This window comes from Lissotriton vulgaris, chromosome 5 (assembly GCF_964263255.1).
Source record: "Lissotriton vulgaris chromosome 5, aLisVul1.2, whole genome shotgun sequence".
Lineage (NCBI taxonomy): Eukaryota > Metazoa > Chordata > Amphibia > Caudata > Salamandridae > Lissotriton > Lissotriton vulgaris.
Genome location: NC_141693.1, coordinates 444,089,149 through 444,233,327, shown reverse-complemented (window position 1 = coordinate 444,233,327; position 144,179 = coordinate 444,089,149). Strand labels below are relative to the sequence as shown.

The 144,179-nt window shown below is 46.6% G+C and overlaps 1 protein-coding gene across 3 annotated transcripts; it reads left to right on the top strand.

Moving 5' to 3' along the window:
• The first annotated feature begins 53,042 nt into the window (after nt 1-53,042).
• On the top strand, nt 53,043-133,719 carry AP5B1 (adaptor related protein complex 5 subunit beta 1). 3 transcript variants are annotated; one of them, XM_086921875.1, is made up of 5 exons: nt 53,043-53,082; nt 107,237-107,384; nt 107,645-107,681; nt 113,349-113,544; nt 129,600-133,719. In XM_086921875.1, exons 4-5 carry the CDS (start codon nt 113,392-113,394, stop codon nt 132,231-132,233), a joined length of 2,787 nt encoding a protein of 928 aa, XP_086778001.1. In that variant the 5' UTR covers nt 53,043-53,082; nt 107,237-107,384; nt 107,645-107,681; nt 113,349-113,391; the 3' UTR covers nt 132,234-133,719. The 3 variants fall into 3 exon arrangements, with proteins under 3 accessions (XP_086778001.1, XP_086778000.1, XP_086778002.1); XM_086921874.1 differs by having other exon boundaries at nt 53,049-53,173; XM_086921876.1 differs by lacking the exons at nt 107,237-107,384; nt 107,645-107,681 and having other exon boundaries at nt 53,049-53,173.
• Nucleotides 133,720-144,179: the final 10,460 nt, after the last annotated feature.

Below are 144,179 nucleotides of genomic sequence, written 5' to 3'. Positions count from 1 at the left end.
TCTCGCCTTCAGTACTAGACCACACATCGTCTGATCTTGGGCACGCCGCCGTATTTCGCCGTACCTAAAATTGCAGTGTATGCACTGGAAATGCACCAGGCCCCTGGTAAGTGGAAGGGAGTACGACTGCCATCGACGCCTCTCGGAGGGTTTATTGTACCGAGAGTTGACTGAGAACACCGCAGCCTCGTCTCTGGAGGCGGAAGGGGCAGTGTCAGAGTCCCCTCCCCTCCACACTGGCACCCTGGGAGGGCCTAGCACCGCTCCTGATGTTCAGCCACTTGTGCCCGGCCACGGCAAGCCTCACTCGATGTACCAGCACACTGCAGGCACCACCAGCCTTCACCCAAGTGTGCCCCCACTCGAATTCTCACCCGCTGTACCTCAAAACGACACTGGCATTACTCCTGGCACAACTGCTGATGACCAGGCTCGCTATGCATGTGCTACTCACTGCCTTTCATAGAACATGCCACTCTAGGGTTATCCTGCACAGCTGCTGATGCTCAGGGCACACGTGCCCCTCTGAAACCCCTTGCGAAGCCCCCCTCTCAGTGCCGGCCAGTCCCATTGTCCCCCACCGAAGGGGTGGGTGGGGTCTCTAGCCAAAAATACGTGTTATAACAAATAAACAATCCGTACATCTTACAAGCTCATTTCTCACCCCTTCCCAAATAATACAAATACAGACAAGGCTCTGTCCAGGTCTGTCTTAAGTCTTGTGTTTCAGTACTCCCACCACCACCTCATTCCAATGCCTCCTCAGAGTGGGAAATTGTGGATCCCGACAATAACCGCATAGACCTACAGTACACATTTGAACATCTGTGCAGTGACTCGGGAAAGGACTCACTTAGCACAACGTTATTGTTGTTATTGTTATTGTTATTTGTATTTGTATAGCGCAACATTCATCCTACAAGGATATCACGGCGCTGCAAAAAATAACAGTAAAACCAAGGCAGAAACCTGGGAGCAATTTAATTATTCTGAAGTGGGGAATAGTGCAGTTTTTAGTTTCTTCTTGAAGGTGGGGTAGGAGTCCATGAGTCTGAGGTTAATCGGTAGTTCATTCCAGCTTTTTGCAGCAATATGTGAAAAGGCATTTCCGCCCATTCTGGAAAGCTTAATCCGAGTAGTGGCAGCTTTGGCAGAGGCTTGTGAGCCCAATGACTCCTAGGTGCTTTTAAACCGAAGGGACAACACTTTCACATCGAATTTCATGCTTACAACCCCTTCCATTTTTTATATCTTTCAATGGAACTTTGACAAAGAGTCGGGCGAGTTGCTGAGGATCACACCATTTTGGTTAGGAGGGGATACCGGGATTAGAACATATATATTGCAACAAACTCACTTACATGAAACAGGGGCTGCTCTGTGTTGCAGGTTCCCTCTTTTTACCCCACTAAACTGGGCTTCGACGAGAAGACGTATATAGTGTAAAAAGAAGACAGCTCATATGTCATCTGAGCACGAAGAAGACCTGGTTAATATCAGAGGGTAGAAGGCGCATGAATGAACGAGCGAAGGCAATAGATAATAATTGGAAACAGTGAATCGTGAACTCGCAACGGGTGGACAAATGACGCGGGTAGGTGGTAGGTTTTCGGCTCAGTCCTGGCTGATAAGGGATAGCGCCTGTGCGGATGATGCTGGTGTTACATAAGCCTCGGAGCGCTCCCTGCTCCCGGAAACACTGGGCCTCGTGTCCCCCTCCCAGAGCCGGTCCCCTCAGCTCCCTCACTGGCTCTGAATCACAACCGGGATGGGCAGAAACACACACCCATTACCTGTGCATAGCACTCAAGGGCACATGCTCCCGGGTTTGTGTGTGTGTGGGGGCGGAGGTGGGGGGGCTCAGAGGACCGCTGCCGCCGGGTCACAGGCCCGCAGGAAGCTGCAGGACCCAGGAAAGGGCAGGGAGGTGCAGGCTGGGCAGAAACACACCCTTTCCCTGTGCACTAGCACTTCAAGGGCGCACGCACCCGTGTGTGTGTGGGGGGGCTCAGAGGACCGCTGCCCCGGGGTCACAGACTGGCAGGAGCTGCAGGACCCAGGTGAGGGCAGGGAGCTGCAGGACCCAGGAGGGGGCAGGGAGGTGCGTCCTCTTAATTCCTGGCTCTACTTCACTCCCTCTCCCCCTCACTTGATTTCCGACACACCTCCCTCTCTCGCCCCTTCTCTCGCTCCTCCCCCCACAACCCCCTTCAGACGGTCCCTCAGTGCGCTATGAAAAGCAGTGTTAAAATGAACACCACGTGCGCCGGGGGACTTTTGGGAAGCGCGGCGGTGTGTGGTGGGAAGTGGCCTAATTGGAGCATTTCCTGTTCGCGCGCCCATCCCTATGGCCTGGAAATGGGAGGTGTGGGTGGGGGCTGCAACCTGCGCCGCTCTGCTCCACAGTGAGGGGGTAGAATACGGATACGTGTCCTCTCTCATGCTTACCGTCATTCTCTCCCAGGCAAGGGGGTCTGCTCGAGATAGGCTGACACACGCACGGATTGCAGGCTTCTCCCTTGGACGCATTCATTCATTTGCATCTAAATGACTGTGCAAAACAAAGAAAGACAGACACACAGGAATAAAAGTGAATAAGGACGAAAAAGAAAGTTATTGAATCATTGGCTCATTTTCAGGGCTCGGTGTCAGGGAATAAGAGTTCGTCCTCAAACTCTGCGAATTCAGGCAGGAGTAGATCAGTGTCACCTAACAGAGAAGAAATTCCCTCATCTAAGTTGCTGTCCCCCTCGTCTTCTTCCGGCGTGTATTCTCGTACTTTGTAATCTGGTGGTATGAGGTGCTGATTCATCTTGATTATTGTTAACCTCTCCACATTTTTGGGCGAGAGGCGGGTCCGTTTGCAAGTTACAATGCCACCAGCAACACTGAAAACACGTTCAGAAGACACGCTTGCGAGTGGGCAAGACAAGTAGTTTACAGCCAGGTTGGAGATCTGTGCCCACAATTCTTTTTTCCCATGCCAATACGCCAATGGGTCAGCATTAACATAGACCTCCGTTGAGTCATTCAGATAGTCCTGCACCATCGACTCAAGGTTCTCCAAGGTTCTTCCACTTTGCTTACTTTTTGCTGGGACCTTTTGAGAACCAAACCCAAGCTGAGTTAGCCAATCCTCTTCTTCACCCAATGTTACTGTTGTGTCTGGTGCAGATGATCCGGTTGCCGGCGTCTTTAACGGCGGAGAGGTCACTTGTGCCACAGCCACAGGTGCAGAATTGGATTCTTTTGACTGGGGATGGCCTGCTGATGCTGATGTACTGCCTTTTCCTTCAATTTGCTGCTGTTCTCTTTCAAACCTCATGGCTGACAAGGCTAGCCAACGTTTGTACTTTGTAACATCTTCATCACCAAAAGGAAAGAATGCTCTGCCTGCCAGCGCCTTTTTGTAGCGTGGATCCAGAATAGTAGCACAAATGTAATGCTGTTCTGAGTGGATCATTTTAAGACGTTCATCGCCAAGTAGGCGCTCTAATAATTTCTCCGCCAAAACAAAAGCGTCTTGCTTTTCTTTATCTTTTTAAAACATAGAACACACCGCCTTCAGTTGGTGCTCCAGCATGCGCAACAATGGGATAGCTTTTCCCAAATTACAGTCCTCCCTGCTGACTGCACGCGAGAAGACCTCAAAAGGACGAAGCATGCCTGTAAGGCTTTTAACTAGCTTCCATTGCGCCGCATCTAGCCTCAGGTCCTTCTGAGCTGGACTTAGTGTTAAGAAATACTGATCGAGTACCGTATACTGCTCATACAGACGCTCAAGCATGTAGAAGGTTGAGTTCCAACGTGTTGGCACCTCCTGGATGAGTGCTTTCACTGGCATTCGACGTTCATGTAGCAGGCCCCTCAGATGCTTCCGGGCCTTAAAAGAAAGGCTGAAATGGTTGCACATTCTTCAGGAGGTAGCCGCTAACTCGCAGGCTGGACTGTCTTCTGCACTCAAGAATTTTTTTTTTGTAAAAGTAAAAGTACTCAAGAATTTTTTAACAACCAGGTTTATACAGTGCGCCAAACACGGAAATAGTTACCCAGCTCCATGGCCTTACCTACATTGCGCCATTTTCCGTGGAAACATAACCAATCTGGTGTTTTTTTGGGGACAACCAGTGAAAGACTTTTGTGTTTAACTCATTCGAAATGTTTTCTGCTGTATGACGTTTCTCCAAGCCAAACATGGCTAGTGTTGCATGTTTCCAAGCAGCTTTAAAAACTTGGTCTGGGTCAACACCTGCGTTTAGCTTTGCTTTAACCCCTGAAAAAGAGACCCAGTGTGCAGTGATGCACATGTAATCAGTGCCTGCGCCACTGGTCCACATGTCTGTTGTCAGATGTATAGTGTGAACAGCACTCTTCTGCAAAGCTGCACCAATCACCTCCAGCACATCTTCATGTAGTGCTGGAACCGCAACTCTGGCAAAATAGAACCTGCTAGGAACCTTCCATTTAGGGCTGAGCGCTGCCACCAATTCTAGAAAACCAACCCCTTCTACAAAAGAAAAAGGGAGAAGGTCCAGAGCTAGCATTTTAGCCAGCTTAGTGTTATACAGACGCGTGAGTGGGTGGTTGCGTTCATATGGCGCGTCTGAAAACAACATGGTTCTAATGTTGGCCTGGACCATGATTTTATGGGATGATGATGATGACTTCTTCGACCCAGTTACGCTCGCTGATGAACTTTTTCGCATTGGTGTCTCACTCTCTTCCACACTCTTAGTGTGGCTCACAGGGGGTGTGCTGACAGGGGTACTGGGTGTAAGTGAAGTGTTTGACACTTCTTCCTCCTCGTCATCATAAGATGAAACATCAACGTTTTCTTGACTTCCAATTCGGGCCTTCTTGATCTCCTTTAGGTGCACATGTCATTGGACAGTGTGCTGTCTCTCAAGATGACCTCTCTGGCCTCCGGTACCATAGTTGGTACCAAACTTACCACGACTAACTGCAAACTTACAAATGCTACAAATGGCTATGTTTTCTGTTTTTTGGGCAAACACTAAAGAAGTCCCAAACTGCGGACTTGAAATGTCTGTGGGGGCCGGAGGAGGCGATACTGGTGGTGGTCATGCTGCTAATGCCAGATGAAGTGGAGGATGTGTATTGCCGAACTTTACTATGTAGTGCACTTTCACCACCACTAATTGAGGTCGAGGTGGATGGAGGTACCCTCTGGCGAGGAAGAAATATGGAAGCGGTAGGTGGTGGTGTACTAGTTAACTCCAATGATTGTGCTGTTGCCATTGCCTCCTCATCGACAACATCATCACGCTCAGCAGCTTTTCGGGCTAGGGTCAAAATGTCTGTTTGCTGGATGCCCGCTGAGCCTGGAGTGACGTGTATGATGACTGCGTCGACGTCGTGAGAGTCTTCATCAGCAGGAATATACGCCACTTCTTGTTGAGCGTCATCATCACACTCCATAAGTACGAGACTTTCGGGGACCTTCCTTTTACGCTTAGCTACCTTTGTCAGATCATAGTGTGCCTCACTCTCAGACGGCAGTGGTGGTGGTTCCCAATTTTGATCCGTATCATCAGAAGGAGGTGGGCTTGAAGAAGATCTAGACACCACCCTTGATCTTTTCCTTGCTAGGGATGTGGAAGACAATGAATGATCATCAGGAGGAGTGTCTTCCTCAAATGATATCTCGGCTTGATTGTCGATTTTCTGATGTGCCCCTACTTTGGGAGGAACAACTATTGTGGGCACTTGTGACCCTCCATGCACCTCTGCTTGCGCATCTCCTTGCGCTGCCTCTTCTTCCACATGTACTTGGGCTTGTACTTGCACATGTGATTGTTGTTGCGGCTGTGGTTGTTCAACACTCGTCAGATGAGTTACAACAACCTGTGTTGATTGAGGGACATTGCTGCTACTTTCTTGCGATGAGCCAACATCACTGGTCGATAGTGATTGAGCAACTAGACTAAGTGCCTCTGCAGCACTCAAGGGCTTGGACTTAAGTTGGCGTGGTGGTGGGTGCACTGAGCCCAATGGTGCGGTGTGCTGCTCCCAGCTTGGTCCCCAGCAGATCCCGCTGCTGCTGCAGGCGTACTTTTTTTTTTACTCCCAAAAAATGTGGCGGGCGGCACACCAGTCTCCTTGGTAACTTGCTTCTTCTGCTCCTTACTGGCAACTTTCTTGCTAGAGGAACTATGGGGAACTTTTTTTGGGGCCATCTTCTTCAGAGGTCAGAACAGCAGGCCGCAGTTGCACGAGTTGCAGAGTTGTCTGTGGCCAGACGTGACGTCGCGTGACGTTATGCTGCACACACACACCGCTGCAGGACTTCTTCCTGGCACTGGTGGTTCTCTTGAGTCTTGTGCACCTAAAAGCAATGGAAGACAGAGGAACATCAGTTCAGTTACACCCCAAAAACTCGAAAACCACATAAAAATCGGCACAATCCCATGCCATCCAAGCCCTCAATGATGTTTAAATTCAAGACACCCCCCAGAAAGACTAGGCCCATGCACCACTCACTACCCCTGGGCCTAATGTATGAAAGCTAGGCAAAATGGGTGCAGGCCTGAGAAGACTGCCTGTATTCAAAATGGCCCCTTGCCTCCCAGCGAATGCCCAGGGCATGCCTGTACCAGCACTCAAAATGGCCCCCACCCACATGGCCTGTCCCCATGAACACCCCAAAAAAAAAAAAACACAGAAAAATCAGCACAATCCCATGCCATCCATGCCCTCCATGATGTTTAAATTCAAGACACCCCACAGAAAGACTAGGCCCATGCACCACTCACTACCCCTGGTCAAAAGGCCCCAACAACCCAAAAAATCGAAAAACACAGAAAAATCTGCACAATCCCATGCCATCCATGCCCTCCATGATGTTTAAATTCAAGACACCCCACAGAAAGACTAGGCCCATGCACCACTCACTACCCCTGGTCAAAAGGCCCCAACAACAGCCCAAAAAATCGAAAAACAGAAAAATCAGCACAATCCCATGCCATCCATGCCCTCCATATTTTTAAATTCAAGACACCCCACAGAAAGACTAGGCCCATGCACCACTCACTACCCCTGGTCAAAAGGCCCCAACAACAGCCCAAAAAATCGAAAAACACAGAAACATCAGCACAATCCCATGCCATCTATGCCCTCCATGATGTTTAAATTCAAGACACCCCACAGAAAGACTAGGCCCATGCACCACTCACTACCCCTGGGCTTAATGTATGAAAGCTAGGCAAAATGGGTGCAGGCCTGAGAACATTGCCTGCATTCAAAATGGCCCCTTCCCTCCCAGCACATGCCCAGGGCCTGCCTGTACCAGCACTCAAAATGGCCCCCACCCACATGGCCTGTCCCCATGACCAGCCCAAAAAAATCAAAAAACACAGAAAAATCACCACAATCCCATGCCATCCAGGCCCTCCATGATGTTTAAATTCAAGACACCCCACAGAAAGACTAGGCCCATGCACCACTCACTACCCCTGGTCAAAAGGCCCCAACAACAGCCCGAAAAATCGAAATACACAGAAAAATCAGCACAATCCCATGCCATCCATGCCCTCCATGATGTTTAAATTCAAGACACCCCACAGAAAGACTAGGCCCATGCACCACTCACTACCCCTGGTCAAAAGGCCCCAACAACAGCCAAAAAATCGAAAAACACAGAAAAATCAGCACAATCCCATGCCATCCATGCCCTCCAAGATGTTCAAATTCAAGACACCTCACAGAAAGACTAGGCCCATGCACCACTCACTACCCCTGGTCAAAAGGCCCCAACAACAGCCCAAAAAATCGAAAAACACAGAAAAATCAGCACAATCCCATGCCATCCATGCCCTTCATGATGTTTAAATTCAAGACACCTCACAGAAAGACTAGGCCCATGCACCACTCACTACCCCTGGGCCTAATGTATGAAAGCTAGGCAAAATGGGTGCAGGTCTGAGAACACTGCCTGCATTCAAAATGGCCCCTTCCATCCCAGCACATGCCCAAGGCCTGACTGTACCAGCACTCAAAATGGCCCCCACCCACATGGCCTGTCCCCATGAACAGCCCCAAACAATCGAAAAACACAGAAAAATCAGCACGATCCCATGCCATCCATGCCCTCCATGATGTTTAAATTCAAGACACCCCACAGAAAGACTAGGCCCATGCACCACTCACTACCCCTGGTCAAAAGGCCTAAACAACAGCCCAAAAAATCGAAAAACACTGAAAAATCTGCACAATCCCATGCCATCCATGCCATCCATGATGTTTAAATTCAAGACACCCCACAGAAAGACTAGGCCCATGCACCACTCCCTACCCCTGGGCCTAATGTATGAAAGCTAGGCAAAATGGGTGCAGGCCTGAGAACACTGCCTGCATTCAAAATGGCCCCTTCCCTCCCAGCACATGCCCAGGGCCTGCCTGTACCAGCACTCAAAATGGCCCCCACCCACATGGCCTGTCCCCATGAACAGCCCAAAAAATCGAAAAACACAGAAAAATCAGCACAATCCCATGCCATCCATGCCCTCCTTGATGTTTAAATTCAAGACACCCCACAGAAAGACTAGGCCCATGCACCACTCACTACCCCTGGTCAAAAGGCCCCAACAACAGCCCAAAATTGAAAATTCCAAAATTGTAGTTGCAGCAACTGTAATGCCCCAAACAAACTTACTTGTGAAATTTCTAATCCAAAAGTGATCCAAAGAAAGTCAAAAAGGCCTCAAATCCAAATATCCAGCAGCATCCACAAAAAGTAATCCTTCCAGGTCAAGATCCGAATGAAAGTGACCAGCATATGAAGAAAGCACTGGGAGGAGCCTGCTGGACAGGAACAGGAAGTTGAAGACTGTGGGGTACTTCCTTCCTCCGCCCCCCCCCCCAAATGGACTCCTTGCAAAAAAAAGTGCAGGCAAATGTCAACCTGAGGAGTTATTCTGATAAAAATCATCATTTTCAGAAGGTTTATGCTGCTTGCTGGTGGATTTCTTGTGCAGAATTGCAAATTCTGTATTTCGCGAGTGCGAGATTGTTGCTGCCCGCCGCATCTACGTGTTCGCAATTGCGAACTCTCGCGATGCGTGCTGTGCAAGGTGGCAAGCCGCGATTACGTAATCGCGGTCGCCAAACTCCCACGGGATCCCGCAGCAAGATCCAAAACAGCGCAGCACTCGCAAAATATCGAGAAAAACCACTCGGCAAATGCTGAATGACGGTTAGTGAATGCCGCGCGCCGCAATATTGTATCACCAAGCAAAAAAATCCGCCTCGTGCGAATTTGCGGATTTTTGGTAAATTCGCGAGAGTTCGCGGATTGCGAATTTACCGAAAATCCGCAAAATCCGCGAGCGGAACGGATTTTACGCCCATGCTTAGCAGAGATACACATTTTTCATGGAAAGCTGTACAGGATTGGGCTCAGGAACAAGGTGTTCGGTGGGGGTTACACAGTAGTTATGGGCCACAAGCGGCACAAATGATTGAGAGATATAAGGATTTGCTGAAGGGAGAGTTGAGAAAGTGTCAGAAAAGCAGAAGTTGAAAGGATGGAATAACAACCAAATCAAAGCATTGTTGGAGTTAAAACATATACCGGTAGGGCAGTAAACAGGACAGACAAAGGTGATTCCCCTCGGAGTAGGACCGAAAATGTCAGTGGGAACATATAGTGGCATTGCCCGACTGTCCAGCATAGCTATCAAAGAAATATTGGTGTTAAGAGGAGTTATTGGTCCATATTACAGAGGGGAAGTCAAAGTGGTACGACTGAATCAGGGAGATACTGCTGTGTCAAATCAGACACATGACAGGTTTGCACAACTGAACTGTGAGAAAGTGCAAATCCAACAAATAGAAGAGAGATCTGGGCCCCCAGATACTACCCAAAGAGGGGAGGGGGATTTAAAAGCACTGGAAAGAAGGTGTGAGTGCCTCATATCATCCAGGAAAGAAAGCAGAAACTGAAAAAGGGATATTAAGTCAGCGAGTAGGAAGTACAGGTGCTTTTGAAAAAGACCTTGAATGTGCCTATATTTATACCTGTAGTGAAACTTACACCGCAATCGTGAATGGGGGGATCCATGCCAATAATGTGGTTCCAGGTCTCCTTGAGGATTGCTATGGTGGGAACCATATGGGTACAGCCGAATGTATATGCGAACAGCCCCTATCGTCTACATGCCTTCTGTGCACTCCGAACACATTACAGCTAATGGAGCGGTGGTTCCATTCTGAAACGTGCGGGTGCCTGGATGAAAAAGGATGGTTGCCAAGGTGATAACTTGGAAGGTGATGGGAAACAAATAGACATACCTGTGGACTAATTGAGCTACAACAAATGCCTGTGAGGGTTCTGGCGCATAGATTTATCATGAAGATGACGTGTAAATACTGTAATTTCTTTGCACGTTTAAAGTCTTTCAGTAGACAGTATGAGCGTTCAAAGGAGCATATTATTCTACCCTTTATTCCGTAGTAGAGAAGCGCACAGCTAGCAATTTAGGCAACTATTCTGTAGTTAGATATTGGAGAAGATGCAAAAAAGCTCTGCATTCAAGTAGTATTAATCCGGTCATATTACAAATTGAGGTCAGCAAAGGGAATATTACATCCTATGATCTGCTCAACAGTTATGGCCCCTGCCACAATTGCGATTTAGGTAACATAAACAGATTCGAACAAACTAGAGGAGAGCAAGTGAAGTGTATTCATAATGTGACCAGCATAATTCGAAGCTAGAAGACCGTCTGCACTGATTGCTAAACTAAACCTGGCACAGCTGCTATGCATACAAAAGTAATAGCAATTCAAATGACTATTGATACCAAGCAACCCATGCATCTACCTCTTATATTCAGTAATTAACAAAGCAACATGAGCTACAGGCTAGATGTAGGCACTAAACATCAGTAAGTTTAAGCGCAGATGTCAATGCAATGTTTACTGGACTTCATGGCAATCTATCTGCGAGTACCATTAAGTAATTAGTTTTCCCACGCATTTGCACTCACATATGTCATAATATTGTCCTTGTTAGTTGTACTGTTGCTGAGATATGTGTTTGTGCACTTTCCTTTTCATTAAAGCTAAATTGTATTCTCTACCTGTGTATTGCTCTTTACTGATTTGTACTTAATTGACATTGCTTGGGTTGATTGCCAGCATCTAGTACAACACAAGTGTAGATGGTGTATGAGAGTTAGAGGGTTCCTGGGGTGGATGAGGAGGGAATAGAACTGAGTGTGTTGAAGTGACCATGAGTGTGTGCCTGTTTTGAGTGGCTGAGATGTGATGGTTTTTAGGTCTCGCCTAGGCAGCGCGCATGCGCTGCTCTAGGAGATGACCTTTATAAATCGGTCATCTCCTTCTCCAGCACACTCGTGCTTGTGGTGGCATTCACCTTGCGGGAGCGAGCAGCGCACGTGGGAATTGAAACAAATGGCCCGCTGCTCGCTCCCGCAAGGAGGTTTGCAAGCACAAGCACGAGTGCTTGAAAAGGTTAGTGTTTTAGGGGAACATGCTTGCGCTTTCATTTTCATTTGTGGTCGCGCTTGTTAGACTGCGTAACTAAAGCTGTAAATAAAGACCATGCGTGTCAGTGTTGAATATTGCTGCCTGGAGGTATACAAGAATCAGCTAGCAGGAAGGGTTTACCCATGTTTCTACCCTCTGAACTTGTGGAGAACAACAACTCTGTACCCCTTTCTACGCACCCCGCCCCTCTCCCCCTCACAGGGTCTGCACCCCTCCCCACACAACTAGCAGCCATTCTCCCTTTAGCACCCACAGCCACTATAACCTCTCACTTGTGTGTACACTCTACTGAAGTTAATGTTCTTAGCCGGAGGGCAATCGGCCTTATACGGGTCAGTGTTAATGACCGATATAATGCGGGTTAAGCAGGCGTTAAACCTACATATCCATGACGGGCTGATGTCACCCGGTTTGTTGGGATGTGGTGAAACCCCGCCAGCGAGACTGTGGGTGTGGCCACTACTACTAACCATTAGCACTGCTAACACCACTACACTACTAATAAACACACAAAATTATTACCAACAAAACAATAAAAACAACAATTACTTGTCTTGGAACGTGAATAATGATTATTACAACCGTCCAGCTCAATTAAGGTACTTTTTAAATTATCTTTACAAATCACTGGGCCCAGATTCATCACCCTCAGGAAGGATTTTGCCTTGCAAAGACTGCAATCTGTGACGTGTCAAAACCATGTCTCTGTCAGGTCGACTCCACGGGATCCAGTCGCTGCAACAATGGATCCACCTCCAAATGTCACCAACACCCTGAATGTATATACACAGGGTGTTCGAGTCATTAGGCGAGGGAGAAAAATAACAAACTAAAATAAAAAACGAGGGAAGGGAAAAGGCTAAGGTCAGCAGGGAAGGGATGCCTGTAACAAAAAACAAGACATGTATCAAATAAGTGCTTAATGCCACACAGTTCTACTCTCATGAAGTCTCGCTACGTATACTTAAGTATATATACCTGATGATAAGAAAAACCAAGCCTTTGATAATAAACCAACACAGCCCTTCAGTCACAGCCCGTAAGAATATCCTAGGAACATAGAAACAGAGGGTGAATGAAGGTCCTCGTAACCAATCATACCCCACATACCACAGACTGTTAGAAGGACTCAATGTATAAATGGGGGTCCAAGAATTCCGGAAATAATGTATATCTGATCCAGACAACGTACAAGAGAAACGGCAGTGTGTAGGAAGCAAGAACTACAACACTCCACTCCCTTCTCTTCAGAGGAACCACAATAATGACCCAAAAGTGAATAAGGCTTATAACAGAAAAACGTAGTTGCGACCACCACTGAATTCTGTTAAGGTGCACCAAACGAATAACAAGAACAAAGGTCCCAGGAACGTGTAGTTAGCTTCACTACAACGCCCCCGCTCTGTATTACTTCCCCTCAATTGCCAGGAGAGTAACGGTGACACGTAGTTAACCTCACTACAGTGCCCCGATACCGATACAATCAGGAATGTACAAGGGTGTACGGTAACATGTGGTTTCGACCGCCACCGTGTTCCGCAACACCCAAAACCAAGAAGCCTATTGGAAGTAAGACACTCGCTTACAGTTTACATAGGATCGAAATGTTTAAGCGTAGGCAGACTGCTGGCCGCTAGAGGCGGCGGAAGATTCAGTACAACAATACCTGCGGCACTGCCCAGACCAAGTGCTTGGCGATGAAGTTTGAGATCGCACGCAGGGCGGTCCACACAGCTGAACACCGGAGGTCCCGCTCCGTCGCACTCCGTCAGGCGGCTTCAGGAACAAGGTACTAGCGTGCAGAGCATCCGCTCTCACGCCGAAGACGAACAGGGAACTGAATAACGCGCAACCGGAAGCGCATCTTTCCCCCAGATGTACTTCCTGAGTGGAGCCTCAAGGCTCATGGGACATGTAGTTTCTAGCGTGGCAGGCGCGATAGTCTGTGGAGTCTGACAGTACATCCCCCCTCCCTAGCGCCTCCTAGGACCAGGCCTCAAGGGGTATCTACGATGGTAGGCACGGACAGCACCCGGGGCATGTATGTTTCCAACAGGTTCCCAGGAATCGTCCTCCAATGAGTAGCCTTTCCAGGATACCAGGTACCACAGAACGCCCCTGCGCCATTTAGAGTCCTTAATACTCCGAACCTCATATTCATTTCCGAGTACCGGAGGCGGGGCCCTCCTCCTAGCCGAGAGAGAAGGCTTCAAAAGATTGCAATGGAATACCGGATGTATACGCAACGAACCAGGCAGTCTCAGCTTAAATGCCACCGGATTGATTCTCTTCATGATGGTATATGGCCCAATGTCACGGGGATGGAACACACTACGCAACTTAAACCTAATGTTGCGAGTCGACAACCAGACCCTATCACCAACTTGGAACGTGGGGCCCTCCACACGGTGTTTGTCCTCCCATTTCTTGTACACAGCTTTCGCCCTCTCCAAACGCACCCGAACCTTCTTATGTAGGGCTTGGACCTTCCGCATCTGTCCCAAAACCGTGGGCTGTCGAGACACCTCCTCCGGGATGTGCACGGGAAGGATACGTGCGTCAAACCCGTAAGTAGCAAGAAAAGGCGAAACACCCACTGAACTATGCCAAGCGTTGTTATACGCTATTTCAGCCATCCACAACAGGGAAACCCACGAGTCCTGAGCATCATCAGCAAAACACCTAAGGTATTTTTTCAGTGTCTGATTTAACCGCTCAGTCTGCCCGTCCGTCTGCGGGTGAAAACTGGTTGAGAGCGAGGATTGGATATGCAACGCCTGACACCACGCTTTCCAGAATCTTGCTACAAACTGAGGGCCTCTGTCAGACACAATAACCTCTGGGACGCCATGCAACCTTATAACATGGGTAAGCAGTAGTTGAGCCGTCTGCCCAGCGGTTGGCAAATTGACACAAGGTATAAAGTGTCCCAATTTAGTGAGGCTGTCGATGACCACCAACACTGCTGATTTACCCTGATCCAGTGGTAGTCCTGTGACAAAGTCTAGGCTGATGTTTTGCCACGGTTTTCTCGGTGAAGGCAAGGGCATCAACAGTCCTTTCTTCTTTCCCGGGAAGGTTTTAGCCCTAGCACATACCTCACACTGACCTATCCAAATAGGGATGTCGGTGTTTTCAGACTCCCACCAAAAATGTCTTTTCATCAGGTGAGCAGTCTTTTTTACCCCCTGATGTCCTGCCAAAGGAGAATCATGGCACCACTTAAAAGCCTTTTTCCGCAGTTCTGGAGTAGGGAGGAACAATCTATTGTCCTGAAAGGGCAAACCATTCACCAGGTTGCGATTGGCACCCTTCGTAACCCAAAGGACCCATGCATTATGATCCTTTGCTTTGCGTACAATGTCCAAAAAGGTGTTGGCCTGTATAGCACAGATCACTTTGTCAGGACTTACTATGGCCATTTTCGCTTCCTCGCTTCCATGGTCTTCCAACTGATCTCTGCGGGATAAGGAATCTGCTTTCAAGTTTTCTGCCCCTGGTCTAAAGGTGATGGTGAAATCGTATTCTGCGAAAAAGAGCATCCACCTCATCTGTCTTTGCGTTAAGTGCTTAGCTGACTTCATGTATTGAAGATTTCGGTGGTCTGTATAGACAGTAACTGGGTGTCTGGCCCCCCAAAGGTACTGCCGCCATTCTTGGAATGCTCTTTTGATCGCTAACAACTCCTTCTCAGCGATGGTGTAATTCTGTTCGGGTAGGCTTAGTTTCCTAGACAGATATGCCACCGGATGTAGCTGCCCGGTGTCCTTATCTCGCTGAGAAAGCACAGCTCCAATGGCTTCGTCGGAAGCATCTGCTTCTACGACATAAGGATATTCTGGTCTAGGATGAGCGAGTATCGGTGCGGTAGTGAAGGCTTCTTTTAAGTACTTGAATGCCTCAGCGGCTTCAAGGGACCACATAAACCTTACTCCTTTCCTAAGCAGTTTAGTCAAAGGGACTGCCACTTGAGAAAACCGCAAAATAAACCGGCGGTAATAGTTCGCAAATCCCAAGAACCTTTGCACGTCTTTCACACATGTGGGTGTGGACCACTCAAGTACTGCCTGTATCTTTCTATCAGACATTTGCAGCCCCTCATGACTTAACAGGACCCCTAAGAACTCAACCTTGTCCACACCAAATTCACATTTACTTAATTTGCAAAACAACCTGTGCTCTCTTAACTTTTGTAGTACTTCGGTTACATGCCGTGTATGTTCTGTGGTGTCTTCTGAATAAATCAGAATGTCATCGATGTATACCACCGCACTGACATCCACCACTTCCTTCAAAACGTCGTTCAAAAAGTACTGAAATGCCGCCGGAGCGTTGCATAGCCCGAACGGCATTACAGTATATTCATACAAGCCGTATCTCGTTTTGAACGCGGTTTTCCATTCATCCCCCTCTCGGACGCGGACCAGGTGGTACGCCCCCCGAAGATCTAATCTGGTAAACACCTTGGCATACCGTACCTGGTCCAACAAAACAGAGATAAGAGGCAGTGGATATCGGTTTCTGATGGTGTTCTTATTCAGCATCCGATAATCCACACACGCCCTCAAATCCCCGTTCGCTTTCTTGATGAAAAACAGGGGGGATGCTGCAGGAGACCTGGATGGGCGAATAAAGCCTATATCGACATAATGATCCAAATACTCCTTCAAATGAGTCGTTTCAGGGTCAGAAAGCGCGTAAACCCTACAGGATGGTATTGTGGCTCCCTCCACCAAATCTATTCTACAATCATACAACCTATGCGGGGGGAGCTGCTCGGCCTTACTTTCACTAAAGACGTCCCTATAGGACTGATATTCCACCGGTAAACACACATCCTTTTCAGCAGCAGTAGCCACAATCAATGGAATAACTGCTGGTGAAAAACAATTGTCCCCCCTTCGTTCCATGTGGGATTTACATTCCTCAGACAAGAACTGTATCGATTTCTCTTTCCAGTCGATGGAGGGATTATGATGGCTGAGCCAGGGCATTCCGAGGATCACCTCGTATTGAGGGGCTTCAATGATATTTAGTACCAGCTCTTCCCGATGCCTGCCTTCCTTTACATCAACAGTAAGTGTTACTCTCTCCGTTTGTTCTGTTATGAGGCCGGATATTAATGGTTTCCCATCAACCGCCAAGACTTCCTCAGGAGTGTCCCTGGGTACCCGATCTAATGACAAAGAAGTTACAAGACCACTATTGATGAAATTCCCAGTATCCCCTGAATCGATCATAACAGTTACAGCATATACCTGTAGTTGACACTCTAATCTCATGGGCATTAAGATATGGGATTCAGATTCATGCAGGGTTAACACAGTTAACGAAGGTGCTTTCCAGGGTTGTGTTTCTCTCATGTTTCCGTCCTCCCCTCCGCAGGCCTCCTCTTTAGCGCTACCAGCAGTGATGGCTACTCTTTTGTTTCAAGACCATGTACCCGAACTTTTGGGTTTGGAAGGACAGTCCCTTACGTAATGTCCTTTCTTGCCACAATACCGGCAGAGGCCGGCCACCCTACGACTTTCTTTTTCTTCTCTGGTTAAAGGGGAACGGACCGCCCCGATTTCCATCGGTTCGGAGTTTGCGTCTGGAGAAGGCAAGGCTCTACGTGGAAGCCATTCTGGTCTGGAAGGGCCCTTCTCCCATCTTCTCCTGTCCCCTCCCCTATCTGTCATTCTACCATCCAGTCTCAGGGTCAGGTTTACCATATCAACACAAGTAACCGGTTGGGGATCTATTTGAGCGATGACATCTTTAAGGCCATCCCTTAAGCCCTGATAGAATAGGGACATTTTTTTTTTTCCTCCGGCCACGAGGTTTCAGCCACCAACCGGTTGAATTTCGTAAGGTACGTTATCAAGTCAGATCTGCCTTGTCTTAATTCGAGAAGCTCTCTGTCTGCGCTAAGAGTGGTGGCCCTTCGATCGAACACCTTCTCGAATTCGGTTCGAAAAGCCGACCAATCCGAGAGAATGGGGTTGTCTTTCCTTACCAATGGTACTGCCCAATTGGCTACATCCCCTACCAAATAAGATATCGCGAATGCCACTCTAGAATGGTTGTTAGGAAATGACGCAGGCTTACACGAGAAGTGTAACATAACTTGAGTCAAAAACACCTGAGTTTTAGCAGGATCCCCTGAATATCTCTCCGGACTAGCCAGAGGGATAGGAGGGGGGGAACCGTCACTTGTACCTGAGGATTGGATGACGAAAAGGGATTTCTAGACAACCTATCCACCTTTTCTTTTAAAGCAGTGGCTTCTGCTTTCGAGGAGGCCAGCTCCTGTTGAACCAAAAGCAGAGCCTGCAGAACATCATCCATGGTGGCCATTTTGCAACAACTGGACCAGGCAGAGCAACGTTCGTGGGCGCGTTATTCTGTCAGGTCGACTTCACGGGATCCAGTCGCTGCAACAATGGTTCCACCTCCAAATGTCACCAACACCCTGAATGTATATACACAGGGTGTTCGAGTCATTAGGCGAGGGAGAAAAATAACAAACTAAAATAAAAAACGAGGGAAGGGAAAAGGCTAGGGTCAGCAGGGAAGGGATGCCTGTAACAAAAAACAAGACATGTATCAAATAAGTGCTTAATGCCACACAGTTCTACTCTCATGAAGTCTCGCTACGTATACTTAAGTATATATACCTGATGATAAGAAAAACCAAGCCTTTGATAATAAACCAACACAGCCCTTCAGTCACAGCCCATAAGAATATCCTAGGAACATAGAAACAGAGGGTGAATGAAGGTCCTCACCTAACAGACGCATTCACACTCTACTGGAGACTCGTAACCAATCATACCCCACATACCACAGACTGTTAGAAGGACTCAATGTATAAATGGGGGTCCAAGAATTCCGGAAATAATGTATATCTGATCCACACAACGTACGAGAGAAACGGCAGTGTGTAGGAAGCAAGAACTACAACACTCCGCTCCCTTCTCTTCAGAGGAACCACAATAATGACCCAAAAGTGAATAAGGCTTATAACAGAAAAACTTAGTTGCGACCACCACTGAATTCTGTTAAGGTGCACCAAACGAATAACAAGAACAAAGGTCCCAGGAACGTGTAGTTAGCTTCACTACAACGCCCCCGCTCTGTATTACTTCCCCTCAATTGCCAGGAGAGTAACGGTGACACGTAGTTAACCTCACTACAGTGCCCCGCTACCGATACAATCAGGAATGTACAAGGGTGTACGGTAACATGTGGTTTCGACCGCCACCGTGTTCCGCAACACCCAAAACCAAGAAGCCTATTGGAAGTAAGACACTCGCTTACAGTTTACATAGGATCGAAATGTTTAAGCGTAGGCAGACTGCTGGCCGCTAGAGGCGGCGGAAGATTCGGTACAACAATACCTGCGGCACTGCCCAGACCAAGTGCTTGGCGATGAAGTTTGAGATCGCATGGAGGGCGGTCCACACAGCTGAACACCGGAGGTCCCGCTCCGTCGCACTCCGTCAGGCAGCTTCAGGAACAAGGTACTAGCGTGCAGAGCATCCGCTCTCATGCCGAAGACGAACAGGGAACTGAATAACGCACAACCAGAAGCGCATCTTTCCCCCAGATGTACTTCCCGAGTGGAGCCTCAAGGCTCATGGGACATGTAGTTTCTAGCGTGGCAGGCGCGATAGTCTGTGGAGTCTGACAGTCTCTGCAGCAGGTACATTACCCTCCAGGGGTATCTTACAGGGATTGAATTCTGAGACTTAGAGGCCATTCACAGATGGATGGAGCAGGGCATCAACTCTCTGAACTTTCTTACAGAGGCTGATAGGCATGTCACACACACACACCTGCAGCAGATGCAATACCCCACTGCCTTTTTGCATTGGCTTTGGGACGTCATTTACAGGCTCCACAGAGACCTCCGCAGCAGATGCATTGGCTGACAGTTTTACTCAGTGCTATAAAAGAGCAGGTAACATGTACCATGTAGCGTGTAACTGCATTAAAGCTGAGGAGAGCACAAGCACTTCTCATCAGGGGTGTAATGCCTTTCCTGAGAGAGCACTGGCACTTCTCAACAACAAACATGGCACTGTTGGAAACTGAGTAGCCGCCCATTTCTATTTCCATCTCAGATGTTGTAGTCGAAACCATATAGATCCACCCCAGCACAACCACATTATCTTCCATCTATTTATTCTCAGTCTTCAAGGAGAAAGGACAGATTGACGTTAACAGAGTAGTGCAGTGCCAAAATACAGATATATTTTCGGAACATATTAACTTTCCCTATAACTATCCATCAAACGTAGAGGAGCACAGTCAGTGAGGAATCTGCAGGTAGATAAGAGTATCCACCAGAAAGAACGTTAATGCATGTAAGTAACGTTTTCTTCTGATGGATACTGCTACCTGTAGATTCCTCACCTGTAGAATAGCCATAGCCACCTAGGTGAAGAGTTGATGGATGTTTATACCAGAAAGCCCTGCAAGACAGATTTGGCAAAATGACCATCTCTACACATCTAGGAATCCAAGCAGTAATACTTAGTAAATGTTTGCAGAGAGACCCACTTGGCTTCCTTGTATAATGTTGCAAAAGGGCCAAAGTAGTAGCTTTGACCCTTGTACAACGAGCCCAGATTCCTTCAGGTTTTTCTTTCTTGGCTAGCACATAGCAGGTCTTAATGCAGAGGATGATCCACGTTTGAAAGAGTCATTTTCTGCACCGTTATGCCTTTCATGGCACTACAATAGCCTACGAAGAGCTGGTCATTCATGCAAGTGTTTTTTGGTGCAGTACAGGTAGTAGTAGACCACCTGCCTGGGACCCAACCTATGCAACCGCTCCTCCTCCTTCATAGGATGGACCCGGGGACAGAAAGTCAGAAGGGAGATGAACTGACTGAGGTGGAATGGAGTCACCATTTAAGGCAGGAAATCAGCCCTGTTCTCAACACTACTTTGGAAGGGTAAAAGAATGTAACGGGTGGACAACAGCTAAGAGCCTGCAACTCGCTCATCCATCTGGCTGATGTTATCACCACTAGAAAACTGTTTTCAAGGTTAACATACTTAAGAGACAACTGTGCAGGAGCTTAAACAGAGTACCCCTGATGTGTGTTTGGGTGTGTGCTACACTGTAGTATTTGTTTTTGTTTTGAATGAAGGTGTTGTCTTTGTTAATGTAGTGATTTTGTATGTGTGTTTCTGTGTATTTGGTGTTTTGAGTGATGGGGTGTATGGGGTTGAAGGTGTGCGTTTATGTGGTTTGGTGTGTGTTGTGTTGACTGTGGGTTTGTGTTAGGGTGTTGTGGTGGTGGCCGGAATGGGTGAGGTGTTGGTAGTGGTGGTGGTTGTGGGTGTGGTGGACTTCGTGGGTGTGGTTGTGATTGAATGTGTGACAGTTGTTGAGACTGTGGTTGGCTGTGAGGTAGTGGGTTTGTGTATCTGCCCTATTTTGGTTATTAGTGGAGAATGCATGTGGGTCTGTGTGTAGCAAATATGTTTGTGGTGGTGGTGGGTGTGGTTGAAATGTGAGACTCAGTATGTGTTTATTTGTGTGTGTGTTTTGCTCTCTTGGTAGAAGTGTCTCTGAGTGTGCATGCGTGTTTATGGTTGTTTACATGGTGGTGTGAATGTGTGACTGTGTGATGTACTGGAGTCTGTTGGAACAGAGGTAGTTTGGGGGCAGATATATTGCTTGGAGGGAGGATTTGGGAAGAGGGATGGTCTAGAGAGGAATGGGGAGGGGGTGTTGGGTGTGTGGGAGTAATGTCAAATGTCAAATGTCAAACGTTCTTATAAAGCGCACAAATCACTGTGAGGTCTCATGGCGCTAGCAGCAAACGAAGACTGTAGGTCAGCCAGCAGTCCACGACTAGAGGCTGCTAAGGAAAAAGCCAAGTTTTGAGTTTCTTGCGGAAACATTTGTGGTCAGTTGTGGAGGAAATGTGTTCGGGTAGTTTGTTCCATAGTATGGGGGCCAGGTATGAGAAGGCGCGACCTCCATTACGTGAGGTTCCGATACGGGGCTGAACAAGATATGGTTTGGAGCATGACCTTAAAGTTCTACCGGGTAATGCATGAGGAGGTTAGGATGCAGGACATGCTTTTCTGAATGGAAGATTTTGCACTGTGTATGCCATCCTGGAAGACCAATATTTGGGTCAGTGTGGGCTGGCCCCTTGAATGGCACACAACTCAAGACATCCAGAGCCTCTGCAGATATTGCTGATGGGTGATCAGGGCCAGGAGCATAGGTGCCTGGGAGTTTGGATAAACTATCAGGTAAAACATATCTTGCTACAGAAATATTGTGTCAAGAATATCAGGACATTACACATATAATTGTAAGCAATATAGTAGTTAGAAATATAATTTTAGTGTTGTTATAATATCGATGCTAAAAATATCAATATAGTAAATATATTTGAAAAAATATATTTTTTATGATAAAATTGTATGCAATGTCTTACTTTTTAAAAATCTTTGTGTTTAGAATTTGTTTTAATTGTATACGTTTTTTTCATTTATTGAATTGTTGAAATTTATGTTGAATTGTTTAAGGTATTATAGAAAATATATTTTTAGTAGTGGGATGTTGGTTTAACAGGGGATAAGGGTGGGAAGATTTAAAACAAATTATATTTAGATTTTTTTGTAAGTTAATAATATTTTTAATTGAAAGATTATTTTTTGTAAAAAGTCATTCTATTACATTTTTAATATTTGTATCTGGTTTATTTTATGAAAAATAGGATATGTGTTAATGTTTTTATAAAAAATAAAAACATTACAATTTTATTTAAATTATTATTTTTATACATGGTTAAATTTGGTTTTATTTGGAAAGTTTAGGTACAAATATGCTAATTATTTAATTAAATTGATATAATTGTATAAATTATTTAAAATTAGGGAAACATTTAGACATTTTAAAAAATATTTCAAAAACTTAGGGGGTCATCAGGATGTCGGCCATCCTATCGGGAAATGGGACCGCCCGCCATAAGGGCGGGGGTCCAGTGGGAGCCATTAGGATGCATCCTGCATTCCTGTCATTGTGGCGGGCGGTACACTCAGCACCGCCAGCCACAATGCCAGGAAGGCATGTTGTGCACTTCCATGCACAACATGGCAGGCACCGTGCTGTGCCTGCTATGTTGTGCATGGAACTGCAGGGGGTACCATAGGTATCCCCCATGTGCACCCCCCACCCCCAGAGTCCCTGGGGGCCTGCAACGGTCCCTATCAAGCAATTACCGAATGCCTTTCCGTGGCAGCAATGCCGCCACTGAAAGGCATGTTTCGGCCCCCATGATAACATGGCTGGCGGTGTCTGACAGACACAGCCACCATATTAAACTCTTTTCGGCCCGGTCATCTTGTTGACCAGGCGGAAAAGCGGCAGACGGTCTTTCTGTCTGCCGCGTCCCCCTCACCATAGTAATATGGCAGGGGGAAATGGGTGGCGGGCGGGGATGGATCTGGGGCGGATCGCCACCGCCATGTGGACGGTGGTGATCCGTCCGAGATCCTAATAAGCCCCATAATTTCATGTATAAATTTAAGAAATTCTTTGTACAATTTATTTAGTACATTTGCTAATTTGTATTAACTGTAATTGTATGTATAGTAGATAAATATTATTTTCACATTTGAAAAATGTATTAATAAATAAAATGTAAAAAAAATACATTTAAATGTGCATGTAAATGTGAGTAGTTGAAAATAGTGGTTTATGAAATTAATATTTTCAAATTTAAACATTTACTAAAGCTCCATTATTTGTACTATTAATAGTGTACTTTGCACTTTTTAAAATATAATATTTGAGGTAAAAAGTTGTAATTAGAATTGGAGTAATAAATTGTCGTTTTTAGTTTTTGATGGCTTCCATAAGTTGGATTACATTTGAGTGGAAATAGTAAATGTCACCCCTTAGAGTCCAACACCTTCTATTAGTTGGTTAAGATTGGAGTGGGAATAGTAAATGTCACCCTTTTAGTGTTGAACACCTTCCCAAAGTTGGTTTAGATTGGAATGGGAATAGTAAATGGCACTCCTTTACCGCCCAACACATTCCCCAATATCGTAAGGCTGGAGTGGTAATAGTAAAAGTTCCCCTTTTATTGTCGCACCCTTTATCCAAGTTGGTTTAGATTGTAGTAGGACCCGTAAATGCCTCCCTTTTGTGTGCAACACCTCCTATGAGTTGGTTAAGATTGGAGTGAGAATTGTAAGTGTCACCCCATAGAGTCCAACACCTTCTATGAGTTGCTTAAGATTGGAGTGGGAATAGTAAATGTCACCCCTTTAGTGTCCATCACCTTCCTCAATATGGTATGGCTGGAGTGGAAATAGTAAATGTCACCCCTTTAGTTTCCCACATCTTCCTCAAGTTGGTTTAGATTGGAGTGGGGCTAGTAAATGTTACCCTTTTTGTGTTTAAGACCTTCTATGAGTTGCTTTAGATTGGAACAGGAATAGTAAGCGTCATCCCTTTATAGGCCAACACCTCCTATGAGTTGGTCAAGATTGGATTGGGCATAGGAAATGTCACCCATTAGTGTCCAACACCTTCCCCAAGTTGCTGGAGATTGGAGTGGAAATAGTAAATATAACCCTTTTTGTGTTTAACACCTTCTATGAATTGAGTTAGATTGGAGTGAGAACAGCAAGTGCCAACTGTTTAGTGTCCAACGCCTTCCCCAAGTTGTTTTACGTTGGAGTAGGAATAGTAAATGTTACTCTTTTAGTGTGCAATACCTTCCACAAGTTGGTTTAGGTTGGAGTAGGAAAAGTAAATGTCAACTTTTGTCACACATATTGTTCAAAATGTACTGTTTCATAATTTGTATATATTGTATAGTTTAACATTTTGTTAAATATATTTTTGCATAAAAAACAGTAATTATAAAGTTAAGTGAATGAAAATCATTTTTTTATTTGAGAAAATACAAATAAATCAGATTGTATACCTATTTGTATACTTGTACATGTTACTTTATATTGAATATAATTTTTACACATTGCAAAACTTTTTTAATACATTTTGTTAACATTATTCAACATGTTTTTAACTAGAATATATTAAGTAAGTTTATATATATTAGACAAATCGTAATTTATACTTTACAAATTTTGTAAATTTTTCACAATATTGTTTGATATGTTTAACATTTTTTTTAAAGTTTGCTTTTTTTACATGTATTAAAGATTTTCCAATATTTCCCTTGATTTCTCTAGGGAGACAGTCTTTTTTTTGGTTTCATTTGGTGGCCATTGTTTCTACTGCTACCTCTATTTTGTAGTCTATTGGTGTTGTTTTGGGTCTGAACAGGTAAGTCCTTTTTTAAGGTTTAGAAGTTAAAAGAATATTTAGATGAGTTTAATAAGTGTATTGCACGCTCTTGGGGAAATGGTTGGAACAACGTGGGCTCAACAATGCGTGTCCGAACAACGCAAGTGCTACCATGCTTGCCGTAACCACACATATGCCTTAACCAAGCATATGCGTGGTTTCCCCCATTCAGCCACTCGCCTGTTTGTCCCGCCGCTCTGTCCTGACCCTATAGACGCCCACAGTGAGTGCACCTCGCCTTGGCAACGTGTGGACTTTGATTTATACGGCCGGCCCGGTCGTGAGGAGCACCGCCGCCAATGCAAGCAGCTCCGCTGCTGTCCTCCTGGATAGAGCGGCGGGACAAACAGGCGAGTGGCTGAATGGGGGAAGTCAGCGGCACAACCACGATGGATGGATTTTAATAATTTGCACAGTATTGCCAGCAGCCCACATGGGTTTCATTTTACAGGACTTCCAGTCCCAAGATGCATTGTGTATATATACTCACCTGAGTTGGATTGCACTAATTGATTAAAGGGAATATACTGGAAAGACAGCGTGTTGGCACTTCCTGTGTAGTAGTAAAGCCTATGAAGAAGGGCGTAGCCCGAAACGCGTCAGGTCGCTGCAGACGCTGGGTGTGCCTGCGACCTTCCCTGACCCTATAGACGCCGACAGTGAGCGCACCTCGCCTTGGCAACTTGTGGACTTTGATTTATATAGCCGGCCCGGTCGTGAGGAGCACCGCCGTCAATGCAAGCGGCTCCGCTGCTGTCCTCCTGGATAGAGCGGCGGGACAAACAGGCGAGTGGCTGAATGGGGGAAAGTCAGCGGCACAACCACGATGGATGGATTTTAATAATTTGCACAGTATTGCCAGCAGCCCACATGGGTTTCATTTTACAGGACTTCCAGTCCCAAGATGCATTGTGTATATATACTCACCTGAGTTGGATTGCACTAATTGATTAAAGGGAATATACTGGAAAGACAGCGTGTTGGCACTTCCTGTGTAGCAGTAAAGCCTATGAAGAAGGGCGTAGCCCGAAACGCGTCAGGTCGCTGCAGACGCTGGGTGTGCCTGCGACCTTCCCTGACCCTATAGACGCCGACAGTGAGTGTACCTCGCCTTGGCAACTTGTGGACTTTGATACACACATATATATATATATATATATATAGATATATATATATATATATATATATATATATTTTTTTTTTTTAATTCATTTATATATTGAAAATAAGTCTCATTTCAACACAGCCTCTCGCCTACAACCCGGGGGGCCGGCAGCATGTTAATTCGCAGTAGAGTACAGAGCTATATAGCCAACAACCCAAGGTGCAGGCAGTGTCTCACCCGGGGCTACATCTTTGGTAAGCAGATATATGGTGTATAGTCCCCAGAAGTTCTTGGGTCTACTCCTGGGGGGGAGTAATTCGCTACAATTCTCAGTTTGGGTGCTGCAGTAAAGCATGTCATGCGACAATTGTGACAATGTGGGTACTGGGCCTTTAAAACCACCACATTGCAACCTGTTGTTTTGCTATGAGTAGGCCCATGTCCATCAGTCTGCGGACCTCCTTAGGCAGCTATTTAGAATACCCCAGAAGAGCCAGTGCCGGATCCAGAATAAGCACCAAGTCCACCACCCTTCCCAGCTCCTGAAAGATCAACTCCCAATATCGGAACACCTCCGGGCAATGTCAAGCAAGGTGGACAAAGTCTGCAGTATGCGCGGGGCATCTGTCACAAGCCGGGTCCCCCTGCAGTCCGTATCTAAATAGTCTCTCTGGGGTGTAGTACACTCTGTTCAAGTACTTAAAGTGGATAAGTCTGTGCCTGCAGTGTAACGATATACGTCGGGTGATGGTACAGCAATAAGACCACATAGAGTCATCTATCTCCAGTTGCAATTCCCGTTGCCAGGCTAGCCTTGCTTTCTTATAATGATTTGCTCTGTGAGACATTGGCAATTTATAAACGTTAGAGACCACCTTGCGGGCGACTTAGCTTTAATTATGTAAGACAGTTCCAGCATCTCAGGCGGTTCCTACAGGTCATCCCCCAGAACTTCCCGAAGGGTTCTCCGCAGTCTATTAAACTGAAATCTCTGCAGCAGAGTGCGGTCTACGGTTGAGCCCTCCATGTCCTCCCATGTCTTCACCATACCGTCCTGAAATAGATCTCCCGCAGTTAGTACCTTCAGTGCCTGTAACGCTCAAATCACCCCTTTCTCCCGGCACAGAGCCAACCAAAGGGTCCACTCCAATGGCATAACCGGAGAGTACAACAGGGCCCCCGCCTGTAATTGCAATAAATTATGCCAGGCATCGCGCGTCGAATTAATGGAGTCTTGTATCCCTGTCCTGCGGTCCGGGGGTTCATATATAGTAGCTGGAAGGGGGGGCAGGTTCGCAAAAAGCCTCTCAATGCGGAGAAACAGGATGTCTGACGAGCCCTGCATCCAATAGTAAGCCTGAGCGCCCTGCGCCGCTCTATAATACAAGTTCAAATTCGGTGCACCTAGCCCCCCCATATGGTATGGAAGAGTAAGTATCTGCCAGCTCACCCTAGCTTGCCAACCCAAGCTAACTTTATTAATAACGTAGTGACTCTGTTAAAAAATGAGGCTGGTAATAAAAGGGGAATATTTGTGAATAGAAACAGGAAGCGGGGCAGAATCACCATCTTCATGATGGACACTCCACCGAGTAATAATAACGGTAACTTGATCCAGTCATCTACATCATCCTCAGGTTTACTGACCGCTACCACATAGTTTTACCTAAACACAGTCTCCAAATCTGTATGGAGAGGTATGCCCAAGTAGAGGATCGCATCAGAGGACCAGTGTAGTACGAAATCCAGTTCAAAAAGCGACGTAGCTGGGGTGAGTGGGAATATGATGGATTTAGACCAATTGACTCGCAATCCCAACAGTGCTCCAAAGTGTACGACTTCTCCAAGGATAGAGGAGAGATTGTTCTCTGGATCTCAGACGTATAGCAGCGCATTGTCCACATAGCTGGACACTACTATCTTTTAAGTCGAGAAACTGATACCTTCATGACTATGATATTCCCTTAATGCGCACGCCAGTGGCTCTGCGACCAGGGCATATAAGACGGGGGATAGCGGGCAGCCCTGTCTCGTCCCTCTCGAAATAGCTATGGGATCAGTTACCTATGTTTATGTGTGCCTTAGGGGAGTTATACAGGATTCCGATCAATTGGAGAAAGATGGGGCCGAGTCCCATCCTAGATAAAACGTGACGCATGAAGGGCCACTCTACCGAATCAAAGGCCTTTTCCATGTCAAGGAGGACCGCGACAGCCTTAGTGTCCTGCCAGACATGTTGGATAGCTCCGAACACCATGCGGAGATTATATGTAAGGTTCCTATCTGGGACAAACCCAGACTGCTCAGGAGCAACCAATACCGGCGCCAGAGGGGTAAGTCAATTGGCAAGCACCTTCGCAAATAGCTTGGTGTCTACAATGAGCAAAGAGAGTGGGCGGTAAGACCCACACTCGTCTAGCTGTTTATCCGGTTTAGGAATGGCGACAATCACTGCTTCCCTCATCGACGTTTTTTTTTTTTTTTTTTTCCCGACGGTGGCATTATGCCCTACACGCATATGTCATCAAAAAGCATAGAGAGGTGTGAAAGCAATAAGTCTATAAAGGTCTTATAGAAACCGATGGTTAGGCCATCTGCTCCGGTGGCACTAGATGCCTTCATACTGGACAAGGCCAGTAATATTTCGTTTTTTTCTATGGGCCGCATGAGAAACTCACGGCGCGTGTTCGTAAGAAAAGGCAATTTAATATGCTCGAGATAGTCCAGTACCTGTTCTTCCGTACCTGAAGATAGGGAAGTGTAAAAGTGCCCATAATGTCTCTTAAACCTATCTGCTATGTCTGCTTCTTCAAATAACAGTTTTTTCTCCTCCAACTTAAGCTTAGTGATCAGTGTTCTGCTGTGCTTAGCCTTTAGAACCTGCGCCAGGACCGAACCGGGCCTGTCACCCTCCCCATAGGTACGCGCTGTAGCATATTTTCATAAGTGTTTCAGTTCGCTATCTGCAGCGTCCTGAAATTCCCCCGACCGGTCTATAATCGCCTGCTTGGTAGCCTCCTCTGGATTTGCTAGCTGATGCTGCTCTAAAGCGCCAAGTTCTCTTTCCAGAGCAGAAAGTCTACCCCGAATCGTGCGGAGAACCCCAGAGTGCTTGGCATAGCCACACCCGAATATAAACTTTTAATGTTTCCCACACTACCTGAAAACTGTCAACTGACCCACATTAAGGGGGAAAAAGGTTTCTATGGCTTCAGCTAATTCTTCTTTAAAAAGAGGATCCAATAGTGAATAAGGGGGGGAATCGCAAAGTGAATGGCGGGATTGTTTTCTTAGGCGTGGTAAGAACCAGCAAAAGGGGGGAATGGCTGGATAAGGTACGCGGAAGTACCTAGCGTGTTCCAGAAGCGAAGAAGAGGCCAACCAGTAATCTATGCGAGTGTGCAAGTTGTGGTAAGCAGAATAATGCGTGTAACCTCCCTTGTCCGGGTGCCATGCGCGCCAGACATCGCAGAGATCCAGGCCCACCATTGCTCTCTCAAGCGCCCTCGTAGCTGCCGTTGCCCTCCTCGTCGGGCCCCCAGACCTGTCCAAATTTGGGTTCTGGATCAAATTAAGGTCCGCTCCCCATAGATACCATGCTTCAGGGAATCTTGCTACCGCGGCTGCTAGTGCAGTGAAGAACTCCGGGTAGTCATACCCCTCCCCTGACATCTTGAAATCACGCAGTGACCATTCTTGTCTGAGTTTATTTGGACCAATGTGTAGGAGGATCTAGGGTTAACCCATGTCAGCACCCCCTGGCATGCCTTGTGAAGCCCGAGACATTGACATGATCCGCCAACCCTCTACTGCATAAAATTGCACTATTCAGCGGGAGGTGTGTCTCCTGTACCAAGGCTACATCAATGTTCTGTTTCTGCTAATAGCGTAGTACCTTGCACAATTTACGGTGGTCGTTAAGCCCCCGGACATTCCACGTGAGCGTTCTGAGGAAGTCTAGCGGCTTAGGCACGGAGGTCTCATTGGGTCCCGCCATCCTTAACAATACTGTCTGTAATGCAACCTGACCCAAGTAGCTTATAAATAGTGTGCACACCATTCAGAGACCAATATGAGACTTTGAACAGCAAAACCAACAATACCCCCATCCTCTCCCCAACCATGACAGACCACCCCCAACTTGGTCGCAAAACATCCCCCAAAACACCCAAGCGCCCACCCACCACCCCCATCTACTCTGAAATTGCTACCCGCAGCTAGTCCTGGTCACCTAGGGTGCCCCCTGCTGCCTCGTCAAGCAGCTGCCGGCCCGGGCTGTAACGTTGTTCTTTGGACCAGCCTTTTAAAGCCTTCTGTAGCACCTTTGGGTCCGTAAAGATAAGGGATCGGTCTTGCCTGTTGACTCGGAGCTTGGCAGGGTACAGCATGGCGTAATCGATGCCCAGATCACGCAGCTGCTTCTTCATTGGGATGAACTGTCTGCGCACCTCCTGAACTCGGATTGTAAAGTCCAGGAATAGCGATATCTTGGAACCCTCATAGCTCAATGTCTGCTTGTTCCTTGCTAATCGCAGGGCAGTGTCTCTGTCTCGGTAATTGAGCAGTTTTGCAATGATCGGTTGGGTGGTGCCCCTGGAGGCGGGCGAGGCCCCAGGGAGTGATGCGCTCTCTCCACCACGAACATAATGGAAAAGACCCCTTCTCCCAGCAGCGTGACCGGCAACCTCTCGATGAATTGCTCCATGTTGCCAGTATGGGTGGGCTCCAGAAGGCCAGTAATTCTGAGGTTACAGCAACGTGAGCGCGCTTCAAAGTCCTCTGTTTTATCCTGTAGAACACACATAACTCTACCCAGCTGCTTGTGGTCGGTATCAAGCAAGGTATCTGCTTCCTCGACCTCAGTGAGTCTTCGTTCTGACATCCATCCGTTCAGCATGCTTGTCTGAACGCCCGGCCATTCTGGATATCCGGTAGGAGAGCGCATCCACTTCCGTACCCAGGGAGGTGATGCCACTCTGCAGGTTTTTCGCCATGGCTAGTAGCATGCCCCGGATGTCACAGCTGGGGTCGGCAGACACAGGGGTCTGCATCCGTGCAGTGTCTTCCATTGAGGCATCCTGCGATTTCGACCGCTTCTGCTCAAACGAGAGTTTGGGCTGTGCCCTATCTACTCTGCCCATGATTGTTACCAATAGGGTGCACCAGGCAGTCCTCCGTTACTTCTCAGGCCCTTGGCCAGGACTCCGCTCCCCCGTGAGGATCTCCAAGTCGCTACAGTCCTTCACCTCTTCCCGACGTTGCAATTGGGAGTACCCAATCCAACAGGTGCCATATACTAGCACACCGGGGCCGGCACACGTTGCCTGAGTCATCCACTAGAGCGTTTACCATCGAGCAATCAGCCGGGTCCAGGTCTGCGCGCCCAATGCAGGTCACAAGCATCAACAGGTCTGCTCGCTGCCACACTACGTTCAACCCCCAGCGTCACTGCGCAATCCAGAGCAGTACCGTGGGAGCTCACCTGCAAGAGACCACTCACTAGGCAAGGGTACCGGTGCCAAGGGGCATACTAACAAGCCCGCCTTCTCGCCCACTGCGAGCGTCTTTAAGTCTGCACTCGCCAGGTATGTGCATGGCTCCCCAGGGTCCGTAGCAGAGGCACGGTCTCCAGCACTGTCTCAGTCCTGCAGCGAATACCGGTCCAGCCATCGCCCACCTGACAGTTAATGCGTTGCCTCGATCTCCTCCATTCCCTCAAGGCATGCTCAGGCTTCTCTTCACACATGCGTGCACTTGGTTAGGTGAGGCACGCTCGCCTTTTAGGGCAAAATGTCTGGTCTCAGGGATCACAGCAGCGTTGAGCGCCAGTCATCCAGGGCAGCCTCAAGTGTGTCATGAAATGGGAGGCCACAAAGCAGTTAAGACACTGGTATGCTCTGTGAGAAGTCCACCAGCGGCCTTCAAAGTCACGGTAGGAATGTGCTGTGGTACCAGCCGCGTTGAGACTGGTTCGTTGCACCAAGCTGTGGATTAACGGCATTTGCTGCCTTGGGAGGCAATTTGCGGCTCCCCGCCGCACCCGGTAGTGGCTTGCGGCACACGTCGCACTGGGGAGGGGCCCTCGCAACTCTTGCCGCGGAGGGAGGCTCAATGGTACCCTTGGTCCCCAGAGGGCAGCACTCACCCTCACCTCACTGAAGCACACCAGTGGGTCGTAAGAGCAGCATCCGCTGAGTCGGAGGGCAAACGACCTGCGCCGTCCACACGCCGGATCCATTCACTGCAGCATTGGCCCCCTCACGATCGCAGGTTCCACAGGCTGAGCCTCCGCCCACGTCCGCTCATATATCAGCTCGGGGTGGCCACAGGCGGTGGTACAGACAGCAACTCAACACCCCGAGATCAGGGCGTCTCATCGGATTGTCTCAGCGAGCCAGGGGTCGCATGTGTAGCTCTTTATCAGTCCCTTTGTGCCACCACAGCGGCTCACACACTTCAGGCGTCTCAGCGCCTTCGTCCAACACAAGCCCAGGGCTCTGCGGCCTGCGAGGGGGTATCTTCAGGCCTCCATATATGCGGTATTTCCGGGCAGAGAAGGAGCGGGAAGCCACCTCCGCTCGCCCAGCATCTCCCGGAAGCAATGCCTCTCCAATGCACCCGTGATTAGGGTGCAACGCTGACGGATTATCTACCGGATAGTCGGACAATGTACGGAGCTAAAGGCTCAGGCGGCCATCTTGGTCACGAGCAAACTCCGCCCCCTATTGCATTATACCTATTTCTTTAAGTGGAGGTGAAGAAAGATTTACAGCTACAAAATGGCAAGTTTTATATAGATTTTTGATGTGGCTGGGATATGTTATATGTTGTGTTTATTTTATTATTATGTGGAGTTGTTTGGATGATGTGTTTTTTGGTTGTTTACAATTATTTCACTGATTTGATAAAATATTCATATAAGTACATTTTTAAAAATTGGTTTATTTGTTTAGTGTATGGTGTACTTTTTGAGGTTTTCAGTAGGTTTATGTGTTTTTAAAGGATGGATTTGGCCATCACTTCTAACTAGTCTAGACTTTTGTCATTTAAAGAGATTAGGACTTTACATTGTAGCATTTTGTAAATTTTTTAGTTTGTTTCTTAAGTTTAGGGCCAATTTAAGTAACAGATTGTTCTATTCATAGTTCTTCATAGCTTTGCTCCTTTTGTATTGCTTCGATAAATTTGTATAATGTAGGTTGAATTCTGCCTAGTGTGGATTGGAAGGCATTGTGCCATCCTTCCACTGCGCTGCCATTGTATTTGGAATTTAGGGCTTGATTAGGATGGCGGTCAGACTTACATCCAACCATCATCCCTTCAGAAACGGGACCGACCGACAAGCACCCGCCACTGTACAAAAGATACACTCTGTACGTTTCTGTAACGGGGTGGGAGCGGCAATCCCTATTGACTGGTGGAAAGCTGATTGTACTTCCCCTCCTTCCCTTCAGTCTGACTGGGACACTCGTCCCCTGCTCTCGGACAACAGAGACGAATCGAGGGAAGGCGCCTTTAACTGGGATCTCAGCAGTGACGTGGCCACGCCCCCACATGAGGTAGGAGGACCAAGACTGGACAAAGGCCCAGAAGCCCTCTACTGGGGGTGTGTCGACACCCGGGAGGAAGGAAGTCAGGACGAGGAGGATCGGCGCGGAGAAGACGGCGTGCGAGGAGAGGACGGAGGAGAAAGCGTGGAAGACAGAGGTGGAGAGCCAGGAGGCCAACGACCCGGTGAACCACCGTGCCACACTCCCGAGGAGGAGAGTGGCTTTCTCAGGTACGGCGGCGTTGGGCAGCTTGGGTCGGCAGTAAAGGGGCCAGTGTATGATAGTGTACATATCCCACTCGTTTTCCGTTCCCGCTTACCGCATCCCCCCCTTTACCCTCTTTTCCTTCCCTTCTAAACCTCACTTCCCCCCTAGAACACTGAGCACCGATTATAGTTGTACAGCACAGGTGTACCCTCACTATCACTTGGTCCCCGTGGTTATACCGTATCAGTCCATTATCTGACGGTATCCTTCTCTGTTGGTTTTCTCGTTGGGAGCTGACCAGGCACAAGCATCCCTCGACGTGGAGAGAACAGCAGCGTCATCCCCAGCCAGTACGAACGCCATCACGGACCGGGCGGAATTTGCAAGAGAACGCTTGACCTTTCGAACCAGAAAAACCTTTATTCGAATAAAACCCTCTTTACGCAGAACTAGTGTTCAGCCTGTACTTGATCCGCCCATTGAACATATCGAGCCCACTCCCACACCCTCGCTACAGTTTCCCTTCACCATGTGGCAGGCACCATGGGGTGCCTGCCACATGGTGCAGGGATATGTACGGGAGCACCATAGGTGCCCCCCCAGAGCCCATTTGTGGGGCCTGGGGGTCCACTATGGGACCCCAATGTTGCTTTCCGCCTGCCATTTCATGGCGAGTAAACTGCCATGAAATGGCCAGCAGGAAGGGGCATCGTAATCCCTACGGCGGTGACTGGCAGGCACCACCACTACTGAATGGATAGCAGACCCTCCAACGGTCCGATGGTCTTCTTGAACCCATTGGATCCATGGTGGTCGGTCTCTCCGACCCCCAACCATCCAGCCACCATCATAATGCAGCAGGCGGTAATGCAGGGTCCGATGGCGGTGGGACAGACGGGCTGGCAGTGGCGTTCCCACCGTCATTATAATGAGGCCCTTAGTGCGGCGTCTGTATCCTCACCAATGCAGTCTGCCCACCCATGTGTCTTCAATATATTCCATTACGGGACAAAGTTTGATTCATTGTGTTGATAAATAGGGGATCCTATTAGTAAGTTATAGTGGTTGGCTAGCTCTGTGACAGGGACGTAAGCTAGTGCTTTCATTGTTTTAATTTTGAAGGCAAATTGGCTGTTGGTGGAATATTCTACACTCAGCGTATATTTTTGCAGGGGTCGCGTATACTCTGATAAACCCCTTCGCTGCTAGGCCTGCTCTTGCGCTAAGCCATTTTTTGGCTATATGGGGTAGGTCACGCCTAGCTAGGCCCCTGTAAATTTTTGTCCACAAAAATTATCAACGCCAAATGGAATCAATAATGGATCCCAGAAAGCTATACATTTCTGAAAAGTAGACAGAATTCTGAATTCGGCAAGAGATCAATTTGTGTAGATCCTTAAAGGTGTTCCCATAGAAATAGAGTTGAAATGAACAGCCATTTGTATCTACATATTCACCTGTAATTTCTAACTATGGCAGATTTTTAAAAGCAAAATACTGTTATGTCTGCTGGACCCTTTTGGTTGCGGGGATATATAGGACTTGTAAGTTCACCAAGAGCTCGAGGTTCCCAGTCAAAAACTAATTTGAGCCTTGCTATGACTTTTCATTGTGTAACAGGTATACAGCAACTCATTTGGTAAAATATAAAGAGTGAAAAATAGGTATCAAGGAAATCTATGTATTTCCAAAATGGAAACAACATATGAAGTTTATAAGCAGTGGTTATCTGCAAATCTCTGAATTTGTGGGTACCTATACTAGCATGTGAATTAGAGGGAATTTTTCTAAATGACTTCTTTTTTACACACGGTCTTACATTTCCAACACAGAAATGCATTTAAGGTCAATTGGTAATAACATTTGTTCTACTATTCTGTGCTCCCTTTAGTCCCCTGATAAATATGGTACCTCACTTTGTGTGGGTAGGCCTAGAACTCGTGACGGGAAACAGCCCAAAAAGCAACTTAGACACATCACATTTTTCCAGTGAAAACGTAGCCATTTTTACAATGTGCCTAGCTGTGGATTTTGGATCCTAGTTCACCCAGCATCTAGGGAAACCTAGCAAACCTATACTTTTTTGCAAAAAAGACAATCGGAGACTCCAGGATGGGGTGACTTGTGTGGCTCTCACCAGGTTCTGTTGCCCAGAATCCCATCAAACCTCAACATTTATAAAAGAAAACACATTTTCCTCACATTTCTTTGATTGAAAGTTCTGGACTCTGTGGGGAGCCGCAAATTTCCACCCACCCAGCATTTCTACAAGTCTCCCGATAAAAATGGTACCTCACTTGTGTGGGTAGTCCTAGCACCTGCAACAGGAAATGGCCCAAAACGCAACATGGACACATCACATTTTTCCAGTAAAAACTGACCCTTTTTTTGTAATGCGCCTAGCTGCGTATTTTGGGCCCTTGCTATGCCGGCACCTAGGGAAACCTAACAAACCTGTACATTTTTAAAAACTAGACACCCAGGGGAATCAGGGATGGGGTGATTTGCATGGCTCTTACCAAGTTCTGTTACCCAGAATCCCTTGCAAACCATCACAAAACATTCTCGTTTTGCAAGGGGGTAACATGTGTTTTTGGTACCGGGCTCAGTGGCCATTTAGGGAAACCTACCAATCCCAGACATTTCTGAAAACTAGACACCTGGGAAGTCCAGGGAGGTGTGGCTTGCATGGATCCCCAAAGCTTTATTACCCAGAATACCTTGCGAACCTCAAATGTATTTCTGTGTTAGAAAGTTGTGGGATCCTCTGGCCGACACAAATTTCCTACCACCCAGCATTCCCCCAGGTCTCTCGATAAAAATAGTACCTCACTTGTGTGGGTGGGTCAAGGGCCTGTGACAGGGAAGGGCCCAAAACGCATTGTGGAGACAGCAAAATTATCTATTTTGTTGCGGCCGTGGAGCCAGGGATTAAAACACAGGAGCTCCCTTTGCAAAAACAGTTTGTTTTGTTATAGATAGGGGGGCACCAGGGTTTCTTTTTCAGGGCTTCGCAACCATCTAGGAAAACCTACCAAACCCAGACATTTCTGATAACTAGACTCCTGAGGGAGTCCAGGGAAGTGTGGCTTGCGTGAATCCTCCAATGTTTTCTCACCCAGAATACCCTGCAAACCTCAAATTCAGCTGAAAGAATCATGTTATTCTCATATTTCTGTATGGGAAATTTGTGGGATTACCGTGCCAGCACAAATTTCCTACCACTCAGCGTTCCCCCAGGTCTCCCGATAAAAATTTTATCTCACTTGTGTGGGTGGGCCAAGTGCCTGCAATGAGGAATAACCAAAAACATGTAGAGATCGAAGGGGCATTAAAACGTGTCCATAAGGGCATTTTTTAGAATACGTTTTTGGGCTGCCTTTGCTTTGGGCACCCACATACATGAGGCATCATGTTTATCAGGAGATCAAGGGGAATACTGGGTGGTAGAAACTTTGTGCCTGCAAGGTGATCTTTCAACTTTTCCACACAGATAAGTGAGGAAAATTTGATTTTTTGCTAATTTTGAGGTTTGTAGAAGATTCTGGGTAAGAAAACGCTGGCAGATCTACGCAAACCACATCGCCAGCCAAGCAACAGTCCACACACATCTTCAATCAAGCACCATCCAATGTACACAGCCAGCCAAGCGCCATCCATGCACACCGCTAGCCAAGTGCCAGTCCACACACACTGCCAGCCAAGTGCCAGTCCACGCACACTGCCAGGCAAGTGCAATTCCACACACACCACCAGCAAAATGCCACACACAGAGGCAGCCAAATGCCAGTACATGCAGACCATCAACCGAACTCTAGTTCACACACACACAGAAACTTTCCCCAGCATCTAGTTGTTTTCTACCCCACTTGGGGGCAGATGAGCCTAAAACTATCGCTGGTGGCAGAAACAGCTAAAATGTGTGCCTAAAGAAAGGGGAGTGACCCTTGACCATGGGGCCTCTCCCTATCATGCTCATAAACGTTTCCCTGGGGCCTACCCTGCTTTCTGCCCCCACCTGGATGGGCATATCAGGTGTAATAACCACTATCTGCCTCCCAAGGGGACAGAAAGACTGCCCATTTTTTAGGGGTTTGGGGGCATCAGCATGCTCCTTCTGGGCAGCCTCCAACCCTACACTAAGAAATAATACTTTTCCTTGGTGCCTAGTAGGCTTTCTGCCCCCCCCCCCCCCCCAAGGTAAGCTGACTTTAGGGGAGGCAGAAAGACTTAGGTCCCCATTTATGTGAGGTGGGGGCATGGCTATGCCCATTGTAGGTAGCCCCCACCACTCTTTTATAAAAAGAAATCCCTGCAGTCTAGTGGGCATTCTGCCCTCGGGAGGCAGATCATGGAGGATAACTCCCTAGGGGCAGAAAAAGGCTTCCACATTTGTGTTTGGGAGTGGGAGCATTGACAGGCCCGTTTTGGACAGGACTCAGCCCTATATATAAAAACAAATCCCTAGCGCCGTGAAGGGTTTCTGCACCATTGGAGGGAGCAGAACGGGGACTAGTCCCCTCATTTGCCTCCGGGGGGCAGAAAGAAACTTTGTTGCAATTTCTTTTGGATGGGGGCATGGTTGTGCCCATTGTGGGCAGCCCACACCTCTCTTTTATAAAATAAAATCCCTGGTGTCCATTGGGCTTTCTAATAACCCTCAACTGCCTCCAAGGGAGGGCAGCAAGACTATCCCTTTTGTGTTTAAGGGTGGGAGCATTGGCATGCCCATTTTGGGCAGCCCCACCGCTACGTATTAAAAAAAAAAAAGAATCCCCGGTAGCTGGTGGGCTTTCTGCCCCCCTGGGGGGGCAGATGGGAGCCTATTGCCCCCATCTGCCCACAGGAGGCAGAAAGTCTGTGCCTATTTCTGGGAGGGGTGGGTGCATAACAATGCCCATTCAGGGCATAAAGACTGTGCCTGCTTCTGGGTGGGGTGGAGGTATTACAATGTCCATTTGGGGCAGCCGCCCCCCATAAATTTACATTAAATAAAACCAAAAGTTCCTAGTGGGCACTCGTACCCCCCGGGCTATGGCCCCCATCTGCCCCCAAGGGGGTAGAAAGACTGAATATGCCCAAAATAGTTGGGGGAAGCAAAGGCCTTTGCCCATGGGGACGCTCCCTCCTCCCTGGGTGTAGATGGCGGATACCTGTTTGGAGATCACCCTCCTTTGGCAATCCCAAGCAGGTATCCACTAGGTTCTCCCCTTTTCAACGATACCGCTCTCGTGCGTTTCGGTGCTTGAGGGGCTGAGATAGCCCTACAACCACTGAAGCAGTGAAAGTGAAATGAGCGGATCGGCTCATTTCACTTTCAATGTAATGACGTCAGCGAGCCGTGCATGCCAATCATCATTACACTGAAAACTAGAATGCCTGCTGCAGCTGGGGTAACCTCTACCCCAGCTTCCGGGGCTAAAACATAAAAAAAAGGAGGCGTTTATTTTCTGTGGAAAGAGGAAAACAATTAAAATGAATTAAATTAGTTTTTAGTGGTATGAGGGGGTTTTATTTTAGCTGTTTGGATAATTTCCTAATGTATTAATTTTGTATACTTTTTTATATACTCTTGCTGCTCTGTTATTGTTGATATTTTCTGGCAGTTTGTTAACTTTTATGTTTATGTTTCTTTTAGGTAGTCTATGAAAAACGATAAAAGTTACAGTGTGTTACTATTTGTTTTTTTATTAAATTTTTCAATTTTTGTAACAGTTAATTTATAGTTTATGTATAAGTATCACTGACTTGGATATTTTGTTTACTTATTCATATTTTCTTTTATAGTTGTTTGTTGTGAGAATCTGGCATAGTTTCCTCCTCTTGCAGCGTTTGTCGCTTTTGAAGTATTTATTTGCTTTAATTAGTGTGCCCTATATATTGTTTGGTTAATTGTTTGTGTTATTTTATTGTGAAAAGTTGATTATAGTGTTATCTTATTGGCTGGTTTGGTTTAGTTTGGATTTTATCAATTGAGTCCTTATTTGGTAAACACTAATTTATGCTTCATTTATGTAGCATAATTTAGAGTTGTTTTAAATAAATATAAATTACATATTTTTCATATCTTACAATATATTTGTGTTTGTTTATTAATGCTTATAGTTAATAATAATGTTTTTATTGTATTTTAATCAGGTGTAAGATTTGGTTTGAGTGAATGTTTCATTTTATGTTGGTGTATTTAATTATGGATGTTAATAATGAGTGTATGGTTTATTGGAAGTAAATGGTTTATGTAAAAATCAGTACTATGGTGTTTATTATGTTTATTTTATGTTTTATTAGTAATTTTAATGATAATTTGATCATCTATATTGTGGTAATCAATATTTTTGACATGGTATATGTTTATTTCTACATGACAATATTTGTGTTTGAGATTTTTGTCATCTATATTTGAAAAAAATGTGTGTGCTTGATATTATGTATATGAAGGTAATTTTTTTGTTCTCAATATTAAATTTCCGATATTTGAGTTTCTCTATATTTTTTGGATCAATATTATATCGGTGATCCGGTGCCTTGGCCAAAGGAGACCACAACCTTTTTTAAGGGCAGTGTGTTGGCCAACATTGGGGGGGAACAGGAGGAAGGATACTGTTTTTACGGAGGGTCGTGGACAAAGATGGAACTGTCCTAGATAGACTGGGGTCCACCAACACTTGAGGATGAGCTGCGTTGGAAGCCTATGCATCTGAAGACGTTGTGGCCTCCTATCCAGCCCCATCACCCTCTGTGCCACTGTGTCCCTCTGTTTCGGTGAAACTATATTCCGGATGTCCGGATCCGTGCCTTCTTGCCCAACGTTTCCTTCACCGGCTCCGGAGGATGACTCTAAATAAGATAAGAAGAAAGAACGTTTGAGCGCCTAAATTAAAAGCTTTGCAAATGCATGTCAAGCACAAATAATTTACAGTAAGAATTAATGCTAAGAAAACACCCTTCTTTAGTAAATCTGTCAAAGTTTTATATTTCCTTTGTAGCATTCTGGATGTATGGAGAAATAAACTTCAACCCTCATAAGACAATTGGCACGTAAGAGGAACCTTATGAAAGCCTCTTATTTAATTAGGGGTGACTAAAGAACATAAAAGATTCCTGTAATAGACGTATACACAAATGTTTTAATCATCCCTTACATAACGGTTAGTACCAGTTGTTGTACAACACCATGCCTGTTAAACATATTTATACCTATGTTGATTTAATGTTGTGTTATGCTAATTATGTTTTGTCTCCATAACTAGGACTTTGCCTACAGACGTAGTAGACGGCCCTGGAGTAGCAAAGTGTCTTAGTTTGCCTTTTTTTCAAGGTCAAAACAAAACTTTTTTTTTTTTTGAAAGACCTTTATTAACAGCAAAGCCATTGTCGACACTGAAGCTCTCACAAATTCACATTGCATGGGTTTACATATCACAATAACATTGTGGCCAAAGAAAAAGAAAAACTGTACACAGCCATAGTTGCCGGCATTTGGGGGGCCCGGCGGCGTGATGTAGTGGCACTAGTCCAGTATAGCCAATAGTGATACCTTTCTGTAGTTAGCGTGTGGTGCAGTGCGACAACTGGCCATTCCCTGATGTAAACTCGGTTGCAAGGTCTTATAGTGAGGAAAAGGTCAAAGAAAACTACCCGAACTCCCAACCCAACTCCCCCCCTCCCTCCCGTGAGTGTGTCTGTGGGAATTCTACCTACTCTCAATCGTGAGCAAAACATGGTGTGTCTACGGTGCGCCTTGTCCTAACCACAACCCCTGTGTGATTGTCCCCCCAGTGGCCATCCTACTACGCCTCCACGAGATCTCGGACTCCAATTCTACCCCCTCCCACCCCATCGTCCCCTCCATCCCTCGCCCCAAGGGGAGGAGCCCATATATGTCCAACCCACTACTCCAGTACTTGGTCCTGGAGGTCTACCACCTCCGAGGTTTCTGAACCGCCTTCCTCTCCCTTTTGTAGGTGTTCTTTGCAGAGGTCCCAGAAGTTTTTCGGCCTGCTCCTAGGCGGAAGCAATTCGCTGTACAGCTCTGTTTGAGTACAGCAGTATTGTAGATCCCTCGTCCACCTTGTCTTGGCAGGGAGAGGCCCTCGCATCCAACAGGCCGCCACCACTCTCCTGGCTATCAACAACGCCATATCGACCAGATGACGCAGAGATGGGGGGAGCGGTTTAGAGTAACCTATGAGCTCCAGTGCTGGTGTTCGAGGCAGCGTCTCCCCCAATATCTGATCGAGTTCAGTAAATACCTCCCCCCAAAAAGCATGTACCCCAGGGCAGAGCCATGCCATGTGGAAAAAGTCGGCTACCGGTGTCCGGCAACGCTCACACTCCGCCGAGGGACGGAGGCCATATCGGTGTAACCGTTCGGGGGTGTAATACACCCGTTGAAGGAACTTGAAATGCACCAACCTGTGTCTGCCATTAAGGGAGATTTTGCGCGTGCTGGAACAGCAGTATCGCCACATATTGTCATCAATGGGCGATTGTAGGTCATCCTGCCATGCTGCTCTAGCCTTAGAGTGTTTTAAGCGCTGATGCGTCACCCCCAACTTGTTGACTTGCGAGATTAATTTAGCAGGTGTTTTAGTTTTAATAATATATGTCAGTTCAGGGACCTCCTCAGGTTCCTCCATACCAGAGCCCAGAACCTCTCGGAACGCCGAGCGGAGCCTGTGAAACTGGAATTTCTGAAGCAATGAGGGGCCCGACGCTGTGGGAGTGAGCTGATCCCAGGTTTTTAGTGTACCCTCTGTGAACAAATCCTCCATTTTCGCGATACCGAGAGAGCGAAGTGCCTCGACGACACTCTTTTCACCCAAGGGGTCCAGCCAGAGCGCCCAGTGTATCGGCATGAGTGGGGAGAACAACATAGTACAGCCACGGGCCCGCGCCAGGGCATGCCATGCATGGTTGGTTGCCTTAAGGGAATCCATCCGTCCGACCGAGCGATCCACCGGGAGGCAGATCGTGGCGGGCAAGGGGAGCGGGTCTGCGGGTCAAAACAAAACTTTTCAGCTTCACCTCTGTATGTATGTACTTTACCATAGCTAAAGTATTTCTGTTCTCTCCTTCAAACATGGTAAAATTGCTTACACACAATTGTAACATCTAATTTACCTATAATTCCCTAGTAAATTGTTACAACATTCACACAGAACTGGCTGAGCCCTGCTGGCCTCTGCTGGAGTGACATCCTGCTCTCCTAGATGTCCCACATCAGAGCTTTTACCATTGCCTTACATCTGTTGAGCTCCTCCTCTGAAATCCTGAAATTTTCATTTTTAGCCACCAAACTTTGAGAAGCTACATTTTTCTACGCTACTAACCCAATCCCTGTATATGGCAGTTAGTGCCTTGTGCTTATAGTCGCAATGAGAAACCTAAATAATTACAAATACCTATCTCATAATCTGCTGATTTAATTTATGACCTTGTGTATTCACTTTATTTAATAAAAAATACTCGATTTGTCTAAATTGGTGTATTAATTTACTTGTGATGGTTTTCAACTGTAAATCTGTTTGTGTCCTACATAAATACTTCACACAGTGCCTGTCCGGTAAGACAGACTGCTTTTGTGCAAGCTACCAGAGTTATGCATAGGCTAATTGATTGAGATAACATAACCACCAGTACAGGGATTCAACTTGCCATATGTAATACCAAAGAGAGTGCTGACGGTCTAAGACTAGAGACGGGTGGCCTTAAGAGGGAGTGGAATTTCAGCAGCATAGACTGACTGTGTGGTCCGTGCCTATTTTTGTCCTTGTTACATTTGTATTTGATCCCAGTGAAGCTAGTACTACTGTGCTAGAAGGCCAGGTAGATGCCCCATTAGCTGGTAAACAGCCTGTGACTGGCCTTGTCTTCGAGCAAACTAAACTCCATGGCCAGTTGCAGATTCTCTCCTGGAACCTTGCAGGAATACATAGTAAGCTGGCTGGTCCATTATGGGGTGACTTGTTGTAATCTTATGTGACCTACAGTGTTTTATCCTCCTTAGCAGAATTGTGTTCACCCCTTTTAGCTCTATTTGGTTCCATTGTGTCCTTCCCCTGCGAGGGGAGATGTGTTGTAATCTCCTTTCTCCTTCCCTTGGTACATTCCTTCCCCCCCTCCTCCCTCCTTCCCCTTTGGAATGTTCCTTGAGAGTTCACTTTAGAATGTTAGGAAGCATGTCAGTTACAGAGAGTGGATGACAGAATAAAGACGTACTTACTTACCTGCCGGAGTCTTTCACTTCATTACAACACTGGCGACGAAGGGGGCCATCGCTGTCATCTCCCCTTTCAGTGCGCTCTCCTTCCTGCACTTCTGCGTGATGATTTCTCCATTCCAGCTTGGTATGCCTCATTTCTGAGTTACAAGGTGACTTTTCTTGTCCTTTAAGAAGCCCAAAACGCCTATCAGGGAGTTTCTTCCTTTTGCTGTGCCTTCAAGGAGGGGGCGATGGTGCACTTTCCTGCTCCTTGAGGTATTTCACTGGAGCTCCATGCAGTGCATTTGTAACCATCTTTGATCTCGGCGCTCTGTGAGGTACCCTTGGTGGTTCCACTTCTGCTTCGATTTCGCCCTGGCACTTGCCACGGCGTTGGGTTGATTCCCAGCAGTGGTTACTCCCTCTACAAGTGGCCGATTTTCACCGCGTTTCCTTGAAGCAACTTTTCGAAAGCCCTGCAGTTCCCTCTCAGGAGCCTACCTGTGTCGCTGGCTGTGCTCCTTGTGTGCTCCCGGCATTCTTGCCCCTCTGTGGTAACAGCTGGAGGCATCGGCAGCGGGCATGCCACAGAGTGTCTTCCCTGCGCCCATCTCCTTGTGGTGAGCTGCCGTTGTGTTCACCCAGCACTGACGGCGGAGTCATCGGAGGGTAGAGGCAAAGCACGCAGCACACAGTGGACTTTCCTGCGCTTCATCTCCTGTGGTGAGCTGACGTCGTTTCACACTTCATTAGAGACGGCGGAGTCACAGTCCGTGTGACGCAGGTGGAAGGTAGCGGGTCCCTTTCATCGCTTGTTGTCCTTGCTGTTCTTCTGGCATCGATCTCCCTCACTCGGCTTCAGAGCGCCGCTCGTCAGTTTCCTCACAGAGGGACCCGACGGACAACTCAAGCGGTTCTTCCCGGCACCCAAACTTTCCCTTTGCTTCAGAGCCCCGCTCGTCAGTTTCCCCAGAGCGCAGCCCGTAAGTCTTCCAGTTTCAGTCACTCAGAGCGCTGCATGTCAGTTCCCCTCAGAGCCCCCTTCGTCAGTTTCCCTGCACACCAGCAGCTATAGAACCGGTCTAGTCCTCCGGCTATCCTTCTCTGCCTACAGTTCTGCCATTCAACGATCGTCTCTTCCAGGGGACAGCTGCTCCGGCCGGGTCTCTTTTTGAGAAGCCTTCTACCCTCCAAGTAAGATTTTCTCCTTTTCCTCCCGTATCTTCCACGGTGACTCTCCCACCACTTCACTGCCACATTCAAGTTCATTCCTGTGTGTCCACCTCTGCAGTGATACAAACACCATTAAGTAGAGAGAACAAAAGGGGGATGATACTCCTGGATGGTAAGGGGGATGATGCTCCTGGATGGTAATGGCGCTACACCAAATATCGGCAATATCAGTATTTGTTGTTCTATTATCTTAGTCGTTGGGTGCCTAGGTATGGGTCATCATCCCTACCCACAAATGATCCGTAGATCTAAAGATATGTACGAAACACCTATCACACCAACTTAGAACATTCAACAAGAACACAATGTCATAAGTTAAATCCACAAGGTCAAAATCAGGTTGAATGAATATATAATTCTTTTAACACCATCAGTGCTGCAGCAATTCCCCCTCTGTGCGGACTCATTTATTCCCATTGTTCATGACGAGCTCGTCATGAGCAGACGAGCAGTGTACTGAATGACGAGCTGAGCTCGTCATGAGCATCGAAGGGGTTAATCCACAAGGCTTTCTCCAAGTCCAGCCAACACGTGTTTCGTCGTATGGGCAGGTACCCATGACTTCGTCAATGGTATAAGATTCAATTATTCCTCACGTAGGTAATGAGTATAATGCCATCACCCCAGCTTCGTATTATGAAGTTCTAGGAGAAAAATCACTGCAGCGTGTAGAGCCGGTCTCTCCGTTATTTGGAAGACTTCCAAATAACAGAGAGACCAGCTCTGCACGCTGCAGTCATTTTTCTCCTAGAACTTCATAATACGAAGCTGGAGTGACGGCATTATACTAATTACCTACGTGAGGAATAATTGAATCTTATACCATTGACGAATTGGATCCACACTTTTTGATCCTGGTCGCTTCACGGGCTGTATAATTGCATTACCAATTTAAAGCGTGTATAATAAGGACAGACCCGTGTTTTGAAAGATTATCAACCCAACGGTGTGAGGCTGGGTCAGAATTATAACCAGCCAGAAGGCACACAGTTTACCACCGATTGAGTATCAGCCCTGATGAAGTCGTGGGTACCTGCCCATACGACGAAACACGTGTTGGCTGGACTTGGAGAAAGCTTTGTGAATTAAAAGAATTATATATTCATTCAACCTGATTTTGACCTTGTGGATTTAACTTATGACATTGTGTTCTTGTTGAATGTTCTAAGTTGGTGTGATAGGTGTTTCATATACACACCATTAAGTAACCACGGTGGGGACACATAGAAGAGTACTGCTCCTCTCAGTTGCACCCCCCAAGGACGATATTCTTCACAACTTGTATGATCTCCATGTACTTTCTACCTCAGTCATTGCACACAGTGTGTGCACCTCTACACGGTGACACGCACACCTTCATCATTGGACCACTGGACATTACGTGTAATGCATACCTCCACTTCTCTTAGTCTCTCTTAATTTCCTTTTTCAGATCTGCATCATCCCAGTACTCGAGGCTATTGGTGTATTCCAAGCTGTGGCCGGTATTTCTGGTTACTTCACAAGCAAGTTTCTTGCATACTTTAATTTATTTAGACTCTCCTAAGTGAAACTACTATCAAGTTTATACTGGATTTTTGAGGTTATCTGTGATACTGTGTTCTGTCCCACAAGCATAGTTTCCTGCATCCATTTTTGGTGTATATAATGTATTGTGCTTACTGAGTACTACTTTACAAGCCTTGTCTTCTAGCATGATTTTATTATTGAGAGTGTATTGAATACAATACAGGGATTGCTAACGTACATTTTCAGCCTCACAGTTCCTTTAGCTTATTGCAGTTGTTCGCATTGAGTTTCCCTTTTTTTTTTACATCCTATTCCGAGTCCCCTAAGGACTCCTCCTGCTCTGCGCCCCTATTTCAACTTTGCAGAGTGTGACCATTTACTGGCCATTCCTTCCTGCTGCAGCTTGTTAGGATAGCTACCTTCACTATGGCAGGACAAGCTATAAGCCAACCCCCTCCATTACTAAACGAGATCGGAGAACCAGAAATTCACGGGAAGGAATGGGTGAATTTATTCGCCTCTTACCTCATTGCCATAGGAGGCGAAAGGTTTTCGGCACTCCGCAAACAACATATATTGCTGCATAACCTAGGGATACAAGGTAGGAACATTTATGACACCTTACCTGAACCTGAGTTAGAGGAGGATGAGGATGTGACAGATGAGTTTAAAATTACCCTTTTAAAGTTAGAAGCACATTTTGGGGACAGGGTGGATGTAGTTTTGGAACATCATAAGTTCTTTACCCGCATCCAAGGCAAACAGGAGTCTGTCATTAATTATATAGCAGCACTTAGAGGCCTGACACAACTATGTGACTTTGGTGAACTTACTGACTCACTCATCAGAGACTAACTAGTCTGGTGTACAAACAATAGTCGCATCCAAGAAAAGCTTCTAGCAAAAAACCCCACATTAAAAGAAGCGGTCAATATAGCAGTCTCGATAGAACACACAGCTAAGTGTATTAAAGAGATGAAGGCTCCAAATTAGCTTGTTGCCAATGTTCGTAATAGCAATGATGTGCAAGGCAATTACAGTGATAATGAAGTGCTCAAGGTTAGACCCGGAGAAGTCAAGGATAACCATCCAGTCAAGGAAAAGGAAAAGTTAAAGTGCTATAGGTGTGGCAGCAGCAATCATCTTGCCAATGATGTATGTTGCACTGCTCGCAATATCACGTGTGTTAAATGTAACAAGAAGGGGCATTTGGGTAGAGTGTGCAATAACAGTGAAAACTACCAAGTGAAAGTAGTACACAGTGAAGGTGATGTGGCCCCTAAGTATGTGATCCAAGTAAAAACTAGAGTTTGTCAAACTCCCCCGAGTTCTCAAGAACAATACTGTGACCACAGGTCCATTGAATATCCTAATTGTAACATCTTTGTGAATAATAAGCCCATTGTGGTGTTTGCTGATTCGTGTGCCCCAATTACCTTATGTAATATGGATGCCATAAATGAGATATTTGATACCTCCAGGCCCAACATTGTGGAACCTGATATTTCAGCCGTAGGTTATGCTGAAGAGAAAATCCTGTTAGTGGGGATGAGGATGGCGAGTATTCAATTCAAAGGGAGAACCACATGGGGGAAAGTGTACATGGTAAACAAGGGTGCCAATCTATTGGGCTGGCACCACCAAAGAGAGTTGGGGATTAGGCTTGATCCAAATAATAAAGAGCAGGTCCAATTAGCTGTGTGGGAGGAGGTAACGGAGGAGGTAACCAGTAATAATTTATCTAATCTATCTGAAGAGTTTCCCGGAAGAGACTACCAAGTAGACAGTAAAGCCTGCGGTGTACTTCCCACGGAAGTGAACATAATTAAGAACCAAAGTTCTGGTTCTGGATCTGATGGTGTTAATATGGGGCCTGGAAAGGAAACCAATGCTCTGGGGGAAAAGCCTACTGCAATTCCTAAAACACCTTGGACTAAGTTAGGATTAGAAATAATCGGCCCCATGGAACATTTAGGAGTTCTGAAAAGATTTATGATCTTACTTGTGGACTACACTTCACACTGGATCAGATACAAGTTTGTTCCAGGGGTTTCAACCAACTCCCTCATTGATTTCTTCACAGATTCATTCGCATGTGAAGGTGTGCCTGATCGCATAATCACACACAATAGTATTAAGTTCATTCCCATTGAAATTATGGCATTTCTAAACGATCTGGGCATCAAGCATAAGAAATCCACTTTGCAAGGTCAAGGTAACTTTGACCTCATGAGTAAATCTGTAATCCTGATAAGAAATCTTACGCAACTAGCTTTTACCAATAATATGGATGTGGACAAAACGGTAAGAGAAGGCATTTGGGCATATCACACCTCTTCCGATTTGGTAACAGGAGTAAGCCCTTTTGCTTCCATCAGGGGAAGAGATCCGATTGCCAAATTAAGTATCTAGCCTTTCTCATAGTTGTAACCTACAGTATTTTTCCTTCTCACAGATGTACCTATAGTATTTTATCCTCCTGAGCAGCAATGTGTTTATCTCTTTTAGCATCTACCTGGTTCCATTGTATACTTCTCCCGCGATGGGAGATGTGTTGTAATCGGAGAGTGGATGACAGAATAAAGACGTACTTACTTACCTGCTGGAGTCTTTCACTTCATTACAACATGACTATATTGATTCTTTCCATCTCTGTCTTTTTCAAGAGATCTGGGCATTGGATCCGATACACAGGTCGGGTTTTGCTACTTACTGAGTTGAAGCACTTCTCTCCTCAGCTGCTTGTCATCTGGAGGCCTTCTAAATTGTGTAAAAACCTCACTTAATTGGCTTATTGAACCGCTATCCTATGAGTCATATGATGTCATTGGGTTATCCATAAGGACCAGTGGGGTCCGCAATCAATATATATGACATCTACAACTGCAGTGAGCCTAAGAACAGGTCTCCCAAACACTTATAACATTAGACAACCACTTGGAGTCTCTGCCCAAAACTCTTAAGATTATTCTCGCAGGGTATTTTAACACGACCTACAAGCCGCTGTACTACATCACTCTAGCAACCAAACTGGAAGATGAGACTTTCACCATTGGTGAATTAAATGTGCCTCTTTTAACATCTTGTACGGTTGTTGCCAAGCAATTAGCCTTATTTACCATCACTCACAAGCTGCGTGTATGCAATTGCAGGTCAGTTTTCTACATGGGTAGGATATATACGGATGTCTAAGGGTTCCTTGAAAAGTAGAATCAACTACATAATGCTGTTCATATACCTATAGAATTGCCTGGTGGATTTTAGTGTAATGATCAGAGTAGAAAGGGAACACAAGACCCTGCACTTAACATTGAAAGAGGGATTATTTGATCCCATCCCTTCGACTAGTGCATATGGTGATATCATCATTGGAAACACTAGGAGGGTCCTCAAGTTGTCGAAAATTCAATCTTGCTCTACAAGGTTAGCAACAATTTACGATCTTTTTGCTTCAGTGTTCTCCCCATTTGAGGATGTTGCTGTATATGCAATTCCCATCACAGACATTCATGGCCACCTTTTTGGCTTATTGAAGCACCTTTTGGAAGCAGGAGCGAGGGTTACCAAAAAAGTAGCCCCTAAACCGGCCCTTTTACATTTACCAAGGAATGTAGAGAGGCTAAAGTGCATTTGTTGACTGCTATTAGTCCTCCACAGATTTGTGACACAACAAATCATCTTAATTAAGGGGTGCTAGCATCAAGCAAAACGAGTTGGGACGAAAAGAACATCCAGGACTTGTTAGATGCTTCCAAGAGGAAAGATATGTACTCTCTTTGGCATATAATCACCAACGGCAGTCTGAAAACTCGTACTCCGACCATACACCGTATCCAACAGCAGGAATGGGTTCAACAATTCACCAATCTTTATTCTATACCCCCCACTGACCAGCTGCTTTGTTGCACAAAGCAGTGCACTTCAACCAGCAGTGGCTCTGAAGTATCTCTCCTTGAGTTAGTTTTATTAACTGACACCCAGGCCCGGACTGGCCGCTGCGGGCACCGGGCAATCCCCCGGTGGGCCGCACGGGTGGGGGCCGGTTTGGGGCCCCTGGGGCCCGTTTTTGTCACAGGGCCGTTTTTGCAGCATAGCTGCAAAAGCGGCCCTGTAACAAAATCGGCCGAAAACCGGCCCTGGCAAAGAGCGCGGCCGCCTCCTCTCCCCCCGGGGAGGGGAGGGGGGGCCGGCCGAGCACTTTGCCAGGGCCGGTTTTGGTTCCCAGTCCGGCCCTGCTGACACCAGAGAGGCAATAGAGTCCCTGAAGCCGGGGAAAACACCAAGACTGGACTTTATTCCTTGTGACTTGTATCGATCGGAAGTTGGATTTAGGACCTGTATATAGATATCCTGTAGAATGCTATTATGTCTGTTGCCCCTTTCCTGGAGAGGGGCTGTAATACTCCAAGTTGACATAAGAGGGTGCAAAATCCGGGCCTAGCAACTATAGACCCATTAGTTTATTTGACATCCTCCAAAAGGTGTTCTGTCGCCAGATCTTAGCTAAATTGCAGCAATGGGGTTTTGATTAAACTTTTCTATCCCCATTTCAGGCTGGGTTCAGAACAAAAGTTGGAACAATAGACCAAGTTTTTAGGCTCATACTGATTCTTTGGAAATATATTGAGATAGAGAAGGAACATCGTTATGTAGTCTTCATTGACTTGAGAGCAGCTTTAGATCTGCTCCTCAGGGCTCAACTCTGGAATTCTCTCAGGTTGATGGGATTTCCATTTGCTCTGGTAGGAATTCTAACACGAATCCATGAGATGAACTATGCACAATGTAAGTGGTGCATGGATGAGGATCTAACAGAGAGGATTCATGTTACTCAAGGGTGTGCCAAGGATGCATCCTTGCTCCAACACTTTTTCCCTGTACATAAATGCTGCATTTGAACATCATACTGGCTGTGTTCACACCGCCCCAAAACTCAGCGGCCTCCCCACCCCGGGTTTGCTGTTTGCAATGATACCTTGCTCATAAATAGAACCCTGGTCGCCATCCAGAACCTGCTAAATAAATTCAATTAGTTTTGGAATCTATGGGGTCTAAAGACTAATTCCCAGAATACAAATTTTTATAAATTTAAGACCACATAAATTGTTCAGCAAAAACCTAATACGTGAGGACATGGTACTGGAGGAAGTCAAACACTTTGATTACATGGGAATTCGGATGTGTAATTCCCTTTATTTGGTCCCCGTACATTGAGAAAAGTATGGCTAACAAATTGCATAAATCAGCTGTTATTGTGAAAATGCACAGGGCCACCTCACAGGGGGCAGTTTCTCAAAGTCCTAGAAGTATTTAAGGAATCTGCTCAATCTGCTGCCTTGTATGGGGCAAAGATTTGGAGCACAACTCGATTAACTTTGTTTACAGCTAGAAAACCATTTTGTAAGATTGTTACTCTGTCTCCCACAAGGCACTACACTTGTCCCGCTGTCTTTTTACCTAGCACTGAAACGGTTTGATGATCTGGCAGGCCTGAGATCTTTGTTTACTGGGTCAGGTTGTGGTGTACTCCTAAACTGGAATACTGAAGTCAAGTGCTTCAGGAACTTGTCTTTTTGGACAGGGGTTTGACCTTCCCTTGGTTGCGCCAAATCAAAAAATGGCTTTTTAACTTAGGCCTGGATGTAATGTGAACCAATCCTCTTTCTATCAACTCATCAGTGAAAGAATTGGTCAGAAAACTGTTTCGGGGACACATAACAGCCGAAATAGAGCAAAACCCTAACAGTAATAGCTAGCCTACCAGGAAGGTTCTTGGTTCACAAGCCTACCCCGTTGTTTGAATCATATCACGATGAGGTTACTCCGTAATGGGTCAAAACACTTTTCATAAAGTTTAGGGTTGGGAAACTGGTTTTGAACGGCTAAACTTGTAAATGGAATAAAGAGAATCCAGTTGAGAAATGTTGTACCTTATGCTCCGACCAAGTGGAATCTATAGAAAGCACTCTTTAGTTTCCAGTACATGATTGCTGAACCCTATTGCCGTACCTTGGAATTCCCACACAATCATGCTGCAGCTCTAAAAAACCTCAGTACGGATACAGGTAGAGTTCAGTAGCGGCTGGCAGTTAACAACAGGGGGGAGCCCCCCCCCAAAAAATATATATAATTTACCTTAGGCAGTTAACAACAGTGGAAGTGCGGGGGAGCCAAAATAAAAATAAAAATACCACTTACCTTTTCGCCGGCTACCGCCTCTCCTCCGTCCTTGTCCTCTTCCTGTAGTCCTGGCAGCGGAAGCGCCTGGCTCGGGGCTCCCCTGAGCCAATCACAATCCCTATACAGAGTCTGTAGCGCAGTTGGATGCCGAGAGCCACCCGTCTTTGCTGTCGTCATTTGTCATCAGCAGCTCCACTTCCGTGTTGAAGTACCACCCTGTAGAGAGGTGAGAGAGTGATTCTGTATCCGCAGGCTCAGCCTATACCGGTCCTGTTTTTCAACCTATTTTATGCTCGAACGGCGCTGATGCTAGGATGGTGAGTGTGAAATGGAGAGCTGCCCCTGCTCCTCTCCTGGCTCTTGTGAAGCGAGATAGCGAGATTCCGCCATTATCCTCACTCCTAAGTTAATTGTGAGGGTCCCGAAGCAGCCCATAACATATTATTTATTTGACACAAGAGTACATTAATGCTTTTGCTTTGGGAACTGGGCGCCTTCAGTTTGGTGAAGTGCCCTCCCACTTTGGTTTTAGTTTTAAATGTCTTCTTGGAATGTGTATTGTTGTTGCCAATCATTCGTTTATATGCCTTTGTCTTTAATCAGAACTAAATGCCAGTGTTGATCTGTCGCTCTTTCTCTCACACTTTTAGTAATCCATTTCCAAATAATCCGTTATTAACTAGCGAACGGCATTCGTCTGTGCTTTAATTTGTGTACATAAAACAAATTCAAGGGCCTAATGTTTTTCTGCTGTCGATGTTGCCAAATGTTATCAACCCCCCCCCCCCCTCCAAACTTACTGTATCAGTGGCCCTTTACTCGAGGTATCTTCACAGAAGCTCTTGACAGGCCAGTTCTTACACCCCCCCCCCCCATCCCCTCAAGAAAAACCTGGCGACCTCGCAAACTTCTGGCCCACCAATTGCCCATCACTCATTGGCAACCTCATTGAAAAAGCACCCTAAAATCACATCAATGCTAACCATCTCTTGCACTACTACAGTCTGGATTCAGATCATGATGCCAGTGGCGGTGCGTCCATTGGGGCGTTCGGGCGTTGCCCCACCAACCAATGCACACCGCCATCAGAAACTTCACCGGCCGCAATAGGGGAAAATGGGGTAGGGCTGTATCTGATCGGGTAACTGGTATAGTGTAATGATGTACATTCGCCCCCCAATAACTTCCGGAGTCAGGTATCAGCGTTACTCTCTTTATTCAGTCGTAACATACAAGGAGCGCTTAGCATGTCCTTCGCCCAGCCTGCTCGCGCTCTAATGCCGCGCTACGCCCTCATGCCGCACTACGCACCTCGCGCCCCTACGTTGCCATACGTCACGTAGCCACGTGACGTACCACGTTAGCGCGCTCACTACATATCTCCCCTTTTTCCAACAACTATATGTACAAGTCCTGGCTCATGTCATAGTCTCTGAACCTCGCTGGTGGGACCACCGCCCTGCCCCTTCTCGTCAGTCTTACCGGGGATGGGGCGGTCGTTGCTGCTTCTCCTTGACCGCCACCTAGCGCAGCGGTGCTGGTCTCTCTCTGATCTCTGTCCTCTTCAGTCTGCAGCTCCCCACTCGCCTCTTGATCCTCTTGCCTTCTCTCGCCAATGTCTAGATCCTCTCCCCCATAGTCACAGGGGTTATCATTGCTGTTCTCTCCTCCTTCATTTCCATTTCCTCTCCAGCGGAGTATTTTGTTGCACCTGGCCATGCGGTCCTGTGACCACACATTGCCGTCGCTTAGCAACGCCGCCCTGCCCTTGACTTCTACTACTTGCAGGGGCTTACTGTATTTACTTTCCCCCTTTTTCTGCAATGTGGCCAGTCTTACTCTCACCCATTCTCCTTTTTCCAAAGCTGTGTCCTTCACGTTCCTCCGTGCGTCATAATGTTTAGTGTACACCGCTTGTGCTCTCTCCAGGTTGGCTTGCACCACTGCCGGTGACCACTCACTCTTAATCACTCTCTCTTTCCATATTCTGTTGTCCTGAGTGAAGGGCTCCCGGCCTCTAAGGATCTGGAAGGGACTGTAACCAGTGTTCGTGGGCGTTATCCGGTACGCCCACACCATGTGCCAAATCTCTGCTTCCCAGTCTTTGTTGTCTGAGATCGCCGCTTGTATCGAGCCCATCACCACTCTATTAAAACGCTCCACCAAGCCATTTCCCGCAGGATGATATATGGACGTGTGTTTTGCCACAATTCCGTTTCTCTGCATGAACTGAGACCATTTCTCAGACCGGAACTGAGGTCCATTGTCGCTGAGGACACACTTTGGGATGCCCTCTCTCACAAATGTCTCTGCCATGAAGCTCACTATCATTTCCGTGTCCATGGTCTCTTCGATCTTCAATTCCGGCCATTTGGAATAACGATCCATCATTACACATATGTACTTCTGTATTCCTTGTGCGTTCAGCACCGGACCTAGTATGTCTATGGATAGCTCCTCCCACGGATTCTGTGGAGGGTCTATTTTCCCCAGGGCAGGGCGTAATAGTTTCAGTGTTTTGTCTGCACCCTGGCACCTTGGACATTCTCGAACGTGTCTTTCCGCCCTTAGGTCCATTCCGGGCCACCAATAATTCTGCTTGGCTCTTAGTTTCAACTTCCCTGCACCCAGGTGGCCTTCGTGTAACATGTCCATTAATCGCCCAATCATTTTTTCCGGAGGTATGACTCTCTCCCCTCTGTAAACGAATACGCCCTGGTCATCCATAGATAGTTCCTCTCTCACCTCGAAGTAGGGAACGAGACCTCGTCCTGTCTTGTTTTTGTCCGGCCACCCCCGTACAATGTGTGCCTTCACTTCTTCAAGGACAGGGTCCTCTTCGTAGGCCAACTTCCATTCTTGCTTGCTTATGGACGCTTCTAGGTCTTCGGTGAGTGCAACCCACTCTTCCGCCGCCTCACCACCTTCAACGTTGGTTTCCATCGCCGCCGCCCGGCTCAGGTAGTCCGCCACCTTGTTCTTATTCCCTGGGATGTGCTCCACATCATATCGGAATTCCATCAACTTGAGCAACATTTTCGAGATCCTCGGCGTTGCATCTGCGTGTCCACTGGATGTGAGTACCTTGAGCAAGGGTTTGTGGTCGGTCCTCAACCGGAATCTGGTGCCCCACAGGAACTGCCGAAATCGGGACATGGCCCACACCACTGCTAACATTTCTTTTTCGATCACACTGTACTTTTTTTCGGTGTCATTGAGGGTGCGGGACGCAAAGCATATTGTTTCCACTCTCCCCTGGCCGCGGTCTTGCATGAGGACTGCGCCCAGTCCTTTCTCACTGGCATCCGTTGTGAGTATTGTGCTGCCTTGGGGGTCGAACCCCTGTAGAGGGATCGCCCCTGCCACTTCTCTTTTTATCCCCTCAAATTCCTGCTGGGCTTCCTCTGACCACCGGAATTCACTGTTCTCTCTGGTTAGTAACCTCATGTGATGGGTCTTTGAAGCGAAATGTTCTATGAACTTCCCATAATATTCTGCCATACCCAGGAACGATCTGACCTCTTCTTTGTTGGCCGGTGAGGGTGCGTCGCAGATTGCCTTCACGTTTTCCCTCTTGGGGGTCACTCCTCGTGCACTTATCTCGTGGCCCAAGTATGTCACCTTTTCCATTCCTATGCGGCACTTGGCCCACTCTGCCGTGAGGCCCTTCCTTTCCAGGATACTCAACACCGCGTCCAGTTTCTTGTCATGGTCGGCCTTGTCGCGACCCATCACCAATATGTCATCTTGGAAGTATTGAACTCCCCGGACGTCCTGGAACAACTGGTGCATTAGTTTTTGGAACACCGCAGCCGCCGAGGCTAGCCCGAACGGCATGCGGCGGAATCGATAGCAACCGAAGGGAGTTATGAATGATGTCCAACTGCGACTCTCCGGGTGTAGTGCGATCTGATGGTACGCCGACGTTAAGTCTATGGTGGAGTACCACTGAATGCCCCTTGTGCTGGCCAGCATTTCTTCTATCCGGGGGAGGGGGAACTTCTCTACCACTATGTTTTTGTTCAACTCACGCAGGTCTACGCATAGACGGACCTTGCCGTTGGGTTTCTTCACCACCACCAACGGCGCCAGCCATTCGGCACAGGTGATCGGTTCGATGATTCCCCTCTTCTCTAGCTGCCGTAGCTCCTCCTTCACGTCTTCCCTCACTGCTAACGGAATGTTCCTCACCTTGTGAGCCACCGGCACTGCTCCTTCTTTCAGTATGATCTTGTGAGCGAACTTGTCGAGCCTTCCTACTGATCCGCCAAAGACCGTTGGGAACCCCTTCATCCACCTGTTCGTGTCCGTCTCTTCTTCCGGCTCCGTCATCAATATCTGCTCCTTGCCACCTGGGTCCAGTTTGATCCCCAGGTCTCCTTGGTCGAGCCACCCCAGGACAGAAGGGCCTTTCTCGGAAACGTATAGTTTACACCTGGCCCCCCTGCCCCTGAATTCGAAGTTCAGCTTTCTGCATCCGGCCATGGGGATTCGATCTCCGTTATACGTGACGGGGCGTATGTCCCGCTTATCCAGCTCGGGGCCCAGTTGCGGAGCAAACTTCTCCTCCCATACCTTTCTTGGAATTATGGTGTAGGGTGACCCCGTGTCTGCCACCACTTGGACTTCCACACCCCCTATCTTCATGTCCATGATCGGCTTCATCGTCCTCTTTCCGTCGGTGCCTCGGCCTTGGTTGTTCACGCTCAGGATTTCGTCGTAGATGCAGAGGACAGTGACCACCTCCTCTTCGGTCACCTCGTTTGGCTCCTCCGCTTCTTGGTCCACGTACTTGACCGCGTTTTTGGAGGCCTTCTTCCTGCACACTTTTTCGTAATGGCCGACGATTCCACAAAACATGCATTTGGCGCGAAGCGCGGGGCACTTCCGGTCGTGCGCCTCGTGCGTCCAACTGCCGCATCTGTAGCAAGGTCGTTTGTTACTTCCGGCTGGTTTGCCAGCGTGGCCTTGGCTGTTTTGCCATTTGCTCGGGCCCTTGTCTGGCTGTTTCCGCGCCTGGTGGTCTTTGTGGGTTTCTTCATTGTCCACCTTGTTCACCACCCCGCTGGGCACGTTCTCTTTCTTCGTGGCCGCTGCACACCTTCGCGCCAGTTCGGCCCTCTTGACTATCACTAGTACGTCCTTGAGCGAGGTGTCTCCTGCAGCCCATAGCTTGTCCTGTACGTTCGTGCACGTGGTGTGCATCACCACTTGGTCTTTTATGAATTCGCTTTCCCAGTTTGCGTACTTGCACGGGGACGCCAGTTTCCTTAACGCTGCTACATACTCTTCCACAGTTTCCCCCGGTAGTTGTCTCCTTTGTTGGAAGTTAAACCTGTCCACTGAGACGCATACTGAGGGTTTAAAGTGTTCCTCCAGGTCTTCCATTGCGTGAGCATACACGTCATCGTCGTCCGTCTCTCTCTTCTTAGGTACCATGCTTTTGTAGATCCTCAGGCCTTCTGGGCCTAGGTTTAGCAGCAGTATGCGTTTCTTTCTCGGCGGTTTAAATTTCTCCTCACTTTCGTCCTCCAGCACTTCGATGAAATTATCTATGTACTCTTTCCAGTCCTCCCATTTCATGAGTGGTTCCCCTGGCCTGGGAAGGAACTGGACTGGCGCTATCGCATAACCTGCTTGTGTGGTCATCTTTTCGCCCCTGGATGAGGGCAGTACGCTTTCCAGGCTTCTCGGGCTCCCTGGTGCACTGTCTTGTTCCTCTTTGTCTAGTAAGGGTGGAGGGCTGCTCCTTTCAGCCCTTTCCTGTTCAGGTGGGGTAGCCAGTGCGGTTGCCTGCGGGCCTTGACCGTGGCTGGCCTGTTGCTTCGGGTGTGTAGCAGTTCTCCGCCCTCTTGGTCACCGTGCGCCCACAGTGCTCGGCTCCTCGTGCTGTTGGCTGCGTCGCGCTCCTTGTGGTGCCCGGTCAGGGTGTGGTCGCTGTGCGTTCCCTCGGGCCTTCCTCGCTCCCTCAGAGACTCCGCTCCGTTCCGCCGTTCTCCGCGTAGTCTGCGTGGTGGGGGTCGTGGGTCGTTATCCCATCCTCGTCGCCACTGTAATGATGTACATTCGCCCCCCAATAACTTCCGGAGTCAGGTATCAGCGTTACTCTCTTTATTCAGTCGTAACATACAAGGAGCGCTTAGCATGTCCTTCGCCCAGCCTGCTCGCGCTCTAATGCCGCGCTACGCCCTCATGCCGCACTACGCACCTCGCGCCCCTACGTTGCCATACGTCACGTAGCCACGTGACGTACCACGTTAGCGCGCTCACTACATATAGCAGTTCTACTGGCGCGCATGTTTTCTTTCTGGCTGGTCATTTTTCTGACCAGCCCGAACTTGCGCAGTAGCCTCCCACTTGGGAGCCCGAGGGTTGCCTCATGCCGCAGCCCCCGGTCTCCGAATGGGGCAGGGAGTTATGCTGCTCCACAGCCAATCCTGGCGCTGCTGGAGCAGCGTCACATCACTGCATCAGTATGGCTGAGAGAGTGACGTCGGACTCGTGGCTGAACGGAACTGAAGGGCGCAAACAGGACCTCGGGTGCCTGCTCGTTGCGTGGTCAGGAGAGCCAGCCTTGTTGCTGATCGGAGGAGGGGGCTACTACCTTCAGTCACTGGCCTCACTGTCCGGGACATGGGACGGGGTACACAGCAGATGTCGGCTGCGAGTATTTAGCTCTATGTTTAACTTTACTGCTGACACATAGTATTTGCTAATGATGTTACGGACGGTCATACTGTTGATATTTTGCCATTTAGCACTCTGTTTATTATAGCAGGTTGGGTTCGGCTGGGGCGACCTGGTGAAGGCAGTACAGCGCTTTATGGTTCGCATCGGGCACGCTGCAAAGGCACTTGAAAACAGCCAGAGGAGAGTCCTTGGAAAGACAAGTGTAGATGTGCAGTGTTAAAAAAAAAAAGCGTTCGCGATCTGAAGAGTATCTCTGGCCCATCATGTTGCTGCTGTCTGCTTGCAGCATGTTTCTAAAAAAGAATCGGCAGTCCTAAAGGTATTCATGGACAATGTCAAAAGTGGAAGCAAGCCGGTATTTCAAGAGCTGTATTTTTGGCACCACAAAGACAAAGCAGACGTTATTTAACGTTATTTATGTTCCTGGATAGGCCCTGTCGGAGCAGCTGTAAAATATGGCACGCTCTGTTTCATGGTAGAGCGCCACGCAGAGCAGGTTTGTTTCTTTTGTTTCTTTTATTGAATGGCACCTTCTTCGACTGAGGTGGGTCCTGAGGCGGGGAAGGCACGACCCTGGGGGTCAGGTAAGTTTACATTTTCTGTGTTAGCCTAGTGAGAGTTGAATGGTCAGGATTTTTTATATTAATAGTGAAGTGATAAAAGGGTTGAACGGCACATTTTATGTGAATGTATGTTATGAGTGAATTAACACACTTTTAAAGCATGGAATACAACATCATGAATGACTATAGGGTGGAAATAAATACAATTGTTTTTTATATGTACTTTCTTCCCGGTTACAGTGTTGTGGTAGGAATTGAAAGTATTAGGGAGGGAGGGGTTGGCATGCAGTGTTGTGCAAATTATGTATTTATGTGCATTTGTTTTATTATGACCTGGAAATAAATTTGTAAATTACTTTAGCCAAGGGTTAGTTTAAGACATAATGCATAAAATTGGACGGCAAGTCAAACTCATGTCATTTTTAATCTCTGTGTGGGTGGCTCTGTGATACTAGTCAGTTATTTTATAAAGAAATATTTTTGCTTGATCGGATTGTGTAGGATATCAAAAATGTCTGTCCAGCTCGATTTATCAATGCATTGACCTGTCCTTTTAAAAGTTTGAGCACTTCTCATTTTGTTTAAGTAACTCCGTAGGTTTGTAGCTCGCTCCTGCATCTCACAGTTCTTAGCACCAGCAACCTAACAAGTTGTTTATTATTGCTTGAAAATGCTCCATATGCCCACTCGATTTTCAATTTTTTCGGGTGGGGTGTGTGTGGGGGGGGGGTTTGTTCGGGCATGCGCGCTACGCCTCACCACTTTCAAATGTCACCAGCCGCCACTGCATGATGCTGCATGAAGCTCGCTACCTTACACATTGTAGTCGATGCCCTCCTGACCCTGCCTCCGGATATTGCTGGACCTCTCAGCTTCCTTCTACACAATCGACCATTCCGCCCTCATACACACCCTGGATTCTCTAATGGGATTCACCTGCAATATCCTTCACTGTTTTTCCTTCTGCCTTTCCATTCCAAAAGATCTGTCACTTGTGGAGTACCTAGTGGTTCTATACAGTCCACTATCATCTTCGACCTCTACATTGAGCCAGTTGGGGATTTACTTCCAGAAAACAGCATCAAGGTTCACCAATATACCGATGATACTCCACTCTTCTGCTTTAGGCATCAAAGACTACCTACATGTCATGTAGACCTGGATGTCCAGCGCCTACTTGAAGCTCAACTCATCCAATAAAGATTTCCTCTTATGGGCAAAGAATAAGAAACAGTAAAAAAAAAATGGTACACTGCCATGAACCTTGATGGCTTCAATCTCCAACTTTCACTTAATTCCAATCGCTGGGCTTCACCCTGGCCATCAGCCTCCCAATCAAGCAATGTGTTGCCAAAACAGATAAAACAGCCTTGGCAGACAGCTGAAAAAGAAACAAGCTTTCTTGCGAGGGTGTCTGCTGCCTGAAGGAAATGTAAATGCAGACATTTGTTTAATCTACAAATGTAAACACTACTTGCAAGCTGGCATTGGCTTTCATTGATGGAGTGACTTGAAGAGTTTTCTTTTTGAGATGGTATGGTAAGGTGACCTGATGTGTTTTGGACTGTTTTGTGTTTTTAATGATAGTGCTTAATTTGAGCCGGTGGTTTCCGGAGCTGAGCACCAACACTCAATCATCAACACTGGCGCTTGAGCACTTGTTAAGGACACATTCATTTTTGGTGGGCAAATGGAGATAAGTGATTCACCCAGAATCACAGGATTTGAGGCAACGACAAGACTCAAACCTGTTTCCCCAGCTCTGGCCATTAGGCTACATCACATTCCCAATTGTACGGTTTGATAGTCCTGTGTTAGGTAGCAATAACAGGAGAAATGGGCTGGTCGAACCTGCCTCCTGACGAGAGGCCCGGCACTTCTTCTTTATTTCACAAATTGACCTCTGTGCATAGTTTATATTAAACAAATAAAATGGCACTAGGTACAGTCTACATATTACTTAGATCTATATTTTGGAAGCTCTTTTTTATCCTTAACCTAAATCTTTTTGTGCACTTTGTGGCAGCCTATCTTATACTGTGTGTAATGACTTACATATTCACAGTGCTTTCTGTCAGAGGTTGAGACTTCTGAACTCTAAAAACACACAAGTCTCTAATCACCACTGCACTAACCGAGATTTCAGTAAGTGGCTCTCTTGTTACACACACAGATATCTGCTATGTTCGCATTAACTAAAAGAGATTCCACAACTTAAAGTGCATCTCTCACTGATTAGTTTAAATTGCATTTATTTCAAATTTAAGGTCTGCGTTATTTTATATGCAGTTACTCGAAGGTGAAATACCAACAAAACAGTTACAGAATATTTAGATCTTTTTAGGCATGCCTTTGATCCCGCCTCCATGCTTACTGACTTGGCTCCCATTGGACTAGGGATCAAGTTCCCATACTGTTTTTAATGCCCTTCGACCGCTGCCCTTATCCATCAGAACCACCATAACGCTGCTCCAATTTGGGAATGAGTTGAAGATGCACCTTTTTGTAGAACATTCACGAACCGGCTACCTCTCCTAGAACTTGTTGATATTGTGTTTGTCTTTGACCTGTAAAGGCGCTCCATTGCCTTTTGGCTAGATTTACACTATAGAAATACCACATAAATACACAAGTTACGAATGCCAACTATGCTTACTTTTGTTTTCACCATAAGCCTCTTTCTTCCACCATCCCAAACTTCTTGACTGTTTATCTCTCTGTGGCATGTACTTTTTCATCTTTGCTTTGTCTCTATGCCACAGTTTCCCCATCTCTTCCTCCTTTTTAGGGCTCGCCCCTTTCCTATTCCGCAAGAGTAGGAAAAAGATCCCCAATCAGACCCCCCAGGATATAGCGGCATGGATTAGCAAATTTAGCGGCACAAAAATGGAAATTTAGCGGCACAAATATGGAGATTTTGCGGCAATTTTGCGGCATTTTATTTGGCCATTTTTCCTACAACAAATACAGATAACTTTGTTTTTTGAGTTAATTAACAACATGAAGCTATATATATTTGGTTTAATTACAATGTACACACTTTGGGGCAGATTTACAAGCCCCTTGCGCCCCTTTTACACCACCGTTGCATCACTTTTGTGACGCAGCGGCAGCGCAAAAGATGCGCCACGGTGTGGGGTACTTACAACGTGACGCATCTGGGAGATGCGTCACGTTGTAAAGCCCTGGGCCATTTGTGGCAGGTGTGGGTACCACCTTCTGACCAGTCGTGTTCCTTCCATCTGCAAAGAAGGACGACCGTTCTTAGTTTCATCTTTCATCTAGGTGCTCCAGGTTTTTTAAAACTGACTTTCCAGAATATTTATTTGTTTTGTCCAATGGTCCTCCGTACTTCCGAGCGCGCTCCTGCTACTCCATGCCATTGAGTCCGTCAATGTGAAGTGCCTAAAGCTGGGTCGAGAGAGGGTAAATACTGTGATGTCAGCAGGCTGTGAAATGCTGCATGAAAAGCTATCAGTTCTGTTCCCCCTGGCATTTCAATGAATGGGCGTCGTAGTATCTCTCTCTCTGCCTCGTTTCCCCTCCCATATCTTCCAAGCTTGGTTCAGCCCCACGTACACGTGGGGCAGTTTATGCAGCCAATAAAAGGCCCAGGGCCCTGGGCGTGGTGAGGTCACTTGCCAGCCACCAACTACAGAGCGTGTGTCCCTAGCTACCTTATTCCTAGGCCTGCACCATTATTTTACATCCACGTTCAGTAGTCTGTGTACTTCCGTTCAGTAGTCTGTGTACTTCCGGCCTGTGACGTGCCATGCCAGGACCTGCTGTCCCGCACTTGTCCCTGCCCCCTCCGTCATTTGTTGTCCTATCCACCGCTGTCCGCATCAGGCGTCTTCCAAAGCCACTAATTATAGAATGCAAGCAAAACCTGCACGTGAAGGGCGCCGCCGAGTGAAATTCTCAAACTCCGCCTGACCTGCCTGACGTTGGAAATGTCATTCCTCATGCTGGGTCACGCTGACACATTTCCACCGCTACGGCACCTTTTACGGGAAGGAAATGTGAATTTGCGGTGAAAGGGGAAGTTTTAAATAAAAATTACAACTCGTTCTCTTTAGTACCGACTAAGCCTTGTAACCTTTTAATCATACGTTTACAAAATAACCACAAGGCGCGTAACCTGTGGTCTCTTGCTCAGGTGCCGGGGGTGTGCATGAAAGTTCCCTCTGATGCCTTTGTTAAACCTTGCTCTCCCTCGGATGCCATTGTTAGGCAGGGTTGGGATTGATTTTCTCGGCTGACATGCCTTCTTTGTAAATGAAGCGGTAGGGGGCACCAGGCCACATCTGTGGTCCCTGGCAGTGGAGGGGGGCTGGAATTATGGGCATTTTTGCAAAGCAGACACTGTGTTATTAATCAGACCCACCAGGATATAGCGGCTTTTGGAATAATGCCGCAATTTCTACAAAAGTGCCGATTTCGCGGGCACTTATGTAAAAATCGCGGCATTATTCCAAAAGTGCCGATTTCGCGGCAAATCGCGAAATCGCGAAATCCTGGAGGGTCTGCCCAATGCAGCTAAACCACAACTTCAGGCCAAGGGCTCTACTCCAGAGGATTTTGGACAGTTCACGTGAATCACAATCACGTGACCTTCTCTCATGCACGAGCTTTCCCCCTGGCAGCAGCATTTCTCCTTTCACAGCCGCCAGGCCACATCAAAGGGTTCCGCTGCCCCGCCCCCTGCTTCACGGCCATCTGTTCCCCAGCTCCAGCACCTCCCCTCTCAGCCTTACTCGGATTTCTCCTCCCCCCTCTCTTTCATCACTGGTCACCCAGGGGCCTCCCATGATTGTGCGACCTCGACCAGCCCTGCACTTCCCACCTTCAGGTAAAGCAGCCATCGGTAGCAGGCTTCCCACTCCTTCTCTTACATTGGGGCCGTCGCCAGCAGATTTCCCTGTGCTGCTTGTTTTTTACAGCGTGCTTGACACTGCAATTGCAGTTGAAAGGACCCTTTCTTAACTATACCGTCGCTGTTCTTCCCATGTGTGCATGCATCGAGCCATTCAGAAATGCTAACAGCAATGATTTAATGGCAAATCAAAAAAATAGAAACTGCATCACGCAGTTATATAAAGATGTCTGCGTAGCTTTTCTGGAGAAACTGAGTGAGTTTGTTAAAAAAAAAAAAGCCCAGTTTTGTATTCTTCCGACAGGTTCCCTTATTTCTGTTAATAGCATTAGCTGACGTGTAACGTGTGTGATTCACTTTCATACGTATTATACGGTAGATTAAGCACATTGGTGATGGGGGGGCTGCGGAAACAATATTGATGCATGTGACGAGAAGTACTGTTGCTAGAACATGCTTATAAATAACCTTTGTTTAAACAAACAGGAGCTAAAATGGCAGGAGCATAAATTATCCACGACTCAGCTGATTGGGAAACAAGAAACTGACCAGGAAAATATTCTTTACTTCAAAAAGCCTTCTGCTACATTCCCGACGCATTCTTTCCAAAGCAGAGGTGGCCAGTAGATTAATTTATTAATTACATCATGCACAGTTCACACAAATGCTCTGGAATTCCAAACCCATTGCAACGTTGCCTGGCCGCCACGGGGTCCAAGTAACACCACCACATAAACATGTTTTAAATATTTATTCTTTTAGTGCAGCGTGCACAACATGCTTCTACCAAGTCTATCCTTTTTTTCAGTTCTCTAATTGTGTCCCACTTGAGCAGCTTGTGAAATCACAGCAGGTCATGGAGACGGAAGCAACACCAGATGTGCGTCACTCACCAACCACCCTGCGCCTCTGCTGGTTAGTGGCTTCAGGCAATTTTCGTTTACTGGACTTCTTCATCCCTACTTCTGTGGACTTGAAAAAACAAACTACATTTTATTCCCCTTGGCTTCATTACGTTCACTGTGCTCTTTACACAGCTCGCCGGTTTACGAAGCAAGTTATACTCTTTGTGGGAAGTTTGAGACACTGGTGTTTATGGCAACTGTGTGTTCCACATATGCCACTGCAGTAAAGATAACAATCTTTGCTACGAGCCTAATTTGCACTTTATTATCCCATCGCTGTCTCCTTTCCCAACACTTCGAGAAACTATTCAACCTTATCATACTCGCCCAGACTGCTTGGCTCCCTTCTTTTTTTCTGATGAAAAAAACGTGAATACATTACAATTAGCTTTAAGGCAATTTTACCCTTTGTGATAATCTAAAACCTCTTTCGACAAAATGGAGTTGCTTTATGTTTTTTTTGCTTGCTTTGGTGCATTTAATAAATGTATTTATTTATTTTAAAAATATGTTTACGATTTGCTGTAATGGAAATTGAAGTAGAGGATGTGGCCGCTGACTTTAGTGCTGGGGAACCAAATCCGCATTTTGGGGTCAGCTCAACATATTGTTTTTTAAATGGCTACTGCATCATGACGTACACGTTATCACACTGGTGTCACTGGAGCGTCTTGACAGATACATGCACATGTGAGATGGTGACGCCAGATACATGCACATGCGAGATGGGCATGTGCTTATTTTCTTTGTTTTTTGGGCGTTTTTTACAGATGCACCCACCACACAGCTCCACCGACACAGCTCCACCGATGCACACACCACACAGCTCCACGAGGCACCCACCACACAGCCCTACCGATGCACCCACCACACAGCTCCACCGATGCACCCACCACACAGCTCCACCGATGCACCCACCACACAGCTCCACCGATGCACCCACCACACAGCTCCACCGATGCACCCACCACACAGCTCCACCGATGCACCCACCACACAGCTCCACCGATGCACCCACCACACAGCTCCACCGACAAAGCTACGCTAATGCACCCACCACACAGCTCCACCGATGCACCCACCACACAGCTCCACCAATGCACCCACCACACAGCTCCACCGATGCACCCACCACACAGCTCCACCGACAAAGCTACACTAATGCACCTACCACACAGCTCCACCGATGCACCCACCACACAGCTCCACCGATGCACCCACCACATAGCTCCACCGATGCAGCCACCACACAGCTCCACCGACACAGCTCCACCGATGCACTCACCACACAGCTCCACCGATGCACCCACCACACAGCTCCACCAATGCACCCACCACACAGCTCCACCGATGCACCCACCACACAGCTTTACCGATGCACCCACCACACACCTCCACCGATGCACCCACCACACACCTCCACCGATGCACCCACCACACAGTTCCACCGATGCAGCCACCACACAGCTCCACCGACACAGCTCCACCGATGCACCCACCACACAGCTCCACCGATGCATCCACCACACAGCTCCACCGATGCACCCACCACACAGCTCCACAGATGCACCCACCACACAGCTCCACAGATGCACCAACCACACAGCTCCACCGATGCACCCACCACACAGCTCCACCAACACAGCTCCACCGATGCACCCACCACACAGCTCCACCGATGCACCCACCACACAGCTCCACCGACACAGCTCCACCGATGCACCCACCACACAGCTCCACCGACACAGCTACACTGATGCACCCAGCTCCACCGATGCACCCACCACACAGCTCCACCGACAGCTCCACCGATGCATCCACCACACAGCTCCACCGATGCACCCACCACACAGCTCCACCGACACAGCTCCACCGATGCACCCACCACCCAGTTCCACCGGTGCACCAACCACACAGCTCCACCGACACAGCTCCACCGATGCACCCACCACACAGCTTTACCGATGCACCCACCACACAGCTTTACCGATGCACCCACCACACAGCTTTACCGATGCACCCACCAGACAGCTCCACCGAGGCACCCACCACACAGCTCCACCGAGGCACCCACCACACAGCTCCACCGAGGCACCCACCACACACCTCCACCGATGCACCCACCACACACCTCCACCGATGCACCCACCACACACCTCCACCGATGCACCCACCACACACCTCCACCGATGCACCCACCACACAGTTCCACCGATGCAGGCACCACACAGCTCCACCGATGCACCCACCACACAGCTCCACCGATGCACCCACCACACAGCTCCACCGATGCACCCACCACACAGCTCCACCGATGCACCCACCACACAGCTCCACAGATGCACCCACCACACAGCTCCACAGATGCACCCACCACACAGCTCCACCGATGCACCCACCACACAGCTCCACCAACACAGCTCCACTGATGCACCCACCACACAGCTCCACCGATGCACCCACCACACAGCTCCACCGACACAGCTCCACCGATGCACCCACCACACAGCTCCACCGACACAGCTACACCGATGCACCCAGCTCCACCGATGCACCCACCACACAGCTCCACCGATGCACCCACCACACAGCTCCACCGACACAGCTCCACCGATGCACCCACCACCCAGTTCCACCGGTGCACCAACCACACAGCTCCACCGACACAGCTCCACCGATGCACCAACCACACAGCTCCACCGATGCACCCACCACACAGCTCCACCGATGCACCCACCACACAGCTCTACAGAGGCACCCATTATACAGCTCCACCAAGGCACCCACCACACAGCTCTACCGATGCACCCACAACACAGCTCCACCGATGCACCCACCACACAGCTCCACAGATGCACCCACCACACAGCGCCACCGATGCACCCACCACACAGCTCCACCGATGCACCCACCACACAGCTCCGCCGATGCACCCACCACACTGCTCCGCCGATGCACCCACCACACTGCTCCGCCGATGCACCCACCACACTGCTCCGCCGATGCACCCACCACACAGCTCCGCCGATGCACCCACCACACAGCTCCGCCGATGCACCCACCACACAGCTCCGCCGATGCACCCACCACACAGCTCCACCGACAAAGCTACACTGATGCACCCACCTCCACCGATGCACCCACCACACAGCTCCACCGACACAGCTCCACCGATGTACCCACCACCCAGCTCCACCGATGCACCCATCACACAGCTCCACCGACACAGCTCCACCGATGCACCCATCACACAGCTCCACCGACACAGCTCCACCGATGCACCCACCACACAGCTCCACCGATGCACCCACCACACAGCTCCACCGATGCACCCACCACACAGCTCCACCGATGCACCCACCACACAGCTCCACCTACACAGCTCCACCGATGAATCCACCACACAGCTTTACCGATGCACCCACCACACAGCTCAACCGATGCACCCACCACACAGCTCAACCGATGCACCCACCACACAGCTCAACCGATGCACCCACCACACAGCTCCACCGATGCAGCCACCACACAGCTCCACCGATGCAGCCACCACACAGCTCCACCGATGCACCCACCACACAGCTCCACCGATGCACCCACCACACAGCTCCACCGATGCACCCACCACACAGCTCCACAGATGCACCCACCACACAGCTCCACAGATGCACCCACCACACACCTCCACCGATGCACCCACCACACAGCTCCACCGATGCACCCACCACACAGCTCCACCGAAGGACCCACCACACAGCTCCACCGATGCAGCCCCCACACAGCTCCACCGATGCACCCACCACACAGCTCCACCGATGCACCCACCACACAGCTCCACCGATGCACCCACCACACAGCTCCACAGATGCACCCACCACACAGCTCCACAGATGCACCCACCACACAGCTCCACCGATGCACCCACCACACAGCTCCACCGATGCACCCACCACACAGCTTCACCGAAGGACCCACCACACAGCTCCACCGATGCACCCACCACACAGCTCCACCAATGCACCCACCACACAACTCTGCCGATGCACCCACCACACAGCTCCACTGAGGCACCCACCACACAGTACTACCGATGCACCCATCACACAGCTCCACCGACACAGCTCCTCCGATGCACCCACCACCCAGCTCCACCGAGGCACCCACCACACAGCCCTACCGATGCACCCACCACACAGCTCCACCGAGGCACCCACCACACAGCTCCACCGAGGCACCCACCACCCAGCTCCACCTATGCACCCACCACACAGCTCCACCGATGCACCCACCACACAGCTCCACGAATGCACCCACCAAACAGCTCCACCGACACAGCTCCACCAATACACCCACCACACATCTCCACCGACACAGCTCCACCGATGCAGCCACCACACAGCTCCACCGATGCACCCACCACACAGCTCCACCGACACAGCTCCACTGATGTACCCACCACACAGCTCCACCGATGCACCCACCACACCTCCACCGATGCACCCACCACACAGCTCCACCGACACAGCTCCACCGATACAGCTCCACCGATGCACACAGCTCGACCAACACAGCTCCACCGATGCACCCACCACACAGCTCCACCGATGCACCCACCACACAGCTCCACCGATGCGCCCACCACACAGCTCCACCGATGCGCCCACCACACAGCTCCACCGATGCGCCCACCACACAGCTCCACAGATGCACCCACCACACAGCTCCACCGATGCACCCACCGCACAGCTCCGCCGAGGCACCCACCACACAGCTCCACCGATGCACCCACCACACAGCTCCACCGATGCTCCACCAATGCACCCACCACACAGCTCCACCAATGCACCCACTAAGCTCCACCGATGCACACACCACTCAGCGCAACCACAGTATCACTCCGCGTAACCACAGCATCACTCAGCATCACTCAGCGCAACCACAGCATCACACAGCGCAACCACAGCATCACTGGTTCAAATATGTTCTTTTAATGTTTCAAACTGTTTTCAAGCTTTCACGCTTTAGTATAAATCACAAAAAGATGTTAATATTTCCCTTCTGTTCTTGAATTTTCGTCACTATAAAAAACACTGAACATAATCTTCACAAAAGTTATTTACAAAAGTTTAAGCTATTGCCATTACAAATTAAATACATTATTTAAGTATTATTTAAAAAAATTAAAAGCCATTGTTATTTGTAATATCAATACATCTAAGTCACGTAAATACAAAACATGTTGCATTGCAAATGCTATAGGTGTCACATTTGCGAAAGTTATAACTATTGGCATTGTAAATGACAAAGCTATTTTAGCTATTTTAAAAAATAACACATAAATAAAAAAAAATTCATTTATAAGACCAATAGCTCAAACTTTCCTAATGCGAGCCCTATTGCATTTCCAATGCTTGTTTCCTTTGCTGCTGTTCTTTCGATTGCTCTTGGTCAAATTATGATGTATGAAATAATTCATGGTTCCTGAAAACAAATGTATGTATGGGATTTATTAAGCACTGGAATCACCCCCAAAGGGGTATCTCCGCGCTGCAAGTAAGACAGAGCACAGGACAATCCCAAATCAGTCCCGGAATGCAGGACTTCCAGCAGAGTGTTCCAATATTTCAGGGCAAGGTATGCAAAACTTTTGCGACCTGTTCGTAAATTCCTGTAGTGGGGGACTACAAGCAGCCCTTTACCTTCGGATCTAAGCAGCCTGCTCGGACAGTAAAATTTAAAGCTGTCCGCCAAATAGCTAGGTCTCGTACCATAAAGTGCTATATGGACGAGGCAGCAAAGTTTAAATGTAATTCTCTGGCAGATAGAAAACCAATGAAGCTGTCTCAGCATTGGCCTCGAGGAGGTACGAGGCAGCATTTTGAGAGCCAGGAGTGCGGCAACATTCTGGACTTTCTGTAGACTACTCAGAAGAGATTTGTTTGCTGATGCTAAAAGAGCATTACAGTAATCAAGTCGGCCAGTGACAAGTGCTGAATCAAAGTTCTTCGGACAGATAATGGCAGCCACGGGAACACTCTGCGCAAAAGTCTCCGAGTGTGGTAGCAGGTCCCTGAGGTGGTCATGACTTGATCCCTCAAAGACAACAAGTTATCCAAAATGACCACTACATTTTTTGCCACAGATGAGGGGGTAGGGGCGGGGCCCAATGCAGCCGGCCACCAATTAGGGGACCAAGTTGTTTGAGCCGAGCCAAACAGCAGGATTTCGGTTTTAGCCGCATTAAACTGGGGGAAGTTTTCTGTCATCCAGGCCGATATGGCTAGCATGCCCTCAGCAAAGCGATGTTTAACTAGCTCTATATCAATATCAAAGGATAAGAACAGTTGCGTGTCATCTGCATACGAGTAGGGAGTAAAGCCGTACTCGCTAATAACCTTGGCGAGGGGTGCCACATAAACATTAAACAAGGTAGTACTCAAACAAGAGCCCTGGGGCACCCCCTTAGTGAGCTTCAAGGTTTGGGATCAAAAGGGGCCTAGATTACTCGCCTGGGTGTGCTGATCCAGAAAGCTAGTAGCCACTTAAGTGCCTGACCCTGCAGACCAGACTCTCTCAATTGATGAATCAATGTATGATATGAGAGACCGTATCAAAGGCTGCTGTCAGAGCCAATAAAACCTGCAGCTCTGCATTGTTTTTATCCAGAGCCATTTTTATATAATCTGTGACAACAATGAGGGTAGTTTCCGTAGAGTGGTTGGGTCTAAACCGAGACTGGGAAGGGTCGAGGGTACCTTGAGATTCAAGAAAACCCATCAGCTGAGTGTTGACGTAACCTTCCAGTATTTTCCTCATAAGCGGCAGAAGCGAAATAGGGCGATAGTTGGCAATCACCTTAGCGGGTAACTGAACTTTCTTCTTAATTGGTAGCACTTGAGCTGCCTTGCAATCAAGTGGGATTACCCCTTCACGCAAAGAAGTGTTAAGGATGTCACAGATGGAGGGGGCCAGGAGTGGAGCAAGTAGGGCAGCTACATGCGCTGGTATAACATTTAGAGGAGACACAGAAATGACAGTGCCCACCACCTTTAACCACCCATATCGGTTAAGCGCTATATTCAGACCACAATCAAAGCATGTTTGTGGCTCACTTTTCTGCTACAGACTCGGAAGCGGTGCAGGCTCAGCGCCAAGGGGCTTTCTGTCCTCGTGCTCTCAACTGGGACTTTTTGGTGGGGAAACTCCAGCTTTCAGGTGGTCTGTCTGTAAAATTTTCATTGCCCTTTTGCTTTCACTCTTTGAAGAAGGACCATTTACAGTGAACAGACGTATGCACTGCCTACAGTTGCATCCCTCCTACATATAGTGCAGTGGTCTATAAACTTGGAGGCGGCCCCCTAGGGTGGCCTCAAGTGATCCCAGGGGGGTGCCAGGCTGTGGCCAAAAGAAACATTGTGCTGATAACAGTGCTTTGTTTAAAACAAAAATTAGCAGCACAAAGCCGCTTTGTTATTGCTCATCACTAACATTTATATCATAGCTGGGAGTATGTGTCAAAAGGGAAGGGACTCCAAATATTCTTCAAACTACTCATCTCAGTTTTAATAGTCACACTGTGAATATACTTGTACATGTTAGTAATGCCTGCCTGACCAGAATAGTATTATTTGAAATCATGTATTTGATTGCATTTTTAAGTTCAAAAAAGATTTTTTTTTAAATATAGTATAACCTATAATGGTATAGAACAGCAAACATTAAAGTGATACATCCATTGAGATTGGAATACAAAGCATAGAATATAAAACTGTTCAAAGAGTAACTGGAGGATCAAAAACAAGTTCATCAAAAATCAGAAAAAGAAGCAATGAAAGCATAATGAGTACAAAAAAATGATTAACAATACGCCCTAGAGAGATAATAAAATAAGTCATATAAATGTACAAATATGGAAGTCATGGAGGTTTAGGAACTTCTTGTTGTATGGGAAGAGTTGAGGAAATACGTCTAGCACTATTATCAAGGAATAAAATAACCGGTTCCCATAGAGTTAGAAGTTTGGGCGCTAAGGATTGTGGATATTCAAGTGTAGTATCTAATCTGTGATTGTAGCATACAGCATACCACCATGCTTGATACGAAAGCTTACTAAAGTCTTTCCAATTTTTTGTAATTTGTTAAAAAGCTACTGCTAGTAATAAATCAATAATCTTAACATTCATATGATTATGGTCCCAAATAGGAGATAAGCTACCCAAAAAAATATGTATGATAGAGAAGGAGTGTTTGGTGTGAAAAATGGAATTGAGTTGCAACCATACCTTGACCCAGAAATGCTGAACGAACTTGCATAGGAACAACATATGAAGCAAGTCAGCTTGTGGGGATGTGCAAGACCAACATGTATGGGAAGCGGTGGAGCAAAAAGTATGTAGGGTAGATGGGGTAAATAAAAGTCTATTATAAATGAAAAAAAGAGTTTGTATGGTATTTGCCGCTCTAGAGGATTTTCTGAGTTTAAGCCATATTTTACTCCAAAAATCTACAGTCCAGGATGTGGCTAGATCTTTCTCCCAAGACAACTCTATTTTAGTTTAGTCTCTGGGGACAATTGGGGTATGTAAAAATGTGTAAATGATAGATGCCTTAGAGGCGCGAAGCAATAGGGTAAGTAAATTAACTGAGCTAGTGAGTGCAGGAGGCGAGATATGGTGCAATTGGGCAGATTGAATGGCCTGTAATAAGATGGAGTGTTTAGCATAAAAAGAGCGGGGCAGGTTAAAAGTGGCAGCCACTTGTGCAAAAGGCATAGGTATATTCTGACAATATAGCTGATGGACCCATATGATTCCTCGGGAGTGCCAAGATTTCCAACAGTAGGGTTTATTATGAATCAAGATGTGCTTATTGTGCCAAATAGGGAGTTCATAAAAGGTAGTGCGGGATGAAACAGGAAATAGCTTCGACGTAAATTTAAGGATAGGGATGGAGACTGATTGTGGCTTGCGTGTAAAAGATAAATATTCTGAGAAGGAGAAAGGGGAGAGAAAAGATCGCTCCAACTTTGTCCAAAGAGGGCAATCAGGATAGGAATCTGCAATCCAATGTGAGGATTGGGTTAGAATAAAGGATCTATGGTAAAGAGAGAAATCTGGAAAATTAACCCCTCCTTCCAGTTTAGGATGAGTGAGTTTACAGATGGAAATTCGTGGTTTTTTATTTCCCCATAAAAAGGTAGATAAAATGGAGTTAATTTTTTTGAAATATTTAAGGGGGATCAGTACCGGAATGTTAGAGAGCGTATACAGGACAATGGGGGCAAGCATCATTTTAATGGTGTCTAAGCGTCCCCGCCAAGATAAATATAGAGGGTGCCACTTTGTTGTTAAGGAAGGTAGTCTATCGATACATTTATCCAAACGATTCGAAACAGCCCCCGAAATGGAAGGAGAGAAATGTAAGCCTAAGTATTTGATGGATTGGGGACTCCAAGAAAAGCCTGATGCAGTAAAGTCAGCACTAAAGGTATATTTTGTCAAGGGTAGAATCTCGCATTTATCCCTATTTAATTTATAACCAGAGACCGATGAGAATGAGTCAACCTCCGACAAAAAAGCAGGTAGGGAAGTTTGGGGATTGGACAAAAATAGAAGAACATCATCCGCATAAGCCGCCATTTTAATCGTAGAGTCTCAGAAGGTAAAACCCTGTATATTCGTATTTTGAAGATCCTAAGCAAAAAAGGTTCTAAAGCGATATTAAAGAGGAATGGGGAAAGGGGGCAACCTTGTCGGACTCCCAGCGCCAGATTAAAATAAGAAGAAATGTTACCATTCGCGGTAACAGCAGCTCTCTGATTAGAATACAGGATAGAGATTAAGGCAATGGTTTTAGGGCCGAAGCCAAACCATTTAAGAGTGCTAAATAAATACGGCCATTCAACCCTATCAAATACTTTCTCTGCATCTAAAGCGATAGCAGCTAAGGAATGATAGACATGTGAGGTTTTGGAAAGGATATCAAAGAATAGACAGGTGTTGTCTGTGATAAGCCTACCCTTAACAAAGCCAGATTGTTCGGATCCCAACAATTCCGGTAATTGATAATGCTAGGGCTTTTGAGAAAATTTTATAATCTACGTTTACCAGGGAAATAGGTCTATAATTCTTGCAATGTTTAGAGTCTTTACCCTCTTTTGGTATGAGACAAATAAGAGCGTCTGAAAAAGAACCAGTGGAGCCCAGGCAATATAAGAAAGAAAGGAGGAGGTTATGTAGTTTGGGGATTAATAAAGATGCAAAGTGAGTGAAAAATTCCACCATGAAGCCATCCGGACCTGGAGCCTTATCCCTTTTGAGAATCCGAAGAGCAGAAAGGAGTTCTTTTTGAGTAATATCCATTTCTAAAGAAGACATATCCGGGCGTGGGTTAGAGGCAGGATTATTTTCAGAAAAGAAATGAGAGATAGAGGAGTCCGAGGCTAGGGTCTCAGAGGAATATAACGTCTGATAAAAATGTAAATATTTATTTAAGATGTCTTTGTCTTTAAATTTGAGAAAGAGCCATAGATGGATTCTATAGTGAGCTTATTTTGTTTGGTTTTCAAATAATTAGCCAGTAACTTCCCGGCCTTGTTTTGACCACCATAGAATTTCGCGCTCGATTTTAATAGATAATTAGAAGCATTATTGGTGGTGTCTTGATTGAACTGGAATTTGACTTGTAGAAGTTCAGATAGACAATCTTTTGATTTGGAAGAATAGGAATGTTCCAAATGTTTAATTTTGAGGAAAAGGGCAGCAGTTTTTTGGCGAGCTAATTTGCGTTTAGAAGAGACATAACGAATGATAAAATCCCTGGCCGAAGCCTTCAATGCATCCCGGATGGTGTGACAAGGTAAATCAGCCAATTGATTGAGAGAAAAATACTCTGTACAAAAGGAAGTAAAAGAGGAAGAGAAAACAGGGTCTAAAAGTAGAGCGTTGTTAAAACGCCATTTACGTGGGGAATTCGGTTTGTGCAAGACATCAAGGGTTATAGTGCCAGGGGCATGATCTGAAATCAAGATGGAACCAATATCTGATCTGAATAAAGATTGAGAAATATTATGAGAAATATAGATATAATCTATGCGAGATTGAGTGTGATGTACCGGTGAAAAAAAGGAGTATTCTTGTAGTGTAGGGTTGCATAATCTCCATGCATCAATGAGTTTATGGTGTTTTATAACCTGCAAGAATGACTTATGAGATTTGTGAGGGGTAAATGGACGTGAGGAGCTGCGATCCAAAAAGGGGTCAAAAACATCATTACAATCTCCTACTAAAATAAAATTTTCATCATAGCGTTGTGTAATCTGTTGGGAAAGGTCAGACCAAAAGGAGGGGTCACCAGCAATGTTCCCTTTAATTTTTTTCCTCTGTGTGCGGCAGTGTGGGGTCTCTGTGCGCTGCAGCCATGGTTATGTGCGCCAGGAACCAGACCGCGCGTGTGGGTGCAGCGCCAAATATCAATCCAAACTCATGCTTAAACAAGTGAAAAGACTGGATTTTCACACATAAATCGCCACGTTAAGGGTCTTATGGCAGGTTTGCAATTTAGACACACACCATTACATGAATTGGTTATACAGGCAAGTACACTTCGGGTTTAGAAAAGCACAAGACTCCAATGATAGTACCATTATAAGATTTTACTGCTGTAGATGTAATGTTACTTGTTGTATTGTATATCTGGATGCACAGACGGAAAGAAGCAACAAAATACCAGCCAGGCAGCACACTAGGCTAAGCAGAGAGATTTCTACCTTGCGTGATATCTAAAAGAAATTCAGAAAGTCCAAAAGAACGACGTGTACTTTGCAGGTTGTTCAATTGGACTTTGGTCAGCCAACTTCAACTAGGCACAAGCCAGGCCGCCTTTAACACTGGTGGAGCCCTGTGCGACAATGTTTGTTGGCGCCCCCCAATGGCCACCTCTACCATGGATTCCCTCACTAGCACCCTTTAACAGCGGCCCTCAAGTCTCCAGAAACACTGGCTCTCTGATTCATTTAGTATTATAGCACCACTCATACCAGTGTAGGGTGTCAGAGCACTTTACATAATACACACATTGCACAGAGACAATCATAGTTGTGTAAATCAGTGTATTGGAAGGGTTACATCAGACAAGACTACAAGGTGTAGTGTAAGAGTCATCGATACTAGCAGGCAATATAGTTTAACAATGCTTATTTTGGAAAAGTACGAATTCAGAATTCAAAATGTGACCCCATTGTTAGAGGTTCTCTTAAAAACAAGAATTGTTTTTTTACCCAAATGAACCCTTTTGGAAAGATTAGGATAATAAAAGACTGGGCAAATACATAATACTTGCAGTTAACACACAGCTGTTTGATGATAGTTAATCAGGGGTGTGGAATTTTCCAAATAATCTAGTTGTCCAAGGTACAAAATGCCACTGAGATCTACATGTCCTGTAAAAACCACGTGTCCCACCTACTCCAATCCCTCATCAAACATAAGGGCTCCGGCTGACAGAGAAACATTAACCCAATTTCCGTTTTTATCCACATTTAAAAATAAATACAGATAAGAAAATAAATGGTTTTCTGACTGTATTTATCTGTAAAAAAAAATGTAAAAACGGAAAACGGGGAGCCTTAATTATGAAGAAAAAGTTAGCTTTGGTGAAATAAAATATTTGCCAAAGATCACACAATTTAAGCATGGAAGCCCTTTTTTTTAATTAATCAAGCAAGGTTCTCTCTCACAAAGAGTATGTAAATAGTTCTGGACCGTCAAGAATTCTGCAACATCACAAATAGCAGATAACTACTGTAAATAAACTCTGCACTCAAGAAGGATATTGCACAATGTCACAACGATGCACAACTAATTGCAACCAGTACTTACTTAACTCACTGCTTAAAAAAAAAATCATGATCACTAATAAGGAACATCTGTCGCCAACAAGCCACACCTAGTCAGAATACTGGACTATCCCAGAGCATGGCACAAATAATGGACAGACAAACAATATCCACCTGCTTCAAGTAAAACTGTAGATACAAAGACCAAAAGAATCCCGGACTATGATTAAATAATATAACGTCAACGTGCATTTGCAGACCTATTAAAGGCAGAACTGTAGTGCATTGCAGTGCTATTTATAGAGGCCTGGCTCCCCTGTTTCACACAAGTCAGAGTGGTCTACTTGTGTGTTCATTGGCAGAGGTGCCCACAGCCTGTTTTGTTTCCGTGATTTAATGTCTACTTGTCCGTTGGACAAAATAGACATTAAATCTTCTTGCCCAATGATAAAAACAACATGGTTCGGGCTTTGGGCAATATGATTCCCCCACCCTTTAATATCTCAATGCTCTAAATTAGGATTTTGACTTACAAACCACAAGTAACAAAATGAGCTCTTTTACAGAAGCCGTAACCCACTGACCTATTTTCATGTATTCACTTTGTTATTTATTGAATTTTTTATTGAATATATGCCAAAAGTTTGGTTTTTTTAAACACTTTATTTGCATTTTTAAGTTTATGTTTTTGAGCGATAACAAGAACAGGATTTATGCTGTATTAGACTAGGCAACGTTCAATTTTTATGCATGATATGATATATTTTGTTGTGAATTTTATATGAATGTTTTTAATCCATGAAAATAAAATGCTGAGAGAAAGAAAACTATTCTAGTGTGGAGTAAAAATTAGTACCTATATAACCTGTCGGTTCAGCCAGTTACATAATACAATTTTAGTAGACGAGTTGGTCATTAAGCCGCAGCACGACACAGAAAGCAATCTTGCTTTTGTTTTCACTTTGTTATCTGCATGGCACATGTTGTTAGCAGGAGACATTTTAACCCGCTGTAGGACCTTTGGATGTCTGTAAATCAGTGGGGGGGTGGATCACTTGTCCTGCCAACCTGGATTCCTCAGGTGTTCGGTACGTCCTTTGGTAAAAAACCCTCATGCACTCGAGATGGAGTCGGGAATAGCGAGCACTATAGCGGAGAATCAAGATATACCGCTATTCCCGACTCCATCTCGAGTGCATGAGGGTTTTTTACCAAGGGACGTACCGAACACCTGAGGAATGCAGGTTGGCAGGACAAGTGATCCACCCCCCCACTGATTTACAGATTGAGATAAAGGAAACTTGATGGATCAATAATTTCCTTCTCCCCACCCCCATTGATTGAAGTGGACCTTTGGATGTGTCAAACCTTCCACTAGACAAACCTCTATCTCTTTCCAGCAAGACTATTAATCACCAGAGTTATCTAGACATTTTAATGATGCCTGAAAATAGCTGGAGGCCAGGAACATGCATGACATCCAACTCTTCACACGAGGACAACACCCTCATTATATGTATAGTCAGCTGCATGCAGCAAAGCCTCGCAGCGGCCTTGTCTATCTCCATGCACAGCTCACAATCTGGCAGCCAACTACTGCTGTGTATAACTTTTAAGAGGATTGGCTGCAGCAAGCCCAAAAGCACGATGTGTGCTTTACACATAGCTGCCAAGGTTTCAGATTGCTTGTTTGTGACATTTTCATAATTACAGTGTAATTATGAGTGACATTTCAACAACTGAGTGACCCTTTCTGGCGAGTAAAATCCAGCCATGAAAAAGAGGAAAAACCTATAAATAAAAGAAATTACAGCTATCTGAGGGGTGTAATGTCTCATCTTTATGTTTCCGTCATCTTCATTGCTTGATTTTGCTTGAAAGTGTCACTCTCATTTGTTGAAATGTCACTCAAGATTACATAGAAATTATAAAAATGTCCCCCATAGCAATCTTAAACCTTGGCAGCTTTGGCCTCTGTCCCGCCCAAACTGTCAGCTGAGCAGAGCGCACATGCATATGCCCGAGCCAGCCACAACAGAGACCTGTAATACTAGCGAGGAGGGGCTGGTGAGGTGACATGATTGAAAGTGGCAAAATAGAGGCGGGAGACACCGCCTAATCCCGTCTTTTCTTTTGCTGAATTCGTTCTATAATGGGCTGTGGCTGCGGGCTGTTTGTGGCCCTTTGTGAAAACATTTGTTAATTGCAGCAGCGTCATGCGCTGCAATTAACAAACATTTTCACAATGGCTCACAATCAGCCCCCAACCGCTCCCCCTTAAGAGAAGACAAGTCCAAAAGCACGAAATGTCATGCTTTTGGACTTGCTAAATGTCTTCTCTTAAGGGAGCGCGGTTGGGGGCTGATTGTGAGCCATTGTGAAAATGTTTGTTAATTGCAGCGCATGACGCTGCTGCAATTAACAAATGTTTTCACAAAGGGCCACAAACAGCCCGCAGCCACAGCCCATTAGTGCTGAGCAATCTATGATCTTTCCCCCAAACACGGAATTGCCGTTTTCGCGCCGCTCGCGTTTTAAACGCGGGGCGCGAAAGCACTCACAGGATGGATGTGTGCGCGCTTTCCTCGGGACTCTGCGCGCTCGGGGTCAGCAAGGTGCGCGCGTGTTACAGGGAACACTGGTCACCAGTGGTAGGGGCATAAACATTCAATAAAGAAACTGGGACTTTGTCTATCATAAAATTAACAAGGACCCATCTACCCAATTCATCATGACATTGCAAGATGGTTTTAAAAGATAAAGATTTACGAAAAAGAATAGCAACTCCATTGCGTTTGCCATCTCCGGCGGAGAAGAAGACCTCTCCCACCCAACCTCTCCTTAATTTTATGGATTCCTCATCGGTTAGGTGGGATTCTTGTATGCAAGCAACATCCACATCCAATTTATCTAGGTGTGTCAAAACTGTTTGACGTTTTATGGGTGAATGTAAACCTCTGACGTTCCAAGAAATGATTTTTAAGGGCATAGATTAAAGGTACAACAGTATAATGAAATCCAATGAACATAACATTTTAAATTGATTCGAACATAGTGAACAACCAACCAATTGAATATGAAGTGAGAAAAATAGTAGAAAAAGTAGAAAGGAGAAATAAAGAGAAGCTGCGAGAAGATAGCCCATGAGAGACAATGAAAGAGAAGGAGAAAATGAGTAAATGGGCAGGTGTAAGAGATGAGAAAGAGAAAGAGGAAGAAAGAGAATTGAAACCGAGAACCATACATATTGAAAAAAGAACTTACATAGAATCCGGAACATCCGGGAAGTGGGGGGATGGAAGGCCACACTGAACAATGACACGTCCAGGACCCACCGGGGAAGGCAGGAGGGAAAATGGAACGAATGGACAAACCCCAAAAAAGAAGGGAGAATAGGGAGCACGAAGAGACAACCTGTGGAGACAAAAAGAAGGTTAGGAAGAATAAATCGCCTGAGGGAGAGAACAATTATAAAGAACCATCAACACTCATAAATTAAGAATGAAACAAAAAATATCCGAACAAGAGATATCAATATGCATAAAAAAAGAAAGGAAAAACAATTTCCAACATGCAATCCATTCTGTCAAATAGGGTGCAATGATGAGGCAGTGTCCATCTCGTCGGCATGAAAAGAGTAAAGAAAGCTTTTCAACTTGAGCGGGTCTTCATAGGTGGTGGTTCTATTGTTGATGGTCACCTTGAATAGACATGGGTGAAAAAGGCCATACCTTGCGTTGATTAAGCGCAATTGCGGTCTCAGGGAAAGAAACTCTTTTCGTCTATCTGCAGTTTGTTTAGCATAATCCTGTGAAAAGAACTAAGATTTTCCTGACCACACTATGCGATTCATCGCTCTGGCAGCTGAGAGAACCATCAATAAATCTGTATACTCAAGGAAGTACAGGATTACTCCTCGTGGTTTATGCTTAGAAGTAGACGTCCTAGAACGAGATGGAGGACCAAGTCGGTGCGCCCTTTGGATGTTTAAAGTGGTGCCCTCAGGTAACTTGAGGAGGGTAGGAAGAAAGGATTTGAAGAAGGCAAGCGAGTCTGACCCTTCCGTGCCTTCAGGAAGACCATAAATTCGTAAGTTGTTTCTCCTGTTCTTGTTCTCTAAACTCTCAAGTTGTCGATGGAGCGTCGATACCTGTGAAGAAAGAGAATCAATCTTGGAGGTAGAAGAGGAGATGGACTCAACATTGCTCTCCAAAGCAGTAACACGTTGATCTATGGTGGACCATTTATCAGAAAGAGACTGAAGGGTAGATTGAGTTTCCGTCATAAAGGGCTTTAGTGCTCTGATCTCCCCAAGTAATAACTCCATTGTGACAGAGCTTGTCTGTTTAGTCGGAGAAGGAGGGTCTTTTTTCAGTCTTTTCATAGAAGCTTTGGTAACCACAGAGCTATAAGTACTAGAAGGCGCCGCAGCTCCCTTAGGTGAGGAAGATTCTGAGAGCTCCATGTAGAGGCAATCAAAACGAGAGCTGGTGCACAATAAAAATTGGCGGGAAGCAGGCTTAGTCGCTGAAGAAGTTGTAGACAATCTCCCCATAGGCTCAATTCAGGAGAGTGGTAAAAAGGGTGAGTAGCAGTGTAAGGAGGGACATTTATAAGGTCAAATAGCAAGAATCTGTGATGGTACTGTCAGAGAAAACAGCTAATAATGTAGAAAAGAACCATACACATGTAAAAAAGCATCGCAAACAGTATGTCCATCCATAAGAATGAAGAGCCAGGGGATTAAGCCTTAATGTGACCATAGCCAATAAGAGAGCACAAAAAATAAAGTCATTGCATGCATAGGGCTTGTGAAGATAAACGTTGTGAAGCAAAAATTACCAGATATGTCATAAGTAAAAGATGCGTGAAAAACAGTCACAAAATGGCGCCTGTAGCAGGAGAATCTCTTCACTGTGAAGTAATTACAGCATGGCAGACTTGCAGAAGGAAGGATTAATTGTACCTGCTTATATGCTGAAGTCAATCATGGCAGTAATGTAAGAAAAAGCAAGGACCATGTCGAAATAAATTCCTCAAAAGCCTTTAGGAGAAGCATCCCCGTCAGCGGGAGCCGAGCTACAAAATGGCGGTTGCGGTAATGAAGCGAAGCGTCCTACACGAACATCGATCAAAGCTCCGAATGTAGGCAAAGAGGAGAGCTCAGAAAAGCAGCATCAGGGACTCCACAAGTTCCGACGTTACCCCTCACTATTTTAAGTTCATTGGTGATGCGGGGAACAGTCCTCGTCCCGTTCTGCCCTCCACCGCCACGGAGCGTCACAAAGGAGCCGCCATCGCAGTCAGGCGCAAGCCACGCCCCCTTGATTGCATTTTTAAAACGGTAAAAGAACGTAACTGCAATCTTTACATTTGTATAGACATATTTAAACATTGCCAATTTAGTAAAATAATTGTGAAAAATTCAGAGGTGGGCCTGATAATTTTTTTCCCTCACTGAGGGGGGGTGGGGCGAAAGGGGGAGGGGACTGAGGCACAGCGGCATAAAAAAGTTTGAAGACCACTGATATAGTGTGACCTGGTTTTGCCAGGACATTCCCCGTTTTTGGTCTAACTAGTACTTCTGTCATTTGACTAAAGAAAATGAGAGTGATGTGGCCTAATATTATGCCTGTATTCCTTGCATGCAAGTGAAGTGATCAACACCACCGTCTAGCACCTAGCAAGTCCAGATTTTGCTCCTCTGTTTCTGAGCCGATCCTACGCACTCGCGCTGCAGAGCCTCCCGTCCTCATTTTCGATCACCACCAGGTGGCGCTCCAGGACTTCCGATTCCGGGTTGCCGTGGGCGCGCTTACCGGCCGATTTTCGGCCGCTGCTGTGACCGCCATCGTCGCCGCAGCCGGTGCCGGAGTGGTGCTGGGTTCATTTGGGGCACAGCTGGAGCCCTGGCAGACTGCCGGATTCCTCGGGAGGCGGCAAGTTTTGGAGTTGCGAAAGGTGGTTGCCGAGGGGCCGAGGGAGCGCAGCGCTGCACCTCCAGCGGCCGTCTAGAGGCTGTGTGTGGCCCAGGTCAGCGTGAGGAGTCGAGTATAAGATGTGGTGACCCCAGGAGAGTGCCCAGAACAGTATCCAGGAAAGTAATTGGGTGCCTCCATCAAGAAGGGTCAACGTCTGGACCAGAACTGAGAGTGGAGCAGAGAGGAGCATATGATTTAATATGAAGCTGCTGCTGCTGCAAATTGGCAACATTATGGAACAACCAATAGGAGCCTAAGTGGGGAGGAGGAGGAAAGAGTGCTGGCTCATAGAAACAGAGGTAAGTGAAGTTAACATTGTACTTCCCCTTATAAACATACAGATATATAAATAATAATTATCCAGGGGAAGCTTATGCGGAGTGGGGGATTGCTGTGCACCAAATAAGTGGTGAAAGCCCTAAGGTGAAGGAAACCCCTCCGTAACCTGCGGGAAGCTGAGAAGAACGCAAAGTAAGAACACAGGAAAAACAATGGCCCTAGGGAAAACTAAACCACGCAGAGTGGTAAGAAATAGTAAAACAACTGCAAATAAATCGGGAACAGTGGACGCGACCGGCTCACCCAAAGGTTTGGCTGACGTAAATAATGAGATGGTAAATAATGAGATGGTAACACCAATTGCTGGCAGAACAATATCCATCAGAGCAACCCCTTCCTCAAGCACAACCCCGCAGCCAGCGCCGGCATCTGCCAGGTCAACAGGCGCAAAAGGGGGGTCGGTGGTATCAAAAACCATTAAGGATTTTATTGGTAAACATTTCATGGGGAAAGAGAGAGCAGAAAAGGACACAATTGAAATTGAGACCACGCAATCTATCGAGGATCCGGCCGCATCAAGCACAGAGGCCTTGAATCAGACTGACTTTAATATCGCTGAGATACCAATGGAACCGCGTCTATCATCTTCCCCAAGGATGTTTCAGTCAATTTGCACCCAGGACTTAGGTGCAGATATGGTGAATGAAGAACGAGTAGTCTGTAGTGACTCCTTGGGAGAAGGGAACATTACTGGGGAGGCTCCCTGTCAAAAGGATCATGAGAGTCTAGGACCCCCAAAAACAGTTGGATTAGATGTATCCGGCATATCCTTATGTAGCCTGGAGGTGACGGGTTCTAACGGCCAATCCATGCTCGAAGTAATGCTAATGCTCCAGAAGACTCTGCAGGGCATTCTGGAGGTTACAGTACTAAATAATGACATTCTGAAAAGACATGGTGATCAATTTAAGGGCCTAAATGGGGAATTAGCACATATTAAAAACTTGATGCCCTCAATTGTAAGACCTGTAGAAACAAAGGAGGATAATAAAGTGGATAGGGGGGAAGAAGTGGAAGAGGTGACTAGCCCCCCCGAGAATGAACCAACAGAATATGTATCCTACCGCCCCATGCTTATAAAGAGGTATGGGGATGAGAGATATAGAAGGTCTAATATACCAAGGAGAAGGAAAGGGATTAAGGCCCGACCCAGCTGCTACCCAAAAAAGTACCAGGATCACAGGGGGGGGGAAACGCCAATATATAAGTCATTAAATAAGATTGCAAGGCAAGGACCTAAAATGTTAGATTTCGTAGAGAAAGGGGCAAATAGCAGCCGACATGAGGTACAACGTAAGGGGATAATGAGGAGGGATATGGGAGAGAACAAAAAGGTTAATAGGAGAAACCCCCCAGGGGTGAAAAAGAGTGTAAGAGTAGAGCGGGAGAGGGAGATGTCCCCAAGTGCGGAGGGACCCCACCCAAGTAACTGGAAAGGGGTCAAAAAAGGGGGAGGAGAAGAAGCAAGTAGGCACTTAAGGGGAGTAACAATAGGAGGGAATCGCCAACATCAACAGACAGTATTACCCACTGACACTTGGATATTTGTAGAGTCAATAGGACAGGCGAAAGGGGGAAAAAGAACTAAGAAATTAAACCCCTTGAATCGCTCCCAGCTACTATCCTCATTTGGAAAGTGCCCCAGTCTAAGATATGTTAGCACTGAAGATCTAAAAGAAGTGGGGTTCACAGTAAACAGTAAGAGGGAGGAAATAACTAAGGTTTTACTCCACTCAGCCCTAATAAAGGATGCTATAGAAAAGGCAGAGTCCGAGATGCTAAGGGAAGGCATTAGAATACTAAAAAGGAAGGATGTATTCTCGGATAAGTTAGGGACTCCTTTCCTTATAAATCACGCAGCTCTAGGGGACAGACAAATAAAAATGATCAATCTGGGGAGAGGTACCAACGACGCCCTAGAAATCACGATAAGACCCAATGACCAAAGGTGGGATATGGAAGAAGTACTTGCTGGGAACAGATACAGAGAGCTGGCATATATGAGTAGTGAGGAAGATGGTTTTATGAGTGAGATCGACTAGGAAGCAGGAGCGCCGCACAGCCTATCAATGATGACCTGGAACATAAATGGGTACAATAGAATAGCGATACAGGAAGATTTTAAAAATATCTTGAAGAAAAACGATATCGTTTGTCTCCAGGAAACTTGGCTGTGTGGCGAAATCCCAGCTACAGTAGGTTTCACTCATTATGTAAAATCCGCTAAAAGGAACACGGTGGGTAGACCTTCAGGGGGTTTGATGACGCTGATTTCTACAAGGATTGCCAAGGACATTGAACCCCTGGAACTACAGTGTAACTGGGCACAGGGCAATAGAGTGCGAACAACAAACAACATGTTGGGGGGTGAAAGCCTATGCATTATAAATGTATATATTCAGAAAGGGAAAGTAAATGAATATAAGGCAGACTTGGAACACTTAAAAACTGACCTAGATGGGGTGTGTAACCGGTTTCCAAAGGATGTGCTCGTAATATTGGGAGACTTCAACCATAAATTGAATCCTAAATCAATGGATTCTTGGTTGAAGGACTTGTTGGATGCATATAAAATAGAGCAGGCACAATTCCCCAGCTGTGAAACCTCAAGTAAAGATGATAAGCTCGGGCAACTGTTGGGGGTTATGGGATTTGTATGTACCAACGGTAGAAAGGAAGCAGACAGGCCTGCGAAGCGTACCTTTAAGGTAGGGCAACAAATGTGCCCCATAGACTATGTATTCATACAGGCCTGGCATTTCCACCTTATCAAACAGTTCGAAATTTTGGGGGTGGAGGGTAGTGATCACTATCCACTGCAGGTTGAACTTCAGGTAAATAGCCACCCGCAAAGACAAAAAGTGTTATCAGTAGATGTAGAATACCCCAAGCGGTTAACAACACGAATCACCGAGGAATATATACAGAAACTAAGTGCATATCAGCTAACTGTGAATTTGGGTAACCTTGTACCAGAAGGAAGTATAGCCTGGTACGAGGGCATAATAAGGCAATTGGTGGAATGCCTCCGGATTAAGTTAAAGTGCAATAACCAAAAACCAGTAAATAATGCGACATTATACCCTAATAATAACAAACACTGGTTTGATGCCGAATGCCGGAAATTAAAGGCCGGAATTAGGAAACCAGAAAGACGACTCAGAGGTAACTATAGTGAGGAAGTGGTATCAGAACTTAAAAAAATGAAGCTAAAATATAAGTCAGTTATTAGAGATAAAAAAAGGTGTTTTAAGGACAAATGTTGGGATAATTTACTCGTGACAATTGAAGACAAAAATGTGAAAGGCTTTTGGAGGCTAATACAGGACTGTATGGGGAAAGCACAAGGGACCATGCAGTGCGCAGTACCAGAGGACAAGTGGCTGGCCTATCTAGAGGAAATTTACGGGAAATGGCCAATGAGGGAGGGAATAATGGTAAATGCCTGGCCAGGAATAAGTGAAGAATTAAAAACCCATCTTCTCCCAGATCAAATTAGAACCATAATATCTAGACTAAACCTAACACGGGCAGCCGGCCCTGACAACCTGCCAGCTGTCATAATAAAAACAAACATAGAATGGTGGGCAGAGTTCCTTTCAAATATGTTTTTATGGATCCTAAATTCAGGTGAATTCCCTGCAAACTGGAAAGGGGCTATTGTTAGGCCAATCCATAAAAAAGGTGATGTAAACACCCCTAAAAATTACCGCTTAATAAACCTCTTGGATATAGGCGAAAAGGTCTTTTCTAAGGTAATCCTAGGGATTCTAAAGGAGTGGGTGGAAGACAAACAGATAATACCCCCAGAGCAGGGGGGTTCAAAGAAGGCCACTCAACGATTGACCATTGCTTTGCTCTGTGGTCCATCGCACGGAAGTCAATTGATCAGAGGAGTAATCTATTCTGCTGTTTCGTTGACTTCCGTGCAGCCTTTGATCTTGTGGACAGGGATCAGCTGTGGTCAACACTAATAGGGTATGAATTACAGGATGACCTGCTGGCCCTTGTCCAAGCATTACATACAGAAAATTGGGCACAGATAATATTGGACACGGATGGAGGACTGACCAGGAGAATCCCTATTGGAAACGGCTTAAGACAGGGGTGCGTTCTAGCCCCCCTGCTGTTCGCCCTGTTTTTAGCTGACTTACCCCAAGTATTAAGAGATGTCAGAGGGGCGAACCCGAAGTTGGGAGGAAGGCACATATCGTGCCTCCTTTATGCCGATGACCTAGTAATAATGGATCAAACGGAGATAGGCCTCCAGAGAAAACTCAATAGGTTTAAAGATTACTGTACGAGTAAAAAACTAGTGGTAAATATGGATAAAACCAAAATAGTATGTTTTGGGAGAAGGAAAGTGAAGTTCTCGTGGTATCTTGGCACAACCTTGCTTGAGAGGGTGACCAACTATAGATATTTGGGAATGTGGTTCTCAGGTAACCTGAAATGGCATACACACCTGCAAGCATTAAAAATAAGGGCACTGGCGTTGGTCAAAGGCCTAAAAAGCTTTAATAACACCTATGGTGAAAGGTCAGATAGACCGGTCTTAAAAGCTTATCAAGCAATGGTTCCCCCACAATTTCTGTATGGAGCCGAGGTTATTTATCTCAGTGGTAAGACCTCCTGGGATAGTGAAGAGGGAAATATATTAAAAAGCTTATTCGCTCTGCCAAAATCCTCTATGGTGCAGGCAGCACGACTGGAGCTGGGAATAACCTCCTGGGCTATTACAGTTTGTATGAGCCTTGTACGCTTCTGGCAGCGGTTGGGAGTAGGGGAAATTGCTAAAGTCTCCCATTGGGCTAAGGAGGAAATTATCAATAGTGAGCTCCCCTGGGCAAAAGAGGTAAGAGCCTCAATAAGCAAGGCTTATGGGGTGCTAGATTTGAAGGTATGTTTGCCGCAAGACCCCATAATATTTGGGAAAAAAGAATTAAAGACTCAGGGGGTCAATATGTCCCGTAGTTATGACCGGGAATACCTTGCTCAAAAGACCTCGGTAGCACACATGAAAGTGGCTTGGGAGAGAAGTCAACACTTCCCTTACGTGGACCGGTTACCTAGTCATAGTCTGAGGCGAGAAGTCCTGAAAATGTGAATTGGCATAAACCCAGGCTATGCAAATAACGGGGTTCGAAATTTAATGATAGGAAGTAATGGGAAATGCACTTGCACTTTAGGAACCACCTGTGATATGTTACATATTTTATTAGATTGTACGAGATTTTTAGACTCTCGAAAGGAGTTTTTATGTTCGATTTTTAAAAAATATAAGATTACGCACAGAATGCAAGCTGCCACTCTTTTGGTGGAAATGGAGACTTTAGATATAGCCTGCGCGTTGGGGAAATATATGAACAAAGTTAGGTGGTTCCTCAAATGCGCAGAAGAACATGTATAGTGTAGCCCTTATCCCTGAATAAAGGTAGAGATACTAAGGGATAATAGTAGTAAAAACTGCATTTTGAAGAAGGTATATATAGGAAATTTTAGCGATTTTAACAAATAAATGTTATAATACGTTTTAAAAGGAACAAGAGAAGTTAATTTTTAAGTATCTTGAGGTGTAATTGTGGTTTTAATATTATCTTGTTATGCTGCTGCTCTTTTTCCTGCTGAATATTACCATGTTTTGCTGTTGTCCTTTCTCTTATCACGGAATGTGGAATGTACTTTTAAGGTTTTAACAAATCAAATAAAGTTTTGTTTGACTGACTGACTAAAGAAAATAGATGTTATTATTTTTCAGGAAAGTCAAGTGAAGAGAAATGTTTAATTTGGTCCCCAATGTAGAGGCATGGACTAAAGCAAATGAATAGACACCACATGCTCAGATGCTTCAATCTGTATTAGGTTCATAAATGCCAGATCTCCGTTTATTGACTCTGTAAGGAAGCACTTATTCACATGATGCATGCATATGCGAGCACAGGTTGGCACACTACATTCCTCACTCCTCAACTTTGTATCAAACATCATGACCAACAGGGCCATCAACCAATAAATAAATCACTCCTAGTCTTTCAGTCTTTGTGAGGCTTCAGGCCTAGTTCTCAATGAATATCTCAACCCTCTCCTTCCCAAATGGCCCTCAGACTCTGATGGCACTAGGTTGTCTACTTCTTGTGTTTCCATCTGTGTTTCAGGAGGTGTTCTATCATGGAGGGCCAAACCATCCCCATCAAAAGCCATTGTTCCCACTCTGGATAACCCCACTTGACCATTTTGGGCTGGTCTTACTTGCCCATGCATCTGGAGTGGAGTGAGGCAGCTGCACTCTCTTAACCATTGATATATTTTGTGTGACTTGATTTTGTCCACAGATGCTTGTTAGTATTTCCATTAATGGCAGTTATTGTTCAAGGCCATCGCTCAAAAGGGGAGAAACTTTCCTCCTGAGTGTCTCTCCTTGACAAGTACTTCATCCTTATGGATGTCGACTTGCTTGGGACTCCACTTTATGCAAGTTACTTTATTGATTCTTTGTCTTTGTAGGTGGCTTGCATGAGGATCCAGATCCTGAAGTGCTCAGTGAGGTGTCACAGGTATGGGGTCTGGAATACCAAGCCAAACTGTATTTATACTAGTGCACACTGGGTGGTCAATACAAGTATTTCGATACATGCTTAAAACACTTGGGGCCATACATTAAGAGTGCTCCTTTGTCCTACCCCATGCAGAGAATTTTTTAGTGTGTCCTTTAGTGGCCTTTGATATTTGGCCATACTGGTGGCATATATGAGGATGTCTTTGCTAAAGTTGATGACTCCTCCAAGACCAGTATTACCTTCCAAATTGAGTTTTGGAAGGCTTCCACTACAGATCTGCAGCCAAAGATACCCCAAAGTGCAGTCTTTTGTTAAGACACAATCCCACCTGAATCTAGAATGTTTTGATGTATAAACTCATTGAGCTGTAACTGGAAGTGTCGTAGCTAGCCCTATATGGCGGTCTCTGTGTTTGCCGCCGCACGGCAGCTGCAGTGAAGAGCGCGGGGGGTGTTGGCAAGCATTGGGGAGGAATGGGAGGGGGCTTATTGTTGCCGCCTCAAGCTGCAAGGTGATTAAGAGGGGAGGCTGCCCCCGCACCCACCCTAGCTACGTCACTGGTAAATGTTAGTTGCCTGAGTTCAGCTCTAATCATTTTGCACCGTTGAGATCTGCCAGGATGTCATCAGTTGTTGGCGTAATATGCCAATCTATGTTGTTGGCGATGTTGGAAATTCTCATATCACTAAATATTCTCACTTACGTTGCTCTTTTGGGTTACTGGGCAACTACTATGAGTTTCACTTGCACCATAGCCTTTTCAGTTCTTCCTCTACCCCACCTAGGGGCCCAGATGGAAAGGGATCCTCCTGTTACAGAGCACTACTGATTTTACTATGTTATTAATATGCAACTTGATAGGTTTGACATGTAAATATCCTAAACTAGATAGCAGGTAAGTGTACTCCTTCAGCATTTGGTGTTGGCACTGCGGGTGAATAAGGTTGGAACCCCTGATCTTTTTGCATACGCAGAGCCGAGTACCATGTCAGTTCCACCGTCCAAAAAGAAGATTTTCCTTTTGATGGAGGCCGGGCCATGTCCAATGGTAGTTTCAAAAGTTCTTGCCAAGGGGCGAAGGGCCAAACTCCTATATGTATATATTTGGGTTTTGGGCACAGCGTAAGTTGTTGTTTATTGTCTATTACATTACATGATGCAGCTGAATCAATCAGGCATGTGACAATGAGGCCCTAGATCTGAACTCTACACCTTGATTGCAGCCATTTTTCTCTGGATGATCTGTAACCAAAAGAGATCAAAAGTATTCCTTTCTCTTCTCCTTCCTGATCATCTTGTTTGCTCTGAGTGCGGTTTCTGCTTGACAAATGCAACCAATTTTCAGAAGCTTGCACGATTATGATTTGTAATGATCTAGTCACCCCGACATTCCCTCTCATGTTCCTGCATCCTGTACAACCTCCATGATATATCTTCACATGGTTCAGCTGGCCGGAAGCAGAACATGCTTTCCTCTGTGTTGGACAATCAAATTCAGAGTGTGATTTTCCTGGACAATATCCGCAGTGCACAAGCTTACAGGACCAACACGCTGTCTGGCATGAGGTGCACTGGGAACTAGACTGGTCTCAGGCTAAACGTTCACCATTATTTAGGTGAGTGCCGTTTCCATTGTTGCCACTTTTACATCGGATAAGTAGTGTCATCTACTGCAGATGAAAACATTGTTTAGAAAGACTTGATGTTCATATAGGATGAGACATTTGAAAACCAAACCAACCACCTTGGATAAGTTGAGCTATGACTTCGTTCGCCGGGTTTTGATCAGTACATTCACGAGCTAGCTCTCTTAATCTATCAAAAAAATTGGCTATAGATTCGTTTGTTATGCCTCAGGATAATCCTCTCCCAGTCCGAATTCAACTAAGGATTGAAGTGTTCTTCCAGTGCATCTGTCACTGCTTCATGGTCAGATTTGTTTCCAGTGTAGGGCAGATTCTGAAATTATTGGAATATCTCTCTCTACACCTGCTGAGTGCAGAAATAGGGAGCATTTCCCTTTGGAGTCCGTCCCACTTGTGGATATAAAATGATTGCTGCATTGGCCCATAGAGCATGTTTTAATGTTCCCACTTTAGGTGTAGAAACTTCAGCAAAAAGTGGAAGTCGGCTGCTATTCCAGAGATTTATGGGGTGGGTGGGCCATTAGCAGCAGACGCAGGTGCTGCACTGGGGTTGGTTGATGCAGTGCACTTAGCACTATAGATGCATCTCTGATCTGATCAGTGAAAGAGAGATGAAGCAGCACTTGCAGCTACACCAGTACTTTTCAAAATGATTCTTCACCATGTTTAGTCAGAAGCTGATGGTATGACCCATGCATAAGTTAAGTATGTTGGCTCAAGCAAATGATGAGAAGTTTATTGATGTTAGCCTTCTCCTTAATTTTCTTTCCTCTACTTATAAAAGTAGTCTTCAACTACCCCAATTTCTTATGTTTTCCAGTATTTTTCTCCTTGATCAGCTCTGCCTTGCAGTTATCAGTGCAGTGCCCATCCTGAGACAGGTGTCTCCAAATGCTTGATGCAGGCCCCTTACCAGTATGGTTCTCCTGTCATGTTTTGGCCAGGGAGCAAGTGCTACTCTCCTCAGGGTTTCAGGAACTGGTAGATGTAGAGCATATATCAAGGTCATAGCCTTGTTGCCAGTGGAGAAAGTGAGCCAAGAACCAACACAAATTAACACACACTGCACACTCCGATGTTTCAATATGGTCTGTGCTCAAGCGCACCAGATTCCCAGTTATTGACTCCATGATGATACACCCATTGTCATGGTGCATGAATGTATGAGCATCAGGTAGCACGCTACGGTTACTTTCCCTTCACTAGTAGAACAGATGTAATGCATTTCCTATATTAGCAGGTGTATAAACAGTGGAGAAGACTCGATGGATGGCAGAGCACCCTAAATAGGAATATCTGTAGCACCTTTACATAGGGTGTGTTGCATACTGTAAGAACAGCACATTATCATCTACAAACAAGCATTATAAATGCAATAGGGCTCGCATTAGGAAAGTTTGAGCTATTGGTCTTATAAATGTTATTTTTTTATTTATGTGTTATTTTTCAATTAGTTAAATTAACAGCTTTGTCATTTACAATGCCAATAGTGATAACTTTCGCAAATGTGACACCTATAGCATTTGTAATGCAACATGTTTTGTATTTACGTGACTTGGATGTATCTAATCTACCAGTTTCTATAAATTTGATTGAAAGTAATCCGATGTCAGTAAACATTCAACCCTTGTAATAAGTGTTTCAGCTAAAAACGTTCAATGACTTGTTTCCTCGTGCAAGGGACTGCTATAGCTATGTGTGCTTTTTGAGATACAAATGTTTTTTTGCTTGTGAACAATTTGTTTTATTCTATGCTAACGAGGGTTCGCAGCTTCCTCAACAATAACGTTTTATCAAAACAAACTTGGCAAATCCAACATCGGCAAGCCAAAAGGATGCTAACCAATGCCATACCTAATATTGACTTTGTCGAAGCTTTTTTTTTTTTAATGAAACTGCACCTGCTTAAGTTTTTTGTTTTTTGACGCATCTCGCTCCTAGGGCTTAAAATATAAACAAAATGCAGCATTTCTTAATAATTGCATATTCCTTGCTGATAGACTGATGGGGTATTGATTTTATTTTTATATCATGTAAAAATTGCTTCCATGCCTGCAAGTACACATCTGACCGATTCGAAGGAAGATTATAACCTTCCTTAACAAATGGAAATGTTTATATTGGCTCCTGAGCACATATGTAATAAAATTGCAAGGCATCGAGGGTGGTCGGGTCTCTTATTTCATCACGAGGGAATGATCGTATTTAAAAAAAAAAAAAAGTATTTCTCCTGCTTGTATGGCAATTGACGAGATGTGCAAGTGCTTACAACCTAGTGCACCTTGTTTCATTAGGTCGAGCGACCTATCTCAATGCGCATGCGCATTGAGAGCGGGAGCTCGATATATAGGCACTTAACCAGAGCTTACCGAGATCAGGCGATTCCCAGGCGATTTCTTCCAGTGCATGTGAAAGCGCGTGCACAATGCCACCAGCCGCTTGCCTCGCATTACCACATCAAAGGCGGCCGCTTCTCAAGCCCCTGCTGCTTCACACCCTCATGCCGCGTGTCGCATTTCTCCTCCCCCCTCCCCACAGCAATGCCCTCCGTCTTGTCTTATCTGTGCTGTCTGTAGGTTTGTATTTCGTTTTGTTTTCTGACTGTCTTTTCTCTTACACAATGAATACGTTATTACACAATGAATACGTTACTGTCTCTGTTCAGGATTTAAAAAATTGTATGCCTTGTTTGCTTCCACTGTTCTATTTCTTTTCAAATTTTTTTTTGTTAACAAATCTCTCTCGTGATTCCTTGTTTGGAACTAAAGAAACGTCACAGCAATTTAGCCAGTAGCAGTCATTTTGCTGTGATTGGCTGTATTTTTGCTTCAAGTAATAATCACCTCTCCATAATGTTCCACAGTTCACATGATAGACCCATTCTGTAAAACTGCATATTCATGTAGAGAACACTGCCAATGAAAGTTACGTACCTCAGTGCCTCTGCTGCTTCACACTACGGCCGTGTCTCTCCCCCATCGCCTCTCCGCCCCCTGCTGCGGCCGTGTCGCATTTCTCCTCCCCCCCCCTCCCCACAGCAATGCCCTCCGTCTTGTCTTATCTGTGCTGTCTGTAGGTTTGTAGTTCGTTTTGTTTTCTGACTCTGTCTTTTCTCTTACACAATGAATACGTTACTGTCTCTGTTCAGGATTTCAAAAATTGGATGCCTTGTTTGCTTCCACTGTTATATTTCTTTTCAAATTTTGTTTTGTTAACAAATCTCTCTCGTGATTCCTTGTTTGGAACTAAAGAAACGTCACAGCAGTTTAGCCAGTAGCAGTCATTTTGCTGTGATTGGCTGTATTTTTGCTTCAAGTAATAATCACCTCTCCATAATGTTCCACAGTTCACATGATAGACCCATTCTGTCAAACTGCGTATTCATGTAGAGAACACTGCGAATGAAAGTTACGTACCTCAGAAGGATGAATGGCTTAGGCTGCATTAATAATGTCGGGGAACCTGTTAATTAATAGCAAAACGTCAGTCTCAGCTAATGTGTTTAACCCGTTGAGCTATCTTAAAGTTAAAACAAAGGAAAATCAGGCCCTCTTTTCTAGATAATTTGTGTTTGATAATTAAATACAATAACATTAGTAAACTCTAAAATAATAAAACAAAAAAAACAGGATGTGCAGCGACCACATACAAATACATATTTAAAGTGTTGTGGTATGTTTTACTATGTTGTGCTATGGAATGTATGCTAAATTGGTTATGTGCTTAGCATTATATGCCACCATAGGGTCAACATAAAGTCCAGGCTTAGGAGAGAAGAAATGAAAAAAACTTTTTGTCAAAGATCATATCAGCCCAGTGCAGTGATATCCACCACCGCCACATCCACCACCACCGCCACATCCACCACCACCGCCACATCCACCACCACCGCCACATCCACCACCACCGCCACATCCACCACCACCGCCACATCCACCACCACCGCCACATCCACCACCGCCACATCCACCACCGCCACATCCATCACCGCCACATCCACCACCACATCCACCACCACCACCACATCCACCGCATCCACCACAAACACATCCACCACCACCACCACAACCATCACCACCTCATCCACCACCTCATCCACCACCGCATCCACCACCACCACATCCACCACCACCGCATCCACCACCACCACACCCACCACCACATCCACTACAACCACCACTGCATCCACCACCACCACCGCATCCACCACCACCACATCCACCGCATCCACCACCATATCCACCACCACATCAACCATCACCACCACAATCACCACCACATCCACCATCACCACCACATCCACCACCACATCCACCACCACATCCACCACCACCACATCCACCACCACTTCACCACCGCATCCACCACCACTTCACCACCGCATCCACCACCACCACATCCACCATCACATCCACCGCCACATCCACCACTGCATCCACCACCGCATCCACCACCACCACCACATCCACCACCGCCACATCCACCACCACACCCACCACCACATCCACTACAACAACCACCGCATCCACCACCACCACCGCATCCACCACATCCTCTGCATCCACCACCACCACATCCTCTGCATCCACCACCACCACATCCACCGCATCCACCACCACATCCACCACCACATCCACCATCACCACGACAATCACCAACACATCCACCATCACCACCACATCCACCACCACATCCACCACCACATCCACCACCACTTCACCACCGCATCCACCACCACCACATCCACAATCACATCCACATCCACCGCCACATCCACCGCCACATCCACCGCCACATCCACCACCGCATCCACCGCCACATCCACCACCGCCACATCCACCACCACATCCACCACCACCACACCCACCACCACCACATCCACCACCACCACATCCACCACCACCACACCCACCACCACCACCACATCCACCGCATCCACCACCACCACATCCACCACTTCCTCCACATCCACCACCTCCACATCCACCACCACCACATCCACCACCACCGCATCCACCACCACCGCATCCACCACCACCACATCCACCACCACCACAATCACCACCACATCCACCACCTCATCCACCACCTCATCCTCCACCGCATTCACCACCACCACATCCACACCACTTTCACCACATCACCACCACATTCACCACCACATCCACCATCACATCCACCACCCCCACCACCACCACCACATCCACCATCACATCCACCATCACCTCCACATCCACCATGACATCCACCGCCACATTCACCACCACATCCACCACCACCACATCGACCACCACCGCATCGACCACCACCGCATGCACCACCACCACCACACCCACCACCACTGCATCCACCACCACATCCACTACAACCACCACCACCGCATCCACCACATCCACCACCACATCCACCACCACATCCACCATCACCACCACATTCACCATCACATCCACCACCACCACCACATCCACCGCATCCACCACCACATCCACCACCACATCCACCACTTGCACCGCATCCACCACCACCACATCCACCACATCCACCACCGCATCCACCACCACCACCACCACATCCACCACCACATCCACCACCACCACATCCACCACCACCTCATCCACCACCTCATCCACCACTGCATCCACCACCACTACATCCACCACACCCACCACCATCACTTCCACCACCACCACCGCATCCACCATCACAACCACATCCACCATCACATCCACCATCACATCCACCACCACCACCACATCCACATCCACCATCACCTCCATATCCACCATAAAATCCACCGCCACATCCACCACCACCACATCCACCACCACATCCACCATCACATCCACCACCACCACATCCACCGCATCCGCCACCACATCCACCACCACCACCACCGCATCCACCACCACTACATCCACCACACCCACCACCATCACTTCCACCACCACCACCGCATCCACCATCACCACCGCATTCACCATCACAACCACATCCACCATCACATCCACCACCACCACCACATCCACCGCATCCACCACCACATCCACTACCACATCCACCACTTCCACCGCATCCACCACCACCACATCCACCACCACCACCACATCCACCACCGCATCCACCACCACCACATCCACCACCACCTCATCCACCACCTCATCCACCACCGCATCCACCACCACTACATCCACCACACCCACCACCATCACTTCCACCACCACCACCGCATCCACCATCACAACCACATCCACCATCACATCCACCATCACATCCACCACCACCACATTCACCACCACCTCCATATCCACCATGAAATCGACCGCCACATCCACCACCACATCCACCACCACCACTACATCCACCACCACCACATCCACCACCACTTCCACCGCATCCACCACCACCACATCCACCACCACCACCACCACATCCAACACAAGTTACGTACCTCAGAAGGATGAATGGCTTAGGCTGCATTAATAATGTCGGGGAACCTGTTAATTAATAGCAAAACGTCAGTCTCAGCTAATGTGTTTAACCCGTTGAGCTATCTTAAAGTTAAAACAAAGGAAAATCAGGCCCTCTTTTCTAGATAATTTGTGTTTGATAATTAAATACAATAACATTAGTAAACTCTAAAATAATAAAACAAAAAAAACAGGATGTGCAGCGACCACATACAAATACATATTTAAAGTGTTGTGGTATGTTTTACTATGTTGTGCTATGGAATGTATGCTAAATTGGTTATGTGCTTAGCATTATATGCCACCATAGGGTCAACATAAAGTCCAGGCTTAGGAGAGAAGAAATGAAAAAAACTTTTTGTCAAAGATCATATCAGCCCAGTGCAGTGATATCCACCACCGCCACATCCACCACCACCGCCACATCCACCACCACCGCCACATCCACCACCACCGCCACATCCACCACCGCCACATCCACCACCGCCACATCCACCACCGCCACATCCACCACCACCACATCCACCACCACATCCACCGCATCCACCACCAACACATCCACCACCACCACCACAACCATCACCACCTCATCCACCACCTCATCCACCACCGCATCCACCACCACCACATCCACCACCACCGCATCCACCACCACACCCACCACCACATCCACTACAACCACCACTGCATCCACCACCACCACCGCATCCACCACCACCACATCCACCGCATCCACCACCACATCAACCATCACCACCACAATCACCACCACATCCACCATCACCACCACATCCACCACCACATCCACCACCACCACATCCACCACCACTTCACCACCGCATCCACCACCACCACATCCACCGCCACATCCACCACTGCATCCACCACCGCATCCACCACCACCACATCCACCACCGCCGCATCCACCACCACACCCACCACCACATCCACTACAACCACCACCGCATCCACCACCACCACCGCATCCACCACATCCTCTGCATCCACCACCACCACATCCTCTGCATCCACCACCACCACATCCACCGCATCCACCACCACATCCACCACCACATCCACCATCACCACGACAATCACCAACACATCCACCATCACCACCACATCCACCACCACATCCACCACCACATCCACCACCACTTCACCACCGCATCCACCACCACCACATCCACCGCCACATCCACCGCCACATCCACCGCCACATCCACCGCCACATCCACCACCGCATCCACCACCACATCCACCACCGCCACATCCACCACCACACCCACCACCACCACACCCACCACCACCACATCCACCACCACCACACCCACCACCACCACCACATCCACCGCATCCACCACCACCACCACCACATCCACCACTTCCTCCACATCCACCACCTCCACATCCACCACCACCACATCCACCACCACCGCATCCACCACCACCGCATCCACCACCACCACATCCACCACCACCACATCCACCACCACATCCACCACCTCATCCACCACCACCACCTCATCCACCACCGCATTCACCACCACCACATCCACCACCACTTTCACCACATCACCACCACATCCACCATCACCACCACATCCACCATCACATCCACCACCCCCACCGCCACCACCACATCCACCATCACATCCACCATCACCTCCACATCCACCATGACATCCACCGCCACATTCACCACCACATCCACCACCACCACATCGACCACCACCGCATCGACCACCACCGCATGCACCACCACCACCACACCCACCACCACTGCATCCACCACCACATCCACTACAACCACCACCACCGCATCCACCACATCCACCACCACATCCACCACCACATCCACCATCACCACCACATTCACCATCACATCCACCACCACCACCACATCCACCGCATCCACCACCACATCCACCACCACATCCACCACTTGCACCGCATCCACCACCGCATCCACCACCACCACCACCACATCCACCACCACATCCACCACCACCACATCCACCACCACCTCATCCACCACCTCATCCACCACCGCATCCACCACCACTACATCCACCACACCCACCACCATCACTTCCACCACCACCACCACCGCATCCACCATCACAACCACATCCACCATCACATCCACCATCACATCCACCACCACCACCACATCCACATCCACCATCACCTCCATATCCACCATAAAATCCACCGCCACATCCACCACCACCACATCCACCATCACATCCACCACCACCATCACATCCACCACCACCACCACCACATCCACCACCACCACCACCACATCCACCGCATCCGCCACCACATCCACCACCACATCCACCACATCCACCACCACCACATCCACCACCACCACATCCACCACCACCACCACATCCACCACCGCATCCACCACCACTACATCCACCACACCCACCACCATCACTTCCACCACCACCACCGCATCCACCATCACCACCGCATCCACCATCACAACCACATCCACCATCACATCCACCACCACCACCACATCCACCGCATCCACCACCACATCCACTACCACATCCACCACTTCCACCGCATCCACCACCACCACATCCACCACCACCACCACATCCACCACCGCATCCACCACCACCACATCCACCACCACCTCATCCACCACCTCATCCACCACCGCATCCACCACCACTACATCCACCACACCTACCACCATCACTTCCACCACCACCACCGCATCCACCATCACAACCACATCCACCATCACATCCACCATCACATCCACCACCACCACATTCACCACCACCTCCATATCCACCATGAAATCGACCGCCACATCCACCACCACATCCACCACCACCACTACATCCACCACCACCACATCCACCACCACTTCCACCGCATCCACCACCACCACATCCACCACCACCACCACCACATCCAACACCGCATCCACCACCACCACATCCACCAGCACATCCACCACCTCATCCGCCACCTCATCCACCACCGCATCCACCACCATCACTTCCACCACCACATCCACCACCGCATCCACCACCACCACATCACCACCACCACCACCACATCCACCACCACCACCACATCACCACCACCACCACATCACCACCACATCCACCACATCCACCACCACATCCACCACCACATCCACCACCACATCCACCCCCACATCCACCACCACCACCACCACATCCACCACCACCACCACATCTATATGTGTGTGGCTCTGTGTGTGTGTAGGTGCAAATGCAATGTTCTTGGATTTTTGTCACAATAAAATGCACTGAACATAATCTTCACAAAAGTTATTTACAAACGTTTAAGCTATGGCCATTATAAATTACAATTACTTTTATTTAAGTATTAATTATTTACAAAATTAAAAGCCATTGTTATTTGTAATATCAAGACATCTAAGTCAATACAACACACATTGCATTACAAATGCTATAGGTGTCACATTTGCAAAAGTTAAAACTATTGACATTGTAACTGACAAAGCTATTAATTTTGCTACTTTCAAAACCAACACATAATAAAAAAAGTTTCATTTACAATACCAATAGCTCAAACTTTCCTAATGCGAGACCTATTGCATTTCCAATGCTTGTTTTTATATTGCAAACTAAAGTAGATGCATAAAAGGAGATACGGCCGGTGGCCGTGAAACTGAAAGTACGGCCGGCCGGCCGTGAATTATTAGGGGATGAGCAAGATTGAAATTATGCTAATCACGGTCTACGTATTCCAGATTGTTCACTAACCTGATAGTTTTTCATAGTCTTTGCCAGTGCCCTCCCAGTTAATGTAGGAGTCTGACTGTCAAGAGCGCATGAAAGGGCTTGTGTTGTGTGTCACATTTTGCATTCATGTTTTAAATGTGAGTTGTGCTTGATTTTGCTGTTAACGGGAGTGCATGGGGGGGTCGCACTGAAAAACGTAAAACCTGTTGCTTCTGTTGATGATCCAGCTCTCTCCTGCAGAGACTATTAAATCCACTACCAACAGTAAACAAAAAGTAACGCATGCATACTAAAACAAGTCACCAGAAGTCATGAGAAGAGAAATGCAAACTAAAGTAGATGCATGAAAGGAGACACGGCCGGCGGCCGTGAATAATTAGGGGTGAGAGCACGCTGAGAAGCTGCCTTTGATGTGGTAATGAGAGGCAGGCAGGCGGCTGGTGGCATTGTGCACGCGCTTTTTACGGCTTGCGCTTGCGCAATGCCCTAAAAAGTGCACATGCACTTGAAGAAATCGCCAGTGGAATCGTGCTTGTTTAAACGCTGTTTAAGCCCCTATAGAGCTTCCAGCTGTGCACATGCGCACAGCAGGCGAGCCCTAAAAAACCCTTGTTGAAAACTAAAGAAAAGCAGAACAAGCCTATTGAAGTGTTAATAGTGAAGATCCTGGTGGGAAAGTCTTATTTCAGTTCACCACCTAACTAGTTTAATAGGATTACAGTTTACCACCATAAGAGAGTTGAGCGATGTTTGGATTGAGACAGGGAATTTTGATAGGGAGATTAGGAGGAATTCTTTTGTGAATGGGTTAAGCTTAAGGTGGTGGTTGTGCGACATTCAAGATTGAATGTTAGCAACAAAGTAGGGCCACAAATGTAACATCTTTTTGGAGCTAAATTTCAGATGGTGGATTTCCTCAGCGTAAAGAAGATACTAATTATTAGAGCTCATTGGAACACAAGCCGAAGGTTCCATGTAGAGGTTGAAGAGGATGGAGGGTGGAATAGAAACCTTTTTGAAGCTTCGCAGGGTTGGAGAGGAAGTTGATTTTCAAAGTATGTTGAGAACAAACTGAGGACTAGGCCCTTCAGCCCCATACTCTCTTTTAGGATTTTCAGGATAGTGGTGTGATGATTCACATTTTCAAAGGCCATTGGTAGGTCTACGAGGATAAGGAGGCACGATAAGTATTTATTCAGTAGAGACGTATTGTCATCGTCTATTTTCCAGGCTGTAGTCTTGATACTGTATCAGTACTTGAATCCTGATTAAACTTCTTCTAGAAGGTCGTTTCCGTCAGTAAATAGTTTGAGCTAGGTGCGTTACAGCTCGCCAAGACTTTGGCCATAAGGGTATGGCGAAACATTTGCCGATCTGCTCCAGATGTGTTTTTTCAGTAGTGGTGCCTATTAACAAGTAGCAGTAGACCCACTTTTTACCTGTTCAAGTGTAGTAATTTCTGTCTCCTGTAGGTTACCAGAATGTGACTGTTATGGAGGTCCTGGCACCAAGAGGTATAGAAGTTATCCAGGATTGTAAGAGAGGCTGAGGTTAACTATGTTAGAATTTGTGGATTAGCAGGGAAGTGATCAATTGATAATTCATTTTCTTTATTCAGTGTCTTTTAATTCCTAAAAGGCTCCTGACGGTGGGAGATAAAGTGTCCACTTGCCTTCGACTCGTAGATATACAACTTAAGAAGAAATAATGGGGGTGCATCTCGGAGAAGGCGCTTTAGAGCTAATAACATGAACCAGGAAAAAAATCAGCATGGCATGGTAATAGATCTGAATGCGTGTAGATGAATTGGGTACGAGAGAACATCTTTAGATTTGGGCGGAGAGATGCATGCTACAAATGATTAGGTTAAGCGCTGAGGTTATCCCCCCTCCAACGCCACTGAAGTTGCTCTCCCTCAAAGACTAAGCCTATTTTGATATTTTTTACATTTCAGTTACGCCTTTATAATGTTTTTTCCCCCACATTTAATTTACAAGCCGAATCTGTACCCTTTCCCCCACAAGTTGGGGATTGGAAGATGGCCAGGGTTTGTGATGTACCCAGAAGGAGCCTTAGAAATACATAAAGTATGGCAAAGCATATATTTTTGCATAAATCAAAAAATAGTGCTTTTTACAAAAGCTTGTTTGTTTTTTTCTCTAAAAGAAGCACATACAAAAGGTCTCCCTTCCTAAGATTGTCTTCTTCATCCCAGCTTTCAAATTCGGGTTGAGAGGAAAAATATTTATTACTGGTTATACAATTTTCTTCGTGATGGTATATATTTCATATTTTTGCGATTTCTAGCGACTTCTAATTTGTGGGAGAAACCCAACTTCTATTCAGAGGAGGTGCATGAAAGCTGCCCATTTATGGAAACTAGACCGACTTTCAAAATCAGTAAGAGGCTATTTGGACCAGTTGTTTAGACTAGACGTGGCATTCCCCGAGCAAGTATGAATCCAAAAATATATATAAGGTGGGGACAAATCGAAATAGGCATAATTGTTTTCACTGTTAATTTTATGCACTGAAGTACAATCTAAGACCGTAATGTACTGCTGTGTTTGACCGACTCTTGCGTTCACACACATATAGTCCCAGGTCGTTATTAGGTTGTTTGTGAACTGCGGATCTGTGCTGTTTGCACCCACAATATGCTACCAGTTAAACTGCTCTAAATCACAGGAGCAAACATTCTGATGAAATCCATAACATTTTAAACTTTGTTTTGAAGAAACCGACACGTTGTTGATATGTCATAAATTAGTATAATCTGGTTTGTTCTTTGAAGGTTTTATCTATCTGTTTTAATAGATATTACTCCGCTATTCTTTTTGTAATGCTTTACAAATTTGTACTCTTCAATTTTGCAGTTTAATTACTACGACCTTTTCTAGTTTTTATCTCAGACTCGGGTTTGCGCTACCTTATACATGGAGTATAAATGTGCATCACGCCGCTGTAACCGCATTAAATGCCTCTGAATAAAGTAATTGTCTCTAAGTTGCATGAAATAATTGATCCACCCCACACCTCTTTATTTTTATCCTGTGCAGTTAATTATTTATAAAGTTCATCAAAATGCAGCTGATCATTTAAGTTTAGGACTAAAATGTATTGGATCATATCCGCAATATTGGAAAACCTTTATGCTTGATCGCCTTAAACACACAAATGTGTTTTAAAATCCTGATTCTGGGGGTGAAGTGCTTACAAAAGTTAGGGATTAGATATCTGACTAATAGCTTTGTTGTTATTGCAACAGTAGGACAGTATGTCACCCTCAATTTAAGCATTTTACTTGTCCCTCTGCATGAAGTGCAAATCTCAGGGTAGTTATCAGGGGTGACACGTTGTTAGAACGTTACCCTAAATTGATCTAGAATTACTATGGTGTGTATTTTCATTTCCTAGATGTGGTTAAGTCCCTGGCATTCCCAAGTAAATAAATAGAAAAGTATATTTAGACTTGAATTTCAGTGTTCCATAACCCATTTTATAATCTTGATGAAAGGTATGATTGCACAGATTATACACAACTTCTAAATGTGGCAGATGTGCATGTAGTTATCATGAGGCATCCTATCTTGTATTAAAAAAAGCTAACTGGCAGGACAATCTACACAAATCATAGCATGTGCTCAAGGAAATCTAGATAAGACCTAAAGAGAATGCATCATATTCGGACAATGGGCAAATAATCCTTATTATTTTGTTGTAAAATGAACTCTGTTGTCTTGTTTGCCTACAGATGTAAGCTGTCTGGCCTGGGAGTCCACAGCTCAAACAGTGGCACTGCTGTCATCCTGCAAGGCAGTCGTGTTAAGAGACCATCAGATCCAAGCTACAGTACTTTTCACCATCTGCCAGCAGTGATAAAATGTAGCTACATCTCATATATATATGTTCGCGCTTAACAAATGCTAAAAATAAATAAATATGGAACACTGTCCCGCAATCCATACGATCTAGCCCAAATTTGATATCATTTAGGAAAAAACTGAAAACCTGGTTATTTAATCTTTAAAAATTCCCACTTATCCATGATACCTTATAGGAGAGCATACATCAGTACAGCGCCGAGACGCCTGCGGGCAATTGTTCGCGCTTAACAAATGCTAAAAATAAAAAAATAAATAAAAAATAAATAAATAAATATTCTGCTGGCTTCATTTGAACTGAAGCTACTGCATCTGGTATGTACAGCCTCAATTTTAACCCCAAGGAGGAGGTACTTGGGCATATGGGATTACTTTCATATTGTAGTGTCCACGCAGACAATTTCCACTGGGCAAGATGGGGGTTGCCCACATCTTTTCTTGTATCACTTCCTCTGGGAATGTCAGAATGAGATGTGTTCATAGCGTCAAAGGGTAATTCAATTTAAAGCGCTAAGACATGAGTAACCGACGTCTTTATAAAAGTTGAAGCATTTCGTGGGGACAAAAACATGCAATTGTAAAACATTACAGCATAAAATCTTGGAGGGTAGGAGTCTATGTTAATTTTAGAGTAAGGTCGAGATAAGAAAATGGGTATTACATGATATTGTGAATAACTAACCTCTGGTATCGCTAAACAAGATACTGAAAAACCTTTGTAACAGTGGTGTACTTGCATTAACAAGTGGTACATAATAACCTAAAACAGAGTGAGTGATACATAAATGGAGATGGTTGTTGAAGGGAATATGGGAAACTAGTTTGAGGTAATATATGATGTGTTCATATCTGCAGACCAGCCCAAGAATTAATGGGACACTGCACATGTAAATTTGTTTTCACAGTATTCCATAACAGAATCATGAAAGAGCTGTACAGTTTTAATAGAACAGCAAACCCAGTGCAAGTACCAATATCATACTCTGAGTTTACCTCGGTAGCATAAGCTACCCAGGCATTAAATAGGTCCATGTTACTACTATGTATTGCGTGTTAATCAGTACTTCGCTATTGCTGGAACATCTGGAAGGCTGTTCGTTAGTGCTTTGACAGAGTTTTCCCTTGGCAAGGTCTCTTGTAAAGTATTATTATCTCCAGCAGTACCGAATACTGCGTAACTAATGTTATATCGATCTTTGCAAACCTATCTTTGTTAAATGTAAAATGAAAAGATGCTAATCAAGCGAAATTCTGTCAATAAGATTAACCTACATTGATAACGTAGTTCACGTAAATTACAAAATTTATCTTTGAAAACATTTACATGAGTAATTATTTCAGCTGAACATATGTGAGCTGTTATCGTAATCGGATAAAAAGTTCATTACAACTTTTGTTCATGTAAATCTGTATAAATTAAAGTAGTTCAAACCATCTCAGGTAAAAAGTGTGATTATTTTATTGATGGAAAGTAATCCGGATGAATTCAGTGCATGTTCTTACACAGAGTTCTTGAGATAAGCCTAATAGAAACTAAGCAGGGACCGGAAAGGAATGCCAAATGTAGCAGTGTATGCATACTGGTAATAACTTATAGACTGATCACATAGGGCTTTAAGGGCCTCAAGCAGCTTGACTGTTGCGTATTAGTTCAAGGTCTCTCAATATGACCGAATAAAACTAGGAAAGGGCATGTAGCATTGAACATGAAGCAAAGGTAGACAATGTTTAGGGGTGTACCAAACGTTGCATGCCTAAGCTGTACCACAATGGCCCTTAATTAAAGGTCAAAAATGTTTGCCTAACTATATATGCCTATTACTTGTAGGGTAAGTGACGGGGAGTGACCTCACAGCTACAAAGAACATTGTAGACGAAACACTCCTAAACAAGTCTCTGCTGATAGAAATTGTTATTTCTCTAGTAAGAAAAGACATCCTTTTTCACTGAATCAGTTCATTCTTTCCTGGTCAGGCGTAAAAAAAATGAAGTACACACTTCTCTCTACGACCAGCAAGTTGTCAATTTTAACTGATTCACTTGCTATATTTAAACAACAATTTTATGAAATCTCACTTTCCAAAAATCTTATATTCTCTACAAACTCTAGTCACAAAAATGAAATGTAATTCTAACAAAACAAATTAAAAATAAAAAGTCCATTATATTTGAGGTTTCTCCGTGAAGATCTAAGTAACAGTAGAAAGGTAGGAAAACGAAACATATCATTAAATTAACTGTGAACATGTATGGGTTGCCATCGTCTCGTATATAATTTTTAAAAAATGTTCCTAGTTTTCTTCAAGGAAAAAGCATGTTTTTTCATAACTGGATTTGTAAAATTAAACCTGAAACACAGTCATCAAGCCTGGCTGCAATTGTGCTTCCCAGCCCATCAAAATAATTTTGTTCACTGTCACTAAAGCCTGCTCCAGACCTTTCTCTTGCACGCTCAACAGTTTTAAACTAATAGTGCCTTAAACCATGTCAGAAGAGGTGACCTCTGAACTGTGCATCCATCCAAGAATCCAACCTTTTTAATTTCCCAAAATTCACAGTAGATTTTATGACTGATCTGGCTTTCTGATTTAACAAGCCCATTAGATTTTTGAATCTGGAATCCAGTATAACACATACATTACTTGCTGTTAAAACTTATCTAGTAATTTTTTTTAATTTTTTGAGACCATATGTAATTTTTAATCAAAATATATTATACATATGATTGTTATTCACAGGGTATTATCGTGTGTGTGTGTCATTTCGTCTGCTGCCGAATTATTAGTGGAGAGAATATATATAGAAAAACTGCAACGGTCTCCCGCCATAAATTCTCAGCAACCCCGCTGTGTGGGACTGACTGGTTATGTTATGTTATTTAGATTATGTAAGGCACAACCGCTACCAAAAAAGGGTTTCCCGGTGCCAACCTGAAAGGAACAGAGAAAGAGGGGAACGAAAATTGGTTGAACAGCCAAGTTTTTAGGCATTTGCGGAAGTTCCCGTAGGCAGTTTCACTGCGGAGCGACACAGGAAGAACGTCCCATAAGGAGGGACCCAAGCAGGAAAAAGATCTACCGCCCATTTATGACAGTCTGATTCTAGTGATCGAAAAGTTTGCCTCAGTGGTAGAGCAAAAAGTGCGTGAGGACAAATAAGGGTGAGCCAGGGCTTGTAGGTATTGAGGAGCCACTCCAGATTTGATCTTATACATATAGCTTAGGGCTTTGAACTCTATTTGGTTCTCTACCCTGAGCCAATGATGGTCACCCAGAGAGCCAGAAATAGGGGCTGCTCTGGGGACTTCACAGAGCAGTCTGGCGGCGGAGTTCTGCACCACCTGCAGCTTGTGTATCATATCTTTGTTAACCCCCAGATAAAGAATGTTACCGTAGTCCAGTCTAGAGGTGACAAAAGCCTGTGTGTATGTATGTATTGCGACTTATATAGCGCACGTATCACCCAAAGGCATCAAGGCGCTTGCCTTGGGAACCCGTCCTGGCTTTTTCCCTGTGAGATAACCCCTACTGGGCATCCCCAAGGTGAAAGCCAGGCATCCCGCAGTGGGTGGGCCGCCGTAATGGAGATTAAGCAAGCTATTGCCCAGAGTTGCAGCATGGGACCCCATGATTAGAGTAGGCACCGAGGCGAGAATTATCGAGTCCGTGGACATTATTGGGCTCAGGACCCTGCCGCGTCGGGAATTGAACCCTGGTCCCGGGCCAGACCTCTGCATCAGGGTCTGCCGCTCTAATCAGTGAGCCACACTCCTCCACCAGCCTTGACTACAGTTCTGAGTGGGACTAGGCAACATCTAGATAATCTTTTTGAGCCATTTCAGGATGGTGAAACAGGTTGCAGCCACCTTCACGACTTGTTGCCTCATAGATAATTGATAATCGATGATTAAGCCTAGATTGTGAATTTGGCAGGAGGGCTGAGGAAAAGCACCCATCTCAGCGGGCCAGTGTTGGGAACCCCAAAGATCTTTATTTTCCCCCAAAATCAGGACCTCCGTTTTCTCTCCATTGAATTGTGGTAACAGTAGGGGTTCTTGGCCCCCAAGGACCCTCAGCATCCGAGGGGATTTCATCCCCCAACCAGTAATGCAACAACCAGTAGTGAACCAGGAGGCGGGTTGGCAGATCGGTGGACAAAGGGTGTGGGGCCTCCGAGCTCTCAGCAAAACCGCTATGTGGGGCTTACTAGTGGTAACAGGAGGGGTTCTTGGCCTCCAAGGACCCTCAGCTTCCAAGGGGACTTCATTCCCCGACAAGTAGTGCACCAGTTGGCGGATTTGCAGAGTAGTGGACAAAGGAGACCGGGCCTCTGATAAGCTGCATTAGGATTCACGGTTACACTGGGGACGGGGTAGCGTTGAGCACCACGGGAGATCCAGGGGTTCCCACGTGTTGAGAGAAAGGAGGAAAAAAATGATAATGTCCCCTCTAACACACCCATGGGGCCAGGGTACCTCTACCCTTTATTTACTTTGCACAGACATGTTCAGCACAGGGGACCTGGCAAGTGCCAGTAGGTAAAAAAAAAAAATGTATATGTGTGTGTATATATGAGCAAGGTGTTTTTGCAATATCGAAATGCGTTAGTTTGGTCTGTGTTTTTGCTCAAATGATTTAAGAATAAATTAATCACTGGAAAATAGCAGCTGGAGTGCGATCCTCCTTTCTTCTCCCAAGAAGGATTTGTGTGTGTATATACATATAATATAATTAATATAATATAATATATATATATATATATATATATATATATATATATATATATATATTATACACAAACAGATAAATCACTTAATAGCTTGCACTGGCAAATATTGTCCAATTTAATGGGCTCCTGTTTTCTACATTGTTGTATATGAATCAACATGTGCTCAGCCACAATAAACCTCAAGTGTCACTGACCAATGTATCTTCCATGGGCGTTAAGATACTTTTCCAATATTACGTGCCAAAGCCTGTTTTTACTATCTCACTTTGTTTTGTATCTTCTGCACAGAATAAACAACGGTGCCTCACTTTCGTTTGTATGTGTATCATAAATAATGTGTGGTTTAAATTAAGCGCTGGATTAGATATATCTGCCAGCATATGTTTGCTCCAGAGGTATGTGAAAGTATTCTAAATGCATACAATAGTTTACTACGTGCTGTGCTACAATGAACTTTTCAGATCCAGTTTTTGGGGCACAGGTTGTTGATTGGTGTCCTACACTCAGGCTGTTTTCCATACAAGAAAGCTTAAACTTTCTATCTATTTAACACATTTGGTCTCCATTCCAAATGTTATTAATGGCAGGATTTGAGTAAGAAATTTCAACCACAAACATTAACAACGCCTGGAAATGTCCTTGATAATGTGGAGTAGGGTGGAATTTGTCCGTAGAGCAGATTGAAAGGGGAGAAGGAGTGACCATGTAAGAGGGTGGAGGGTGGTGTCTGGTATACTGAAACGGAGTTGAGCAGCAAAGTGGGTCGATGAGACCAGGTGCAGGCAGGGGAGGGATGTCGTCTATAATGAAAGGAGGGGAGACCCAGGGAAAAGACTGGGATTGGGGAGAGACCGTGATGGGAAGCAAGCATTGGAGGGACAGACTGACAACCCAACAAGTGGGAGAGGTAAGGTAAGATGGATTAAACATGAGAGGAGGCAGATAGGGGTCATGGGTTACAAGTATTTCCCCCATCACCCCCCCCCCCCCCACATAATCAATTGATTCCCTTGCTTTAAGCAACTTAAGCAACCATAACGTTTTCATTGAAATGATCGGTCTTCAAGCAGTAGAGAGACTTTGAGAAAAAAGGCTTCCATGAATGAATGGACAAATGAGGCATTTTGAACCATGCTATCCGCCAGAATAGTGTCCTGGCACACACGAAAATAATGCAAGGAAAGTGACACAGATGCTTTTTTCTCATATTTGATTACAGCGTATGATCCACTGATGAGTACATCTATTTCATAGGTTATGACTCTAGAACCTAAAGTTGTATATTGGAAGAGTCACAATGGTCATCCAGAGGAATGGTGCCACCTGGAGCCAGCAGCTGAGCATCTTTCGTTCCAGCCCGACACACTTTCTGTTGAACACCACTGCAGAGAGCTTTCGGGCAGAGCTGCTTCAAGATCTGCAGAGTGAGAAACTTAGTGAACAATTTAAGGTAAATATAACACCAGCAGGACTTTGGGGGTAAATGTCGAGGTTGTTTTAAGGGTAGACATAGTAGAAGAATATTTGCACTTACTGGAAAAAGTTAAGGTCTGTTTGCTTACCCTGGGAAAATGTGTGTACCTCTCAAAGTAGAACATACATGGAAGAAAAGGTGGTTTAAAGGTGCTCCTGGCTATGCTGCCGCTGTTTACAACTCAAGCGCACTTTCGAGAGTATACTACCTGGAAAGTAGTCACCTAGTACTCCAATTTAAGATTACCAGACTGGGCAAAAAAATAATTATGGAGTATTTTTTTACAACAAAAATGGCCACACATACACTCACCTATGTTTGCAGATGTAGTTGAGGCACCTTCTGTCTCGGCTTTTTGGTAATGTAAATGGAAGTAGTTGTATTCCTCATCTGTGTCTCTGTTCTTGATGTTTAAATAACGTCCCCGGACACGTTATTTCAGCAGAGGACGAGGGTGTATCTCTGGATATAAACTTAACCCAAAAATGGTAACTGGGAACCTTTCAAAAATTAAATAGATGGCCATTGAGGTCACCATTACATTTGGAATATTTTGCTAGCACAAGGAAGAGTGTGGATGGTGGGCAATAAAACTATTACAATTTAGGCTCTGTGGGGGGTGATGGCCTGTCCAGATTGATAAATTAAAAAGTAAAATAAATGTAACAATCCAAAGTAGCTGGAAAAGCGGAAGGTGTGATTAAAATGAATAGGAACGAAAAAGAGTAAAGATAACAAGGATGTAGCTAAGTGGTAATTTAAATATAAACTATACAGTAAAAGGCCAACATTTTAAGAAGGTTTCTAAATCCACTCGGGTAGATAAAATAGTTGGAAATTCCATCATATCTTTCACTGTAAAAGTTTTTACAAAATATCTTTAATCAGATTGTCCACTATGTTGGGTATTTCCACTCAGGCGGGGACAAAATTATGAAACACCTGGATAGAAAGCAGCAGACGATAGCAAATGATTACTAGCACTTATATGAACATTTACTGATGTCCCATTAAAAAAGGGGGCCTATTTTGAGCACTGTATGCTGGTGTGAATAGCGGGACTACGAGGTTCAGTCGTTTGACATTTTTTTAGAGTCTTTGAGAAATGGTCAACCCCTGCTAGAACTCACATTGTCTGTCTCCAGCATAGTATGGGTCACAAACAGTGCCTGACCACACCAGGATAAAAAAAAAGCAAAAGGCCATCTTGGAATGACATACTGCTAAGAGAGGCTTAGATGCTGTTGTCTGCTTGGGAAGTCACTTCTGCTTTGGGCAGTATCTGCTGCTGGCCATGAACCTCGAATGTAAGGAAGGTTTGGATTGTTGCAGAAGTTTATACTTCCTTGTCTGCAACTTTCTGATAAATCTCTGTCGCATCAGCATAGTTGAAGAATTGGAACCCACATGAAAAGAGAACACTGGCCAGTGCTAAAAGTTTGTGCTAAGGCTACTTGCATCCGTCACATGTTCACTTTATCTCTAGTGATACTGTATCGCACCATGATGGATTGTCTACAAAACGGGGGGAGCAAACATGACTTTTGAAGTTTATCCAGTGCTGTTTATCTCAAAGCTGCTACCATCATCTGCTACTAGTATTAATCAGATTACTTCCTGCCACCAGCTTTTCTCGCATTGATACAGACAACCATGCTGGCTCTACTCACAGGCAGTCCATCTGGAGCAGAGCTGGCAATGTCTGTCTTGGCCTAGTACTCTGTAAATGGTCTGTGTTGTTACTGCAGTTTGTTTCACTCTGCAGTTCAGATCCATCTGTAGGGATGGCTTCCACACATGCCTCGCAGCTTCTCCTGGGGTATCATAGCCACACCTAGAGGAGAGAGCGCCTCTTTCCTGTTGATGGCCTTTCTGAAATAGAGGGCTCTTCAAAAAGGGAACTGAATAAAGGTCACATAGATATGCAAGTGGTTGCTATGAGTGATAAAGATACTAATCTTTGGCATAAATTGATGGTTTAGCAACAATTCGTGTTAAGCCGTTAGTAGGAAGAACTCAGGATTGACTGGAATTCTGTTAGGTGCTGTCTGATCTCCCGTTTACTTGTCAGAAGCAATTCGCACTGGAGACAAAGTATTTTACTTTCTTCTAGATATGAAATTAGTGAAATTGAGGAGGGATGTCTTGTACATATGTTTTTTATGGATCTGCACATCTTATTGGACAGTATGGGTCTGAAGGGTGATATATATACATCATTTTCATGGACTTAAATACCTTGTTTGGCAACACAGCCCAGAACACCCTTTGTAAGACCTTGACCTGGAATCGATCATCTGCACCAGCACCAAGGACAAAATCATGCCGATAATGGAACACATGAACTTCCACTGCACCAACAACAAAACCACCATCAAAGGCACACTTTCCTACAGACCCCCATGACAATGAACCAGCCTCAGTGACGCTGTCACTGAATTCATCACCCCTCTCCACCAAACTCATGGAACAAATGGACAACATCAGTCTCAAACAACTTGTCACTGAACCCATACACAGAGCAGGACACACGCTGCACCCTATCTTCACGTCCAGCAACAGAATTAGATACAGCCATACCACAGAGCTCACCTGGTCCGACCACTCGATCATACAATTCACCATCACTGGACCCCACTGCACCACCCTCAACTAGGTGCCCCCTTCCGCAGCTGGACCAAGGTCACCCAGCAACAATGGACGGACTCAACTCAACTCAACATCCCCACCAACCTGAACCAGGCAGTAAAGAACTTCAACGCCTGGATCACGAGCGCCGCCGACCAAGAAACTCCTACCAAACCAGCCAAAACACAGCGATCCACCAGACAGGCCATTTGGTACACCCCCGAACTGAGCACGTCAAAATGTAGATGCAAACAACTCGAAAGAAGATGGTGCACCAGAAGAAACAACCCTGACGAGCTATCTTCAAATCAGCCCTCGCCAACTACCATCGCCAGCTCAAAGCCGCAAAAAAGGAGTCCCTGACACTCCACATCGAGTCCAGCGCCAACCTGTCCGACAAACTCTTCGCCATCATCATATAATTCACCTTCCCGTCAGTCACTGAAAACTTCATTTCCACCTCACAGGAAATCTGTGACGCCCTCTTTGACCACTTCCACAACAAGATAGTCACCATATACAGCCACTTCGATCCCCAACCGACCAGTCCCCTCATCATCCCATCTCCTATGATCGCCCCCAGCTCACTGCATGGGAACAACTTAGTACACCAAACACAACTACTCTAATTAACTCCATCCATTCAGGGCACCCACCGACCCATGCTCCCACCAACTTTTCCAACCTCGGCAAAGACGAGATCAGCTTCCAGCTCACCACCATCCTCAAAAACCTCAATCACCACAGCCACCTTTTCTCGATGCCTGGAAACACGCAGAGGTCAGACCCCTTCTCAGGAAACCATTTGCAGACCCCATGCAAGCTCCATAATCACCGCCCCATCTCGCTGCTCCAGTTTCCAGCCAAAGTCCTGGAGAATGCCATCAACCTCCAACATCCCGAACACCTGGAGAGAAACAACTGGCTGGATCCTTCCCAATCAGGATTCAGAGCCAAGCACAGCACAGAGACTGCTCTGATCGGCGCCACAGAAGACATCCGCACCCTCCTTGACAGAGGAGAATTAGCTTCGCTGATATTACTCGACCTCTTCGCAGCCTTCAATACAGTCTCCCACCATACACTCATCGATCAACTGCCCCAGGTCGGAATATGAGACGACTCGCTGACATGAATGGCATCTTTTCTCATGAAAAGGCGCACCCAGAGAATCCGTCTCACCCTTTTCCTGCCAACCCAAGCACGCCCCCTGCGGTGTCCTTCAAGGCTCATTCCTTAGTCCCACTCTGTTCAACAGGACTCCACTCATGCACATTGTCGGAGCCCTTGACATCAACATTATTTCCTACACAGACAACACCCAACTTGTCCTCTCGCACTCAGGGGACCCCACCAAGTAAAAGACCAATTTCCACAATTGTATGAGGAACTTCTCAACCTGGATGAAGAACAACTGCCTGAAGCTCAACACTGAAAAAAACGAAATTCTGATCTTTGGCAGACACACCTATTTCTGGAATGACTCTTGGTGACCATCAGAACTCTGACCCACCCCCACTCCAAAAGACCATGCCCACAACCTCCGCATCATCCTCAACAGCAAACTCTCCATGAAACGTCAGTTCAGCGTAGTCTCCTCATCTTACTTCCACACTCTCTGCATGCTCCACAGAATTTTCAAGTGGTGTTGGACAGGCCTCGTGAAGGGCTCGCTCCCTCCCCGCATGACAGAGCCCGGACGCCGGTTCTCCCGGTGCCACCAGAAGAACAACCCAGACGACCCACAGAAGCCATCCACAACCCGTCCCCTACGGGACGCCTGCTCCCGGACATCTCTGTATCACCGACCCGGGCCACCGCCAGCACCATTGCCCGGACCAGCCGCCATCTTGGACACTGCACCACGAGGCCGCGTGGCCTCAGCTCGACCCCAACCCTGGGCCTGGCCAGGCCCCGACATCCCGGCACCACCATCCACCCAGGAGGTGAATGGACCACTTGGCAGGTCAATGGGAGAGAGGAGTGTCGATGGCTCTCCCCCGCCAGGTGCCGATCGCCCCCAGCCTCCCCGGGCGCTGGCTCCACCCCCCTGCTGGGTGTCTGGACTCCCTCATCCCGGACCTCCCGACCTCCAAGAGCGAGGGTCCGGACATCAAAGGAGGCCAGACCTATAACTGGGGCAGCTCCAGAGCAGGAAGGCAGTTGTATCCTGGAGTCGAGAGACACCTAGAAGAACTCATCCTTGACGGACTGCTGGTGCTGCCGCAGCCCTGCCTTGTGAACCATCGTCGGCCCTGCTGGCGCTGCCGCCGCCTTCTGCAACCTTCCTCCTCGTCCAAGGGACCTGCTGGCGCTGCCGCGGCCCTCTGCAACTTACATCGTCCAAGGGACCTGCTGGCGCTGCCGCGGCCCTCTGCAACCTACATCGCCCAAGGGACCTGCTGGCGCTGCCGCGGCCCTCTGCAACCTACATCGTCGTCGGACCTGCTGGCGCTGTGGCGGCCCCCCTCAAGTGAGACTTGTCATCCGAGCCTGCTGGCGCTGCCACGGCCCGACCTTCCAGAACTCCGAGCTCGAGGATTGTGAGCTATCCATCATTCCACCTCCATACCAGATCGGTATCAAGACTGTCCCGCTACCCCCTTTCCCTTCCAGAGACTAGAATTGAGAGGACCCTCGTGTCCCGATCTCACTGTACCGTGATACTTTCCTTCAAGAACTGCATATAAAAAGCGTTAACCTTATCCTTGTGTGGTGTCCATCTGTGGGGGGGAAGTTACTTGTCTGTATGATCGCTGGAGACGGCCCTCCCCGGAGGCCTCTCCCCTTGTCCTCGGCCGACCCTCCAGGTCCCCGTCTAACATTGGTGGCCAGCGGCGCGATCCAAACCGACGCGTAATCGTACAGAGAGTAACTCACCCCACGACTCAACCACAATGACAACAAAAGAGAGCGGATCCGCAGAGAAATTCCAGATGGAGAAACTAGAAGAGTACAATCATTGTGAGCTAAAGCAATTTTGCATGGAACTAGGCATTGCTACCACCGGGCTGAGCACGAAAGAGGACTTCAAACACGCCCTAGAATCTTGGGCAGAAACGGGTGCGGCTGCACCCCGGAACCAAAACCGCGAGGCACCAGAAACAAACACCACTCCGACGGAAGAAAGGAGAGCGGGTCTCTCCCTGGAAGAGATCCAAGAACGAGAGAAAAGCAGACTCCATGAATTGGAGTTGGCACGGCTCCGGTTGGACGGAGAGCTGAAACTGGCGGAACAAAAGATAAACTTAGAACACTTACGGCTCTGAGAGGAGCGGGAAGAGAAACAAAGGCAGAGAGAACTCGAAGAGAAAAAACTGGCATACGAACACGAGCGCAAGCTGGCAGAAATAGAAATGCGGAAACAGAATAAAGATCTAGGGGTGCCCGAGCGCCCGCACACCCCGGGCACCACCGAACCAAAGGTCCACATCCCCAAGGATGTCGTCAGAGAATATTTTCAGAACGGCGACATACAGCAGTGGTTCAAGGCCTACGAGATCGCCATGACCTCCCACCGGATTGATCGAAGTGACTGGGGAGCCGGGCTATGGGGGAGGTTCGTCAATGAAGGCCGCGATGCCCTGCTACAGCTCCCGGACCATCAGATGACCTCCTATGACCACATGAAGGCCGCCCTCCTCACTCGATACGGACTCACGCCCGAGATGTACCGCCAGAGGTTCCGCGACTGCAAACGGATCCCGGGTACAACTTGGGTAGAGTATGTGAACTATTTCAGCCGAGCCTTCGAGGGGTGGATCAAGGGCAGCCACGTAACCACCTACGAGCAACTCTTTAACCTCATGGTGTGGGAGCACCTCTCCAACAATTGCTTCATCGAGCTCAGGCAGCACATTCTTGACAGTAAATTGACTAAACCTCGGCAGCTCGCCGCTGAAGCTGACCGATGGGAAAGCACTCGAGTGGCCCGGAGTGGGCCAAGTGAACAAAACAGAAACAACCAAGGTCTCCATCGCCCCCGAGGAGGAGGAGGAGGAGGCCAGGGCCGGGGCGGAGATGCCGTCCCGGCAGCTCCCACCAGCAACACCCCGCCCCCGGCCGGTCGGGGAAACCCCCCCGATGCGCCCAGGTTTCCGAGCCAACGTTACTTGCCACCGGTGCCAGCGAATCGGACACTATGCCAGCGACCCGAGCTGCCCGAAGAACCAGACTCCCGTGCCCCGCCAGGTCGCTGCCGCTGCGCTAGGAGAGGAGCAAACCTCCGAAGAGTATGAAGAGTACGAGCAGGAACAGCCCGAGTGGGAACCTGCCGCCATGACCCTGGCCTGCCTGGGGGAAAGAGACATGATCCCGCGGGCTCCCCTACCCGCCAACACCAGAAAATACAGCCAGTGGGTGAACATAAATGGGCGCAAGGCCGAAGCCCTGCGCGACACCGGGGCCAGTGTAACGGCGGTCCGCTGTCACCTGGTGACCCCGGAACAAATCCTGCCAAACGTTCTTTGCCCCGTCCGATCAGCGACAATTCAGAAAGCCTTTGTCGGATGGCCTGCGCCCCCTTCGAATGGGGAGGAGTGTCCGGTATGCTAAAAGTGACTGTCCGCGATGATGCCCCAGTGGACTGCCTCTTGGGAAACGACCTCGAGAGTTCCCCGTGGGCGGCCGTTGAAAGAAGAGAGCACCTGGGGATGTTGGGCCTCCCGGACTGGGCGTGCGTAACAACCCGGTCCATGGCCGCCCGTGCTATCCCCAGACCCGAAGAACCCGAATGGCCAGCACCTCCTCCCCGATCACCTCAGAAGAAGCCACCCTCAGTACTGATCCCCCAGAGCAAACCCAAGAAGGGCCCACTCCGCTCCAAGATCTTCCAGAACTGGCTCAGTGGCGTCAAGAGGGTGGACCCACCCAGGAACAATTCCGGCAGGAGCAGAAGACCTGTCCCTCCCTCGAGGGACTCCGACAGCAAGCACTCGCCCAGAGCGCGGGAGACCCCGCAGGGGCCCACTGGATCTATTGGGACAATGACCTACTATACAGCGAGCAAAGAATTGCGGAATTGGGGGCCAGTCGGGTGCTGGTGGTGCCCCTCCGCATCAGGGACTTCCTTTTGAACTTGGCACACGATGTCCCCCTTGCTGGGCACTTGGGGCAAGACAAGACGTACAACCGCCTGGTAACCCACTTTTACTGGCCCAAAATGCGAAATGACGTCTCCAACCACTGCCGGGCATGCCCCACCTGCCAGGCCAGCGGGAAGAGCGGCCGAAAAATCAAAGCACCCTTGCAACCATTCCCCGTCGTAACCACCCCGTTCGAACGGGTGGGAATAGACATCGTGGGGCCCCTGGACCCCCGAACAGCACAAGGGCATCGATTCATCCTGGTCCTGGTGGACCACGCCACCCGCTATCCCGAGGCCATCCCTCTTCGAACTGTAACAGCACCAGTGGTAGGCCGAGTCCTAATGGGGATCTTCTCCCGAGTAGGATTCCGCCGGGAAGTCGTCAGCGACAGAGGCACGAACTTTATCTCCAAATATATGAAATCTCTCTGGCAGCAGTGCGGGGTTACGTACCGGTTCACGACCCCCTATCACTCGCAAGGAAACGGACTGGTCGAACGGTTTAACCGCACTCTCAAGGGGATGATCATGGGGCTGGAGGAACCCCTACGTCGCCAGTGGGACGTGCTACTCCCGTGCCTCCTCTTCGCCTACCGAGAAGTCCCCCAGAAATCCCTCGGTTTCAGCCCCTTCGAGCTCCTGTACGGACACCCTGTCCGGGGGCCCCTCAGCCTGGTTAAAGAAGAATGGGAAATGGCCCCCCAGAAGACCCCGCCGGACGTGTACAAGTACCTCCTGACCCTCCGCAACCAGACCCGGCGATTCAGGGAACTCGCTAAAGCCAATCTCGAGGCCAGTCAGGAGGACATGAAGAAATGGTACGATCAACATGCCTCCTCCATCGAGTTCGAGCCTGGTCAGCAAGTATGGGTAATGTCTCCCATCGAGCCTTGTGCCTTGCAGGACAAATGGACAGGACCCTTCAAGGTGGTCGAGCGCAAGGGCCCTGTCACCTATCTCATCGACATGGAGTCCCCCCGGAACCACCCCCGGGTCCTTCACGCCAACAGGCTCAAACCACACTTCGTACGCTCAAAGCTCAGCCTACTGATGGCCACAGATAGTGGGGCAGAGGAAGACTCCGAGCCCCTCCCTGACCTACTGAGGACCCGTGAGAAAGATGGCTCGGTAGACGGGGTCCGACTCTCCGATGCCCTGACCCCAGAGCAGCGCCAAGACTGTCGGGCCCTCCTGCTGCAATTTGCAAGCCTATTCTCCCTCATCCCCGGGGTCACCCCCTGGTGCATTCACGATGTGGACACTGGGGACAGTACCCCTATCCGACACCGGGCCTACCGAGTACCATATCGGGTGCGCGCCTGCATCCAAGATGAAGTCTCCAAAATGCTCACACTCGGAGTCATCGAGCCATCCGACAGCCCATGGGCCAGCCCAGTCGTACTGGTCCCCAAAGCTGCTGCCCCGGGCACCACCCCAAGCTCCGATTCTGCGTCGACTATCGGGGCCTGAACGCTGTCACCCGAACAGACGCTCACCCCATTCCCCGAGCAGATGAACTGGTTGACCGCATGGGGGCTGCCCGCTACCTGAGCATCTTCGATCTGACAGCAGGCTACTGGCAGATCGGCCTCACCCCCAGAGCCCAAGAACGATCCGCCTTCTCTACCCCGGATGGTCACTACCATTTCAAAGTAATGCCATTCGGCATGAAAAACGCCCCCGCCACTTTCCAACGACTTGTGAACCAGGTATTGGCGGGCCTCGAAGAATTCAGCGCCGCCTACCTGGACGATATCGCTGTGTACAGCCGCCACTGGACAGACCACCTTCACCACCTCCTAGAAGTCCTGCACGCCCTCCAACAGGCCGGCCTCACCATCAAGGCCAGCAAGTGCCAAATTGGCCAGGGGTCCTTGACCTACCTCGGGCACCAAGTGGGGAGCGTTCTGGTGGCCCCTCTCCAGCTCAAGATCGCTGCCATCCAGTCCTGGCAGCCACCAGTCACCCAAACCGAGGTCCGAGCCTTCTTGGGGCTCACCGGATACTACCGGCGGTTTGTGAAGGACTATGGCAGCATTGTGGGGCCCCTCACGGAACTCGCATCCAAAAAGCACCCCAAAACCGTCAACTGGACCCCGGACTGTCAAGCGGCCTTCGAGAAACTGAAGGCCGCCATGTGCACCGCCCCTGTGCTCCAGGCCCCCGACTACAGCCGTGAGTTCATCGTCCAGACGGATGCCTCCGACCATGGCATTGGGGCCATCCTCTCCCAACTAAACCCCGAGGGAGTCGACCAGCCAGTGGCCTTCATCAGCTGACGCCTGCTTGCCCGAGAACAGCGCTGGAGCACCATCGAACGGGAGGCCTTTGCAGTAGTGTGGGCCCTCAAGAAGCTCCGACCCTACCTCTTCGGTACCCACTTCCGGGTGCAAACAGATCATCGACCCCTGCAATGGTTGATGCAGATGCGGGGGGAGAATCCCAAACTATTGCGATGGTCCATCTCCCTGCAAGGGATGGACTTCACTGTGGAGCATCGTCCAGGCCAGGACCACGCCAACGCAGACGGCCTGTCACGCTTTTTCCGCCTCGACGAGGAGAGTCCCCAAGAGGATGGGTGACTCTCCCCGCCTTCAGCTGGGGGGGACGCATGTTGGACAGGCCTCGTGAAGGGCTCGCTCCCTCCCCGCATGACAGAGCCCGGACGCCGGTTCTCCCGGTGCCACCAGAAGAACAACCCCGACGACCCACAGAAGCCATCCACAACCCGTCCCCTACGGGACGCCTGCTCCCGGACATCTCTGTATCACCGGCCCGGGCCACCGCCAGCACCATTGCCCGGACCAGCCGCCATCTTGGACACTGCACCACGAGGCCGCGTGGCCTCAGCTCGACCCCAACCCTGGGCCTGGCCAGGCCCCGACATCCCGGCACCACCATCCACCCAGGAGGTGAATGGACCACTTGGCAGGTCAATGGGAGAGAGGAGTGTCGATGGCTCTCCCCCGCCAGGTGCCGATCGCCCCCAGCCTCCCCGGGCGCTGGCTCCACCCCCCTGCTGGGTGTCTGGACTCCCTCATCCCAGACCTCCCGACCTCCAAGAGCGAGGGTCCGGACATCAAAGGAGGCCAGACCTATAACTGGGGCAGCTCCAGAGCAGGAAGGCAGTTGTATCCTGGAGTCGAGAGACACCTAGAAGAACTCATCCTTGACGGACTGCTGGCGCTGCCGCAGCCCTGCCTTGTGAACCATCGTCGGACCTGCTGGCGCTGCCGCGGCCTTCTGCAACCTTCCTCCTCGTCCAAGGGACCTGCAAACGCGCCGCGGCCCTCTGCAACTTACATCGTCCAAGGGACCTGCTGGCGCTGCCGCGGCCCTCTGCAACCTACATCGCCCAAGGGACCTGCTGGCGCTGTCGCGGCCCTCTGCAACCTACATCGTCGTTGGACCTGCTGGCGCTGCCGCGGCCCCCCTCAAGTGAGACTTGTCATCCGAGCCTGCTGGCGCTGCCACGGCCCGACCTTCCAGAACTCCGAGCTCGAGGATTGTGAGCTATCCATCATTCCACCTCCATACCAGATCGGTATCAAGACTGTCCCGCTACCCCCTTTCCCTTCCAGAGACTTGAATTGAGAGGACCCTTGTGTCCCGATCTCACTGTACCGTGATACTTTCCTCCAAGAACTGCATATAAAAAGCGTTAACCTTATCCTTGTGTGGTGTCCATCTGTGGGGGGGAAGTTACTTGTCTGTACGATCGCTGGAGACGGCCCTCCCCGGAGGCCTCTCCCCTTGTCCTCGGCCGACCCTCCAAGTCCCCGTCTAACAAGTGGCTACCCACCAACACCAAGAAAACCATCACACAAGCCCTCATCAGCAGCAGGCTGGACAATGGCGACACACTTTACGCAGGCACAACCACTAAACTCATGAGAAGATTCCAGACAATCCAGAACGCAGCAGCCAGACACATCCTCAACCTGCTCAAGAGAACCCACATCTCCCAGCACCTGAAAGACTTCTACTGGCTCCCCATCCTGAAAAGATGCCAGGTCAAACTACTGACCCACAACTACAAAGCTCTACACGACCAAGAACCTGCCTACCTAAACCACCGCCTGAATTTCCCCCTATCACCCAGGAACGTCCACTCCGCCCATCTCGCTCTCGCACTGGTTCTGCGCATCCACCGCACCGAAGGATGCTCTTTCTCCGACATCTCCGCCAAGTCCTGGAACACCCTTCCCTTCCGCATGGCACTGTCGTTGACCGACGTCAGGAAGGGACTTGCCTCTTCGACTAACGCAGCAGCACAGCACCTGGATTGCCTTACGGGTGATGATCAGCGATTTATAAATACTGTTTGATTGATTGGTGTGCGTGTGTGTTTGTGTGTGTGTGCACGTGTGTGGGTTATACTTGCCTGTTAAATTTTTACCAATTTCGTTTTAAAGGCATGCATGGTAAAGGCATATTCGTGGTAAAGACACATGTGTTGTAATGACTACGTGGTAATGGCATGCGTGTTCCATCATACAACCCAGTTATTATCTATAAGTGTACTAAATAATGTAATACACATTTATTGTAATGTTATGATTTTATAAGATTTTAAGTTGGGTTTTTTAATTTTGGAGTCAGTATTTAATTATGTGAAATGCTTTTTGACAAAACTATCGTAAAAAAGCCAATATTTATCTGCTGATGATTCAGCGCTCTTACATAAAACTCCAATAGAGCTCTAGAAAGCAATATGTTCTGTATTGCCCACAGCATCTGGTTAGCTCTGAAGGATCAAGTTCATGGATCCATGCTATCCGATTGGCTGTCATCACTAAAACATGTCAGTCACAGCAGGCACTTTCTTGATCTGTGGGCCCTGGGATATTCTACTAATCCCTGTGTTTAGTGCAGAGAGGAAGTAATAGAGCAACATACTGGGTTAGGTGATTATAACCCACCCTAGCATTGGCTAAGGCGCACCCCGTAGCTTTGGGATATTCCTCAGAATCGTGAGTATACAAACCTTGGAATTCCAATGGACTTCTTCCTAGAAGGACCTTCTCCATTTCAGTGGACTTGAGCAGCATGGTTAGTAGCTTGTACCCACGGGTTTCTGTAAACTGTCTTAGTATTTCATTTGCAATGGCGCATTCCTGCCCTGGTGCACAATAGGCTGCTGTGCGCCAACGCAGGCACCTTTGCACTATGGTGTAAGGGTGCCTGCTTTGCCAAAATGGTTATTTTTCTGCAGTAAGGGAAACCTTCCTGCACCAAAATAATCACAAGAGGCTTTTTAGGTCGAGCAATTCATTGCTCGAAACCTTTTACATGTGACCAAACTCCCTTGAACAAGCCGGATTTCCTACAATCCATGTTGTGTACTGGAGCGTAAAAGCTTCCCCAGGTGCGCGCCAGACTCTCCCGCCTCTCGCCATATGCTTGTTCCCTCCCACTGGCAGCCCGCGGCCACTGATCACAGTAAAGGCTTTGATCTATCTCACACCCCTCTCCCACTCTCTCCTCCCACTTGCTCCTACTGACCATGTAAATGGGACGACACTGGAACAATGGCTGCCTCGCCAGGAATGGCTTTCTGTCGACCCCTTCTTACATCCTCCAGACATGGCTGAGGCGGCTTCTTCCTGCAGTTTGTTCTTTGGGCGAGGGTATTCCTGGGTGTGGCAGAGCTGCATGCAGTGTAGGTCCATGCACACCACAACTTCGCCTTGCTTTGATATATTTTTGCATTGTTAATGTTCACATTTGTTCGCAATTCGCCATGTGCCTTTCGTTTCTGTCTCACTCTCTCCTACCCCTTCACTGTCTTGGCCTCTCCCCTCTTCCTCTATTTCTGACTCACTCTCTCCTACCCCTTCACTGTCTTGGCCTCTCCCCTCTTCCTCTATTTCTGACTCACTCTCTCCTGCCCCTTCACTGGCTTGGCCTCTCCCCTCTTCCTCTATTTCTCTCACTCTCTCCTGCCCCTTCACTGTCTTGGCCTCTCCCCTCTTCCTCTATTTCTGACTCACTCTCTCCTGCCCCTTCACTGTCTTGGCCTCTCCCCTCTTCCTTTATTTCTCTCACTCTCTCCTGCCCCTTCACTGTCTTGGCCTTTCCACTCTTCCTCTATTTCTCTCACTCTCTCCTGCCCCTTCACTGTCTTGCCCTCTCCACTCTTCCTCTATTTCTGTCTCACTCTCTCCTGCCCTTTCACTGTCTTGGCCTCTCCACTCTTCCTCTATTTCTGTCTCACTCTCTCCTGCCCCTTCCCTGTCTTGGCCTCTCCACTCTTCCTCTGTTTCCGTCTCACTCTCTCCTGCCCCTTCACTGTCTTGGCATCTCCACTCTTCCTCTATTTCTGTTTCACTCTCTCCTGCCCCTTCACTGTCTTGGCCTCTCCACTCTTCCCCAGTATCCGCCTCATTCTCTCCTGCCCCTTCACTGTCTTGGCCTCTCCACTCTTCCTCAGTTTCCGCCTCACTCTCTCCTGTCCCTTCACTGTCTTGGCCTCTCCACTCTTCCTCAGTTTCCGCCTCACTCTCTCCTGCCCCTTCACTGTCTTGGCCTCTCCACTCTTCCTCAGTTTCCGTCTCACTCTCTTCTGCCCCTTCACTGTCTTGGCCTCTCCATCTTCCTCTATTTCTGTCTCACTCTCTCCTGCCCCTTCACTGTCTTGCTTCTGTTTATTGTATTTGCACAAATCTAATATCTTGGTCTATTCCTTTTCCATAATCAGGCATTTTTGTTTATTAGGTGTTTATGTTTTTGATGGGTTTATATATAGGCACTTTCTATCTATCTATCGTCCTCACTATCTATCTATCGCCCTCACTCTATCTATCTATCTATCTATCGCCCTCACTCTATCTATCTATCGCCCTCACTCTATTTATCTATCGCCCTCACTCTATTTATCTATCGCCCTCACTCTATTTATCTATCGCCCTCACTCTTATCTATCGCCCTCACTCTATCTATCGCACTCACTCAGCACCAACTCTCAGGGGCACCACACCATCAATTTGTGCAACCATTCAACAACTGGTTCAAATATGTTCTCTCAATGTCTCAAACTTTATTACAAATGTCACAAAAAGATGTTAATATTTCACTTCTGTTCTTGGATTTTCGTCACAATAAAATACACTTAACACAATCTTCCCAAAAGTTATTTACAAAAGTTTAAGCTATTGCTATTATAAATTACAATAACTTTTATTTAAGTATTAATTATTTAAAAAAATTAAAAGCCATTGTTATTTGTAATAGCAATACATCTAAGTCACGTAAATACAACACATATTGCATTACAAATGCTATAGGTGTCACATTTGCGAAAGTTATAACTATTGGCATTGTAAATGACAAAGCTATTAATTTAGCTATTTTCAAAACCAACACAGAAATAAAAAAATTGCCATTTACAATACCAATAGCTCAAAATTTCCTAATGCGAGACCTATTGCATTGCAAATGCTTGTTCCTCTTTCTATGTGTGCTGCAAAAGTGTGGCCCAATAACATTTGCTATTTAGAACAATTGTACTACTGAAAACATATTTATCACTACAGTTTGAAAATCACATTTGAGTTTATTACCACAGTGCAGCAAAAGTAACATGAGAAACACTTTGTACTTACAGATTGCACGTATCAATTACTTTACAAAAAAGCAACTCTTAATAGTCAACATTTTTCATGTGCGATTCTACCTTTCTGCACAAATGTAATACTTTGCATCCTGGTTTTGTTTAAATGCATTGGTTTAAACAAATACTAATGAAAAGCTACCATGGCATAAACCATACAAACAGATGTGCATGATAATGTCATTTATTATTGTTGCAGCATGGATGAATTTTCCACTGTGCAGATAATTAGTGTAAACCAGTATTAACTGTGCTAGAGCCGATGGGTGTTATGTTCCGGACTGAGGGATTACTTTCACAAATCAACAACACAGCACTGACTGTGAAGTACATAGAATATATCTGTTTCTCCAGCAGAGTGTATAGGCATATTCAATTCATGCGCGACGGTTTAACACCTCTAATTCAGTACAAGTGGATATATGCTTCCTGCTCTCTAATTACACAAAACAGGTACTAGTTGACAATTGGTAAAATCTTTTGTAATGTGAAGGGACTGTTCCCAGGAAAAGCATTCTAAACAAGCGTTATTGCCTTACTTAAAATTACATATTTTGGTCTTTGAACTTAGGTTTTACAGAAAAATATTTGTTTTGTATCTGCTATCAAATTATATGCTGTGGTGGTATTTTTCCCCTGTTATCTGTAAGGACTAATCTTGATTATATTGCACTGAACATATTATGTCTTGTTTTTGCATCCTAGGTGTCCATGCTGATGCTTTTTATGGAGTTCCCGACACAGCTTTGTCCTGATCAGAAGACCGGCGAACATGTCACAGAAGTGCTAATTACTATATTTGCACAGATATCTGATTCAGGGAGACTTATGGCTTTGAAGCAACACCTGCTGGTATCCATTGAAACTCTGCTAATAACTACCGATAATGTCAGTTTGAGTGTAAAAGTGGCTTGCGATTTCGTGTCCCTGCTGATGCAGATCATGGCTGACCTTAATGATAAAAAGCTTGGTGCAGTTCAGAGGCCACTCCGAATAACAGCCTGTGAGTGCCTTCGCGAACTAGAAAATTGTTATCCTGGATTGCTGTCTGAAAAACTTGAGATATTGTATTCCATGCAACAACAAGAGGTTACCCGTGCGCACCAATCATATACACTTCTTTACAGTGTTGCATTAAAAAATGCTGTCCAGCATTTGGCACAGACCAAGTGTGCATCAGATGGTTCTCTGAAGAAAGTCTTGTCAAGCAATGGAGGTTTCTTATGGAGCTCTACAGAGAGTGTTGGAAATATGCCTGCGATGGGGGTTGAACAATTTCTTTTGCTCCCTTCTAATGGGGAAACTAAAGAGTTAAAATCAATTTTGGCTCTCATACTGGAGGACTCCTATCTTCTTACCTCTGTTTCTCAGAGCATGCTCCTTTGGCAGCTGATTCAAGTCGTGGCAGTGGTTCGTACTCTTTCACCAATTATTTTCAAGTCTCAGCTCGTGAGATTGTTCGGCACTATGGATGTCTCACTTTTCCACAGCATACTACAGATGAAAGGGTTCTTTACTGACAGCTTATTCACTGCAGAAGATGAGTACGTTCTTCTTAAGAGACTTGTAGGAATGGCACAGCACCCACTGCTAAGCATTCAATTGAAACTATTTTACATTGACTGTCTGCTGCATTTTCCAGAAAACCGCCCTCTTAACTCAAACACTGAAGAGAACCTACCTGTCCTCCTCACGATTAAAATGACTGCGTCATTGTTCCCAACTGTTTTCAATGACAGCAGCACAATGCTTGCCCGTCAGAATTTGTTAAGTTTAGTTTACCTTGAAAACGAGGGTCCTGAAGCGGAAGCAGGTATTGGTTATTTTATGGATCATCTTTTGTCAATACATAAAATTGTTACCGAGCATGGCAATCGAGAAATCACGTCTGTCTTTTTTCGGGTAGTATACCTCTTTGTTCGCTACTTCAACTATTGTGAAAAGCAAATGGAGGATTTGATACAGACCGTTGTAGAGGTCTATAAAAAGAATAGTGCATTAGCTCCTTACCTAATAAACCTCATGAATGAGACACAAAAGCTTTTAGATGTCCCAAGCTGGTCTCTGTCATTATCCATGGCTTTACAGAAACTAATAGTCAATCTCCAGTTTCAGGACTTCGTGTTGCAGATGCCTGTCTGTCACCTAAAGGTTTTAGCTCGAGTAGCAACTGAGCATTTGATTCCTCAGACCGAGACCATTCGCTTCCTATCAAACATTGCGCTCCATACCAACCTGTGTGATGTGGGCGACTGGAGAACAGGAAATGCTGTTTTGACCGTGTGTAAGAACTTACTGCAACATCAGAAGCTTGACGTGATCTTTACTGATTTAGCAGACTTGCTACAGCACATATTGCTTAATTTTCAAGACATTGATATTCAGGATCGTGCGCGTTTCTATTATACGCTGCTAACTAACCTGTCTAGTGAAAAATTGACCGGAATCCTTAGCACAGTACCTGCTGGAGTCCAAACGAAAACTAGATCATTTTCGTCTATCATGGCTGATAATGAAAACATCTCTACTCATCTGACAGTCCATACAGTGGAGCAACCAGTACTGCATTTGAACAGTGTGTTGGATTCCAGTCGCCTGCTCCCCCTGTCACAAGCTTCATTGTCAAAGGGGGGTGTGAATACCTGCTGCAAGGACTATTATGAACAGTTGGCAAATTCAAAGTCTTCTTCTATGCTAACTCTCAAGTATCATTTGACATTTGCGGAGAATGTCAAGCCTCAGTACCATAAACTTTTCTGTGTAGTGCTTCAGTTGGAGCTATCCGACACTAATTATGAGCCTGTGAGTGATATTAACGTACCTTGCCTCTTTATAGACAGAAAGCCCCCAGTAATTATACTTTCCCTAAAGCCTACAAAGCCCTATCCTACTGTATTGTCAGTTTCTGCCATGTACACCACTCAAGGTGGACTTACCTGTTCTAGCCGTCTCGAGCCTCTCCAGATCCATTTTTCAGATTTATTTGTTCCACTGCCTGTGCCACCATCCTGGCCATTGGGAGCTATTCCTGAGCTGTTTGATCTTCTTTGGACTTCCTTCAAGTCGGATGAGTCGAACCAGTGTGCTGAAAGTTTGTTTTGTCTACAGAAACCGCAATCTCTCAGTGAATTTGTGCAGTCTGTTTTTGCAAGATTTGTTGTTGCCACTAACCCAGACTTATATAAAATAGGTATTTTTTTACCTCCTCAATTCCACATCTTAATGCAAGTAAAGACACTGGATGAAACCGTCCATATTAGAATTGCAACCGATAACTGGAAATTGCTCCCACACCTAAGCACTTACCTTCAAAGTGTTATTGCTCAGAGGTCACAGTAGAACACTGGATCGTTTCATCTCTTGGAAAGGCTTCCATTATTTGAAAAACTCCTTGCTCTATTTTTATAAAGATGTTTCAATGATGTCCAGGTGTCCAAGAGAGACACGTGTGTTGAAAAGCTTTCATTCTGGTATTTGTGTCAATTGGCGACATTTCTGTGTGGAAATTCTTGAAAAGAATGTGTTGTGCACATGAATACATATATCTCAAAGCAAGTATTTAATTATTACTGCCTTCAGAATGTGAGTTCTGCATCTGTTGACAATTTCTAAGTAAACAAAACCTTGCTGATCTTCCCGCAAAATGTTGGGAGGTCTTAACTAATCTTGTTATGAAAAAACGAAAATGAACATATTTATTTCAGGCTCTTTTTGAAAGCAATATCTGTACATTGGCTTCTCCACTTCAGGATATTTCATAATGCTGCTAAATGATCTGAAACCAGACATTGATGGGCCTTGGTTAGTAAGGACTTCTTCATTCCTATGTCACTGTGTTTTTCACGTTCCGGCCCCACTGTATTAATCCTTGCTTATTGCGAGTTACTGTTTTAGACATGTAATTGTAGTAAGGAATGATGATGATGATGATGATGGTGGCTGGTTTGGCAAAGAAAGCAAACAAATGGAAAACAAGCAGTCACAAGAGGAGTTTTAGGCATAAATAATGGTAAGAAAAGTGTATGTTTTGTTACTCCTATAAATTTGAACTCTGCAATGAATAGATCCCAATGGCCTAACTTGCAGTGCTGGGAATCAAGAACCCAATAGAAGGTCAACTTAAGAAGGCTTGGTGAGAGATGGCAACACTAGCCAGAATAAGTTTTGCAGGTGATACTATTCAAAATGTGCCCTTAAGAAGAAGTTTATATGGTCTTCATGAACCTAATCAAGTCAGTTTAGTTCTGAAGAGCATTGTGAATATGTTGAGGTGTACAAAGAAGCTGGACGTATGTGTTCATGTAGCTTGCTCCTTTATTAAATTAAAAGTTCAGATTGTGATATGCGTGCTTAGATGGCCCACCTGGAGCTGAGTGGCGTCTTGCGCAGCCTCCTCCTTCAACTGATCTCCGCATTGACACCGACCACCAAATTTCTGCCCTTTCATAACCATCTCTGTGATCCCAGCCATTGTATGTGAATACTTTAGGAGCAAGCATGGAGACTGGGTTCAGGTCCGGATTAGACAGAATGTCTCGATTAAGCAAGAGTCTAGTCACTTGGCCCATAGCAGTCTTCCCTATTTCAAAGAAATGGGGTGGATTTCCATTTGTATTGGTAATGTCAGATGCAGTTGTAGTCAAGCAACCATCATTCTGAAGACTTTCTCTTGGAGGAGCAGACGTGGATGCACTTCCATTTGCAGGGAAGTAGGTGAAGATTCATCCTTGTATGCCACATCCTTGAAATGATTAAAATTTGAAGCAGAATAATCTTCCTCTTTAATTATAGAGAAGCACTTTTACAGAATAAACCTAATATAAATTAACATGAAGTGAATTATTCCATGACCATAGTTGCTACTCAATTTTGTTATTTATAAATAGGCATCGACTATACAGGGAATCAATATGACTCGTGAAGTCTTCTGTATGTACATAATGCCCCACTTGTACCACCACCATCTTCAGATTTGATTTTCTGCCAGAAAGTTCATAAACATGCTTGCAATCAGACACAGAAAACACCTTTTGAAAATCCTAAGAAAGGTTTGTAGAGACCGGATGTGGCAATGCAAACAACACTAGAGAAAACATCCTTTGGCACTAAATGGGGACAGAATTTTGTTTTTCTGCAATGCACTTCAATCCTTGGGAGCAACCAGATCGCACAGAATGTGTTTTTGCAAGAGTTTATGTTTTAGCCTTTGATTTTTAAGTGGTTAATGTCTTTTTTTGTGTAACAGACAGTGTACTGGTCAACTCACTGGTATAGACAATGATACCCCAAGGTAGACCCTAAAGGGAACTCTGTCTCCAGATGGATAATGAAAACACTGGATGTGAGAAATGTTCTCTTTTATATATTCAAAACATCCAACCCTGAGAAGGCGAGCGATTGGGACAACAGCGTGGCATGGTGATCTGATTCTGGAAATCTAGGTCTCTGAACCAAATGATTGATACCTGGGAGTTCAGTACTAAAAATAATGCCTCTGATTTTGTCCTGCATTGTCATTTACGGAGCAATTCAAATTTCTTAAGTACCAGCAGAATTTGCAGATGAATAGTTGCTGCTTTATGGAAATACTATGTTGGGAATGGTATCATTCATGTGGCCTATGTATATTTTCTATGGATTCCACACAAGAGTGACAGTTGCGACACCCATGGAAAAGAGCATTATTCCCACTATATATTGTTGTTAGGTGAGTCACAGAACAACCAATTGAAATGGGCATTATGGCAACAGCCACATTATGCGCTCTGATGAGTTAGTCCAGAAATGACAGGGAGCAACAAATGGATATTGAATATAGAGAGGGCATAGCGGTAGAACAGTTCTTTGACTTGGAGACAGAGCAAACAGAAATGATGGTTCCACCACGTTCCGTTCCGAAAGTAGTGTTGGTGCTGTAAAACCCTAACCATGCAGTCCCTCAAACTCCCAAGTTTCCAGAGTCAAAAATTGTAAATTCAAGAGACTTAATTGATTTTTGATTCAGGTACCAACTCGACTTCTTTATATAATTTAAAAAAAGCGGATTCAGTTAAAAACACACCATAAAACTCAGTGATACCAAATGTCCTCAAAAGGCTACTTCTACTCGCATGCTCAGAAGTAATACCCAAACAGCCAACAAATATATAATGGGGAGTCTCTAATCACAGTTCTGGCAGCCTGAGAGTTGGCTATCTGTCAGGTGCTTCTTCCATAGATGGGTTCCACAGAACAGTGTAGGTCTGAAACCTTAAAATCTTTAGATATTTGTTCTAAACATGACACAATTCCTACTTTCTCCACTGCATCTATGGTTTTGTGTACAACCTCCAGCACTGTTGGTTAATCAACAAACACATTCCTTTACCTAAAGAAGAGTCCTGGAAAGGCTTTGATAATCAAATATCAGTTTTTCAATTTTTTGTTCTTTATAGAACCAGTTTCCACGCTGAAGCTCTCCTGCTTTAATCCCATAATTGCAACAACATTTCACCAAAAACCTGTGTGTTGCTAGGCCCTCCAAATGGTCCTTTCTGGAATGTTTTTGCAAGATTTTGAATATCTACCTATTAAGATTATTACATTTAAACCGAGGTAAGGTCACAAATAGGTCGCAGTTTGAAGGAGCACTGCATTTGAAACAGAAAAAAGTGAAATTTATGTAAGAAATCTAGCAAAAGTTTTGATCTGCCCTGTTGTTTTAGTATGTCTTTTGACAACGTTAGGGCACCAACAGAAGACGGCGTGTGTGTTTTTCACATTCCTGCTATATATTTTTAGCAACAACCTACATGTGGCGGCCTAAATACACCAAAACGCTGCCCTCTCGCCAAACCAATACCTTCTGTTTGGCAGATTGAGTGCTATTCTCCTTGCATAACCCATCGATCTGTTGCCATCTTTGGTGCAGGGGATTTCTTCAACACCCCACCACCCTCCACACTCCACACTTTCTGTCTTAACTGCTCATGAGGGAGGAAGATTGCACAACTGTATAGTGTAGCCCTGGCTGCTGGTTAGTTTCTTGTTGGGCAATCTGTGGACACCCCAGCCTGTCCGTCCGTGTTAGAGGGTGGGGGATAGGGCTAGTAAATGCTGAGCCGTATTGACTTCATGCTCCAGCAAACTCCCATCCCCCTATGGTTGCTCTTCATCCAGAAGATGCTGAGTGTGTGTTGGGGGTCCTATCGGTGATGCCACATACCCTCTCTAACACCGGAAAAGATTCTAGTAACTGTGACCAATCGTCAGGCCTCTGATTTAGCCCCACATTGACCAGAGTACCAAGGGACCCCAGTATACTACTGTCCCTCCTGCATGACCAGTGCCTGCTGATCCCAGAAACAGCCAACTCCCAGTACCTCCTGTCCATACAAACTGTGACCTTATTCCAACCATGTTTGCCTCTGTTTTGGAAACTTAGTACAGTAGGTGGTAGGAGGGAGGTAGGCGGTGGGGTATGAGCAGTTGAAATGAGGGGTGTCGACCGTTAATTGAACATTGGCCATTTGCTGTTTTCGAGTCCTGATAGGGTTTCATGACTCACCTCGTGCTTTCATGGAACTTAAAATGGAACGCTTTACATAAATTTTTCACTTGGGCATTTCAGTGTTCATTGACGAGCTGGTGAGATAAAATACTTTTCCAGTATTATTGCTACTAGCTACTGCTGTGGTATTCAAACGAAAGTTTAAGCCATTCTCTTAGCCCAGGGATTATTTAACTATTATGCCCCAATCTCTGCTTTAAAATCACTGAAAATGTTGGATCAATTGATAAACACGTTCTTCTGGCACTGTATGGCTTTTCCAAGTGCATACAGTTCAAGGGGGATAATTGTTTACCTATGCCTCTTAAACCATCACAACAGCCCAAATTAAATCGTTTTATTGTAATCAAACACATGTTCATTTAAGAAATAATTTTTAAAAATGTACAAAACACGTTCGATTATTTTAACACTACAAGTACATGATAAATGTAAAGCTTTCCTGAAGTATTATTACACTTGGGGCTTGATTTAGAGTTTGGCGAGCGGGTTACTCTGTTTCAAATGTGGCAGCTATCCCTTCTGCCTTATTATTGCAAGTGTGTTATAACCTATGGTACTTGTAATAAGGCAGACGGGATTATCCGCCATGCTCTAAATATGGCCCTTGGTGTCACTGCCAAAGGAAATGTCTCTGGGAGGGTGTGCACGTACTTGTTAAGACCTTCCATTTACCTGCTTTCAAAACAGCCGTCCCCTGATGCTAAACTGTTGGCGGGAAGAGGCCGGGGCGGGAGAGTCTCCTGTAACTCTTGGAGAACGGCATAGAAATCTGCATTGTTTCCCAAGTCAGTGGTCAGTTTGAACAGGAACATACTCTCACATCCCTATTGCTTTCTTTTATGGCATGGCTTTGTGAGATCTTTCCTCTGGGAGGTGCATAAATACGCTACAGAAACTTCAGAAATGGAAATGCTTGATTTTTAACTTCCTGAAGATCTGAGGTGGCAAAATATGTTTCCTCATGCAAGGAAGTTGCACCACTTGTTACTTTGGAAGCGGATCAGTCATGATTCATAGATGCCTTTATAGTGTGAGCCATGGGTTTAGATAATTTCAGTTTCCTTCCACATGCTTTGAAGCTCTGCACTTGAAAGAAATTACCAGTGTCTCGAGAGAATTGACTTCAGTGATGGGTTATGAAACTGGTTGTCTCAGTATATATTTATATTCTGGTGGTGTAAAATCTGTCTCTGTGCTAAACTTTTAATCAAATTCTACAGGTGGAAACGTCCCAGAAGGTCATTCAGTGAAAGGTACTAGGATGCCGGCAGCAAGGCAAGTGGCTGCATAGAAAATATTTACACCACCCACTGTAAATAGAGTGTTCCCCTTCGGTCTCCTCTCTCCGCCCTCAAGTTCTTAAAGATTAATATAAATCCCACCTTTTGAAAATTGATTTATTTGAGATTCGCCCTCTATAAAGCATCTTTGGCATCTCAGTAACTTCACTAACACGCTCATTTTAATTAGCTAAAGCTGATTCTTCCCTCATACCCTTACCAAAGGACACAGTTTACCAGAGGACTTCTCGACAGGGCATGTTAAGGTCTTTCTATCTCCTGATTACATCTCCGCTCTAAAGATAATTGTCACCCTTTTCCTAAGTTGTGGTCACCGCATGAAAGTTCCAAATACCTTTTGGCTTCATGTGTTCCTTCAAAGCATAGATGTATTCATATAAAAAAATGAAAACTCGAGTCTGTTTATCTGGTCTAAAAAGGCCTTTCCACTGCCAGAATTCTGCCATCTTGCCACCAGATAGAATTCCACAGAGCTGTTGTGAGTGCTGTCTTTAACTCTCTTTATTACTTTGCTCTTCTTCTCACTTCACTACTGAATAGATAAAATCCAAATGTAACTGTATAGTTAAAGCCATTTTAAAGTTGTTGACACTGAATGAAACTACAAAATATAATACAGAAATGACTTCACACTGATTTTTCATGACATACCGTTGGCATTGTATGCAGAATCTAAAACCATATTAATCGCGATAGTATGGCCTAATATGGCGCAGTTCTCAAACGTGAGATTCTATAATGGGTGGCTAAGAATATATAGCTCAGATCCCTTCTATTTGACACACGCATTTAGTGAATGTGATGAATAGTTGTCTGAAGTCACCTTCCTTCACTGAATTAATACTCCTGCCACATGAGTGAGTTACCCCTCTATTGAATATTGAACATCGGGTGTAGCCATTTCCTATGGGCCTGCAAACAGGAAGTACTGACACAAACGTGTGTTAGTGACACTATTTTGTCACTATACAATCTGCACTCTTTACAAACCCCTCCACGATGGTTCAAATGACCATTAATTAAACATGCAAAATGTAAATCAAATGAATTCCAGTTAAAATAAAAAAGCACTTGGAATTCCTCACTAAAGCAATCTTGCCATGGACCTAAAAACGTAGTTGCTATTAGCATATCGGGAATGTTTCAGTTTTTCAAATTCTGATTTCTGACCCTTCTTGAACAGAAAGCGCTTTAGCTTGATGATGAATACCTTTTTGCACAATATATAAAATGGCTTGTTCTCATAGTACCATACTGGTGCACTTTGGTTCATGTAGTCATTTCCTACTTCAGACCTTTGCATCTCATTCTAGAGGTGGAGCTGTCCTCAATTCTTTGTTTTTTTCTTTAGGTTTTTCTCTTCTGCTCCTTCTGTTCATGAGTCTTGGTTTGGTGCTTTCACTGCTAGTGTTTCTGCATTCTTTGCCAATGTCTGCTTCATAGTACTTTGCTCGTCTGCTTATTTGCACGCACATTCCCTGATCTGTACTCCAGAGTCATTTGTTCTCTCAGTTTACTACAGTCCTTGTTACAGTTGCTTGCCTGCCTTTCCTATTTTACTATGTGTCTCTGGCTTTCACAATTCGATGTGGTCTGTTTTCTCTTTCTATATTAGTATTATTTTGCTTTTTTCCCCGTTTACTAGAATCATCATGCTTTTTGTTAGTCCATTCGTGTATTCTGTCACTCTTTTTTAGTTCCCTGTGTCTTAGAATCTTTTTCTATTTTTCCTGAGCCTAGTTTGTATATTTTTTACTCTTGTTGTGCCAAGTCCTGAGCACTGATTTGTACTATGTTCTTCCTGCGTCACTCTATTTGTCTTCTCTTGTGCTTGTTTTAAAACATTACTATTGTAAGGGCACCATGGAGTGTGAAGCTGGGTGGCTCTGGAACAGGGATTCACTGAACCACAGCCACTTACCTTTCATAAATCCTGTGGGGTTTGTCATCTGACTCTGTAAGATTAGCTAATTTGTCATATTGTAATATACTCTCTAAAGTAGTCCTCTTCGGACATAACCAGTTTCTCATCAGTTTTTAGATCCTAGTCCAATCCAGCCACCAGGGGCCCGCCAGCTCCGGTTCAGCTTAATCCAGTCTTCAGCTCAAGCATAGCTGCCAAGGTTTCAGATGGCCATGTGTGACATTTTTATAATTTCAGTGTAATTATGAGTTACATTTCAACCACAATGAGTGACACTTTCTCTCGAACAAAAATCAAGTAATAAAGACAAGGGAAACATATAAATATTAGAAACTACACCCATCTGAGCAACAAGAAACTAAGAAAATGTTAAAACTGCTGTACAGCCAATAGCTTTCAACAGGGATATTTAACCCCTCTGTGCGAAATCACTGTTACCTTTTCTCCAGTAAAGTTACAACACTACCGTCCCGCACCTAGACTGGGAAAAATAAAAAATAGTGCATCTGCCGAAGTCCTTGAGAGAAATAGCTCTGTCTGTTCAGCCGGCTGCATACTCTCTCACCTGCAGCACAGTATCGAAGTCAGTCTGTCCCCAGTCACGACTGCTGAGGACCTCTGAATGAAAAACTGGTCACTGAGATGCATATTTATGTTTTGCGCATTAATGGGAACCTTTTTATCTGAATTCGAGATCCTTCAAACCTGCATGGTTTGTTTCTGTTAAACAATTACTTTGATTGGATTTGTAGTTCCCTGCTAGTAGTGTATGAGAGACGTGCCTGCCGTAAGCACGACCTGCTCAGCCTCTCCCGGACTCAGAGCAGTGTTCAGGAGTGATAGTGTTGCCAGCCGACAGACCGCAAGAATATCTAGGGGCCTGGGCTGGGGCAGGGCTGAGGCAGGAAATAAACATCCGAAAGCACTAGAATTGCGAGCGCACACAAAGAAGTTTTTTTAAGACGCAATGTAAAATTACAGTTAAGATTTCCTGCTCTCCCAAGCACTTACTGAAAAATCATGATCCTCACTGGGTAGCTGAGCCCGGCTGGGGATGGCGAGGCCCCATGCGCTGGGTGAAGGCCCTGGTTGTGTGAGATATTACGGCTGCCGCTGTGCCATTCATTATGCTGCACCCACTCTCTCACTGGAACTGGCCCCCGGTGCTGCCTCGATGATACTGACTGGTGAGTAAGCCCGTGGCCGAATACTGCAGGTGGGATCCAATTTCAGATTGGATTAATGAGCCATCGACGGTGGAAATCCACCACCTCATCCCCGGCCCGCACCCCACTGCAGTTGTTGTGTCGTGTGATGGGGACAGGACTGCCCTAGGGAGATCACTCTGGGACCTACACTCAGGGGCATCTAATCCTAACTAGGCCTAACACGTGGCCTTAGAATAAACTCAGTCGGACACTGGGAATAAGTTTGCTTGCTCGGTCTGTGCGTCTCTCTCTCTGAACGCCCGCGCACGTGCTAGACCTCTTTTTATTATAGGGAGTCACATGACCAACGCGTCCAGCCCTCGGGGCGCCGGGGGCGGACCTCCAGGAACATAACATTCCTCCTAAAATAAGGAAAAACCAAAAACGCAAACAATGAACACATTTAAAACGTAACTTGTTCTTGCTCATGAAACATTGGGACCGATACCTTCAGCGTCCTTTAAATGCCAGGCCATTCAGTTCAAACTGCACATGTATATATGTAAATGGGAACAGTCTTACGTAAAGTAATCTCTCAGCCAGCCGGAGGGGGTGGGATTGTCACGTAGCTGACGTTGAGACCCCCGGTGAGTCATCAGTTCCGTTCCAACCTCCAACTCGTGACTTGGCGCCTCTCTGTCTGCCCCCTCCGGATCTGGGGCCTCATCCAGGGCCTCCGCGTCACCTCCCACTTCTTCACTGGAAACCTGATGCTCGCTACTTTGCCTGACCTCGTGACGAGGTGTTGATTCAACGGCCGGCACCGTAGTTGCAGTTTCGGTTTGTTCCCCGCCTTGCTGGCGCCCTGGCTCGAGGCTTGAAGGATGATACAGTTTGAAATGGGACACATTGCGAGTCACCCTGTCTCGTCCTCGAATGGCCGTGAGGCGGGTGCCTTTCACTCCGATGACTCGCCATGGTCGCTTCTCGTAGTTAAGTATAAACTTGCCTCCAGTTACACGATTTCTGATGAGCACCACATCACCTCTTTTGAAGTGCGGGGCCACAGCCCGGCGTCTCTGACTGATCTTTTCGCATGCAGAATTTCTTTTCTTCTCCACTGCGTGTTCATTTATCATTGCAGGTGCCCACTGGGGGTGATAAGGGATGGAGTCAGTTATCACCCTTCCTAGAAGGAGGTGTGCGGGGGCCACCCCAGTTGTGGAGTGCGGGGTCTGGCGATAACTTCAGAGAAATGTGAAAATGGCCATTTCCACTGACTGCCCTTTGTCGTGGGCGATACGGATAACCTTGTTCAAAGTCCTCATGAACCTCGCGGCCTCCCCATTGGCTTGAGGCCACCGAGGTGTTATGCGCCTGTGATGTGTTCCCAGAGACGAGAGGTATTCAGCAAAGTCTTGACCCTGGAATGGCGGTCCATTGTCTGTTCTGAGTTCTCTCATGGCTCCATGAGTGGCAATGATTTTTTCTATTTTGGGGATGACACAGTCTGCACTGGTGCTTGTGACAATTTCGACTTCAGGGTATTTTGAGTGGTCGTCTATCATTACCAGCGTGTGTCTTCCATCCGGGAGGCTGCCAAAGTCCATACTGACTCTCTCCCAGGGTCCTTGTGGCCTGGGTTCCACAATGATGGAGGCCTCACGGGGGTTGTCGCCCATAACTTGACAGGACGCGCACGATCGCACCACGCTCTCCACCATGTCATCCATGAGCGGGAACCATACCTTCGTCCGCAGTCGGACCTTCGTCTTGACCATCCCCTGGTGTCCTATGTGGGCTAGTTGGATCACTCGTCCTGTCAGAGCCGTCGGGATTACCAGGCGATGCCCCCGCAGGAGGCATCCCGCAGCATCTTCATTTAGTTCAGCCCTCACGTGGTACAAGCTGTCCATGATCTTCTGGGCCTCAGGTGTGAGTACTTTCCAGCCCTCCTTGGCCTTTTGCCAGTTGGCAGTTCGGAGCAGATCCTTGGCCCGCTGTATGCAAGCATCCTGAGCCGTGGCGCTCACAACCTCTTCCAATGATATGGGGCGCGGGCATGATCTGGCCACGACCCACTGTACATAGGCTTCCGTCTCTTCTGCCTCATCCATCTCTTCAGGGGTTGCGGGCCTAGGGTGCCGTGATAGGTAATCCGCCGGATTCTTCGCCCCTGGTTGGTACTCGATGTTGCAATTATATTCTTGCAGTTGTAAAATCCATTTTTCTATTCTTGGGGGTGGCTTGGATGAGGTGCCTGAAAATAGAGCCAGCAGCGGTTTGTGGTCTGTCACCACCGTGAAGGGCTTGCCGTAGACGTACAAATGGAAGTGACGACATCCCCAGTGTATTGCAATGGCCTCCTTCTCAATTTGGGAATATCTTTGTGCTGTGTCCGTAAGGGACCGGCTAGCAAAAGCGACAGGGGACCAGTCTATCTCATCTCGGGCTCTCTGCATCAGAACGGCCCCCAGTCCCGCCGGTCCGGCATCTACTGCAATGAGAGTGGAGTGTCGTGGGTCAAAGAGCGCCAACGTGGTGCTGCTGGAGAGTGCGCTCTTAATGTCTTGAAATGCCCTTTCCTGTTCAGGTCCCCAGCTCCATGGGGTGGAGTCTTTGGTTAGTTCACGCAGAGGGAGAGTCAGGTTGGCTAAGTCCCTTATGAAACGGCCACAGTAATTTACCATCCCGAGAAAACTTCGGATCTCCATGACCGTTGTGGGCGGTGGTGCATCCTTGATATCTTTGACCTCGTCCGGATCAGGGTTGACGCCTTCGGCTGAGAACACATATCCGAAAAATCCCAGTTTGTTCTGTAGGAATTCGCACTTGTCTCGGTGCAGTGTGAGCCCTGCACTTCGGAGCCTGCGGAAAACCTGCGCCAAGCGTTGGTTGTGTTCTGGGATTGTTCTTGCGTGCACCATGATGTCATCACTGACATTGATTACCCCCGGTATGCCAGCAATCAGTTCCTGGATGACATTTTGGAAGACTTCGGCAGCACTGGAGATTCCAAAACTCAACCGGGTGTACCTGCGCAGTCCAATGTGGGTGGAGAACGCCGTGATGTTCCGGAACTCCTTGTCTAGTACGAGTTGATGGTACCCCGCCCGGAGGTCCAATTTGGAGAACCACCGGGCTCCAGCCATCTCCCCAATCAGGTCATCTATCGTGGGGGTGATATGGCGCTCCCTCTTGATGGCAGCATTGGGTAAGCGCATGTCTACGCAAATCCGGACCGCTCCAGGCTGTTTTGGCTTACTCGTGACCACGATGGGCGATACCCAGGGGGTGGGACCGGACACTTTCTCAATTATCCCCGCTGCTTCCAGCTTCTGCAGCTCTTCCTCAACCAGT

Excerpts from the sequence above, each read along its gene's own strand:
- AP5B1 (XM_086921875.1), top strand. The coding sequence starts at position 113,392 with ATGGTCATCCAGAGGAATGGTGCCACCTGGAGCCAGCAGCTGAGCATC. Across the intron at positions 113,545-129,599 it reads AACTTAGTGAACAATTTAAG|GTGTCCATGCTGATGCTTTT; the intron begins GTAAATATAACA and ends TTTGCATCCTAG.